At 36.4% G+C, this 144179-nt stretch overlaps 2 protein-coding genes and 2 long non-coding RNA genes across 4 annotated transcripts in view; 3 read left to right on the plus strand and 1 right to left on the minus strand.

Annotated features, from left to right (window-relative positions):
* The window catches only part of LOC147832200 (uncharacterized), a 241579-nt gene extending 218580 nt beyond the window's left edge, over positions 1–22999 (plus strand). Inside the window, exons 7-8 of the mRNA XM_087298134.1 lie at positions 15186–15244; positions 21640–22999. Of these exons, the coding sequence (XP_087154260.1) occupies positions 15186–15198 (13 nt within the window). The 3' untranslated portion in view covers positions 15199–15244; positions 21640–22999. The remainder of the gene's footprint in view (positions 1–15185; positions 15245–21639) is intronic.
* Positions 23000–33894: 10895 nt separating this feature from the next.
* On the plus strand, positions 33895–107586 carry nudt14 (nudix (nucleoside diphosphate linked moiety X)-type motif 14). The gene is given in 5 exon segments (NM_001044888.1): positions 33895–33975; positions 78845–78888; positions 88088–88152; positions 94460–94748; positions 107337–107586. Coding segments are annotated over 5 exon segments (729 nt in total).
* Positions 67570–74032, minus strand: LOC147839142 (uncharacterized). The gene is made up of 3 exons (XR_015518342.1): positions 69900–74032; positions 69770–69840; positions 67570–69698 (listed from the first exon to the last, which is right to left on the minus strand). It is a non-coding gene; the product is annotated as an uncharacterized LOC147839142 (long non-coding RNA).
* On the plus strand, positions 95129–101153 carry LOC147839143 (uncharacterized). Its single transcript, XR_015518336.1, has 3 exons — positions 95129–96217; positions 97697–99355; positions 100515–101153. It is a non-coding gene; the product is annotated as an uncharacterized LOC147839143 (long non-coding RNA).
* Positions 107587–144179: the final 36593 nt, after the last annotated feature.

Raw genomic sequence — 144179 nt, forward strand, 5'->3', positions numbered from 1 at the left:
TTTGAGCAACAATATTTCAAACGTGATGCAACAAAACATGAATCTATTACAAACTAAGACTTTGGGAGTGCTTGTGATAATGAGGAGGAATGACATGTGGTAGAAGTAAGACTCAGGTTAATGACTGCGGTCAGGACTCTTCTTCAGCCATTCATCATTTTAATGATTTTTCTGAAGCCAGTTATGCGCAGATCCATTATGAGTGGACACGTTAATAAATAACAATGAGTTTAGATTCATGTGAGAAGGAAGATAAAAAGGCTGCATATAGCAGGGTTAAAAAGAAAGTCACCTTAGAGTAGAACAACAATGGAGTTAGTTTTTTTCTTTCATTTATCGCAAATACTTTCAAGAAGCTGATCAGAAGGCTTTCATTCTGCTGTTCATAAAACACATTCTGAACCTTGAGACTATTGCACAGCCTATACATACTGTTGAGATGGAGAAGAAGAGAGCACAATCCTTGCTTTTTGATGACTTGTTTGCATTGAAGTGAATGCATAAGTGCAGTATCCAGCTACAAGTATGTCTGTTATCTCTGCTATCACAGCCATACCTCTCTTTCTTAAAGTCGCATCGCTGAGAAGGACAGTGTTTCCCCTTTCAGTTCTTTGGAAGTGTCTACACAAAAAGAGTGTGAGAGAAAGAAACAGAATCAGCAGATCAGAAAGAGGTTGAGGCTGGTGTTTCCTTTCAGTCGTGACACTTCAAATGAATGCAGATGATGGTGGTCGGGTAAAATTACTGCAAAGTGTGGGGGTCCGTTTTTTTCTTTTTCTCAGGTCTGTGACTGATATGTGGATAAGATGTGTAACAGTGAGCCTGCTGGTCCTGGCTTCTGTCTGTGCTACTAAAGAAAGTTTTTGCCAGTTAAAGACCCACCGGTCAGAGTCGTTGCACATGCTCAGGGTCAAAGTGCTCCTGTGGGGATTGCTACTTCTGGAGATGGTATCCTGAATAAATCTAACTAAACTTAAGTATAAATACAACCATTTCATTTGTTGTCAAGTGCAAATCTATTTATTATCATTATTAACAAGTGTCTGGGGAGAGGGAAGTCTGGGGTTCTCTCTTAAGACTGCTGCCCCTGCAACCCGTCCTCGGAAAAGCATTTGAAAATGAATGAATGAATGAATGAATGAACGAACAAACACCAGCCCTTTGTCGGCAATTCCCGTGTGGTCATTTGTCCATCATTGTAATAAAAAAGTTAGGTCAAATTGTAATTTAAAAAAATATTTACATACTGACCACCGGGAAATCTCCTGATCATAGAAATATGTATATGTGTGTACCTCTGGTTCTGGATGGCCTGTCCTGCACTGCGCCTCTCACATTTATTTCAAAGAGACGCTACCCTGTCCTAAAATGGCGGCTCAATTGATTCAATAGAATTAATTTCTTCCCATAGACAATAATAGTGTTGGCGACATCTAATGTAAATTTCTATGACAGAGGCTCACATGAAATGTGCTCAGATTCCTAGATAGCCTGACAGAATCACACAGAATTGGAAGGTCTGTCAATTATGTAATTCCAAAAATTCCCAATCCCTTCTCTTATTCGTTGTTCACTGTTTTAGTTTGAGTTAGAAATGCTATTTTAGAAGTAGATTATGGAATGTGAATTTATTAATAAATTTGTCTGTATATATAAATATACAATAAATGCATTAAAATGTAGTAAACTTAACCTTAACATATTAAAATAATGCAACCGAATAACTAATGCAGACTATTAATACAAACTGTAGTTAAATTGGACAAAATTTAAATAATTATTTTCTTATTACTTGATGCCACTCAAGTACATTTAGTCACTCTCCTTTGGCTAAGTCCCTGATTTACTCACAGTGGAATGAACTGCCAATTACTCTGACTCGTTTTATGTTGCAGATGCCCTCCAGCCGCACAATAGTCTACATTTATTAAATTCATTCATTTTCTTTTTAACGTAGTCCCTTTATTAAATTTACAACTTATCCAGGAGGTTTTTTTAAGCAGAAGATGCTCTTTCAGCTGCAACACAACACTGGAAAACACCCACACACACTCTTTTACACTCATACACTATGGCCAATTCAGTTTATTCAATTCACTAATAGCCCATGTCGTTGGAGTTTGGGGGATACCGGAGCACGCGGAGGAAACCCACGCGAAGACGGTGAGAATAAATACTAACTGACTCAGCCGGGGCTCCAACCAGTTACCTTCTTGCTGTGATGCGATTGTGCTACCCACTGCGCCACCGTGACGCCTTATTTATTGAATAGGAAAATAAATTACAAAATGCATTAAATTAAAAACTATTGGACTTTTGTTTTTATTTTATTTTATTTGAATATGACACCCAGTATTGAAACTGCCATTTTTGAAGTACCATAACAATATATTTGACAACATTAAATATTTAAAAAAAATATCTATATATTTTGCTTTATTAGCAAGGAGAATTCTGTTGGAATGGAAATAAAAAAGAAATGCCTATAGAAATATCCATGTGATTTGCAATTTGATGTCATATTTAAATCTAGATAAAAATGTGTCAAAAAAAAGGATAAACTTTAAAAAAAATTGTTTTATAACATTTGGAAACCATTGATTTATTAAACTTTTTTGAATATGTGAAGACCCTACATTCTGACCACACTGTAAATAATGCATTTCACACAATTTATTCAGGTTGTCCCAACACAAATTGATTAAGTTAACTTAAGTTAATTAAAGATAAACAATTAAGCTGTCCTAATAAAATCTCAAGAATTGTGTTTAAGCTTATTTTACATAACTAGTTTTTACAAGCAGCAAAATATTTTTAGTGTAATTAATAAGACTAAAGGTACAGAAAAAGACCATCTGAGCTTTTGCCGGATGTTTTTTAATGTTTATTTCTTTAAGTTTTCATTAACCTGTTTTTTTATTAATAAAAACAGATTTTGTAAACGAAGATGTTTACTTGTTAAACATTTTAAAACTCATCTTGCTGCTCTGTATATTAGGCACACTGTTAATATTTTTAATTATTAGGTCAATTATTATTATTTTTTTTTCTTTTTCTGGCAATTTGTGGCAATGAAATCAGTGGGAAAGGCAGTGGCTTAACTAGGTTAATCAGGTTAACTAGGCAGGTTAGGGTAATTAGGCAAGTTATTGTATAATAATGGTTTGTTCTGTAGACAGTCGAAAAAAATATAGCTTAAAGGGGCTAATCATTTTGATCTTAAAATGGTTAAATATTATGACCTAAAAATTTAAAACTGCTATTATTGTAGCCGAAATAAAACAAATAAGACTATCTCCAGAAGAAAGAATATTATCAGACATACTGTGAAAATTTCCTGCTCTGTTAAACATTATTTGGAAAATATTTAAAAAAGAAATAAAATTTACAAGTGGGTTTAATAATTCTGATTTCAACTGTATGTGTTTTTTTTAAATAAATATTAAATTCTATTTATAATATACATGCTTATTGATGTATTTTTTACTTTTACATAACTCAGACATTAAATCAAGTTTGTATAAAGCTGTGTATTATGCAGTTTGTTCACTGTGATGCTGCAGGTGCCTTCGGGAATAAAGTAAAGTGTGCTTGTCAATGTTCAGTGTTCAATCATCAGCACAGGTCTTTATACTGCAGCTCTCTCTCAAGGGAAGCTGGAACAGTGATGGAGAAGGGTGTGACTGAGTTCCCATGACTCCATTTATTCTGCCTGCTATATAGAAGAGCCTCAGGCAACTGCTGCATTCACCAGCTTCTGCAGACTGACTCTGGTTCTCACTGAAGTCATGAAAGAAGCGTGAGAGCCATCATCAGCTGGACATTAATGTCTCTGAATCAATCATTCATAAAACACCACTGACCTGTCATTATGTGATTGAGCTCTGTGATAAATAATATCATTATTAATAACAATGATCATTATCAACTAACTAAATCTTTATGTTCTATATATCTAAATTTGCAATGAATTGGGTAGTTTACTCAAAAAAACAAAACAAACACAAATTTTCTGCGTCCTCAGTCATTTCAGGATGTAGGAGGCTTTTTTTTCTTTTGTTGAACAATTAAGATTTTTAGCTAAAGTTATGGTTCTTGGTGATTCATAAAATGTAAGTTAACAAATACTGGCACTTTAAAGAAAAGAAAAAAATTGTCAAAACAAATTTAATACCTGTTGCTCCTGGTGAAACAAACAAAAAAATTATCTGTATGTGCAAGAAACTGAACTTTATTTACAATACTATTACAGTACCTTTGATATGTCCGTCTCCTTCACTGTGTTATAGAGTCATATATATTTGTGCTATGTGACTTTCTGATGGTGTCCTGGTTGCGCAGTAGGTAGCATGTTCACCTCACAGCAAGAAGGTCGCAGGTTTGAGCCTCGGCTCAGTTGGCATTTCTGTATGGAGTTTGCATGTTCTCCCCATGTTCGCATGCAGGGTTTCCTCCAGTTTCCTTCACAAGTGCAAAGACATGCGCTGTAGGTGAATTGGGTAAGCTAAACTGGCCGTAGTGTGCATGTCATGTGTGTGAATGGGAGTGTATGAGTGTTTCCCAGTGATGTGTTGCAGCTGGAAGGGTATCCGCTGTGTAAAACATATGCTGGATAAGTTGGTGGTTCATTCCCCATATTAATGAACCAAAAAGAAAATGAATGAAAGAATGAAAATATATAACGTAAAATCCCCAGTGGCCATTCTTTTGTAAAAACAGTGGATTAACATTAACCACCAGATGGCGCTGTTACCAAACAATCAAACAAAACAGTTCAAACCATCTTCTTTCCTTCCTTTTTCATTTGCAGCAAATGAAGTGGAGCATGATTAGTGTTTGCTTTTAGAGCTATCCTTTTTTGTATAATTACTTTGTATCTATACTGGGATTTTCATAATAAGGTTAGTGGGAAAATTAGGGGAAATCATTGATGTTGAACAAATTTGTATTTTCTGTACTGGAAATGTATTGGAAAAATGTAAACAGATATTCAATTAATAACATTTGCATGAAATTGTTTGAATAATTTGTGATCATACAGGGACAACACAAATGGTATTTTCCATGGTTATAATATTGCACTCTTTTTCTTACACAGTTTAAATGTATTAAAATAGATCATCTGCTCTAATATTTGAATCCTTATAAAGCATTCAGGTTCGTTTTGACCTGGAAGAGATAGATGATAATTTATTTAAAAAAAAAAAAACATACAAACAAAGCATAGATTTTTTAGCAAACAGCATAAACTTTATAAATAAGACTCTAAATGCATCAATTATCTTTTTTAATTTATGGTATTGACAGACTGACATGATTTTAGGTGTATAATCTTTTAGAAAATTGTAAAATGATATATGAAGGTATTTCAGTATCAAAAAAACACACCTTTTCGACTGAAATTTGTTCATACACGTGCTGACCCATGTACTCTGACACACACCACTGTCTCACTTTTCTTTAAAATGAATGTTTAAGCAAATAAACTATTTATTTATTCATTGCTTTTCTTTGTGATCATTGATTGGATATTATTTTGTTAGATGCCAATATATTTTATAATAAATTTAAAAAGAATTCATTAGATCTCATCTATAACAATTGGGTTAAAACTGGTAATTCTCAGATTATATGTTTTTTCTTTCTAAATTTCATAAAATTGTATAATCAATTTTCTTATCAGTATCGAATATAAAAACACAAATTCACAGAATTTTTAGTAAAACTATCAATATTTTCATGTAAATATTAGGCATGCTTGCAGCTGCCAAAATTCAGCATATCAAAAAGATTTCTGAAGGGTCATGTGACACTGAAGACTGCGGTAATGATGCAGAAAACACATTAAAACAGAAAACAGCTCATTTATTTGCCAATATCTATGGTCTATTTTTTGACTTGAGAATATGAAATATATTTCAAAGGCTTATTTAATTTTAAAAATATATATATTTTGAACTGGTGGTTTTCATTATACACTGTAAAATAAAATCTGTTTATTTACAATTTTCCATAGCTTGTGATTCATGGGTATTGCTGTTTTTATGCTTTTAAATTGCATCATAGGACCTTGATCTCTCCTCTGAGAATTTTTAAACTTGAAGTTAAGCACAGTGACTTTTGTGACCATTTTTAGACTGAAACAATGCATAAAATAAAAAGAATATTAGCAGAAAAAGAACAGGCAGCATATTAACCCATCAATCGGTCACTATACCATTATTACCATGACCAACGCAGACAATTTATCACTCCAAACTAATAAAAATGTCATTATATTTATTTTAATAGAGCAGAGATCAAGGTCCCATAATGCATTTAAAAAGCCTAAAAAAATATTAAAAATAACATGAAACCAGTTATGGGCCACCGTGATTTTTTTTAAAACAGCATAAACATTCTTTAAATCATGTGTTTCTCAGAAAAACACAGTGTTTTGCAGAGGTCATGGTGGTTTCTCATTTCCCCTTGCACTACTCCTTCAATAGAAAACTAATGCCATTCCCATATACAGTACAGTACCAGTCGAAAGCCCCATTTGAAGTGGAGTCGCCTTCCTCCCAGGAGAGCTTCGATTCCACTGATTCTGACACTGAAGCACCACATACCCCATAGTTCATTTCACCTATTTCTTTTTTTCTTCCCTCTTTATACTTAATTGCCTCCCCTGATGACAACAATCTCTTATATCAGCGCATTGTACTTTGGGAAGATAGTGTTACAGCACGGATCATATTTCTGCACAATTATACCGTCCTCCTACTCTCTCTCCAGGATCCGTTGGCTTTACTGGAAACGTCGTTCGGCTTCACTCTCGGCTCCTCCAAGCATGACGGTGTATGATAAGTGGGCCTTAAGCCGTCAGATGACAGGACGTGTTTAGGCTTTGCCCGAGCAGTCTGTATTGAATAATGATTATGCCTAGAATGGCGAATGGAGGAGAATGTGGCTTGCTAGTGCCATTGTTTTGGGGTTGTTTGGAGGAGGCTTGCAGCTGGTTTATCCGTGAGGAGAAGCGCAGGCGTAGGCGGCTGATGATGGGATGTGTTTCCTCATGTCAGGAGCAGGAGGAGGTGCACGGTTCGCCGTCGAGCGGAACTCTTTTTCAGTGGGGATTAGTTAAAGGGAGCAAACAGGCCTACTACTGCGGCACGTTCCGGGAACTGTTATTATTATTAGTTCGCAATGGAGATGTGGAATAATCATTAACAAACCTATGTGTCAGCCAATGCATGGAGGCGGAAAAAGGCTGTTGATGAAGGTTATTTCAGGTCTACGATGAAAATCCTGGTTATGTGGAGGGGGCTGTCAAATGTTAGGACCACTGTACAGTATATAATGAACCCCTTTTAAAGAAGTTCTTTTTCATTCTCGTATATGCATTCTAAATGTGCATTGTTTTATGAAATGTAACATATTGTTTATATTTCGTATACTCACTCTTACTCGTTATCCTTGGCTTAGTCCTTGATTAATCCAGCCTGATCTCATGAGGAAACGTAAGTATTTTATGTTTTGTCAGTTTAGTGGCTAATTCATATGAATTCTTAAGAATGAGTTCAGACGTATGATTTTAAAAAGGAGGCGTGGCTAGAACTGGGTGGTAAAATCGGTATTGATATTTATTGACTGAACACTATTGTCGATATCGATTAAAAAAGATTGGGTATGTAGTTTCAGTATGAAATGCTATAGTTTAATTAAAATGTGGCTGCTGAGAGTGCGCCTTGTAAGCAATGCCAGTAAGCTTAGGGTGTAAGTTTGTCATTTCCAATGGAGGCGCGCGACTTGAATGACGTACGTATGGGAGCAATGTGCACATGTTGTGCAAGTGACGCACACATGACGCTAGTTAAAAAACATCTGAACATTTTCGAATGCCACAAATGCACAGCGATTCATGCAAGTAGAACTAACCAATCTGCTTGACACTTTGTATGGTATGTACACATTTCAGCAATAACGGCAGACAAACACAGCACATCCAAACACTACAGTGCTTTTTACTTTTCGTTTTAAACTTGCATTGGAGCGGTAGCAATGGTTTCTCCATTTATCATCCTCTGAGTAAAACGCTTGAAGGTCGCCTATTTACGAGAGACGCCAGGGGAGTGCTAGCGCAAAATCAATTGTATATGGTGAAGGAATTCATGGGCTTGTGCTTGTGACTTCAAGTTAGAATAACAACACATGCGAAAATGAGTACGGTGGCTAGCAGAAGTAAAGAGATTGTAAATAGAAAAGGTTGTGGCCAGAGTGGCTTTTTGGTTTCTTTTCTTGTGCATCCCAGCCACTAGCACCCCATCTGAAAGATTTTTTAGCAAGTTGTAATGTTGCAAAATGCATTTGAATAATGATGGTTAGTTCTTTTACTTGAAAGCTCAGATTTGATTATCATAATTTTTCTTTTTTACAGAGTTTGAGGTTTACTGTATCATTATTATTCACACCTTACAGATGTTGATCTACCTTTAAGTTTGCTTAGATATTTCAGTAGTTACGCTTTACCATTGCACACACGTTTTTTTTTTTATTTTTATCACACGTATTTTATAGTTTAAGAGTCTCTTTAACACTTACGTTTATGAGATATTTGTTTAAATATTTTTGTTTTTGACTATTAAAACTATCTGCCTTAGTAATGTTGGTAAATTAAAATTAAGTGGTTAAATAAAAAAAAAATCTAATATTCTTTAATGTATCATAAAAAGTATTCAATAATTGTTGGTACCCAATGATCTGAAACATGATAACGTGATCATTTTTTTTTTTTTTTTGCAATATCACCCAGCCCTAGCAGTGGCACCTAATCCTGCCCCTAAACCCAACTGTCATTTGTGTGCTAAGCAAATTTTACTATATTATTATTAGCCACGAATTAGCCACTAAGTCAAAAAGTTACGAATTAGCATGAGATTTGTTGATTAATTATGGGTCGCCACAACGGAATAAACCGCCATTTTGTATACTTATTATAACCTAATATTTTAACTAAATATTTTATTACATATATTATAGCTTTATTTATTTTTTAAACTTATACCACATAGTATTCCCAATCAGCTTCTTATTAATCAGTTAAAAAAAAAAAAAAAAATACCCCAAACATTTGATCTGTGCACACACTTCACAAAGTTATCTTTATGGGAACTTCTAGTTTTTATACTATACAAATTGTATATTTAACCCCCTAACCTCAACCCAACATTTGCTTTTTCTAAATACTTCATTTACAAGCATTTTTCTGCAAGGGGGACCAAAAAAAAAATAAAAAAATGTCTTTATGAGGTGATAAAATACTGGTATTGCTGTACTTTTGGGGACATGGTTCCCACAATGTTAGTAATACAAGGGTCAAATACACTTAACAAAAAAAAAAAAAAAAAAAAAAAACCAACAACAAGGAAACAGTTAACCCAAATTCCAGTAAAAATACACCTAAAAAAGTACAGAATATATTAATGCTTAAAATTGTTAATGCAGTATGAAATTGTTGAAGGGATGCTATGCAAACTGGGGTAGTTCCAAATGCAGCTTTATTATAAGAATGGTCAATCAGGCAAGGGTCAAATACCAGTATAAACAGTGTAGTAGGCAATCCAGAAGCAAATCCAATAAAACAGGCAAAAGGTTCGGGGCAGGCAGAAAAGGGTCAAAACTAGGGATGGCTGACGTGAAACTGACGTTTCGACACAGTGTCGAGATCCCGAAGCGCAAGTGTTTCGAAACACTGCACCGAAGCATGATCCGAAACACCCAGGTCACGTGACTAAAGTGTTTCGAAACACTTGGTCACGTGACAAAAGCGATTCAAAGCCTCGATCATTTTTAGAGGCGTTTCAAGACCCGGAAAATTTGCATTTCACTGGCATGATCTTTATTGTGTCTCTGTCTTGTATGGCGTAGTGTACCGTGCGTGTGCACTGTGGTACTGTATATCAAATTTGTTTTGGGTTCGAATCTCAACTAGTACAAATACTCAAAATTCATGATTTTATGTATTTTAATCATGTTACTGTTTTATGGTGTAGCCTAGATAGGATACAGCTGCGATACACCATCAATTTAGCATCATTTTTGTAACACTGTAAAACAATAATTAATATTTTTACAGTACTGTGATAGGTTTAGGTTTTGGATAGACGTTAATAAAATACAATGGGAAATTTAATTAATAATATAAATAATTATTGTTAACTTCTGGCCACAACTGTATCTGATCTAGTAACAACCCTGTTTTATGAACAAAACAATACAAATTTATTTACAAATGTTTATTCGTATGTCAGAGCAATGTTGAAACAAAACAATAACTAAGCATTACCAACTGGTATTAAAGCCTTTCAACACAATTGTGTCAGTCTGGATTTGAACCAATTATTCCCGCATGGTAGTCACAAACTCTAACCGCTCGACTAAACCATTTGATGATTCATGGCTACAAAGTGCGGTTTGATACCTCAATTTGCTCAACTGTTCTTTGCTGAAGCGGTTTCAGTGAAATACAAATAAAATGACCACTAGGTGTCACCGTAGAGTGGTGTTTCGAAACGTTTCGAAGCTTCGACACATTTGCTTCGATAGTTTCAGTGTTTCACGAAGCCTCGCTTTGCCCACCACTAGTCAAAACACGATAAACAGTCCAAAAGTCAAAAACACAGGCAACAGGAAACAAGGAACCCGCTTACATAAGGACAGCAACAGCTTAACAATACTCACCAACAAGATGTGGAACAGAGGGGTTTAAATAGTCTGAATAATCATGGTGTGAGTGGCTTCAGCTGTGAGAGTTTAATCAGTCTGGATCTTGAACCGGTTGTGTGTGTTTGTGTGGCCTGACTGGGTGTTGTAGTCCATAACATGGCAGATATGTAGTTCAAGGAGTGTGAATGTTTACCAGCGACCTCTGGTGGTTAGCGAGCTCTGGTAATCATAACAGAAATCAAGAAAGGCTTACACTGCAAACTCTAATAAGTTGAGATTACTCAAACGATTTAAGGAAAGTGATTCCCTCAGTTCATTTGAGTAAGGGGAAATCGACAACTCAATTAATAGACTTGACCAACTGTGGTCTTTTCATTGAATTAACTTAAATATTTAAGTACAGATAACTTAAAATAGGTAATAGACTAAACTTCCAATTTTTTTTAGCTTTTATATTCTTACATGATAAGTATAGTTTATATAGAAATTTATATCGAAGTTGATATTTAGCCACACAATGTTGGTGTTTCATATCATCTGATTTTTACAAGGTGGGTTGTTAGTCCAATGCTCAACCCCCAACCTGGAGGACCAGGACATACACACATATACTACGAACACTTTAGCTTACCCAATTCACCAATAGCGTATGTCTTTGAACTAGGGGAAACCGGAGCACTCAGAGGAAATACACGCCAACACGGGGAGAACATACAAACGCCACACAGAAATGTCTCAGCCGGGACTTGAACCAGCGACCTTCTTGCTGTGAGGTAACACAGCGTCAGCATATCGCCCCTGCAAATATATCAATTAAGGAAAATGTACATAAGCATTTAAATTTCTATTTACCAATTTAAATTTTCTCTTTCGTCAGATGGGTTCAAGTAGTGCCTCTGTCCGGCTGTGCTTTAGCAAAATTCAGCATCACAAGCAAAATGACCCCCTTGTGTCATATATTATTTATCGACCAATCATTGCGGTTGTCAAGGCAGAATTTCAAGCGCAACCAATCATTTTAAAGAGATTGTGAATCGTTTAAAGAAATAAAAATATTAATTAAACATTTTTGCTGCCTAATGAGTAAGTGAAAAACACCTGTTTATGTTTTGATGTCAAAACTTGGTATTTTAATTAATGTCAAGTTATATTAACTTAATATCTTTAGTAATGACAACAGCGGGGTTTACAGTGTACAGTTTATTTCAATCTGTTCATCATGTTTAAAAATACAACAGAGATATAGAGTATGGTGTCATTTTCCTTGACCTTTTTGTAATTTTTTTTGTTGTGGATTTTTAATGAACAAAAACTCTTCTGCAGTGTTCTGCATGTAGAAAATGTTCTGCCGTAGATACAGTAGAAGGCTATCCAGCTCTGAAATAAGGGTGAGGGTGACTGGAGTTTCAACAGATCTTTTCTTTTAAGGAGATCTGTTAGCATATAAAAATGCTGGCAGGACTGTGTCAGTAGGCCATAGCAACTGGCCTAATGCCCTTGTTGATGTAAAACACCAACTTCTTATGTTTTATTATTGAAATCAAATAACCAGGGTCTGAGCTTTTACATGGGCACGCATGTGAAAAAATCCCACATGCTCCATAGAAACCAAAAACAGAAGTGTATTTTGATTTAAGCCAATCCCTTCTTTACAAAGTTTCTTTTTTTTCAGGATTACCAAAGCTGTGGCCTGATTGAGAGAAAAATGCTAACATGTATGGGCAAGCGGTCTGACCCCTCCACTGATTTCTGGGCACACACAGGTGTGGTGATATACAGGAAACCATCCAACACTTAACAAAAGATCCAAATGCAACCCCAAGGCACTACTGCATTTGCATTCAGGAACATACTGTTGTTGTGCACCATCCGGGGCTGACAAACCTGCAGCCTGGCTTTAAACAACTTCCTAAAATGCAGTTTCAGATTTTCTCAAGTACAGTTTATTAATTATATGTTTGCAATAACATATAATTTGTATTTATTATATGTTTCTGCATCAAGAAAGACTACTATTTGTATAAAAAACTAAATATAATTAGTTCCACAGAGTTCGTTTGGTTTATTTGAGATCTCTCTGCAGCATATCTTTGTGAATGTAAAGAAGGAATTCTTGGCAATGTTTTATAAGCTCTCCATAAAGAATCAAATGATAAAAATGCAATCGACTGGATATAGCCCAACACACAGCAGCCCTATTTTGGATGATTTGTTGCAAATAATACATTATTAAAGCCCCCTTTTCCTTCTATAGTTTTGGTCTTTGCGTGAATGCTGTGTAAACCAACTATGCAAAGGTTTCAAAGGTTTGAGCGATTAGATCTGGACATTTCAGAAATGTAGAAAATAATAATTTGCTTTTTAAATTAAGGAGTTCTGAAACTTTATTTTATGTTATTGTTTTTTTATTGAGCAGCCACTTAGGCTCTGTTTTCACCTGGTTTTAGGCTGTTTAGACTGTTAAAGTGGACTATTACTAAACTCAGGTGTAAACTGGGTCTGAAGCATGGTTCTATGACCAGTGGTAAATGTCCTCTTAAAGCCAGAGGGTGCTCCCACATGAAATTCTTGGAGATGAAACCCAGGTAACAGGTAACGTTACTAAATAAATAATCACAAATACAGAATGATCGTGCTGAACAATTTTATTTCAAACACTCAACTAAAGTTATTGTTTGAGTCTGGAGAAAAAAACATATTATTAACCAGTTTTATTGCCAGTGTTTAAAAAAAAATTGCCATCCACTGCCAGCGATTTTGATGGTTTTCACCTAAATTTGACAGCCCTGAGAATATGTTTTGCTAGGAATATATAACCATATTATACATCAACATAATGATCCAAGCGTCTACTTGTATTGCAATTTCATTCATCATTGAATTTTGAATGCAATTTTGGATGCTAAGATGTACTTGTATCAACTTTACTGACAGAAAGCTCATGAAAATTTACTTTAATTTACGATTAATCGAACAGCCTCATATACAGTAGTCCACATTTGAAGAGGACCTAAAAGGTTTTTCAAAATTGTTCTAAAGCAAGAATGGGTATTATTCAATAGTTTTAGAATGACTTTGATGAATGGTGATGAACCGCTTCAAATGTTGACTGTTGTAATTATTTCACATTATCAGCCCAGCAGGCACAACATCATATAACGATAATATTACATTAGATTTAGGTCATGATGTCAGTTGACCAATATTCAATATCCAGCCACAGTCTAAAGACAACGTTATTTTGGCATCCAATAACAACTTCAAATGACATTGATATTTGGTTGATTTTATCTTGTGTTTGTAAAGAGACCATAATTCAACGTCATGCCCATATCTGGGTGGCTGGGGAGGTTGGGTTCAGGTGGTTTCCAAAGAATTCCAGAGCCTCAGTCACAATAATGTGACGAGCGATAATGTTTGATTCTTTGAAGCCACATATTCATCCATACTGAGTAATGTTAAGGGTCGAAATGAGAAAGAGAGAAGGATGAGAAAGCAGGCAGCAGTGACAATGTCGCACAATATTGAACATATGTTTAAAAAGACACAGGGTAAGCCTAACGTTACTTACTTCCTAACAGATGAGAATCTGTTGCTACTATGAATTCCTAGAGTAACTGACAGTCCTGAATATCCGCTTGTTAAGTGGTGACGTGTTTGTGACGTATGTAATACTGTTTCCGGGTCCAAGCCGCCATTCATTTGAGTGGAGAAATCATTAGTTTATGATCATCACGTTTTATTCCTATCACACATTTAAGTTAATTTTATATAAAATCATAGTGTACACAACAATCTCTGGCCTTTTTTTTTTTCTTTGGGCAATTTATAAAAAAATTAATCACTTTCTGGCCATCGGATATTAGGCATGGACATGTATACTGCGATCGTGATTTTCGAAAGCATTAAATCTCTTTGTAAACGTTTGTTATTACCATTTCATGAGTTTCCCCATTCAGTTAAATAGAGCGCTTGGACCCGGAAGCCGCTTCGCGTGACCTCACACTTAACAAGCGGATTGGGCATTATTGATTTGTCACATGACCTCACATTCCCTATTTTTAGTTTTTGAAAATAACTGTCCGATGAAGGCTTTACTACCAAGCGGAGTCCTCAGACGTCAGATATCACTTCAAAGGCGCTAATCCTGTCACATCCGTGTTTTTGAGGCTGTTTACGCTCACTGTAAAAAATAATTTTGGGGCTTGTAAATAAAGAGAGCGTAATCCAATTACATTTTACAAATAAATCAGATTTTGTCTTTTTATTTCAAAATGTCACGTTTAATTCAATAAGCTACTTAATATTTCTTTTTAATTTATTGTGCTTAAAATACAACAGTAAATCCAAATGGATATATCCAAGTACTATTTACTTAGTGTTTCGTAATATGAACTAATGCAAAAAAAGACATGCGCAAGTAAAACTTACTCCACAAAGTTAGTAAATCTATACGCATGCTCTCTGATTCAAACTGACAGGTGGAGCAAATGAGAGCAACCGATGATTTCCTCACACAGACTGATGAGATATTTACAAGGTAAGTTACACTATTTGTTTATTGCTCAATTTGGTTTTGTTTACAGAAAGTTATAGGGCTCCTTTCTGCAATTTTGGTGGTTAAAGAGGTAGCATGAAGTGTTTTTAAACGAGTTTGCTGAAGATCCGATTAGCATGAGCCTATTAGCAAACGGCATCTGTGTCTAAAGCAACTGTGTTGCATTCTAAATATAATCTATGGCGAAGTATAATCCACAGTGAACTTAAAGATGATTTTTTTATGAATAAGAGTGTCCAAGGATAGCAGTAAATTGCATTAAGGACATAATTAACCAACATTAAAGCTAACCTCCCGTGCTGTCTGCGTTTTAATTATGAGTTTTCTTACATTTGACAGCCTCAGAACTCATTTGAACTAGATTGATAAGTTACCTGAGAGCTGAGAGGCCAAAACATGACATAGAAAGATTTATTTATTAATCAATCCACATTAACATGTGCAAAAACTCCTTGTTAAACTATATTATAAGAAAATATTTGAATAATAATGTCTGTTTGAATATAAATCACCTATTAATCATTCAGGCATGTGGTGCTGTGATGAACAACCCCTAATACAATCTGAATATATGTAAAAAGCACTCTAAAAGTTCAAATAATTGTTATCAATATTGTCCTTATCGATTATTACAACATATTGCAATATTGAATCTTGCCATATATCTACCTCTAGGGGAAGTCCCCATAAAAATTTACAAAAATATGTAGTGTGTGTTTAGAATGACAAAATTCGCACATAATCTAAATAAGCAATTCGACAAAACAGCCATTATTCTTGTTATTGCAAAAAGCATGCACATGGTTCCAGAAGACAAGCTAATCCATCCCAAAACCATTTATAAAATGTCAACAAAATGCTGTATTTAAACTTCTTAAATACAAAATGTGGGGAAAATGCAAAAAAAAAAAAAAAAAAAAAGGCTATGGGCCTGAATGTTGAGCCGACATCTTAAACCAACATGACGTCAAATACTGACATTTATTCATTAGGTATGGCAACCAAAATCTAACATCTGATAGATGTTATAGTGGTCACGTCCACACTAATGTCAAGCTGTAACATGTTGATATTTGGATGATTTTAGATTGGATGCGTCATTGATGTCGGCCAGACGTTGGGTTGACATCAACCTGATTTTCATTTTCAAAGAAAATGCAACGCCCCCACAATATTGGGGTACAACTTTAGGGCCTACTCACACTATGCCATCCGTACCGTGCCCAGGCCCGTTTCCTGGATTTGAGAAGTGTGAGTGCACTGAATCGGGCTCAAGCACGGTTCACTTGGCCGGTCCTGGCCCGGTTGGAAGAGGTGTGCCTGAGCGCGGTTCACTTGGGCTTTGGCGCGGTACCCTTGTGTGTGAGTGCAAAACGCGCCAAAGCCCGAAACTGAAAGCGAGACGTGACTTTTAAGGGACTGTTTCATATAGATTTATTAATCATTCTTACTGTTTAGTGAACGCAAACTGCCGTCGTTTATTAAAGATGCAAACTCCTCACTTCACGACAGCTGCACGCCTTCAGCAGACCTCCTCATTCCTGCAGCACGAGAGCTTTATGATTGTTTATGAGTGCCAAAAGTGGCGGTTCTGTACGGCGAAATATCTGACTGCGTGTCCCTGCATCCCTAAGGACTGTTTGGCGAAATATTTGACGGCTTATCAAACGACTGAAACGATATAACTAGAGAAATCTCCACTGTGCTGCTGAGTGAGAGATAACTTCTCACTGAAGAGCGCAGTAGCGATGACGTAAGCGTGCCGAAGCCCGTTTGTGGTGTGAGCACAGACCGTCGGGGGAGACGGGAGGGGGGACAAGCGTGCTTTGGCCCGGTTCGAGGCATCTGTACCTAGTGTGAGTACGGCCTTAATCTGATGCCATGTTGTACTCAACCATATTGAGTAACGCTATGGGTCGAAACGAGAAAGAGAGAAGGATGAGAAAGCAGGCAGCAGTGTCATTATCGTACAATATTGAACACATGTTCAAAAAAACTGCCAAACAGGTTAAAGCTAATGTTACTTACTTCCTAACAGATGAGAATCTGTCGCTACTGTGAGGTTCTAGACTAACTGTCTGAATCCTGTATATTGGGCATTATTGATTTGTCCCGTGACCTTCCATTCCCTTTTTTTGCCATTACATTTTTTTGAAAATAACTGTCTGATGAAAGCTTTACTACCAAGCAGAGTAGTGGGGTACAACTTCAATCTGATGCCATGTTGATGAATTATCTTTGATTGATTGCAATCTATTACCTACTGTACCTTTGTATCAAAGTTATCTCCCATCAAGATGAATTTGCTCTGATACAGTTTACCTGTTCTCATATTTTCTTACCATTTTTAAAACTATAGCAAATAAACTATGATAAACTGTGAGAAATATTAAAGCTACTTTCATCTGTTCACACAAAACACATGGATCATTCTTAAATATTATTAAAAAATGTCTTCATCAGTCTTCCCTAGTGATCTTAAATGGCAAAACAATACAACAATGAAAGAACGGCAGCTACTTTAAAGTGCCGTAAAATAATGATTATCACGATGGGAAACAATCAAACTTGTCGAGAGCTTTTAATACCCCGTTCTTTGTTGACACTTCCTGCTGGTCACCCATGTGGTCCCCATTGCTGGGACGTGTTTGCATAGAGCGCCACCCTTATCAGGGCCTATCAAGCAGAGCCCGGCGAGTGACAGCAGGAGCACGTACAGATAAAGGCGGTGCTGTTTAAATAAAGAACAGCGGCAGTAAAGTGGGCTCGGAGGAAGGCCGCTTTCTACCTCCAGTACAATGGAATCATTCTTCAGACCTGGGGACAGAATAATATTGCCCTTCTGAAGCGGGTGGCACAGGAAAAGAGGGAGCCTTCAGGGAGTTACCCAAAACTCACTGGCTTTATTTACAGCCGTCCGGTCACTGGCGTACCGCTGACACCCATGGGACGCCTGCAAAATCAAAAGCTGTACAACAAAACACCCTGGCTTCAAATAATGAGACTCGATTTTGGAAATCCTTTCTCAAGGCCTTGAGGAATTGTGGCTCAACAGGATCTGGTAATAGATTTACAGCGCATGCAAGACGTTTGTTTGCTTATAAATTGATTTAGAGTTGGGAGGTGTACAGATGGCTGATCTGAAGGTGTCCTTGTGGTTGTTTAACACAATGAATCTTCTGATTCTTTCGGCTTGAAATCGGCAGTTCAAGACTCCGGCCAACGGATGGCGTCTGTCCATTAGAAAGTGCTACACTGTTAGACATTTCTTTAATTTGCAGATATTTACTGTATTTCACTCAGCATAATACTGCAAATTCTTTTGACATGAAAATAACTGGATTTACCATTACATTATGGGAATTTATTAGTGAGGTCAAACCACTTATACAGAGATTTACAGTAATTGTGTCCTTTTTATGTCAGTAGTACTAAGATAATAATAAAATTATATGATAAAATATTTAGGTCGAAAAAACTGTTTACTGTTTTTTTTTACAGTAATTAACAGTAATTACAGAAAGATTCATTACAATATCATGCTGTAAACTGATTTACGATTGTATACTGTAAAATATTTACAGTAGTAAACTGTTTTTTTAGTTTTTTACAGTAATTAACAGTAATTTCAGATAATATAATCACGCTATCATGCTGTAAACTGATTTACGATTGTATACTGTAAACAATTTATAGTAGTAAACTGTTTATTTAATTTTTTGCAGTAATTAACAGTAATTTCAGATAGTATAATTATGGTATCATGCTGTAAACTGATTTACGGTTATATATTGTAAGAAATTTACAGTAGTAAACTGTTTACTTAGTTTTTTTTACAGTGATTAACAGTATTTTCATATAGTATAATTACAATATCATGCTGTAAACTGATTTACGGTTGTATACTGTAAACAATTTATAGTAGTAAACTGTTTATTTAATTTTTTGCAGTAATTAACAGTAATTTCAGATAGTATAATTACAGTATCATGCTGTAAACTGATTTACGGTTGTATACTGTAAATATTTATAGTAGTAAACTGTTTGCTTAGTTTTTACAGTAATTAACAGTAATTTCAGTTAATATGATTTTGGTATCATGCTGTAAACTGATTTACGGTTGTATACTGTAAAATATTTACAGTAGTAAACTGTTTACTTAGTGTTTTACAGTAATTAACAGTAATTTCAGATAATATAATCATGGTATCATGCTGTAAACTGATTTACGGTTGTATACTGTAAATCACAAATACAGTAACAGTGTTGCCAGTAAGTTACTTTAAAAACTCTTTGAAATGTCTAACAGTGTAGATTTATTGCATGGCTTCTGTAAAGGCTGAAAATAAATAGCTGGGTGATGAATTTCTTACTGTACATGAGAATCATCTTACTGTAAGGGCGTTGCAAAAGTGTGTATGTATGAGTGTGCCATACGTGATTAACAGTTTACTGAAAGACCATCAGTGACTAATCAGTTTACACTAAATGTTGATGCACAAATTTACAGGATAAGATATGCATCAAAACAATCTTTCCATATTAGTGGTTAACATTATGGGTGGAAAAGAGGTGACTTGTATTTTTACTCATTTGTCACAAATGGAATGTATTTGTGATCATTTTTACCGTATCATGACCACCTTTTATGTTCCAGGAAAGACAGTTTCAGCTCTCCCACTTTTTTTAGATTATGGAGATTTTTTCTTCTTCTTGCCACCGCAGGTGTCTTGATCTCTCTGAGCCAGAGGTGAAAATGAATGCTGGTGGTGTGAAACTGTTTCTTCACACTGATAATGAATTCTGCCCCGCAGTGATTAAAAAAGGTTTCTGAATATCCAGATGATCTCTGCCTGTGTTTTACGCTCAGTAATGTTCAATAATGAATGTGATGATCTGAAGCTGCCTTCCAAGGCTTCTTTTTTTAACTCCAGTACAGGATTCATAAGTGTTTGAGCTTTGCTGTTTTACTTTACTTTTTAGCCTCAGATAACTCTGGGCCGCAACACAGTGGCGCAGTAGGTAGTGCTGTCGCCTCACAAAAGGAAGGTCGCTGGTTCGAGCCTCAGCTGGGTCAGTTGGCGTTTCTGTGTGGAGTTTGTATGTTCTCGCCGCGTTCGTGTGGGTTTCCTCAGGGTGCTCCGGTTTACCCCCCAGTTCAAAAACATGCGGTACAGCTGAATTGGGTAGGCTTAATTGTCCCTAATGTATGAGTGTGAATGAGAGTGTATGGATGATTCCCAAAGATGGGTTGCAGCTGGAAGAGCATCCGCTGCATAAAACATATGCTGGATAAGTTGGCGGTTCATTCCGCTGTGGCAACCCCAGATTAATAAAGGGACTAAGCCGAAAATAAAATGAATGAATTAATAACTCTGGGCTCTAAATCAACCTGTTTTTGGACTACAATTAAAAGCATCAATCCAAATGCATTGATTATAACAGAAGAACGGTTCCAGAAAGCAGGTAAGACAAAAACTAAATGTAAAAAAATATTAAACTACTAAAAATTGAGGGCTTTTATTTCTGAGTTTAGGGAAGTGAGTGGGCGGGTCAATATGTGCTTTTGAAAACACTATTGGTTGGGTTTAGGGAAGGAGGAGGGTGGGTCAGTCGATCAGTCAGTCAGTCAGTCGACAACGGCCTTTGGTGGATTTACGTGAGATGAGCAGGCACAAATAGCAATAAAAAAATCTTAAAAAAAAATGCAACCTCTTTCGAATTCATGAAAACAAAAACTGCAAAAAGCGTACTTCCTGGGGCGTATTTGGTGCTCTCCAGAAATATATATTGCGGTTCGTTTTTAGAATGAGCTTGGGTTGACTTAATTCATGGGTTGTCATGACCTGTTCATTAGCTTCAGCTGATATATTATAAATAAGTTATTATTGTTTGAAAAAAAATTTAGAATTATAAACAAAACCTCCAACAAGGGCTAGATGGATTGGAATTGTAAAAAAAAAAAAAACAGTTTATGGATAGACTGACATTTTCTTAAGACTTCAAGAATCAAAGTAGAGTATTGGGAAAAATGTAAAGAGAAAAATGTATTGGGACAAATGGGCTGTCATTGTAAACAACATGTGATAATGTGTTTCAAATGTAGTGACTTTATTTTGTAACCCCTATGACAACCGCTTTGCTTTCCACTTTTTTCTTGTTCTTTTCTTCTTCATCTTCTGCTTTTTCTTAAATAAAAAGTATAAAAATTAATGAACAAAATGGTGAAAAAAATAATTTAAAATATACCTAATTTTAGTTTTATTTAATTGTTGTCTGTAGAAGTGTGTATCTGATAGAGCCAGACTATTCCTGTTTGTTACTAGGGTCTAAATTTGTTTAGTGGCTGTTAATCACCTCTTTTTTTGTCTCTGCAGGTTTCCTTGATGCAACATCACGTGCATTGGATGTTTATGGCTGCTGCAGTTCATTTTCATGCATACAGGTTAGTAGTGGCCCAGTGTGTCATTAACATACCACTGCCATCACAAAGCCACTAATTATTATTCTTAGACTACGGTTGATGAAACCAGCTGCTACTCGGGACTCTGCCATAGACAGTCAACCCTGATAACAGTCAGGGTTAGGAGGTAAAAACTCCATTCATATTCTCTAGATGGGAAACTAATTTTGAATGGTGATGTATAGACTTTTAAAGACCTCATGATCTACGATATTGTTAATGGATGATACATACTTTTCTTGAAGCCATCTTTTCATATTTTTTTTAACGTAGCTTTAAAATAGATTTTGTGAAGAAAAACTACATTATGAATGCACCAATGAAAGAGTCACGATGAGCAGCACCACATAATATAATCTCTCTTATAATATCTGCAAAATTTATTTAAAAGCAATGAGAACTTTTTTCATTTTATTTTGTTTTCTTATTAATATTTACAACATCATTCTGAAAACGTAGCTCTATACACATTTCTGGAGATTATGTAGCCATGGAACATATGGCTGCATTTCATCTTTAAAACGAACGCTAAGGGGCGGCATGATGCCATTCCTTTTCGTGCTTACCAGCTGACCGCTTACCTCCATATGGACCGCTTTTCTGCTGTTACCAGTTTGTCCAGTGGATCGTTGCGTACGTCAGAGGAATTGACATGCAGAGCAGAGTTCACCGTGACGATGGGGTTCGAGTCCAGCAAAGAACTTTTCCAGAAAGCAAGACAAAAACAAAATCCGGAAAATAAAACAAACATGTAAATAACAGGGTGAGAATGTGGTAAAATCTGAAAACATGGTAAAAATCAGGCTGCTACCAAGGCTTTTGTTTTTCTAGATTGCTTTTCAAATAACTGACGGGTGGATGGTGGTCAATCGGTGCTTTTTAAAACTCTATCGGTTGGGTTTAGGGAAGGGGGTGCCTGGGGGTGATCAGTCGGTCGATTACTCAGTCAGCCGATAGCACCCTCTGGTGGATTTATGGGAGAACAAAAGGCGCAAATTGCACTCGCGGGAGAAATTTAGATCTAAAAACGTACACAACGGCCTCTGCTGGATTCGCAAAAACATCAACTGCAAAAAAAATAAAAAAACTCCTGAGACGTATTTGGCACTTTCTAGAAATATGTATAGAGGTATGTAATCAGAATGAGCCTGGGTTGAATATTAAAGATGCTGCAGCAGGTATATTACACTACTATTGTCATTTCTTCAGTTTGACATTCTTACCTTTTTGTTACCTAATTTTACTGTTCATTGTTTGAATTCATTGTCCGCTTATAATTTTTTCATTCTTTTTGGTTCAGTTTTGTTTTCCATCTCATTTTATTCTTGCACAAAGCCAGAAAGACCAACACCAAAGTGGAGGTGTTCAGCTGTCTAGGTGGTTGATGGGTGGAATTATTTCTACAGCCTCATTGGAATGCAGTATTTGTTTGCATGAAATCTGCTCCTAATTACGTTCAATAATGTAAACAGATAGGTTTAACACAAGCACATACACTCATTTAACAACTTCTAAGCTCACACCAGGTTTATCTTTAAGACTTTTTCTGCTATTTTTATAAACCAATTTCCCTATTGGGAAAATTAATGGAGTTTTCACCTTTAGAACATGGCTTTTGCACTCTATTGAATTCCTTGCTGCATTATTAATGGTTCAAAAGCAATTGAATGAATGATTGGTGAACACATACTGCTAGTCAAAACATACCAAGGAAAAAACGAATTGCTAAATTAAGTGTTTAAACAGAAAATATTTACTGAAATGTCAATTGAAACTGTAAAATCATAAGTAATAGACTTAAAAGTTTATTTAATTGTCATTCACAATACTTGACATGGTTGTGGTTGTCACACACTTTTCTTTAGCTTATTTCGTGCTTTATCAGGGGTGAATTGAACCACCAATTACTCTGGCATATGTTCTACACAGCGGATGCCCTTTCAGCCATAAACCAACACTGAGAATACAACCCCTAGTGCTGGGAAACACCCATACACTCTCCCATTCACACACTACGGCCAAATTTATATATAACGCATGTCTTTGGACTGTGTGGGAAACCAAAGCATCCGGAGGAAACCAATGCAAACATGAGGGGAACATCCAAACACCACACAGAAAGGCCTTCTGTGCCAGCCAGGACTTATGTTCTTGCTGTGAGGCAACATTGTTAACCACATAGCCATCGCACTGACCTTGGTTGTAATTCTTTCTATCTTGTCCGATTTTCAAATCTGAAATAACACGTGATTTCAATGAGTTCACATTATGCTTTAACAAGCATGTTTTCAAAATCACATTGGAAAAACACTTCCAGAAACATCTTCACCCACCAATATGACCACCCCCAATCTTGCACCGGACACACATTAGCTGCTAGCATTAGAGATAACTGCGTTTGCACAGTTGGTTTAGTGTGTCACACTGTGTTTCTCCCTTGGTCATCTTTTACAGCCCCCGCCACCGCTGCCGCCACCACACCTCATAACCCCTCACACCGTACCTTCTCCAGTGCGTCTCAGGTTTTTCAGATCAGGTTACGTGTCATTAACAGTGTCTCTGTGGGCCAATTCAAGCAAGTAATTAGCAAGGGAGCGTGCATTCCCATGGTGATGAGAGGCACAAGCTCGCAAAAACACAGTCCTGCATCTGAGGCCGAGCTCCAGTGTGTGCAAAGCCTCACATAAAAACAATAGGATTTCAGTTGCGGAGCATTTAAAATAGTACCCCTGCAGGAGAGCGGGTGGTCAGCTGTTCTTTACTAAATTGAGAAAGAGAGAGAGAGATCAAGGTTCAGTCGGCTTGTCAGGCCCTGTAATCCCCAAAGACTGCTCCCGCTTTTGTCCACTTCTAAAAATATCCCCACAGGCACCTCTTTATCACTTTACCATCACCTTTCCCAACTCTATCACAAACCTTTGAGCTTGTAGAGATTGTTAATTTGAATCACATTCCTCAGTCTCTTACCAATTACATTTTTGCAGTATTGTTGTTGACCATCTTGCCATGACTACTTCCAGCAGGGAAACATTCCATCTTCAAAAGCTTAAATTCTGTATATTCAGTTCTGGTTACTAAGATGGCCTTCTCAGTCTCCAGATATCAACCCAATAGGGCACATTTTGGAATGTGTTGGGTGGTAAGACTTGATTAATAGTACAAAAAATCTCTAAATTTAATTACGGATTCACCTGACTGATCAACATAATCTCACTGCAATTTGTAACTTTTTGATTTAGTGGCTAATTCGTACAATTTAGTATGATTTCCTCATCACGCAATGACGGTTGGGGTTAGGGGTGTGGTTGGGTGCCACGCCTCCTTTTTAAAATCATACATTTTTGTACAACTGAACTCATACGAATTTGTATGAATTAGCCACTAAACTGTCAAAACATAAAATACTTACGTTTCCTCGTGAGATCAGGCTGGACTGATTCAATTGTTGTTTATTCAGGAATCAGACTACACTGGTGCTCTATAATAAAGCCCATGAAGAACTATTTGAAATTCCTTGCATTCACAATGTGCCTAAATTTGTGTACACAACCTACTTTTTCACCACATCAGAAGCTGGGGTGATCATTGAGAGGCATCCTATGTCACTATATGCCAGTGTCGGGGTAATTCCCCAGAACATTTTAATTAGTTCAAGGAACTCATTCAAGATCATGTGACTGAAGCCCTATTTATTGAAAATGTCCAAGATTTAGTCATTAATTGAATTTAATTATATTTTATGAAGATAAGTGCCCAACAAAATCTGACCAAAAGCTATTTATTCATTAGTAAGAGTTACTTTTCTTATTTTTTGCTATTTCACATTATAGGACTTATTTGTTCAATAAAATTGTAAAAACACACTAAAATATACTACATATCTTTATTTTTTTCTTTAAAAATGATGTTTTACAAAACTACCCAAATAAAAATGACTTGACGAACTCTTTCAGCAACAGATTGTACTGTTTCTCTAAGTTTGCGGTTATAATTCTTGCACAAAATAAAGTGCAGGACGCGGGCTTTCTGTCTGAGTTACACATCCGGGGCCACAGGAACAATAATAGCCCTGCCTGAAAATACAAGAGGCAAAATAACAGCAGTGGTTTCCATTACAAAGGCCTTGGATGGAAAAGAGGCCTGCTGCTTTGAAGAACTATTCACAAGAGGCGAGTTCCACACAGATCAGGTTGCCTTAATTTAGGCCCTACCTGGAAAGGGAGGAGGGTCGAAGTCTCGTTTGATGTGACAGGCGATGGCCATTCCTGTCCCACCCAAAGCCACGCTTCGCACATCACACCTGCCTGCATGGCATCATGTACACAATTTTACAGTGCAGCTTTTTGACTTGTGACGGTCATGTGCATTGTTCTGGAGTAAAGTGGAAGCAACACCTTGGTATATTGTCATTTAACTACTTCTGTTTTTATTGATATCCTAAAGCATTTCCATAAAATTATATTAAACATATTGGATAAACATATAGTAGGACTTATTTAGCTTTTAAATTTGATTATATGTACAGTATATACATAAATATTTGTCATTGGCCCCTATACTGCTGACCTTGATGGCCACAATCTCCTCAGGATGTCGTGTCTGGATTGACACCCTGTGAACACTAACAGAAGGGTAGCAGGCACCTCAGTTAAGTGCATTCCCAGAAGTCTGACCTCTGGCAACAACAAATCCCAGCTTGACCCTCACTGATAAACGTACTGTGCCTAGACTACAAGAGGAGACAGAGGGAAAGTTAGAAATATGAAAATGGCTGTATGAGGCTCCTTGACCCCATATTCTATGGAGCCAGCAGGAGCCTGGCTTGTGTTGCAGCGGCGAAGAGTGTAATTCAGATTGAAGGGATGGTCCAAACCAGAGCGACTCTCTGAGGTGCAGGATTAGCACTCTGTTGGGGCTCCTGAGCCAAAAGGATGGTCTGATAAGATACAGAGGGTCTTGCAGGAGGGCCTCTCACTGGCTGAAAGGAAGATCAAGCGATCCGGTATCCGTTTTCCATTCAGCTATAAGAGATAGACTGTGTAATGAGCCATGTCTCATCTTGAGTTATCTTGTCTTCTCAGACTTTCACTTCTTCGGCTACTTATTTGGATACTGTGCACGGTTCAAAACAAGGGCAGTTCACTTCACATATAAAGCTCTGTCATGGAAAACAGGGCTATATTTACGATGCGTCTTATAAATAGCTACAGAATCCAGTGCATGTTTCATCTCTTTTGGTGCATTTTGTACTATAAAAAGAGCACTAAATAACTCTTAGAATAATGTGTACACGGGGCAAATTATATCATTTTCTTTTACTTTGTTTTTGTTGTGTTGTGAATGCAAGTTATTTCAAATAGTTCTGCCCCCTGATCTCCCTGAACAAATCTGGAGACTGAGAAGGCCATCTGAGTATACAGAACTGAATATACAGAATTGAAACTTATTGACATGAAATGTTGGACGACGCGGTAGCACAATGGGTGGCACGTTCGCCTTACAGCAAGAAGGTCGCTGGTTTAAGGCCGTACTCACACTAGGTACAGTTGCCTCGAACCAGGCCAAAGCACGCTTGTCCCCCTCCCGTCTCCCCCGACGGCCCGCGCTCACACCATATCGGGCCTCGGCACGCTTACGTCATCGCTGCTGCTCTCTTCAGTGAGAAGCGCTCTATGGCAAGCCTTTTTAGCATTTAAATCTTTGTTCTGACTCCATAAATATATTTAGAGATATCTCTAATTATATTTTGACTTGACATAATTATAATTCCACTACTCAGAATGACAATTAGAGATATCTGCAATTACAATTGTACTAGTACGAAATCAGATTGGAGATATCTGCAAATATATTATGGCTAGTCATATTCGTCCATTGACTTCCATTGAAAAATATTTGCAGATATCTCTAGTCACAATTGTAATTAGAGATATCTCCAAATGAATTTTGACTAGTAACTATTGTAATTAGAGATATCTCTAACTGAGTTTTGCTAGTCATAATACATTTAGAGATATATTTAATTCATCATATTTATTTACAAATATATTTGAAGATATCTTAATTTACTAATAGTCGAATTACAGTTGTAGATATCTTGAATTTGATTTTTGACAAGTCAAAATTCATTTGGAGATATATCTAATTACAATTGTGACTAGTCAAAACTTATTTAGAGATATCTGCAAATATTTTTCAATGGAAGTCAATGGAGGAATATGACTAGTCAGTCATAATATATTTGCACATATCTCCAATCTGACTAGTCGGATTATAATTATGACAAGTCAAAATATAATTAGTGAAATCTCTAAATATATTTATGGATAGTCAGAACAAGGTTTAAATGCTAAAACGGCTTGCCATACGCTCTCACCCAGTAGCACAGTGGAGATTTCTCTAGTTATATCCGTTCAGTTGTTTGTTATGCATTGACATGCAGTCAAATATTTCGCCAAACAGTCCTTAGGGATGCGGGGACACGCAGTCAGATATTTTACTGGACAGATCCGCCACTTTTGGCGCTCATAAACAATCATAAAGCCCTCGTGCTGCAGGAATGAGGAGGTCTGCTGAAGGCGTGCAGCTGACGTGCAGTGAGGGGTTTGCGTCTTTAATAAACTACGGCAGTTTGCGTTCACTGAACAGTAAGAATGATTAATAAATCCATATGAAACAGTCCCTTAAAAGTCACGTCTCGCTTTCAGTTTCAAGCCCAAGTGATCCGCGCTCAGGCACACCTCTTCCAACCGGGCCAGGGCCGGCCAAGTGAACCGTGCTTGAGCCCGATTCAGCGCACTCACACTTCTCAAACGATCCGGGAAACGGGCCTGGGCACGGTACGGATGGCATAGTGTGAGTAGGCCCTAAGCCTCGGCTGGGTCAGTTAGCATTTCTGTTTGGAGTTTGCATGTTCACCTCGTGTTCACGTGGGTTTCCTCCGGGTGCTCGGGTCTAAGTAGCCAAGGCAAGATGATCAACAACAATACTGGTAATACTCAATTGATAACGCCCAATTCACATCAGAGTCAACAGTTGACAGAGGGCGTGTCTAAAGTTGGGGCTTACGCGATCATCATAACAGTGTCAGCTAATGATATTAGTCAGCAATCGGCTACTGTCTGAGCTACTGTATTTGCATACAGCGTTCTGATTGGCTAAAGCTTCTGTTAAAAAGTTGAGAAGGTCCCAACTTCTGCAGCGAGCAATGCCACTGAAGCGGAGCTGACCGATCCACAATACAGTTCGACAATGCCTGACGTCACCCATTCAAAGTGAATAGGAAGCGTTGATGCAGACGCCCCATGTGAATGGGGTGTAATAGACCTAAGCTGCGTCCCAAATGGCACACTATACACTATGCATACATGTACTTATGCACTTACACAACAGCACAACAGCATAGTATATGTATGTGGTGTTGTCCCAAATGGAACACTAATGTTTTTTACTAAGCGAAAATTTAACCCATTTCCCTGATGACACTTGACGGTTGCCAAATTAGTGAAATAAATGAGCAAAGTACCAAATAATACCTGCCGTGAGTATTACCACTTTCTTCTTCGGGAGGCGCTATAATCCCTCTCATTGGAGAGTTTTGCTTTCACAATCTAAAATAAATAAAGTTATCCAACATGTGCGCCCGATAGCTCCGCCCCTTCCGCTACTTCAGCAAAGCAGCGGTCATTGAGTGCATGAAGTGTCCATCATTACACACTTCATTTTACCAGTCGAATGAGTGCATAATCTGTGTAATTAAATCGCAATTATTATTTTTAGAGTTTTCAGTGTAAACGCACTACTTACACTATTTATACTACAAAATGGCGATGAATAGTGCTTAAGTATGCGATTTGGGATTTGAGAGAATGTTTGAGTTACACATATATATATATATATATATATATATATATATATATATATATATATATATATATATATATATATATATATATATATATATATATATATATATGTATTATATATATATATATATATATATATATATATATATATATATATATATATTATATATATATATATATATATATATATATATATATATATATATATATGTATTATATATATATATATATATATATATATATATATATATATATATATATATATATATGTATTATATATATATATATATATATATATATATATATATATATAGGCTTGGTATCTTTTTATATTTTATGTTTTATTTATGTTACAAAACATGAATGTACAGTGAGTACACACACATTATCTAAACACAAACTTGCTCAAGTCTGCATCGGTGCGTCCTCGATATTAAGATCACATCCAGGAAGTTTCACGCATTCTCTGTTTTTGCGGTCTTGAGTATTGGAACTGAACTTTGGCACCTGATGATGATGTTACACGAGGACGCATATTGAGTGATATTTAATAAATTCCCCATTTACCTGCACTTGAGTCCTCACTTCTTTTTACCCAATTCCCCTCACCAACCCTGACAGCCATAACTGATGAAAAAATGTCAGTATTTGACATCAATAGGATGTTGGTTTAAGATGTTGGCTCGACATTGGATTTTGGTCACTTTCTAACAACCTAAAATCAACCAAATATCAACATCATTTGATGTCATTATTGGACATCAAAATAGTGTTGTCCTTAGACCCTGGCTAGACATTGAATTTGGTCATCTGACATCACAACCTAAATTTAACCTAATATTACATGATTATGACATTGTGTGCCTGCTGGGCAATAACTAAATGCATTAGAGAATGTTAGGCTTAAACACATCCACAAATTACATGTAAATGCATCAACTTTTAACAGCATAACACTCACTACTCACTACTCATGAGTACTTTTAAAAGGGCTACTTTTTACTCCTACTTTGAGCAATATTTACAACAGATACCTTTACTCTACTCACACTACATTTTTAGGCAAGTAATGGTTCTTTTACTTAAGTATGCTTTTTCAGTACTCTTTCCACCACTGCTGATGAATAAAGGGACTAAGCCGAAAGAAAATTAATGAATTTAAAAATGCATCAACTTTATGGTAAGCTCCTTTGGCAAAATCTAAATAGCAAAAACCACCATAAATATAAATAAATGGAATCGAATAAGCAGTATACCTAATAAAGTGATAAATGAATACACATAAATTAAATGCACCTATGCTGGTTTTGCTTGTAAGGTGAAATTGTACGTTTATTTCTGTATTAAATATAATCAGTGTTTCTATACATATTCAAATTCAGTCTCTTTATAAAGGCCTCTTAAACTCTCAGTGAACCACTTCTTAGGCTTTAAACGCCATGACTGTAAACCTCCAGCACTGCTTATCATAAAGTGCAGCCTTGTTCAATCGGTTCATATCAATTTGCCGGGTGGAGAAAAAAGGGCTGCGTTTCCATTCCAGTCGCACATTGTTTTGTCTGCCAATGTTTATTTAGATGTAAATCAGCTAGCAAAAGTGTTACATCCTGAAAGTGTATAGAGGGTGGGCCTCCTGGCCCTCCATGGAGGAAGCTGGCTTGAAGAGATTGGGACCCTCGGAATGTCCGAGATGGAGTGCCATGTTGCAGTTTGGGTGACATCACTGTTTCTCTCTGAGTTTAGCATCAAAGTTAGGGCATCCTGGTTGTTACACTTTTTGAACTGCTCTCAACACCTCCAGGCTCTGGGATGTATGTTGCTGTTGCGATTGCCCTTTTTATTTTATTATTGCAGGCAACTGCAATCACTTTATCGGGTAGTATTGCGTCTAAAGATGATGGAAAGGTGCACACCCCGGGGTCCATATGAAACTTGCTGGATTTCCGTGCTGGCTTATCGGTTGACTTTCACCCAGCTTTCATCAAAAGATCTAATTTAGATCAAATTAAAACTTGTACTTTTCCAGTCAAACTCATAGAAGATTGGAAGGGAGGGAAAGAGGAACCAAGGGGCGGAAACTGTTCGTGTGGGAGACTTCTGAGAACTATGATTAGAGGTATGAGAAATATGATTGAAAGAACAGGGTGTGGAGTATACTGTGGACAGAATTGCCGTCACATTAATCACTGTTGCTGTACAGAGAAACTCATGGCCACAGGAGAAATCAAACATTTGGGCCATTGTTTTTGGTTTCTTGTTTTATAATATTTGTTTGATATTAGCAAAAAGGATATTTACGAACATATGGGAAGAAGAAAATTTCTATTTAAAACCAGATGTCAAAAATGTATGCCACATTATTATATATTTTTGATGGAAACACATATTTGGCTAAAAGTTGCAATATTTTTCATGTATTTATCCCTTTTTATTGTTATTTTAAATTATACTCTTGCATAGCATATCACAATATTAAAACAGTAATTAAAATTCAGATACAGCAGACATTTCTGAATACAAACCTATTAGGAGATCTTGACAACTTTCATTGAATTTCACCAGAAAACACACATTTAAATAAATTAAAATTATAGTCTCATATCTATATAGTTTAAAGTGTCAAACATAATCTTCATTTCAACTATATAACTATCCACAGTGTAATTTTAATGACCTAGTCTGTCAGCATGATGTTGGTGAATTGCTGAGTATTCTCAATAACAAAGAACTTTGGTGTTGAAAAAAAAACAACATACTGTATGTAAACTATGCAAAGTGAAAAATAATTGAGAAAATGCAATGGAGTTTTATGCCTTAAAGCGGGTGACCTTGACTGTAAATGTGCCTGATTGTCTTCCTTTTTGTAATTAGCACATTGATCAATTTCTGCTGTCTGTAAAATCATGTCAAGCCATCAAGAGACTTATTATGTCAATAACAACAGACTAGATGATGTCATTTCTGAGTGTGAAAGCTGTATTCGCAGAAAAAAATTGTCACCCTACATATAGAGGTGACAGTTTTGCACTTTCAGTGCTTGTAAAGAAAAGGTAACTCACAAACATCCCCAGCTCTCAAGACACTGTTGTAAACAGTTTAAACATACAGCTGAACCATTTTAAACCTACTTTAAGTGTCCTTCAGAGTTGCTACCTCATATGTCACTGTTTACTAAGGCTTAACTATTGAAGGAAAAGAATAAGTAAAGATGTCTTAAGGACGAGGGGATAAGCTTCTTCAGCTGGTTTGTATGAGACGTTAGCAAAGGCATAAGGTCAGATAAGAAACCTGCACCCATCCTGATGCTTACAGCTTACCTTTGGGATTCTTAAAACATCAGTGTCAAATATATTCCTCTGTTTTCTCTAAACTACATTGAAACCATATGTTTAGATGGTTCCTCGTAGATCACAAATGCTTTAAGGGAATCAGATAAGCATAAAGATTTACTTTGCAATCGTGGAGTGAAAGACAGAAAATGAGGATGAAACATGTAAGTTGCAAGACAGAAAGGCTGAGTTTTGAATGGAATGTACTGCAAAGTATAAAAGTAGTATGATTTTTGCATTTTGGTGCATTTTTTCTATATAGTACTGAAACAGCAAAGATTAAGTTTGTCATGCTAGGAATAGGATGTGTGTGAATTAAACCACGTGTGGATGTGAACTAATTCCGCTTTATTGTGCTTATATGAACACACAGACAGACAGTATATTCACTTTAAGGCCACACTTTATCAATGTTAGAAGAGCTAAATCGATTACTTTTCGGATCAGTTGTCATTTTATCTACAATAACACAACTAATTGAGATGATACATTTATCCTACAAGAAGATGCTGGGTAAAATTAATAATTCACTAGCCCTGAAAGTCTCTGTAAAGATTTACAGAAAGTTACTAAATGTAGGGCTTTTGGCGGTTTATTTACAAAATCGCGCGCTCCCTGAAGTTGGCGCTAAATCTGAGGTACATTCAGCACGAGTCAAGCACACCTGCATTCGCGCGTCAGGCGCGCGCGCTGTAAAGCTTGAAAGAGGACGTGCTGAGGCGACAGAGTCCGTCATTTAACCTTAAATCAAATGAGAAAGCGAATGACCTCATCCACCCGCAACTAACGCTGACTGGCGGTTTTCTGCGCCGCAGCCCACAGAGTCATCTCTGTAGAACATTACTACAACGCAAAGACGAACAGCGCTCTTATTCTGCCCTTCCCAGGCTTCCGTAGACATTTCCCTCATTCTCCAGTAGTCTGCGGCTCTGCCATCTGTGGTGAGAAGTACCCGTGGGCAGCTTTGTCAAAGCCATGGAGCAGATCAATAACATTCAGGTGGTTCCGTGCACCAGCTCGAACTATCTGAGACCGTTTAGGGTGCATTATAACCAGGTGAGTCGCTATAGTTTCATCGCACGTTATCATCTGTCAGTGATGCGGTCACACCTCATCATTTTGCTGTCAGCAGCCCAACCCCCATTCATTCTGTCATTGCTTTTATCGACCAACATTGCGTCTGATGTTTCACCATGACTATAACATCAGGATGACAAACGATGTATTGAAAAGAATATGTTGCTGATATCGTTTTTTGTGATCTTAGCTTAACTAGCAAGATGCTATTTAGCTATAGACAGGAAGGCAGTCACTTTCCCTCGAGCACATGCTTTACATTAAAACCAGCACAGCTGCCATACAAAGGCTTTATTAAAAGCCTGATGCACACAATATTGCACAACTGCTGCTGCAAAGTATTGATATACTATCCTGATATATACATGCTAGTGGACAAGCTAAGTTATCTATCTATCTATCTATCTATCTATCTATCTATCTATCTATCTATCTATCTATCTATCTAATAACCAAAAATAGTAATTCTATATGTGATTTTAGTACTTCATCCGCTTAACCCTTTATATGGCTCTTATTGAAATATTGAAAAAACACAAGCATTATTGGGGGTTATTACAAGGCTTTTTAACTTTTATATGTATAATTATTATCATGATAATTTTAAGTTCACTTCAATTTTGTTTATTTTCTATTAAATATTAGCTAAAAGTTTTGGCTTGTGGGACAGTGACAGTCAAATATAGTATTTAGCTGTATTTATGACAGTTCATTTACAAAATATGCTCATGGAACATGATCTCTACATAATCTAATGACGTCTGGCTTAAAAAAAGTCTGAAATTTTTACCCATACAGTGTATTTTTGGCCATACAGTATATGCTGTCTCTTTATTTCATAGTCTTGTTCAAATTGTTTAATGCACAGGTAGGTCCAGTGAGTCATTTTTGATCAGTGTTTAAAATTCATGCACTAGCCTCCAACATATTTTAGGAACCATAGTAAATTGGTTACAATGACAGTTGCTATGCTGCTTGTTGCTTATACATGGACACTGGAATGCTCAAAAGCCATGTCTATCATTAAACAAGCTGAATGTAAGTTTTTGACTCCTCTTAAGCATAAGTTGGCCGATATTTTAGAAACATGCTGAGGTAACACACTTGTTTATATGAAAAACAATACTAAATGTCATTTATTCTGCATTGTAAAATTGCAGAATGTGCTTTTGGCCTCTATAACTTGCCCTCTGCCAGTTTAACTTTAGCACCGATATTTGACTCATATTTGTTGATTTTCACTGAGATGCAGTTCTAACATTTATTTTAAAGCTATTTTAAAGTGATATGTTTATTTTTAATTTTAAAATTTAAGGTAAACTATATGGCTTTTTCATTATGGATATACATGTCATATAAAATGGCATTCAAACTCACACTGGTAGCATTAACATTAAATAAAGCAAATTATCAGTACCAGAGGTGATCATTGTCATGGTAGTTTTATGGTGTTTATTTTGGCTACGAAGAATAGACCCAGAAACCCTTTGTAGAATAAAAATATCAGGTCATGGGTATTATGAAAACTCCTTTTAACATTGAAAAAGATTCCTTTTATCGCATGACGTCGTGTGTAGTTACATTGTAGGCCCAATAGTCAGGCACAGTCACTCCTGACTTCAATCTGGTATCCTGCGTCTGGAGGTGGGACAGGGTAAAAAAGTGTTTTGATTTTGGACTACAATACTTGGTTTAACCATTTGGATCCATTTTACATGCTGCACGTTTAATGACATCCTAATCTTAATCTGTAGTGTTTAATATGGAGGTGGACAACCCTGCCCAGCTATAACATCTTCAATTCTTTTTGCAAGATGCTTCACATCTTTATTATACAGTATTTGTGTAAAATATTCGACTAAGGTGAATTGCTCTGGTTTGCGGCACATGCGTGACACTGATGTAATGATCACTACATGCCCTGGCAGTGACACAGCTTTGGTTTTATATTTAATTTGATTAAATTACTTATTAAATCGATAAGGTTAGATTAATAAAGTTAGTTAATGCATTATTTAATAATACCATGAACAAAAATTTACTTTATTACAGTATTTATTGATATTTGTTTTCCCAGTAATGGGTTGCAGCTGGAAGCGCATCCGCTGCATAAAACAAATGCTGAATAAGTTGACGGTTCATTCCGCTGTGGAAAGATAAAAAAAGGTGCTGAAAAGATAATGAATGAATGAATGATTAATATTTTTTAAAGTTTGGTAACTCACAGAGCACTAACAAAACTATTTTAATAATGCGTTAACAAACCTTGCAATTCATTGGTGTATTTTCTTAAAAATGATGTAATTAATTGTGAGTATATAAATTTGCGAGACATATTTCAGCTCTTGTAGTATTTAATATAGCAGAATGTTGCTAAACATTGAACATTTACCATTTCTCAAGGTTTAGTTCAGCATTGTTTGGAGTGCAGCAGCACTGACCAATCAGATGTTTGCAATCATCCCCAAACTAATTTATGTTTTTTTGAGTCATTTGGTAGACCTTAGAATTGCACATTACGTTTTAAAAGTGTTCTTAGTTTATGTCACAGGAGGTTTTGGTGTTGTTTTTGACTCCCACACTTTTTATAAGGTCTTTGCAAGTTGTAAACTGATAAAAAAAAATTACCATCACTTGTATACAAACGCAGTAAACGCATCAGCCCACACAAAAAAAAAATTATTCAAAGATGATTCCTTGGGTTTACTAAATTTTATTAGTTAAGTAATTGTAAACAATTTGTTTGGGCTGAATTTAAACAAACAAATTAAGTTGAACATTACTAAATTAAATTTATTTGTTTTAATTCATTCATTCATTCATTCATTCATTCATTCATTCATTCATTCATTCATTCATTTTCTTTTCAGCTTAATCACTTTATTAATTCGGGGTCGCCACAGCATAATGAACCACCATCTTGGTGGTTCATTATGCTGCAAATGTGGGGAGAACATGCAAACTCCATACAGAAACGCTAACTGACCCAGCCAAGGCTCGAACCAGTGACCTTCTTGTTCAACACATATAAATTGTTTGCAACAATTTTGCAGACATCGTTTTTTTTCAATGCAGCACACAATGGCATTTTGGATGTTAAAGTTTCTTTGCGTGCGAGGCAGTGGCGCAGTAGGTAGTGCTGTTGCCTCACAGCAGGAAGGTCGCTGGTTCGATCCTTGGCTCAGTTGGCGTTTCTGTGTGGAGTTTGCATGTTCTCCCTGCCTTCGCGTGGGTATACTACTGGTGCTCCGGTTTCCCTCACAGTTCAGAGACATGCGGTACAGGTGAATTGGGTAGGCTAAATTGTCCGTAGTGTATGAGTGTGGGTGTGAATGTGTGTGTGGATGTTTCCCAGAGATGGGTTGCGGCTGGAAGGGCATCCGCTGCATAAAAACTTGCTGGATAAGATTAATAAAGGGACTAAGCCGACAAGAAAATGAATGAATGAAAGTTCCTTTGCACATTAAACAACACCCAGCATGGAAACAGCAAATTAAATATGCATCATAACCTCTTGGTGTTAACTCATAGGGTTTCACTATAAGGTTGTTTTGTGCGCACAATAAATAAAAATAAATAATGTTTTAGGTACTTTGAGTGGCTTATTTTGGCCAATATAATTTGCTGCCTTGATATTTATCTTTTGTTTTGGCATTGCATACCTTTTCTTACCTCTTTACAGCTACAGAGTGGTAGCAAAAGGCCCATGCCAACATATCTTTAGACCTTCTATTCAAATAGCCTTGGGGTATGGCTTAATCTTTTAACGTGTAGGTACTGACTGATTTTTGGCATTCATTCCCATCCTTTTCTGTGGAACAGTGGTGGCAAATACGTCAACACATCCATAGTGTTTTTTTAAGTTGACGTCATTTTTCCTTCTGTTGTACAGGCATGCCTTAATTCCTTTGTTTTGTGTATTTTTTTATTTTTTTTTGCGGGCACCTGTAGGTGTTTCCTCTTTGATTGTTCTTCTCAAGCTGTGTGTTGCATTTTTTGTAGTGTAGTAATACTTCCTTCTGCTGTAGTTTGACTAGAAGACCCTCAGTCCACCTCACTTTGTTGCAAGAGGCGTCTTAGTCATCCACATCCTCTGCTCTGTGCGGGCATGGATGGAATGCATGGTGCTTTCTGGCCAGATTCTCATGCGTTTGTCACTAAGTCCCTTAATGCGAGGACAGGGGTTTTCAAGGTCTTTCATGTTTCTTTTTGGGTAGCACACCACTTAAATCTTGTAGCTTAGATTTAAAACGCAACAACTTGTTGGCCAGGCCTGCTCAGAGGCTCACTTGACTTAAAAAAAAAAAAAAAAAAGCAAAGGGTGTTTAGATCGGTTAAATCACGCTAGAGTTCGTTTTCCCTTTTGGTGCGGTTCGTTTGGGCAAGTGTGACTGCAGCAATCCCACCAAAACCTTGAAGAGGTGGTCTCGGTATGCTTTCAAACGAACCCTGGAGTGGTTTGTTTGTGGTGATAACATGAACTGAACTAAAACAGACCCAACCGCAAAAAGTACTGTGCCTTTTTGGACTAATCCAGCTGCTGTAGTCCGATGCGCTGTCCCGTCTTATGGGTTGTGGAGGAAAATATTTGTTGGTAGTGCTTTACCATTGTTTTTAAACAGAGAGCGAGAGGGAAATATATTACCTGATGGATCGTTGGTAATAATTCCGAAATATGATCATGTCGCAGAAATTAATTCACGCCTCCTAAAGTGACATGCGATGTGCCTTTGCTTTTTGCGAATTAATACATTGTTTTCCAGCTGCAGCGTGCTTCATTCTCTAAATGTAGTGTTTGTCTAAAGTGACCTATAAAAACTATATAGTATACTTTGACTAGGGATACAATCAGCCAGCACAGTCATCCCTCCATAGTAAAAAGCGACTTTTTGTGTCTACCGGTTTGTTTACTTTTGACAGTTCCATTGGCACTTTCTCGCATATTAATTCTGACCAATCGAAAGCAGTTTAGGAAATACGTTCAATAACATCCAATGAGTGATGTGGATTTTGTCACATGACTGCATTTTTATCTTTTTAACTAGTTCCAACTTAAACAATCAGTTTGTTGTGAAAAATAATACATTGTATCCAGGCCCGGATTGGCTAATCGGGAGGACCAGGAGAATTCCCGGTGGGTAGGTGCGTTTTTTGGTCGCGAGGGCCGTTGTCCCTAGCTCCAGAATCTGTTGCTCTCAGCAGTCACACTTTTTACATTAATTATTTTTTTTACTTGACCACAGTCTTCTTATTACAGGGCTCGAAATTGCGACCATTTTGGTCGCATATGCGCCCGAAAATTTATCTATGCGACCTCATAATATATTTTGGCGCATTAGTGCGACTGCAGATAATGGTTGTAGTGCGACCTGTTTTGATTTTTTGTAAAAACGTGCTGAATTGGTCTTCCCTGCCGCTATATTGGTTCATATTAGCTGTCAATCATTCAAGACTTTCCGCTGTCAGATGACAGGGAAGGAGCTTTTATGACCACGGGAAATACAAACGGCTGAAGAGTGAAAACTTAAAGCACACAGGTTTGCAAACCCCACCTAAAGTTGAGGCGCAGATGAAAGCCATCATGACACGTCACGTGGTGAATAATGATCCGCCAGCTGAGATCAATCGAGTACGCGCTTCTTGGAGAAGGTGGCAGAATCTCGATGCGTTGCATTCACTGCGTGTTCAGCGCAAATGTCCGCTAAAAGTCTAATCTAATACTGTACATTTCATCGCCAAAGAAGCTCGCCTTTACTAAGTTTACACTGAAACTGCAGCTCATAACAAAGACCGGTATTGCGCCGATCGTTAGCGCAAGAGTCCTGCTCTGCCTGCTCATAAATTGGGTCGGCTGACTCGCCAGCTTTCCACTAACTCAGAAAAATGAAAATCAGCTCAGACTGAACCTTTAAATTGACAAACTGAAACCAAAACTTTTAAAGAGTGATAGAAGTGAGACTTTACTTACTATCTTTTGTCTATTCTTTTTTTGAGTTGTATATTATTATTTTTTTTATTTACTGATGACTGCTTTGCAGCTTTCATCATTGAATTGAATTATTTATTATAATCTTTTGTTTGTTTTGTAGCAGAAATAATATTTACATGCATATTAATTGACATGCTTATAAAACAGCTGTACAAAAAAAAAACATTTCTTAATGCAATGCTTCATTTTTGTTTGATGCAAACTATACTATACAATTATTTTATATAAAGTAACAGACTTTTTACAGCAGATAACCTACATTCATGCACATTCAAGGCAGTATCATAATGAGAAATGGAAATCATTACTATTATTGTCATTTTTTATCATCATTAATATTCTATGGCCTAATTATTAGACATTCATTTTGGAATTATTGCACACAAATATCAATGTCTTCGCAGCATTAGTTAGATAGTTGTTTCTGGTTTTTGTCAGTCTTCTTAATGTTGTTTTAAAATACAATAAATCCCTTTAAAAACTATTTGCAGAGGTGCTCATTCATTTTTGGTGGGTGCTCCTAAATTTTTTCTGGTGCTCCTAAAATTTTTTTGGTGCTCCTAAATATTTGAAGTTGGGAGCACCGGTGCTACCAAGTAAAAAAGTTAATTTCGAGCCCTGTTATTAATTATTTTACCAAAGCTCTGCTCTTTTTATCTATTTTCTCGCAGCCTGGTTAATGATGATATAATTAAGACGAGCCACTTTTAACGCACAGTTTTTGTGGTCCAGTGGTTAGCGCGTTAGGCTATGACACTGCAGACCCGGGTTTGATCCTCGTCTGAGTAGGTTTTTTTTTTTTTTTTTTTCATTTTTATTGTTAAGACATATAATACTGTTAGGGTTGTTGAACATTTGAAGTTCTAAAGCAGCTGTTTTCTCAAAAAAATACGTGATAGTGTCATTAGAAACTGATTTGGAAATTACCTTATTTTAATATAGTCAGTCGTGAACTGAGGTGGGCCGGTCTGAGGCTTGAAACTCCAGGGCTGAAAAGGAGTCCCACTCCGGCCCTGATTGTATCATTTGTTGCCTTTGGTCTGGACCAAATGAACCGAACCACAGATGTGAAAGCACCCTTAAATAATTTTTGTGTGATTTCTATAATGGTTTTACCAAGGAGTACCCTGTATACTGTAAAAATATTAGTTAGATACATAATGTAATAATTGTAATTATGGTGATTAAAGACTTTAGGTTAGGGTTGCACTATTTTTGTAAATTACACAGCATTTAACTGTAATATAAAGTGTATTTTACTGTAGTACAGTTATGCAGTGTGGTGCTGTAAATGTAAATACAGTATGATTGCTGTAATTGATTTACAGTAAGTTACTTGTGAACTGCTGCCAGTAAGATACTATAGATTTAACAGGAAATTATTAACAGTGTGAGTGACCCAAAAGATTCAAATTAGTCAGTTTACTCATCCTAAGTCTCATACTGGAAGACCCGAGTTTGTTTTTCAGTCTATTTGTTATAAAATGCAACAATTCTGCTTTGAAACTGATGCTGTGGTGGGTCATAATAATGCAAGAGATTTGAATAAATTTGCCTTATGTTAGAAATACTGTGTCCATTAGAGAGAATAAAAGAGTTTAGGTGAGTCAGTTCATTGATGTAATTCACGCTAATAATTGCAAAGTGTTGTCAGGACTGCAAGCATATGAAGTCTTGTTCAGGCTAGTATAAAAGAATAATTAGGCCTTAATTGTCCAGCTTTTCCATTATGAACTGATCATAGGAGGTCTTAAATGCATTAAAAGTAAGTGCTTTAAAGTGCAGGTCAGAAAACAACAGACACTTTTTCAGGTACAACTAAAGATAAGTGCAATCCATGCACCCACACCTCCAACCTTTGCCTCTCTGAAGGAAGTTGAATTTTCAGCACCAGCCGCATCACTGAGTCACAGCGCTTTGCCACCCACACAGCCCTGCTGCCATGTAGCAAGAGACAGTTGCTGCCAATCTATTTTACCACCTATACTTTTAAATATTGCCACCACCTTGCTCACATCTCACCTTGGCACCACCCCTTTTGAAGATTCTCCAATCGAGCTTTGTATTATTCAATCTGTCAATGTGTTTTGTGGTAGGATTGGGTAAAAATAATCCTGTGGGGGATAAGCTTACAGTCTTTACAGTGTCAGACACTAAAATAAATGTTTCAACTGTACATCACATCTGCTAATGGGATTTTGGCGTACTGAAAATCTTCTGGAAAGATGTAATTGTCAGAATGTTGTTAAACATGAAAATAGGGTTGGACGATGTTGACCAATTTGGTGTTGTACGTTGTCTAATGTTGTCGCAATGGACGATGGCATCGTCGTTGTAGGAGGTGGTGAATTAATTCTTTATGAATAATTCATTAATTTATTATAGATTAATTATTTGTAGCCTACCTTTTCAACTACCTCACCCACATGTTTTTTTGTTTTACCCATAATAACCAAATATTAAATAAATAAAAATAAGTTACACACAAATTACCACCTGTCAATCACTTTTTCCGCGGGACACTGGCATGAATGGGAGAGTGGTCCGTGTCGTTATAATGGTGTCGACAAACTTGTTTGGTAAAAAAGGTGCACAACCAACAGGAACCAACCAACAGTATCTGAGTTTTTCGCTAAAGTACAAGTGTGAAAGCGAAAGATTTAAGCAGTGTACTGACGCTCTGAAATGTTACCTGATAGATTCAAAAGACTGAAGAGGTGATAGAGACAAGATTAATTAAATATCACGTTTAACAACTATAGTGAGACGCGATACAGCTGTACATCCTTGATAAACTGTCCGACGTGCACTGCTCTCTGAGGTCATTTACCGGCATATGCTGCAGCGCATGCCTATGTGTGTGCGTGGTCATGTAGTGCGTTTTGAGCATATAGAGAGAGATCTTTTCAGTAATGCTAGATGAAATGCCAGTGTGGACGTGGATCATTTTTGTTCTAGAATGCCATTTAAAACTAAGCTGTATTAGTGTAAACAGGCTCCGAGTGTGTATTTTTTGCGAGCGGGTTGCTTCTGCGAAGGGGGCGGGGTGAAGCATCGCGATGCCGGCTTAGCATCGATATGTCTATTAGGGGTGTCAAAATTAATTGTTTCTTCGGTGCACTGCGATGCAGACACAGACAGTTCATTATCAGTTCAGTAATAATCATAACCGGTTATCATGTGCTGACTTCATTTATCTCATATGCGCGAGGCGAGCACGAGTATGTACAACGATCCAACTACTTAAAAACTCAGAAACTGTGCACAGTTTTCACTGTGTGTGTGTGTGTGTTTGCTGGATAGTCTTTCACTGACACTTACAGCAGAAGCCCTCATTTCACTGCGATTGAGAGAATGAAAATAAACTCCATTTTTCTCTCTCTTTCTCTCTCGCTGTCGCCCATTTGATGTGTTGCCATGATTTTTCCTCTCCTCTCGGCTGTTACAGCGATTCTTCTGGATAGAGGTCTGCATTCTCGCGGCTGTACCACAGGAGCTGCGGGACCCAACCAGATTTCTTGCGGCGCAGGATTAAATTTCCAAATAAAGCACGGTAGCGGTCGGTAACTAGTGCAGTTTGAAAGGGGAGCTTGTTTGGCACTGTCTATGTTTGTGTGTATGTGTGTGAATGAAAGAGAACGTAATGCGGTGTGTTTATACAGACAGCTTGTTAAAGCCCCCAATTATAAAGCTATGTATGAAAAGCATCGTCAATGCACCGGGATGCATCGAGATATCGAATTGAACTAAATCGATGGCATGATAATCGTAACCGAACCGAACTGTGAAACCTGTGTAGGTTCACAACGCCAATGTCTATGTTGGCATCGTCTATCGACCCAACCCAACATGGAAATCACTGTACTGTTATTAGGGATGCAGACGTTTAATCAATTAATTGTTGATTACACTTTTACTTGAAAACAACTTGTTCAGGGGCAACACGGTGGCTTAGTGGTTAGCACTGTCGCCTCACAGCAAGAAGGTTGCTGGTTCAAGTCCCTGCTGGGTCAGGTGGGGTTTCTATGTGGAGTTTGCATGTTCTCCCGGTGTTGGTGTAGGTTTCTTCCGGGTACTTCTTTTTCCCCACTGTGCAAAGACATACATACATAGACACTCTATTTTGTAAAAAAAAAAAATCAAGGGTTAAAGAGCCGAGTCAGTAGCAAGTGAAAGTATATTGTCCCACTTGTCTTCCCTGTTTTAAGCCAGGTAATGGGCCTAGTAGAGGTTGACATAGGGGTTAATATTCAAATCTCTTCCATACCACTCCCTCATAAAATAACTCATCCTATTATAATCTCACAAATTTTTGGGTGGGAAATCCTGCCCCGTCCAGAACAATTACTCCCCATCCCAGCAATTTATTTTTTTAAATTTGATTTTTAAAACTTTGCTCTGAATCTGTAAGTTATAATAGGAAATACAGTATAGATCTCAGCATGCCCATGTCCAACCTTTGTTGCATAAATAAAATTTTTTTTATTGAACTTAAACAATGAACAGTTTGTAATGTTTTTGTCTGTGTAATGCATCAACTCAAGGACATGCCTCACAGAGCTAGTGCAACACAGAACGTCATCCTGCTGAACAGTATTGCAATGAAGACTCATTCAAGTAGTAATTAGTAGTAGTAGTTGTTGTTGTAGTAGTAGTAGTAGTAATAATAATACTAAAACTACTACAACTGGTGTCATGGTGGTGCAGTGGGTGGCATGATCACCTGACAGCAAAAAGGTCGCTGGTTCGAGCCTCAGCTTGGTCAGTTGGCATTTCAATGTGTAGTTTGCATGTTTTCATCGTGTTTGTGTGGGTTTCCTCCGGGTGCTCCGGTTTCCCCCACGGCCCAAAGACATGTGATATAGGTGAATTGGGTCTGTACTCCATAGTATATGTGTGTGAATAAGTGTGTATGTGTGTTTTCCAGTAATGGGTTGCAGCTGGAAGAGCATCTGCTGCGTAAAACATATGCTGGATATGTTGGAGGTTCATTCCATTGTGGTGACCCCAGATTAAAAAAGGGACTAAGCCAAAAAGAAAATTAATAAATGAATGAATGAATGAATGAATGAATGAATGAATGAATGACTACTACTACTGTAACTACTACTAGTAATACTACTTCTACTACGACTACCACTAATAATAATAATAATATTAAGTAGTAGTAGTCATTTTAGCATGCTCTGTTTCCTGTGTCATATACTTTAAGAGGTGATAAACCAACATGATTTTCCAATGGCGATACTGATTTTTTTAAAATAGCTAATTGGCCAATTCTGATGCTATTTTCATTTCATTTTATTTTTTACTAGGAAAACAAAAACTAAAAAGAGCATGTGGATAAAATGTTTATTTCTTGGTCACAGACTCATCTAATGACTCAGAGTCATTTTATTTTAAAGGCAAAAACGACATTTTATTCATACATCACACAAAGGAGCAACATACATTATCTTGGTTGTTGGTGATTTAAAGTAGATTGTAGTGTAATTTTAGATTAAGAAGATAAAAAAACATCTTCAGACTTCAGACAAACAGGCACTAAAAAAAAAAAAAAAAAAAAAAAAAAAGGTAGACATGAGAGTTAAAAATGCTAATTAATTCTGTTCCGGCATGTTGGTGTGCACAGTATAGGACTGCTGGAGTAAAACTGTTTCCTTGGTTATTTATTGCTTTAAGCAAAGCAGCTGCTGTAGTTGTATTTAATATGCATACAGAGCTTATTGTATTTAACATACAAAGATAATCTAAGATGACAATGCTGTCTAAGCATTTATCATGACTGTTTCACACATAAACTAAAGTATTTAACCTGTATACCTGCGAGGTTTTCAAAACAGCCTATCAATTTACTATAATCCACTATGTTTGATTACAAAAAGAGGATGAGATGTAACATTTGTGTGAAATCTTAACCATTGATGGGGGAAAAAGAGGAAAAACAAAAGAAGTTGAAGGAAAAAAATGACTATTTAACAGTTAGTAGAAAATTATGGAAATATGAAAAATAGAATTATTCGCTAATAAAAATAAAGGACAAGAGGGTTATTAAAACAAAGAAATAAATAACGCAAAACTAACTAAACACTCTAAACTATCTAACCAAAGAATAATGTAGAAATCAAACCAAAAGCATAAGCATGGCCAGTATAATCAAAGCAAAACTACAAAAGTGGCAACCACTCATTAACTATCTAACATAGCAGGCTAACTCTAATAAGAGCTATTCAGGTTCTAGTTAATAGATACATTACACAAAACTGACAAATAGCAGATGAGGACATACAAAAGCAAAAACTCTAGACTTACACTACCTGTCAATAGTTTGGTGTCAGTAGGATTTTTAAACATTTTAAAATAAGCATCTCCTGCTCACCAAGACTGCATTTATTTAATCAAAAATAGAGTAAAAATTGTACAATTGTGAAATGTTATGGCACTATAAAATAACTGTTCAAAATATTATAATTTAATTTAACCATTTATTCCAGTGATTTTTGAGTCACATAATTCTTCAGAAATAACTCTGATATTTATTATTATTATTATTATTATTATTATTATTATTATTATTATTATTATTATTATTATTATTATTATTATTATTATTATAGTAGTAGTAGTAGTAGTAGTAGTAGCAGTAGTATTAATGGTATTAGTTATAACAGCAATAATGACTGGAATAATCATTTCAATTGAAACTACATATCACGACATAACATACACATCATGAAGTGCTTTAAGCGGTTGGTCCTGGCACATCTGAGAGACTCACTGCCATCCACACAGATTGCCTACCGTGGCAACAGGAGCTCAGATGCAGTCTCCATAGCACTGCACTCTGTACTCACACACCTGGACAATAAAAACACTAATGCACGAATGCTGTTTGTTGACTTCAGCTCAGCATTCAACACTGTCACCCTCCAAGTTAATGATCACACTTAGAGACCTGGATATCGACACGTCTCTCTGACACACTTACTGTTTGTATATACACATTTGTAATTATGTTTGTCTATCTGCACAATTCTGATTATTAATAGCAACCTGTACATATATTCATTTATTGTAAATCTCTGTTCATAGCTAATACAACCTGTATGTAATGTTCATAGTACATCCATCTGTAAATATCACCATAGTTTTTCTATAAGTTCACTTTATAACTTATACCTGTATCCCGCACTTGCTGCTATTGCACTGCTGGTTAGATCTAAACTGCATTTCGTTGCATTGTACTTGTACATGTGTAAAGACAATAAAGTTGAATCTAATCTAATCTTATATAATAAGTAAGCAGTTATTTCAATTTCTAAAAATATTCAACAATGTAACAATTTGTTTTTATATTTAATAAATGTGCCTTGATAAACAGAATAATTTTTTGAATGAAAACTGACCTCAAACTTTTGACCGGTAGTGTAGGTCAGTGAACAGAGACAGGAAAAAAATACAGGAGAATGGTGTTGATTCTGGCTGTCCTCTTGAGTGACATACAGTATATCCAGGTGTCATAAAGGAGAATGGAGAATGACAGCCTCCTTAGCCAACCTCAGGGCAGGGCAGAGCACTTAACAGAGAGAGCGCGAAAGACAAGAAAAAACAAAATGTATATGGAATTAAGCATTTACACATTAAATGAAATTATATTGCATGAAGCACATGTACAGTACATTGCATGTTTACTCAAACTTTAGACTTTAACATATAAACCCAACTGTAAAAAATGGCCGTGATTTCAAGGGTAAAAAACTGTAAAAATGCTACAGTACAAATCGGTAACCTGGTTAACGGTATGTTTCCTTAATATATATGGCGAATAACCGTAAATTGACTTTCCCAGAATTCCCTGCATGGGATACTCGTGTTTAGTAGCTGTGTGAATGACACTGAGCACCTTCTATATGCTGATACTCTTTTCTGCTTGTGGGAAAAGTTTATTGTGATGACCATTGGCTCATTATGTAACTTCCTCATCACCTGCATGTGGGTGGTGTCTAACTGTGTAACAAAAGATATGTAGATGATGATCATTCAAAATACAGACATAGTACCTCGATAAATTATTAAAATAAGGTAAGTTACTGTGAAAATGAAAAATGACTTTTACGGTTTGTACCGTGTTTTTAACGGTAAAGTACTGGCAACCACAGCTGCCGTTTTTTTACCGTAAATTTTATGGATTTATTTATTATCGCCTAAATATGAGCTATAAAGAAACATATTAATATAACATAGAGCATTTAATGTTGCAAATACTAGAAAATCATGTTTGAGGCACAGGTTAACAAGTTAAAGTTTGTTCAAACTTCTGCAGAATATTTTGTTTTCCTGTGAGTGTTTGGCAATTCCTTTGGAAGTGCTGCTGTTACCTGTATGCCTGTCAGGATCAGGATGTCTCTCTTTCCGGATGCATTTGTTTTCCTCCTTTAGCTTCTCTGACCTCTGTTATCATTTCCTTTTATAGACTTTGTAGTATTAAGTTGTTGCTGTGCAATTTGTATGCAAATCCAGACATAGATCAGTCAAAATGAAAAAAAAAAAAATGTGGACACAAAAATTGTCCAGTTTCATGGATGTTAAACATTATTATTATCAAAAGGCTTTATGCACAGTTAGTGGTTTTCAGCCTAGAATAAACTTCAGGTGAAAGCTTAATGTGAGTATTTTCAATCTCACAAGGTTATTTTTACAGCATTAATGTTGTAATGTTATTAAAATACATTCAGTTACATGGATTTAAGCATTCGTTTATTGGTTCAAGTGTAAAACCAGATGAAAGACCCTTGTAATCACTAGCACTGATAGTAGCAACAGGCTAGAGCAGAAATTCCATTGAAAATACTGGGGTAAAATAAACTTTTACTAGTTTAATAGTCATATTTTAAAGACATGGTGGGGGAAATGGATATCAATGCAGTGCTTGTCTGAGCTGAGACCCATTTCATATCGTATATCTAACAGGAAGTGAAGATCGCTGATTTTTAAAGAAATTGGATCTTAAACGTGAACATTTTGTAATTATTTATCATTATTATTTTCCTTTATTTAGCCAGGAGATCATTGAGACAGTACTATCTCTTCCTCCAGTGAGACCTGGTCAAGATGGCAGGCAGCACATAAAGTTTCAAAAAAAAACAACAGTACCACACAATTACAAAATCACCATTCATGAAAAGGTCAGATCATAAAAAACATTTACTAGTATCCTTTAAGACTTTGTACAGAAGATGTTTAAAAGTACTCAGAGTCGGAAGTGTGTCAAGATTGAGCTGTTTTTGCAGGTCATTCCAAGGCCTAGGAGCATAAAAGGAAAAAGCACATTTGCCAGGTTCTGACAATACTCTTGGGACTGTTAAACGAATACAGGAGCCAGATCTAGTGTGTTGGTTGTTTATGTGAAATGTTAACAAATTAGAAAGATAGGATGGTAGTTTACCCAAGAGCCCTTAAAGTACAAATGTAACTTTCTGCTTTAATATAAGGATAGCCAGTGATAAAGCGTATTGCTGCATGATAAACAGAATCCAGTTTTCTGAGTATAGCGGCTGCATGCATATATAGATGATCACCACAATCAATTATAGACAAAAAAATTTACTCTTTACTAATTTCTTACGGGCCTTATAAGGAAATTTTTTTTGAATAGTATAAGAAACCTAATTTTGGCCTAAGTTTTTCAATAACTTGTCAATGTGTATATCAAAGGCTAATTATCAATACCTTGATATTTGTAGGAGCTAACTCTTTCTATTTGTACACCATTCAATTATGTGATTGTCTGGTCTGTTACCTTGGTGCGGCCATGGCTAAAATATATATTTAGTCTTTTTTTTTAATTTAAAACCAAATTTAAATCCTGCAACGTACACTGTAATACTTGAAAAGCGTTCTGTAAATACTGCACTGCTTGGTTTAAGGAATGTGCCGTTGTAAATATTATTGTATCATCTGCATACAGGTGTGTTTTAGCCTTTTTTTGTTCCATGATCTAAATCGTTAATAGATCGGCCATTCCAAAAATGACATTTTATGGTTTCCACTACATTCATTCTTCTATGGCAGGGCGCCACGCCGAAATTGATCCCGCCACAGCTACATTACATCTTTTCATTCAAAACATTCAGTCCTGTTTTTTTTTTTTATAGCGGGTGATAATCGCACCAAAACGTATTAAAATGTAAGTTATTTATAACAGCGCAACCTTTTTTGTAACCGTAGTAGTGCTGTGCATTGTTTGTTTAACCCTTTAAGGTTACGTGCTAACTGACTGACTAGCTGACTGACACGTGCGTGAGCCCAGCAAACACGACGTATAGCCGTTTCACTTTACTTCAGGAGGCATTAAAACCGCTCTGTAGGTCAATTGGAGACATTCATAATATTCCTAGCAAATGTAATAAATGTTGGAGACATACTTGTTACATAAACCCACTAAATCGCACTTCAGCAGCCGTTATTTGAAAACTCTGTGCTTGAGCAGCGAATATTTTAAAAGGTGTGCAAGGTTTGTGCACGAGCAGAGGAAATATGCGCACAAGCAAAGAGATTTGCATGCTGTAGGCTATTAAAGGAATGCGATCTCGACTTGTAATACTACTCTCACGACATTTGTCATTGAAATAACACCACAGGTAGTTGGTAGATCGGAGTAAAAAAGGCCTGCCGCCACAGCTGGAAAAACTTCTAGAGGAACCACTGCATTTGAATTGTAAGAGAGTACTCTTGAAAATGTTCTTTCATTCACTGAGGTTCATTGGGAAATCCAATAGTGTTCAATGCTTCTATGCCATTGCTGTGAACCAACACATGGTCTATGCCAGGGGTGTCCAAACTTTTTGGGCCGAGGGCCAGATGCAAAAAAAAAAAAAAAAAACGTTGTCCCGGGCCAAAATTTACATACATAACACAGACATATATATATATATATATATATATATATATATATATATATATATATATATATATATATATATATATATATATGATATTTCCACACATTTCTAAACATAATAGTTTTTGTAACTCATCTCTAATAACTGATTTATTTTATCTTTGCCATGATGACAGTAAATAATATTTTACTAGACATTTTTCAAGACATTTCTATACAGCTTAAAGTGACATTTAAAGGCTTAACTAGGTTAATTAGATTAACTAGTCAAATTAAGGTAATTAGGCAATTTATTTTATAACAATGGTTTGTTCTGAAGACTTAAGGGGCTAATAATTTTGACCTTAAAATGGTTCATAATAAATTTAAAACTGCTTTTATTCTAGCCAAAATAAAACAAATTAGTCTTTCTCCAGAAGAAAAAAATATTATCAGATATACGGTGAAAATGTCCTTGCTCTGTTAAACATCATTTGGGAAATATTTAAAAAAGAAGAAATAAATCAAAGAGGGGCTAATAATTCTGACTTCAACTGTGTGTAGATAGATAGATAGATAGATAGATAGATAGATAGATAGATAGATAGATAGATAGATAGATAGATAGATAGATAGATAGATAGATCATAACAAGAAGTGCTGCTTAATTGAATGCATGTGATAGCGACACCCGGTGGTTATTTATTGTATTACGTTCATTTTTGTATAGCGTGCCAGATTCTATTGAAATTTATAAAAAGCCTCGCGGGCCACCACAAAACTGATTGCGGCCCGCAGATGGCCCGCAGCCCGTAGTTTGGACACCCCTGGTCTATGCCATTGCTGTGAACCAACACAACAGTCCATTAATGGCATCCTATCATGCCCATTGTATTACATGATCAGTTGAAACATATTCATGTAACCTTTTGGATGTGCATGCTGGAATTTTTTCAGTAAAAAGTCTTTTCCTCATTGTTTTTTCCTACACAACTTTTTTTTATATGTGAATGGAAACTTAACTACAGAATGTTAAAATGCTTCCCAATCAGTGACCTGAAAATAAGACCCAGTTTCAAGTCCTACTGCACTGATGGCTCCCTGACACATGAGATTCTGTTATGGTAGGTTCTAGGTAAACTAATCATCCAATGCTTCCCGCTGGACACCTCCAGTGGATTAAGCCTTAATTAATTAGTAGAGTAGTTAGATAATGAAATTTAGCCTGAGCCGGTTCTCTGTGTTCCCTTGCAGAGCCAAGAGTCACTCAGGTCCCGAGAACCAGCAGCTGAGCCAACATGGTCAACTGCTCCAGCTGCCAGGCTACTGCTTTAGCAGCAGGGGTCTTGGCTGGGGAAGGGGGGTATCAAAGGAGAGTGTATTGCAGAGAGGAGGGGTGTTGGATTAAAGCAAGGGTTGGTGGGCAGACAACAGTGTGCACTGGGTGGGGTAGAACAGATGAGGAACAATAGGGGCAGGGACGCTGGAGTGAGCAGAAGGGTGAGGAGGCCATGGGAAACGTGTGGCGGCCATCGCCCCAGCACCAGGCCACTGGGCGCACTCAATAGACACAGGAAATGGGATTTACGTGAGGCAGATGTGCGCAAGAGAGGTAATGAATGCATTAGAGCCCAATGAGCAAGAGAAAGGTGAGAGCGACCAATGTGCGCTTCCCATGAAAGCCATTAACCCTACCCTCTATGTGGACCACCGCTCTGTAGATGGCTATACAGAGACACTCTAAAACAATGAGAGCACAAGGAGATGAAGAGAGAAAGAAAGGCTCTTGTGCCTTGAGTACTCTTTGTCGCCCCGGGCTGGCCTGTCATCTTGCATTGCGTGGTAAGTGTGTCGCAGTGTAGCTTACTACTTATCGACTGTTTCCAAACCCGTGACACAGCTGATGAAAGGACACTGTCACTTTCCCAAGGCTGCGTGGTCCTATATCACTGTTGACATCCTTTCTTATACAGATGCTGGTTTGAATGTTGGTGAGAATCTGGAAGTGACTGCACCCAAGAACATTTTCCCACTGCATGGCAAAGCTTCAAACCTTGTGGCTGGAGGTTTTCAGGGCATTGTATTTATGTCCTGTAAATCATTTCCCCGTGAGATTGTAGATTGTTTGTTGGAACAATGATGTGTGCTGCTTTGAAATGTTCATAAATCAATCCATATTGAAGAACATACTGTATGGTGCTCTGCTCTCTCTACATGCTAGAGTTGATTTTGATGCTTATTTTCCCTAGTGAAAGCTTGTAGAGTGCATGGCATGGCTCTTTTTGTTTAATTTTATACTTTCAAGATGCATTATATGGCTGTTTAGATTGACATAAAATTCCTACTAATAATTGAAGCTCTTAAAACAAAAAGTGCTTACACTTATATATGTAATCACTGAGGAATATTAACTACATCCACTTGTAGTGCTATACTGTATGGTTAGTCTTACAATGGTGGTGTATATTTAGGTCATATTTAAAATATCACAACCACCATGATAGGGGAAATAAAACATTAAAAAGGAAACGAGTGACATCAAAAAATGCCCCCATGACTTTAAGGTCAGTTAAGAGTATGTTTTTACAAGACAACACTGTACAATATATGTCTGTATTTTTAAACATTTTATCTTACAGATGTCTTAATTTAGATAAATCTGCCCTAAATGGGCTACAAACTCTTAATTCGCATGCCTCAATTGTCAAATATGCATGAATGTAGACTGAATACATAGCATACACATGAAATGGATGCTATTAGAAATGGCCTAAACCAGAGATGCCCAAACTAGGGCCAGGGGGCCAAAGTTGCCCTATGGTAACCTTTGATTTGGCCATCCAATCTGAGAAGAGAGGGAGAATGATGGGGATGGTTAAAGATAGCTTAAAATTAACTCTTGATATTAAGGGTGTCACGAGATATCACGAGATTAAATCGCGACAAGATTTCTTGTCGAGGTAAAAAGTTGTCTCGTGTGTTGAGATGCTAGCATGATGGGGCGTGAGGGTGAAATTAGCGTTGAAGATTGGAAGCAGGATTGCATGCCCTTGGTATGGATGGCCTTTGTGTGATGCACATGTCACTCGGTTGGGGTGGGCAGCTCTTTTTTTTTCTCACCGGAGTGAGATGTGAAGAAAGCCGCATTATTGAAGTGCAGTACAGATAAATAAACACCCCAATTAAACTATTATTACCATTGTGTAGGACTTCTAGCTGCATTTTGCGACAGGACAGTCCACGTAGCTGTTTGACTCTATATTCTCTGCACTTACACATATCTCTAAGCGACAACACATACTGAACTGCAGGACACTCAACACAGTCGCCTTCATCATTACCAAACACGTTTATTTTTAACATGTTTATGTTACGTTAAAGCAGATGTTTTCTTTTATTGGTTCAAGTGACCAAACAAGGACTAAAAAACACTTATATTGTCATGTGGCACAAGTATTTAAGCATGTATTTAAGCATGTTCACGAGAAAGAAAGAGCGCAACATCCACCAGGTAACCAAAATCATTTGTGCATTATGAATCACATGTACAAATCAAGCCATGGACATTACATTAAAATGCCTACTGGTTTAAAAAGGCCTAGATAAAAAAAAATGGCCAAATGAGAGTGTTTCTGTCATAAACTATTGGAAAACAACTTGTCAAAAAGAAAATAAAAAATGAAACCCTGCGAACAGAATAAATACAGGAATAAAGAAAAGAGCGCTCTTATTATCAGCTGTCAGTCAGCGCCCGCTTTTTTTTTTCCTGGTCATTGCGCCTTTTGCCGTGTGCAGTGTAAATGCAGACAATCAGATACGAGTCACCTTTAAAAGATGATAAATGTAAGCAGGTCATCAAAAAATTGGATACTGTCACAAAATCCCCATCAAGATCTCTAATGTAAATACTGTGAGATTCTATAGGGGAAAAGCCAGTCAGTAGAGTTTGCTATTTTCCATTTATATATGAACAAATGTTTTGCAGTGTCTGCATGTTCTTTGCATAGAATTCAATATAAACTAATATAAAACTACTGCATACATAAAATTATAGCAATAATTTTGGAAATTTCATACATAAAAAAATAGAAGTTCAATACAAGAAACTAAATTGTTTGGCATTTTACATTTTTTTTATAAAAATCTATTTTTTATTCATATATTAGAAAAATGTTTGATCGCATGTTTGATGTTAAATCATGATCGCTTCTGCAATTAGTACACATCTGTGTGTTTGTGTGTGTATTTTATATATATATATATATATATATATATATATATATATATATATATATATATATATATATATATATATATATATATATATTTCTGTATTTTTTTCATAAATAAAGGTTTAAATGAACATTTTATACAAACATTTTAGAGACAGGTGGGCCTTCAAAAATTGATCGGAGAAAGAAGTGGGCCCCGAAGTGAAAAAGGTTGTGCAACCCTGGTTTATGCATTTAAATTGAATGTAACCCTTTGTTTGTTTTCTTGTTAAAAGCCAACTGAAATTAAATGTTTCAATTAAATGGCGTAAATCCATTTGTTTAAATGTATACTGCGTGACCTGACAGGGCAGAGACTTTGGTGAGCAAATGAAGCAAAGGCAGATTCTGCTAGATACTGTATTCAGTATTGAACTCCACTGTGTTAAAAATGTGGTTATTATTATTTTTTTCACAGTAAGTTAACATTTTAAAAGTTACACCTTGATAGTTAATAGGATTTAAAGTAATGTTTTTGATTTATTTGAAAATATTATTAAATAAATTAGGCAATTACCCATGGAAACTTGAATATAATATAGTTTGGCATATTTACCTTCAGCCCATGGCTCTCAATGATATTTGGTTTTTGGCCCTTCATATGAAAAAGTTTAGGCACCTCTGGCCTAAACATACAAAAAGTTTGTTGGATAATCGAAGTTGGTTAATTAATTGTAATTAGTGAAATTGGTTAATAAAGCTTTAATTGCTTTCAAATAAAATGCATTGGCAATTACCATAAAACCAAACAAATCTGTAATATGCTCTATCATCTGGCGGCTTAATCAAAGACCTTTATTTGCCACCCCTACAGTTTACATGTGTAATGTAATGGCTGCAGGAACTTGTACCCTGAGGCTCAGAGCCATGAGTGCTACTTAAGCCCAGCATGGGGTTTGAAAAGGGCGGGGGTACACAGAGGGGGTAATTTGGGGAGGTAAGCTCACACCTGTGGGACGGAGGGGCAGAAGGAGAGTGGGGTCGATAAGGGGTGGAGGGCGCGTAGAAAGCAGATGGGGACGCAGAGGTTGAGCTCCCTCTGTTCTTCCATCTCTTTTATCCATACCCTTGTGCTCTGAAGCGCAAGAGCAAGAGAATAAAAAAAGAACCAAGACAAAGCCTTTTCAATTGGGGTAAAGCAGTGGATGCATCTGCCTGTGCCCCCACATCTTGAAGATTTAAGTAATAAAGATGAAGATGAGATAATCATTTAATCTGAAAGACACTACTTTTGTACAAAGGAAAGCAAAGATGGACTTGCTTCCATTAGATGTTTATCAATTGTTTTGTTACTTGTGTTTTTTTCGGTCTTAATTTATGGTCTTGCAGCTCTAAGGGCAATCAGCATGGGTCCGCGTCAGGAGGTGGGTTTTGTTGTTTACACAAAGTGTTTTGTTTGGTGGTTGGTGGGTTCGGTAATGTCGGTGGTTTCAGGTTAATGACATCTCTGTGTTTACTTTTGAAGTCTGAAATATGGCTGAGGACTCAATTAACCTTTGTCCCCTTTGCAGGGTGGCAGTGAATAATTGTTTTCTCAGAGAAACAGATCCCTCATTTCTCACCAGTATCATCATGTTCAGGTTTTCAAGTAGTAGTAAATGAATGGGTAGGTAGAGTAAGCAAGCACGTGATTTCAAAGAATTCTTGTTTGCTCATTATCCCTTGTATTTCACACCAACACACCCTACCAGACAGCATCTTTCTTACTATGAATATCAGCAGGGCTTGGCACATGATAGCCTGGTGGGAATAATGTGTGATGAGGGGTTTAAATCTTGGGAAGTTGAACAGCACATGGTGGGAATTAAAGGCCTTGATTGTAAATGGCAGCGTGACGGCAATTGAATTCTCAGCAGCTGTCAGGGTCACCGCATTATATACTGCAAGCTGATGATAATTAGACTTTAAGCATGCAAAAGAACAAGACCCGTCGCTCCGTCCCTATTCACTCATAAGCCTTTATTGCGAGTAAGACCGAGGGGCGCAATAATTTCAAGGCCCTGCATCTCCTCCACTCCCTGTAATCTGTGTTGTAATCCATGTCACTTGTGATTCTCAGTGTTCCAAAAGGCTTTTCTTGTTGACCTAGAGAGTGGCTCTGATAATGGGGGACCCCCACCATCTGTGTACAAGGCCAGGGACCTTTAACACAGAATGGTTCTTTAGGGGCCAAATCATAAAAGGAGCAAGAACCTCACCAGGGTTTCTGGAGGAAATATAACTGGCACTGCAATTAGGAGACAATTACACACAATAAACCAGAAAATCAATTAATGCATTTCCGATATTTATACGTTTTTGAAAAGGATTCACATGTAAACTACAGTAGAAAGAACTTTTAGGTTTTTAGTTACTATTTTTTTATGTACAGCCGGTTTCACTAAAAGCTCATCACACAAAATCTTGTTTGATTTGCATCTCAAAATGCTTTTTGGATTTACTAAAGACAAGAAAAAGCATGCACGTTTATTTTTGTGTTTATACTTTGAGTTTGACTTTTAGACAAAAGCTTTATTTAGAATAGAGTTGGGCTGTGCAATTAATCGAAAATCCGATTTCGATTTCGATTTTGGCTTCTAACGATTATGAAAAACCATTAATCGAAATAAACGATTATTGCGTCATTTACCGCCCCCTTTCCAGTTGTACATGTGTTGCTCTTAAAAGCGCAAAAGACCGCATGATTCTGTGTGTGAGGCGCGCACACACAGAACAGAAGCATGCAGTCAGCATTCGGTCTCATTCGCACACTGAGACGAGCAGAGCGCAGTCAGCGCACAGATCTAAAGTCATCTTAACGTGAGCGCTTTAATGGTCAAATAGGTGTCAAAACGCGGCGTTTAGTGATTATTCAAATTAACCCTCATTTGTGTAATAAACAAACGAGTTGAAAATCAAAAGACACGCGAAATAGAAACCATTAAAGAGACAGCGCGCTATAATCCTTCTGCCGCCTGTTTTTATGATTATTAATCAAACAACTAATGGAGAACATGCCTCTCTGCTCTTGACTGAAGGACTTTTGTAGCTAAAGTGTTTTTTTTACAGTGAAGATTCTTAAAGCACAGTTTGTTTGATATTTTTATTCTATTGTATTTATTTCTCTTTTCTTTGCAGGGTGGAAAATAACTGTATGCAGTTGAAGTCAGAATTATTAGCCCCCCTGAATATACGTAGCCCCTTTCCTCCCCAATTTCTGTTTAATGGAAAAAAGATTTCTGAACATAATAGTTTTAATAACTCATTTCTAATAACTGATTTATTTTATCTTTGTCATGATGACAGCACATAATATTTGACTAGATATTTTTCAAAATACATGCATTCAGATTCAATGTGCGATTTAGGGTAATTAGGCAAGTCATTGTATAACAGTAGTTTCTTCTGCAGACAATCAAAAAATATATTGCTTAAGGGGGCTAATATTATAGACTTTAAAATGGGTTTCAAAATATTTAAACCAGCTTTTATTCTAGCCAAAATAAAAAAAGCCTTTCTCCAGAAGAAAAAATGTTAGAGGAAATACTGTTAAAATTCCTTGCTCTGTTAAACATCATTTGGGAAATATTTATTTAAAAAAATTCTCTGGAGTGCTAATTTTGACTTTAACAATAATCGTATTGAATAATCGTGATTACAATTATGATCAAAATAATCGTGATTATGATTTTTCCCTAAATTGAGCAGCCCTAGAAGAGAGTATTTGAAATCACTTAATTTTAACCAAATGTAAGTGTCAAGTAGGGTTTCTTGGATTACCAGTACTACAGTAGTATCCCGATACCAGGGCTTCAAAATACTGGCTGTACCACTGTAGTTTGTAAACATTAGTATTGTCATTAATGTCTATCTACAATACTTAATGTTGCTTGTGGAAAAATGACAAAAATGCTGAAAAAATGTTGACACGTTTGTGCAATAATAGACCTTTTTATTTTAATAGTCTGTGGAGCCCTTTAGGGTTGCAAGTTTTCTGATGTTTTCTGACGTTTCTACTGCATATCTGAAATGGTTCATTTCTATTCCTCTCAATATGATTTAGAAGCTACAACAACCGTAACAATTTCTTAAAAAGTACGACTCACAAAGTGAAATTTTCTGTTATTTTGGATTGTTGGATTAAGACTGAAAAAAAAAACAATAGATAAAAAAAAAAGTAGCCACAGGACAAATTGACACTGTTTGATCACTTCATATAACTATTTTTGTTGGAAAAACGCTCTTTTTGTAACAAATTCCATTCGGTATAAGGCCGTTATCTACAAAATAAACAAAATGACGTGACGTGCAAATACTTTTTTCAATAATTAAGGAATTATGAATTTAATTTAAGACCTATTATAACATGTAAAAGATAGTATTTCTGACAATTTTCTTTATAATTTGAATTTTGAATTACAGTATGGCAATACTACTTGGTATCGTGATACTTCAGCTAGTATAGAATCGTAAGATGAATTATTGGTATCGCTACAACCGTAGTGTCCAGCTTGTTTATTAGGTTATTAGCTGTTTGTAAGTTTTTGACTGTTTAAAAGCATTAAAATACCATAATATGTTTGCAGATAAATGCAAAGTGAACATTCATTTTTATCTGAAATCAATGCAAAAGTCAGTTATTCTGCTTTAAAAATGTGTTACGTGCCAGAACGTCTGTCTTTGTTTTGGTCCCTGTAAGCTTCCCAACGCCAGTTTAACCAATTATATTTCAGCACCCTGGGTTGCTTTGATAAAGGCATACTGCATATTTGATTTATTCAGTCATGAAGGCTCTCAAACCATGTGTCCACAACCAAAAATGTGACCTCCGGTGGACAGTAGCAGACTCCGAAATGAGGCACAGATTCAGAGTTCCACATGAGGTTATTAATTAGCAAATAATGTAAATATTGCAAATGTAAGGATTAGATGAGCAGGTTACATTGTAACCCCATGTCCTAACAACCTGTTACATGACAAGATTTGCAGTGATAAGCAATTGGGCTGTTTGTACAGCCATTCAGAAGCACAGAATATATGTGCACTTAATGTACTCCAATGAAATGGTAAGGTTTACAATCTAATTAATATATATTAAACCTCTCTTTAACATTATTAAATGTACATGCTGAATTATTGATATTTGTTGGCTTGCCCTTGAGTCACAGTCCTAAAGTTCAATTGCAAATGGTTTATTTTGTTTGCAATATGTGAGGTAAACTATCTGCTGCTGCTTTCAGATGAAGAAATAGCCCCTTTCACACATACAGACCTTTTTGGAAAATTGTCGGTAATTTCATGGGATCATGTGTGAACTGGCCTTTTTTGAAAATACCGGTAAATTTGTTCCGGTAATTATCTGGAAAGAGACGTTATGACATTATTGGTAATTTGCTGGAATGCTGCTCTGTGTGAATGCTGAAGGAAAATTGCCAGAAAGAGCGCATACATGATTACAAAATGCTGACATTAGGCGTCTACTCCAGCCAATCAAAACATTCAGTTCACATCCACGCTGTTTATGAAACTAAAAAAGCCTTTGAATATTTTTCCAGACACATTTAGCTGCTAGGTGTTTAGGTCTTTATGTTCCTACTTAATGCCAACTGTGTACAAAATTATTGATTCTTATTATAAACCACTTATGATAAACCTCTGTTTGTTTACCTTCAAGCTCTGCTTTAGTTGCTTGGCGTATATAAAAGTGAAGGAGTGCTTTGATAAGCGCCGGCACACACACATATTATGTAGATCTCGACCTGCAAAGTGTTCCTCCATATGTTTTCATCGAAGTCATTCACAATACTTATCCATCCAAAGAAATTGTAATGTAGTCAAATGTGTAAACATTTAGCTGCAATTACTGTTTTTGCCTTTGGATGTCTCTTGTACAAAGCAGCTGCATGAATGCTAAAGCTTTTTAATAAAAGTGAAACCATCAACAAAAGCCTGACCCCTTTTATGTTTACAAATACAAGCGCAGCCATTTAGAGCTCATTGGTTAATAATATCAGAATTTACCAGTATTTTGGAATGGATGTGTAAATGGTCTTTTCCAGAAAAATGCTTTTTTGAGTTTACCGGTAAAGTTGTTCTGGAAATTTTACTGTGTCACTGTGTGAAAGGGGCTAATGTCTAGTAAAATGGCATTCAAACTCACATTATTTATTCATGGTAAATACTAATAAAGCATATTAAAGTAAAGGGGTTTATCTGAGGTGATTATTGTCAATTTTCTGTTGTTTAGCTGCAAGAAGTAGAAGCCGTTTCGAAAATATAAGTGTCAGGTGTTGGTTAGGACAAAATCTTTTAATATGGAAAATATTACCTCTCGCATAGTGTTGCTTTAATTTAGAACACGATTTAAATCAGCCTTAAATCAGCCTTTAGGCACGATAATCAGGCACGCTCCTTTTGGTGTCGTCAATCTGGCTACCTGCTTTTGCATGTGTTTTGAACCTGGAGTGCAATACCTAGTTCAGCCACGGGGTGTCAGACTTACACACTGCACCTTTAATTTCAGTGCTGCAAACTTGACAATTATAAATAATTAGACTGCGCAACAATAGTTTTAGCTTGCTGTATGTAGCATGAATCTGGTGCGGCTGGTGAACGTACATCCATTGAAAACAAACTGTAAAATGAAATATTTTTGTGTAAATAACATCTTTCGTCATTCTAAGAAGAATGTATACCATATAGGTTTTTATGATGTCGTGAAGGTGAGTCAATGATGACAGATTGTTCTTTAGTTAGGAGAACCATCTATTAATACCTTGTGGCTTGCCACTTGGAAGGAGATGATTGTTCAAATTCTGGCAAAAACCCAGACAGATGTTTGCTTGACATTGATGTACTTCCTCATACTACAAGACGCATTACTATGAAAATCAAGTGGTGCAGCCAAACCTGTACCACATGTCTGTTGTGAATTGTGCTTCTGTTGTGCCCTCCATTAAACCTGAATTTCTTGTACCTTTTGGTTAGTTATTCTAGCAATCATTTGACCTTAGAATAGGTTCAAGTGTGTGTCTGTACATGCATATGTTGTGTGTGTATATGCACTGTATTTTTATTAACCATCAATAACAAAGATTAATAAATGATGTAAAATGTAGAGTATTGCTCATTGGTTCATGTTGCATGCATATTGTGCCAACAAATGAAGCCTTATTGTGGAGTGTTATCGGTTTATTTGGTTTAATGGTTATTGAAGTGTGTTGTTCTCTGTTTAGTAGGCCTGTGCGATTTAGGGAAAATATCGAATTGTGATTTATTTTTTTTATTTTTTTGACAAATATTGTGATTTTTGACTTGATTTGTGATTTATTTTGGAGTCAAGCTTCAGCTCAACAATCTGTGTCATAGCTTCTTACTGCTAAAATGCAGTGAGTGTTTGTTAAAAAAGGCAACTGAAAAGATATTCATTTACTTAAACAATTTTATTCAAATTTGTTTTTAAATGTTCAGAAATTAAACACTCATTTTTCTGTAGAGCAAACCGTAAACACAAATAAAATGACTTTACCTTTCTGTAAACAAGTTGAACTCAAATTAGGGAGACAGTGTAGCTTATCATAAAAACTACTACTAATAATACTTTGTAATTATGAATAAATAATTTTTATAATTATAAAATAACAATTATTGAAATATAGAACACTCAGCAAGCTTATACGGCTGATAAGAGCCTTGTTGTAGCTTTAAATTGTCTAAAACAAAATAATTATCGCAGATGTTACACAAAATATCATGACATTAAACATTCAGCTGTGGTACTCCAAAATGGCTAAAATAGCTGCAAGATGGAATCTCCTATCCTGCATTTAGTTTTTTTTAAACCCTCTTTGGTCACTGCATAAAAGGCACCATGTCTTTAGCGAGGTAGTGCGTTATGGCATTAGTTATCTCCTGGGTAGGGTTGCACTAGTTGTTTGTAAGTTCTTTCATAAACTGGAAGGTAAAGTCCACACTATAGGGCCTTTGTAACTACTAGCTAGTTTATAGCTAAATTTGCTAACAAGTTCTTAAAGCAAACCGTAGTTAGTTGATTGAATGACGTAATATCCAATAAGAAGCATTTAAATTGTTAAACAGCTTTAAAATTATGCAAATAATGCATCTATATATAACTGCCCTAAAAAATAAAAATGACATTATATTTTTATATAACGCATTTTTATAATATGCCTCACTGCAGATGATATATATAATTTGATATATATCATTTTTTGTGGGCGAGGCAGTGGCGCAGTAGGTAGTGCTGTCGCCTCACAGCAAGAAGGTCGCTGGTTCGAGCCTCGGCTCAGTTGGCGTTTCTGTGTTGAGTTTGCATGTTCTCCCTGCCTTCGTGTGGGTTTCCTCCGGGTGCTCAGGTTTCCCCCACAGTCCAAAGACATGCGGTTCAAGTGAATTGGGTAGGCTAAATTGTCCGTAGTGTGTGAATGTGTGTGGATGTTTCCCTGAGATGGGTTGTGGCTGGAAGGGCATCCGCTGCGTAAAAACTTGCTTGATAAGTTGGCGGTTCGTTCCGCTGTGGTGACGCTGGATTAATAAAGGGACTAAGCCGACAAGAAAATGAAATGAAATGAAATTAATTTTTTTGTTTCTTTGAAGCCGAAATAATTCCATATTACCAATTTTGCTTGCTATTTATTTGTCTGATAATCCTTCTGAGGCAGCAGATGCCATCAGGCCACTTGTCCGCACTTTCCAGTTTGTTTGTTTGTTTGTTTTTTTGTTTTTGTGGGCGTTCCGCATAGTTTGGTTGTATAATTCTGATTGGGCAGAACAAAAGTGTGCGCAATTAATTGGCTAGTAAGACTGTCAGACAGACGCCATGCACGCATTTGCTTTTGGCGTGGGAAATTAAATACTACATATTTCATATCACAGCCTCTTGCAATTAGCTAATCACAATGTTTCAAATCATGATTGTGATTTGATTTTGATTAATTGCACAGCCGTAGTGTGTAGCATATGCACATTAAAAAGAGATGAATAAAACTTTATTAATATAGCATTAATAATACTTTGTTTATTGGTCATGTTTTTTTTCTTTAACGCAATAGCATTTGTAGTGTCAGTACTGTTTTTAGGATAGGGCTTTGTCTAGTTCTGTAGGATTCATACATACAGAGCAACATCTCTGATTTCACTTCCACCGTTTAGATAATATTCTTAGCAGAATCTTAGAAAGAAGCATCAAGAATCTCTGGTCACAGCTTGAAAGAATTGACTTATTTAGTTGTTTACAGTAAATGCATTTTCTCAGAAAACGTTGGCATCTGTGTTCTTGTCTCAATCTGTTGCTTATATCTCACATGGTATGTAAAGGCTTATGGTGTTTACATGACATCATTCAACTTCAGAGTTGATCAAGATAAGATTGTGCATTTGGCTAAGCACAGATTGCACATTCCAATGGCATTTTTATAAATCATTGGCTTTTGATCAGTATTTCTCTGAACAGAGGACAATATTTGCAATTGTTTGTAAATCAGTCTGTTCTTTTATGCTTTCTTTTGCAAATCTGCCTCTTCTATTGGCCAGGTTGTTTTACCATGATACATAGCTGCTAGGCTTAATGTTACTTTATGTGCTCCTACTTGTAAAGGAACGTCATCTGGAAGTGACGGTAAACTGGATGTAACAGAATGTTCTTTGCAAATAATACCTGGACTGGGTTGACCTTACCAAAGTTAATTGGTTTCATTGTTCTTCATTTTGGAGACTCAACGTTACTTTTAAATTACAAGATCAGGTTTAGTTTGCACATTTTTTGGTTTTTGTCGATTGTTTTTTTTTTTTTTTTGTCGAGAATTCTACAAAGGTAATTATACATTTGATTGTTAATTTGGTGTGATTGTTGTCTAAGATCAAGCGATCCATCTTTTTCTTTTTACTGTCGATTATAACACTTTAAAACACAGGAGTGGACATTCATAGGTGTTAAAGGAAATTAATACAATTCATGAAATTGTCTCATCATAAAATTATTGTATCAACTGTGTAAATACATAAAAGATCAAGGCAGTTTGAGTGTTCGTTTGGAGCCAGAGCCTAGTCCCAAAAATATGGCTCTGAGCTAGGAAAGTTGCACCAAAACATTGCTGGGCTAGAAGTAAGATCTGCTTGTGTCAAGGGCTGAGGGGGAGGTTACTGTGACCAATGTGATGAAGAGAAACACAATTGAGCACCAAATGGTAGCAGAACACGACTCATTCATTTATTCATTTTCTTTTGGGCCTAGTCCCTTTATTAATCAGGGGTCGCCACAGCGGAATGAACCGCCAACTTATCCAGCATTTTTTTTTACGCATCGGATGCCCTTCCAGCATCCGGAGGGATCCACATGAACATGGAGAGAACATGCAAACTCCACACAGAAATGCCAACTGACTCAGCCAGGGCTCAAACCAGCCACCTTTTATCATGCTTCTCACTGCACTACCGTAATGCCCCCTAATATCTATCTATACAAACTAATGTTATACAATGTATTGGTACTAGAATGGTATCGCAAGCCCTGGCTCTTAAAATGATAGGATTCCTTCAGTGTTCAACAATAGGGGGCAGTGCGGGGGCAGCCATTAGCATTAATAGCAACATTATTTTTGGCACCTCCATATTTGTGTTGCAGGAACTCTGGGAGTAATCAGTGCCGATGTTAGACTTTAGCTTATAGATAAGCAAAGTTGTTCTTTACTGAGTTTCTTTTATTTTTTATTTTTTTGGTGATTTTTGCCTTTTGATTTGATTGGACAGTGGTTTGACAGAATGAGAAGTTGTATAGAGAGAGAGAGGAGAGATGGGATTAGGGTTGCAATGAATAACCGTTTTTAAGATTAACCATGCTTTAATTCATCATGGTTAATTAATTATAAGGGCCTCTCAAAACAGCGTTTCTCCACAGAACAGAACTGAAGGAACTAAACTGTTATGCCAACTGTTTGCTAATTTAAAGTGCTGTGCTTGTACACAAAGACTAATACGCACGCACACTAGATTAACTATGACAGAGGGCTGTTCACATCTTGCATCTTTTGCACTCGCAAGTTTGTTATTTTCAATACGCTCGAAAGAAAGAAAGAAAGAAAGAAAGAAAGAAAGAAAGAAAGAAAGAGAAAAAGAAAGGCACGAGCCACCTGACAAAAACTGGACCGATGTGCTTCATACTTTGTATGGATTATACATATTACTCTTCCAAGCAGAGAAAAAAAAGATACAAAATAAAAAATAGCAAACATTTTTGTGATATAGTTGATCAAAAGTACCTTTTAGACAATGGTTCAGCAGCCTTTGACTACATTTGTTCTCTTTAAAAGGGAAATACTGAGCTGATATGTATTTTAGATTTACATTAGCAAATACTTTCTTTTTATTTATTCTTATTTTTATTTATTGATTCATTGTTCTGTCATTTATTTTCAGTGTAAAAATATTACTCAAATTTCAATGCCAAGTTTCAAAACTTTTTCCACTTATTTTTGAATCCTAAGAGAAATAGACTATTGTTTGTTTTTCTTATTATTTTTATATATTTTTTTGTATTATTTGGTGACTGAGCAGTAATAAATAACACTCTAAAATATAAGGATTTTTCATGTGATTTCCTAAATTAGCTGTGTTTTGAAATGAATGAATGCGCTATAGTATCAACTGTGAAATCGTGATTATTCCTCAGACTACAATCCTACAACTAAATTTTTGAATCGTTGCATCCCTAGATTAGTAAATGTCCATGAGCTGGGATTTGAACTCAGGACACCTTAAGTGTGTTAACACACTGGCCACAAAGCTATAGGCAATGACAACAAAGCCATTCTTAAAAAGCTCAACAGATGAACTAGTTCCGAAATGGCCCTAGCACTAGCTCTGAACTGGCACATGCTAGCTGAAAAAGGGTAATAATGCAAGAACCTGGTTTCATATGATTTAATGCAAGTCCCTTTTAAAAATGACTATTGGTTAGACCGTCAAGCTTATCTTTGATTGAAAGTAAGTTTTTCCACACATTTATCTCCAGAAATATTTAGCTATAACTACTGCAGCACTTGTATTAAAAAAAGCTGACATCCTTGCATATTTTTTTAACGTGCCAGGCAGTGATTAATAAAATGCAGTAGACTCTGTGTCTGTGGTTTTCAGTGTACATACTCGCTTGTTGAGCAACAAACATTAATCTGTTGCACCCTTAATTTAAAACCCTTATTCTTTGCTCTTACATCTTAGAGCTTATGCTCAATTTGAAGCACTTTCACTTATTGGGCTTGTCTTTGCGGTGCATGAACTTGCATAGCCTCTCCCTTTCTGTGTTCCCTTGAAGTTGTTTCACTAGCGCTGTTAAAATGAAAAGTGGTGTTCGAAGTGAAAACTATTAGTTTGCGTTCATGGAATGTAAATGTTCAGGCTGCTTGGTAAACTGCGGGTCGTCTCTGTTTCAGATGCTGTAGCTGGCAGCATCCCTTATGAACCTAAACAAATAATCGCTCAGATGATAGTAGCGTGAAGACTTTTTATTTGACATTATGAAACTCAACACGTTACATCCCCCTCCATAGTCCACACATCAGCATACCCACTTTCACCTCCGCAAGTATGCACTCAAGTATACACTTGCCGTAAAAAGGCTTTTTTTTATCCCCACTTGTCTAGCCCTGCAGGGAAAAATTGGAGAATTTAGCACCTACGCAAAAATGTTTGGATCACTGTGACGTGATTAGGAACCAGCCACACGCCTTTTTTTCTGGTTGAGGCATTTTAGAACAGAAGAGAAATACCGACACGCAATGAACAATGAACGTTTGAAGGTATGAGACGTGGAGCACAGATACTCTTGACAGTTCTGGAGGTAAACAATAATATAATAACACTAATACTGAAATGGTTAAGGTTTTTTAGAAAACGACAACCAAACCAAAACAACATATTTTATATGTTTTACAATGTGCTCAGACTGCTGGTTTGTCCATTCACACACATTTTTATCACATGATCTCTTATAACAAATCACATGACTTTTTTAATAGGCATACTGGAATTTGTTCGGTAAAAGTGTTTCCATCGTAGTTTATGCGCATCTTTTCTTATCAAATAAAAAGTTTAGCATTTTCAAAATTTATTGGCGTTTTCAACAGTTTTTTTTATGCGCATCTGATAAATGTTTAATTTTTAAGTTTTTAAATTAAATGTTTAAGTTTAATTTCTATTGTATGTGCACTGAGTCTTATGTGGATGACTATTTATTTATTCATTCATTCATTCATTTTCTTTTCGGCTTAGTCCCTTTATTAATTTGGGGTTGCCATAGCGGAATGAACCGCCAACTTATCCTGCATGATTTTATGCAGCAGATGCCCTTCCAGCCGCAACCTATCTCCGGGAAACATCCACACACACTCTCATTCACACTCAAACACTATGGGCAATTTAGCCTACCCAATTCACCTGTACCGCATGTCTTTGGACTGTGGGTGGAAACCGGAGCACCCGGAGGAAACCTACGCGAATGCAGGGAGAACATGCAAACTCCAAACAGAAACGCCAACTGACCCAGCCGAGGCTCAAGCCAGCGACTTTCTTGCTGTGAGGCGACAGCACTACCTACTGCGCCACTGCATCGCCGATGACTATTTAGTAATTTAATTACTAACTGAATAAGGCCCAATCCCAACTATTTTTTTACCCCCTTCCCCATGGCCATTGAAACAGAGTGTGAGGGGGAAGGGGTTCAAAATTTACCCCCAAGAAATGGGACACCACTACAGCACTTGCACACGTTATCATATGTCATTGTGATCTCTTGCTTCATATGAAATCAGATGATCGCAACTGCTGTAATTATTCCAGTTGTGTTATTTATTGATATTTATCTTCAGGAAATCACTTAAGGCATACATCATGTTATCATAACGATATATAATGTGGCAATACGATGTAACTGTACTGTGTATTTACACAGTGGCCATATTCATCTATGTAAAAACACAAAAACACAATTAGCATTATAGCAGACACCGTAAAAAAGTCATTCCTAGTCACTAGACATTACTGACAGGGTATTCCAGTGTCATTGAGTGACAGAATGTTGTGGAACTACTTGGCCCATACAGGAGTTATTATTATGAATTTTAGATTTAGTAAATTTCACGATTTGTTAAGGGTGTCACGATCCTCCAAATCCTCGATTGATTACATTTTCGATTCTAAAGGCACGATTCGATTCGATTTTCGATTATGAATAATTAATTAATGACCAATTAATTATTTGTAGCCTTCCGTTTAAACTACCTGATCTGCATGGTCTTTGTTTTACCCATAAACAAATCATACAGTAAATGAATAAAGGCAAGATACACACATAATTACCACCGGTCAATCACTTTTTTCTGCGGGACTCGTGAATAGGCAGTGATCTGTGTCGTTATAATGGCGTCGGTAAAAAAAAGACGCACAACCAACAGGAACCAGCCAACAGTATCTGAGGTGTTCGCTAAAATGACAAAGTACAAGTGAGTGAAAGATTGAAGCAGTCCTCTGACTGCCTGGACCTGCTCTCTGGAGCGCATGGCTGTGTAAGCGTCTGTGTCTGTGTGGCCACGTGATGTGCATTTTCAGAGGCAGAGAGGAAGGAGGGCTGCTCAGAAATGCTACACGCCACTGTGGATGTCAAATCGTTGTCGTTCTAAAATGCCATTTAAAAACAAAGACAGTGTAAACAGGGCCTGAGTGTGTACTTTTCGCGAGCGGAATTGCAACGGGGGCGGGCGGAGGATCGCGATGCCGGTGTTGTCTATCGGACGAACCCTAATACGTACATAGCAGAGCTTGCAAAACTGTGTTTTTTTTGGTCGACAACATGAACGTTGTCAACATAACTCACTGGAAATCCAAAATGCTTACACACCGGCGACTTAATTGAAAGAGGAGAGGGTTTAAGTTCTGTCGACGGGTCTCCTGCTTCTGCAGTTTAACAAGCACTTCAACAAGCCTGTTTTTTTCCCGCTTGGCAAGCCAAGCTGACGTGACATGGGGGCGTGGCAGCATCGACGATTCTATTTTTTGTTTCGATAATCGAAATTGAGCATAAATTTCGATCGAATTCGATTAAAAATCAAAATCGTGACACCCCTACGATTTGTATTTTTTGTATTTTTTTTTTAAACATGATGGTAAAACATGAACAAGGTTATGAATGTATTAAAACATACTTGTTTGTTGTAAAAATTCATAATAATGACAAAAAAACACAAATTTGTGGATCTCCTTACTTTCAGGTGCAGCTATGCTGTCATTGTAGCTGGTGTAGAAATTTTCTTACCCCTTGGTTTCGAGAGTGGTCCTGAAAAATCTCCGTTTGAAGGTGTATCTAGCCCTTGCCCTTAGCCCTACGCCTTCAAGCTAAAGAGAATTGGGGCACAGCAGTACCCCTTTACGTGAACGTGCAAAACGAGGGCTAGGAGTAAGGGGAAGATCTAAGGGGTAGAATTGGAATTGGGATTAGTTACTTTTCAGACAATGCACAATTATAATGATGTAATTAGAAATTAAAACAATTTTGAAGTAACCTACACAGCACAGTATACAATACATGATCAGTAAAAGAAATCAAAAATTTTTAATAAAATTATATTTGTTACAATTCTAAAATCCCCCCTGGAAAAAAAAAGAATTATGAAATGCTTGTGCAAACATAGGGTGCTTTCACACCTGTGAATCGATTCAGTTGTTCCGAAACAGAGATTACAATTGTTACATTGTTGCTCTTTGCTCTTGGAGCGGTTTGCTTTCACACTGCAAAGTTTCTAATCGAACCAAAAGAGCTAAAACGAGTCACGTGCGAGTAAACTCTCCTCACATTGGTCAGAGTGTCAGGGTTTATTTTGCAGCGTCCCGCTAAGCTGTCAGGAGAGGTGGTGGTTTGGTGGTGATTGACAGGGTGCGCGCGCGCGAAGTGTCTGAGGAGAGACGCGGTGGGGAGGGGTGAGAAGGGTGCACGACGATGCCTATTTGAGGACCGGGAGGGAGACGCAAGATTACCGGGAGATCATCACTCGTTTGCGGGCATCCGGAGACTCGCAAAACTTCTCGCCCTACTCATAATTCTCTCCTCATATAGCCATATGCCTATTACACATCCATAAAACACTGTGATATAACCGCGCTCGGATCGAATCGCTTTCTCACTGCAATCGAACCGCTCCAGGGTTCGTTTCAATCGAGCTGAGACCACCTCATTCAAGCGATCTCGGAGCGATTCCTTTGGCGCGGAACAGAGCGCGATTGCCCTGTTCACATATGCCAAACGAACCGCGCTAACTGGGCAAACGATACGTTCCGAAACAAAAGTGTAGGTGTGAAAGCACCCATATACAACTTATAATTTATGAAACAAAATATAGCTTGTTAAACAATAATGGTTAACCTTTTGAATGTTAAAAGGATTTTAATTGCCAATTGATTGATTGTGTAAAAGTCATAAAACCAAAAACAAATTAAATGCTCTTGGTGCATCATTTAATGTAGTTTTTAGTAATGAATTTTAACATGCATGTTGGTTGTAGCCTGCTACTTAATATTTCATCTTTTTTTGTTGGCAAAGAATTAATTTGGGATTGATTCTTTCAAGTGAACTAATCAAACTGCACTGAATAAAAGGCAGTGTTTCACACGCATCATTCAAATTGTCCCAACACAAATCAATTAAGTTTACAGATTTAAGTGGATGGAACATAAAAAATGTAGTTGTCCTAACAAAATTTCGATTATTTAGTTGTTTCAGCTCATTTTACATAAGTAGTTTGAACAAACAAGCGACACTTTTTTTGAGGTTTTTTAACAGTCATTAGTGAATCATTCTGTAAACATAATCAAGGATGACTGAAAATTCCTTAATCAAGAGGATGTGATGTTTTCTAAACATGTAGCAAAGCGACTTGAGCACAAAGACCTTTCAAGCATTTAACTAGCTGCTCTTGGATTAATGGGGCAATTCTGACACCATACAGAGCTTCGAGACTGAAGTTTGTTCCGCTTTCTCGAGCTCCCTCCAAAACAGCCACGTTTTGGAGCCAAAAGATACAGGTCATTAGCACGAAAAGCAGCATTGCCCTAAGCAAACATGACCCCGTCGTATCCACTGACCATGCTTGGTATGCAGGTTCACTTTCCACACTCTCGTTTTACACTGGTGCCTCAGGTAACAGATGACTGTTTCCATTAATGGAGCTTTGCTTCTTATTAACAGATCAGACCTGCAACCATGATTAGGTAGGTCACACTTAAGCTGTTCAACTGGAAAAGGTGCTGCATTTTTTAAATAGCACAGTGTCTATTCATTCAGAAGTGTAATGAAGCCTTGGATTATTTCTGGCTTTGTGCTTGAAACCGAACATCCAGTTTATTTGCTAACCAGGCATGCAGCATTTAGAATTTATAAGAGTAAGAAGCATACAATCAACCATACACACACACACTCACACAAACTATTTTGACAGTGGGTTCAAAGGGGGAGCTCGCACACAGATTAAGTCATTAAGTATAAATGTGCAAAATTATGGATATCTTTTTTTTTTTTTTAGACCATGAAAGGAGTTTTTTTTATAATGTCAAGATTGTACTTGTCCTTAGAATGGCAGTTAATTGTGACCAGGATTAAGCTATTTAAAGAAAATAGGTAAATAGTAAAATAGATAAGAATGTTTCACAGAATTGTCCCAAGTTACACAGTTGGGATGTGATTTCCAAGTTTTATGTATGTGGGTGCATACAGTGTGGTTCAGTGAAAACTAGGGGTGCAACGGTTTTCATGGTTTTAGGGTCATGGTTTTTGTATGGTATAGTATGTGCTATGTTTAAAAAAAAAGGCTTTTCTAAAATATTCAGGATAAAAGAACAGGGGTACAACATGACAATATACAGTTGAAGTCAGAATTATTAGCCCCCTTGAATTATTAACCCTCCTGGTTATTTTTTTTCCCAATTTCTGTTTAACGGATGGGAGATTTTTTCCACACATTTCTAAACATAATAGTTTTAAAAACTAATTTCTAAAAACTGATTTATTTTGACAGTAAATAATATTTGACTAGATATTTTTCAAGACTCTTTTATAAAGCCTAAAGCAACATTTAAAGGCTTAACTAGGTTAATTAGGTTAACTAGGCAGGTTAGGCTAATTAGGCAAGTTATTGTATAACGATAATTTGTCCTGTAGACTATCAAAAAATAGCTTAAAGTGGCTAATAATTTTCATTTTTATATTATCAGACATACTGTGAAAATTTCCCTGCTTTGTTAAACATCATTTGGGGAATATTTAAAAAAGAAAAAACTTCAAAGGGGTGATAATAATTCTGACTTTAACTGTACAAATGTATTGGGTAACAAACACCTGACAAAGAAGCAGGCTTCACACATATTACTGTAGATTTGCATGTTCTCACATTAAATAAATAAAAGTAGATAATTTTGAAAATTGTATGTTCAAATAAAATGCTTAAGAAAAATAAAAAGAGAAAAAGCTTAAAATTAGTTTTTTCTGTTTAACATCTTGACACAACAGTCTCAACCAATTATGCAGATAATAATTAAGTCAACACATTTTAATAATTGAGCACTTTTAGAGTATTGATTACTTCTGTTTACATTATGCTTGCATTGCCAAGGCAACAAACACATTTTTATAAACAATTATCACTTATCAGCACCATCGAAGTGGATGAAACTTAAGCAATGACAGAGCGTTTGGCTCTACTCTTTTAATTCAGTGGGAACAGTAAGTCGTGAAGAAAGCTGTTCTTGGCAGACAGTGGTAAGACCAACAATAATAATGCATATTCTGAACCACGCATCACAGGGAGCACGGAACTGTGGAAGTGCAACAAGACAATGTGATTTTTTACAGAGGACCCTTGCATCCCTAGTGAAAACCAAATTTGGTATATTGTTTCACAAAATCTTGACATTTCGCTCTCGTTGCATGACTGCATATGCATTATGACTGCACAATATATCGTTTCAGCATTCATATCGCAATGTGATCATTCGCAATAGTCCAATAGTACCAAACAGAAGAAAGAAAGAATGTGTACACTAAATATTTGCAAAAGTATGCACACACTTTTGTTGTTATTGTGAGTGTACACAATTAATGTAGACACCCAACAGATTCAATGGATGAATTGCTATTATCTATACAATCAAAACTGAAAGTGTAATTTAGGTTTTTTTCGGGGTTATCAGGAGAAAACGTCTCAACACGTGTATATGTGGTTGTCGACTCCTTAGGGTTATTTGTGTTTATATATTATTATGCATTAAAATACTCACAACAAATGCAGATATAGAACTGCACTGCAAATAGCGCAGGCCACAACGAAAATGTGTCCAAAAAATGTTAGATTGTTTATTCGATTTTCTAGAGATGCACGCCCACTGCAGAATCATCCCAGTTGATCTAACATTATGAATTCTTTCCAAGCAGAGATATTAAGTCAAATTGTATTAACATCACAATATATATATGGCAAAATAAAATTAATAATAGATTGTAATGTTATGTTCAGTTGAAGTCAGAGTTATTAGCCCCCTTTAGTTTTTTTTCTTTTTTAAATATTTCCCAAATGATGTTTAACAGAGCAAGGACATTTTCACAGTATGTCTGATAATATTTTTTCTTCTAGAGAAAGTCTTATTTGTTTTATTTTAGCTAGAAAAAAAGCAGTTTTAAATTTTTTGACACCATTTTAAGGTCAAAATTATTAGCCCCTTTAAGCTACATATTTTTTCGATAGTCTACAGAACAAACCATCATTAAACAATAACTTTCCTAATTACCATAACCTGCCTAATTAACCTAGTTAGGCCTTTAAATGTCACTATAAAGCTGTATAGAAGTGTCTTGAAAAATATCTAGTCAAATATTATTTACTGTCATCATGGCAAAGATAAAATAAATCAGTTATTAGAAATGAGTTATTAAAACTATTATGTTTAGGAATTTGTTGAAAAATCTCTCTGTTAAACAAAAAATAAATAGGGGGCTAAATTCAAGGGGGCTAATAATTCTGACTTCAACTGTATGTTATGTAATGTTAGATTCTTCCAATGTTGTGCAGCCCAAATATATATAAAACTCTACATTAGTATCGCGGTTTACAGTTCATGTATTTTTTTTGTCTTAGATGGTCATCTAGCATTTGGGGGCAGAGATATTTTTAAATAAATAAAGAAAAAATACCAAAACTTTATAAGCCATCCATCCATCCATCCATCCATCCATCCATCCATCCATCCATCCACCTCAAGTTTCATGAACACTCAGCTATGCATTAAAGCAAATGTATTAATATTACATTATTATTACTATTATTATTATGTTTTTCACCAGCCCACTTACCTTATATAAAGCATGGCTCATTTTATTTTATGATACGTGCCAATCCCCTTGCCAAAAAAAAGCTAACCTATTTGGGTAACTACTAACTACAACAACGCTTTAACTAAAAAAAGTGACATGATATTCCACATGGTGACGAAGTGGCGCAGTAGGTAGTGCTGTCGCCTCACAGCAAGAAGGTCGCTTTACAGTACAGGTAAATTAGGCTTACTAAATTGTCCGTAGTATATGTATGTGTTAATAAGTGTGTATGTGTTTCCCAGTGATGGGTTGCAGCTGGAAGGGCATCCACTGTGTAAAACATATGCTGGATAAGTTGGCGGTTCATTCCGCTAGGCGACCCCTGATTATTAAAGGGACTAAGCTGAAAAGAAAATGAATGAATGAATGATATTCCACATGAAGTATGTTAATCATAAAAAAAAATGCATAAAAACATTTATGCAAAATGTATTTATTTGTATAATAAAAGCACATTCTGTAAAAGAAATGACAAGATACTGCTTATGCTGAGCTATGCCTAATTTTAAAGTTCTGACAGATCTCCTAATTCACTCTTTTGTATTGGATGAATAGATACTGTGGGTGTAAGCATCAAGAGCGCCCATGAAAAGAAAATTACTCAATTCCAAAACCTCCTATTATAAATGTTATAAGCTTGTTCTTAACTATAATACATGGTCCTGATCTTGTGTGTGGTGAGACAACTATTGGGTGCAAATTCTTAAAGATTGAGGCTATATTGTCATCTCTGTAACTTTCTTTTGAGAAAATGTGACATATTTTGTGTTGAGAACTTTTATGTCCAGCATTCTACATGGTGCATAATCTTTTTTTAATCATAATCTTACTATTCAGCTAGTTAAAAAACGACTTTCCAAAAATGTGAGTTCCAAATAGTAGTTTTCATCCCAATCCATGTTATAAAAAAAAGACGATGCATTTTACAAGTGTAAGAAGGAAAAGCACAAGGTGATGCTCTTTCAAGTAGAGTTCAAGCACAAACACAGACGCGCACACATTGGGCCGATCCCCAATCATCTTGAGTAACTCCAGCAATCTTTTCAAGAAACATGTCTGTTCTTGTGAGATTGATGCTTCACAGAAATCCCTGTCTTCAGGCATTGTAGAGATCAAAAGTGTTAAAGGTTTATATAAAAGGGTGAGCGAGGCACTTAGTACTGTACATGCACTGTACTCAAAACCTAAGCTATGTCTGTTACTGCTAAGGTTTCTAAAGCTACACACCCTGTCCCATTGTGTTTTGACTACTCGTATGCACAGATCTACTAGCTCTCTCGAGCTTGAATCCTGAAGTTGCTGTTTAATTGTTTTATTAATTAAGATTAAATGTGAACAGTTTATTTTGTTGCATTTTTATATTACCATGTAATATTAAATTAGTTCAATAATTATAATAGTAGTTATAATAATAATAATAATAATAATAATAATAATAATTATTATTATGTGACGACAAGGTGGCCCAGTGGTTAGCACGGTCGCCTTAGCAAGAAGGTCGCTGGTTCGAGTCCGGGCTGGGTCAGTTGGCATTTCTTTGTGGAGTTTGCATGTTCTCCCTGTGTTGGTGTGGGTTTACTCCGGGTGCTCCGGTTTCCCCCAAAGTCCAAAGAGGTGGTACTACAGGTGATTTAAATAACCTAAACTTGCCATAGTTTGTGTGTGTTTGTGTGTGTTCGTGTGTTTGTGTGTGTGTGTGTGTGTGTGTGTGTGTGTGTGTGTTTGTGTGTGTGTGTGTGTGTGTGTGAGTGTGTGAGTGTGTGAGTGAGTGTGTGTGTGTGTGTGTGTGTGTGTGTGTGTGTGGGTGGGTGGGTATGGGTGTGGGTGTTTATGGGTGTTTATGGGTGGGTATGGGTGTGCATGGGTGGGTATGGGTGTGCATGGGTGGGTATGGGTGTGCATGGGTGTTCCGGTGGTGCATTGCAGCTGGAAAACATATGTAAATGTAAAACATGGATAAGTTGGTGGTTCATTTTGCTGTGGCGACCTCTGATTAATAAAGAGACTAAGCCGAAGGAAAATTAATAATAATAGTTATTATTATTTAAAATCTAAATCTCGATTAATTGAACATTTGAACTCAATTACAAAATAATAAACAATTATTTTATTTATTTATTTAATTTTATTGCCCTCAGAGTTCACTGACAGGTTTTGTACAGTAAACATGCTTACACATCACATTGAGAGATTTCTGAAGGAAGGGTTCATTACTTTACTGTAAAACCCAAGAGTCAACTTTATCAGATGAAATAAGTGTAGTTAACTGAAAATTTACTTAAAGTTAATTCTACTTATTTGAAAGAAGGTTTGAACTCCGTGTTGAAGGTAAAGAGTTAATTAAATACCTCTTTAATTAACTTAAATGGACTTAAATGGAGTAGGTTCACAGTACTCATATACTGTAGATTAGTTTTTTAACTCAAATGGTTTGTTGCAATCAGTTTCTTCGAACGGTTTGAGTTGCCTTAACTTTTTTGGTTTTACAGTACTCTGTTAGTTTGAGTTCTCTTCATTTATCGGGTTTTACTGTGCTCAAATTGCTTCGTTTACTCAAATGGATTTAGTTCACAGTATTCATTAGGATTGGTTTTTATCTCTAATGGTTTGTAGCAATCGGTTTCCTTAAATTGTTTAAGTTACCCTAACTTATTGGGTTTTACAGTGTTGATTTTAAAATAATTAATGATATAAGTATTATTTTATTTACGACAATATGATTATTTATTGAAAAGCAAAGTTGAACAACTGAAATGAAAACCCATATTATAACACAACAGTCAAAAAAAGAACCGGGAAAAGTAATTGAAAAGATTGACCTGGAAAAATGTGATCGATTATTAGTTCTGAATGTCAATTAATCACCCAGCCCTAATTATTTTTATTATTTTTTTTATTGAACAGCAAAACCTTTAAAATCATTTTACCAAAATGGTTTTTGCTTGTTGGATCTGTGAAAATTTGCTTTTTATGTAAATTTTGGATGAATGAGATGTCTGGTTGCCTGGCAACTACATTAGTAGTTACATTTGCAATATTTAAAACATCAGCCCTTGTCTAAGCTGGGAAAATACAATCTCTCTAGACAATTCATCTCCTGAAGGAGAACAAATATGCCTCAAGGACCCTGAAATGATGGTATAAAAACAACTTTAGTATTATATGAAACAAAACTAAAACATTCTATTGAGCCACTCATACAGTTGAACTGAGATTTTTTTGCATGTCACTTTTGGACGCAGATTTTACACATTGACTTTTTGCCATTTCAAAAATTACATGTCTTTTTCATTTTGCTCTTTTTTCAGAATGGAACAAAGAAGTCCTGGGACTTTATGCAAACCCATGATAGGTGAGGACATTTATTTAGGTCTTTATTTAATTTGTTTGTCTATATGACTGTGTTCTGGCTGCTTTTGGTACGTCCTACTTTAATGAGAAATTTGCATGTGGATTTCCTGTTTAAAATGTCAGTCATTTAACATACTGTAATATTTGAAGGCAAGAAAAAACCTTGGAGGATTAGAGGCTTTTGGTAATTAGAATTTCTCTTGATGGCGCAACAATAGGACGTTCTCCGCTACCCCGAAAGTCATTGTGTAGGCATCTTGATCTCTCTTCAATTCCGTTTTTTATAGGCTCACATCTTTATTGAACTTTGTCATGAAAAAATCTCTCCTTTTTTTTCTCATGCAAAACTCTATTTAGCACATTCAGGTAGGCGTTTGAAGACCTCCACCTGTCTTCATTGCAGTCACTGATCCCTGACTAGGCTTCAAGTGTCCCAAAGAGGCAGAAGCAGTTAAACTTCTGTTATGTTTCCCACACAACCTCTTCCCACCGACCCAGAGCATTCCTTGGGTCATTACACACCTAAGAGCGCCTCTTTGTACCTCTCCAATTGTCAACTGCTGCCCTGAGATCACGGTTGACCTTTCATACAGGGTTCATTAAAGCTATCGGTGAGGATTGAGTCCCTCTGTGGGCTGTGTGTCAATATCATCAGAGATTTTTATTTTCTCATGAAGCAGTCTGGAGATTCAATCATACTCTGTAAGAAGACCTGGTGCAACAAAGTGGCTACAAAGTCTCTGGCCGATGATATAAAAGTTACAGCATGTTCAGATATTAGGTTTCTTAAGAAGACCTTTGTTCTTCATTGAGGAACGTCTGGACCATGCCTGTGAGAAAATAGTCTATGAACCAAAGCAGAACACGGTGTTACAAGCCGACAGAAACGAAACATTCACAACAAGAGAAGTCTGTAAATTTAAGAGGTGGGAAAATGCTGCCAATCAGAGCATAGAAGCTTTGGAATTGGATTTTGGACCAATTATGTTTCATCTTAATATGATAATTATCAGGACTATTCAGATAATCACTTCCATTCAGAAGCGAATTTATCCTGTTTGGAACACACCACAAAAATTCACGTTTTCGACCCAATTTTTTGTCAATCTAACCAGTCAACACTAAATAGATGGTTTTTAAAATGTTTTGGTTATGTCGAAATTGCATTTACTCAATCGTTTTCATGGTTTAAATTCTCATGATGTTTAATGAATTAAAGTTGCACCAAAACCCCACTTCCTCTCTGCCTGCTGACCTAATTCATAAACCTTATGGGATGTGTTGTTGAAGCACACTAGATGAGCATTTAAACTTTTCAGTGTTTAAAGATACATTTGTTTTGAAGATGAAAACACATAATCACAATCACAAAGTCGGGATTGTAACACAAAACTAGATTCTCTAAAGAAACTAAATTGCCTTTTTTTTTGCATTGTCTTTTTTTTTTTACATGCTTTTGTAGTGCATATGTTATGTACACACATACACTTGACAGACTATCACTTTCAAAAAAAAAAAAACTGGTTGGAAATGAACAAGAGAGAGTTGGGTATCAATAAAAATGTGTTTTTCCCATCTATTTGTGATGTGATTATCCTGAATCCGTCTTAATAACAGGTGTAAATAGTGCCATTATGTCAATCCAGTTTTGGACAAGGTGCAAGAACAAACCTAAGCAGAGCTGAAGAAAGGCTCTTGTTCAGGGGTTTCAGTGAGGTTTGTTGTCAAGGGTTTTTTGAGGGTTCATTGTATTTTCATTAATTATGATTAACTACAACATTGTAAACAGTTAATCATTGTTTAGATATTCTAATGCAGAGGTGTCAAAACTTTTTCGTATAAAGGGCCAAACACCAAATATTATGAGGTGTAGGCTGAAGGTAAATATAACTAGATTACATTAAAGTTGTCATGGGTAATTTTCCTACTTTATTTCCTAATATTTCTAAATAAATAAAAAACACTACTAATTGTAATAACTAATGCAGTATAACTTTTAAAATGATAACTTGTTCCAATAAATCATTACAGTGGAATTCAATGCTGAATCTGCTTTGATTTGCTCACCAAAGTCTCTGCATTTTTCTCTATGCATCGGATACATATAAATGACATCAGATTAATTTATAACATTTATTTGAAACATTTAATTTCAATTAGCATTGACGCGGTGGCCCTGTGGGTAGCACTCCCGCCTCACAGCAAGAAGGTCGCTGGTTCGAGCCTCGGCTGGGTCAGCTGGCATTTCTGTGTGGAGTTTGCATGTTCTCCCCACATTCACGTTGGTTTCCTTCAGGTGCTCCGGTTTCCCCGCTCCCAGTCCAAAGACATGTGATACAGGTTAATTGGGTAAGCTAAATGGTCCATAGTTTATGTGTGTGATTGAGTGTGCATGGGTGTTTCCCAATGATGGGTCGCTGCTGGAAGGGCATCCGCTGCGTAAAACATATGCTGGAGTCATGAGACCATGGGATTCAAAAGAACCTCCTGACGCACCTAACACTGTTACCCTGATGAAGACCATTGTTTACCAAAAAGCATAGGCACAGTTTTAAGGAATAGCCATGTTAATAAAGGCTTTTTAATATTTTCCCACATTTTCGAGTGCCTTGGACTGATGTTTGCTGTTTATAGTGAACAGTTAATCAGATCTTGGAGTCTAAACAAAATGCTCATTAATTTATTCATTTTGCTTCGACTTAGTCCCTTTATTCTTCAGGAGTTATAGATTGCAGATAGATTGTGAAATCTAGCGGTTTTTATTTTAGCGTTTTTTTTTTTTAAAGCATGATGGTAAAACATCAATGCGGTTATGAATATATTAAATTGTGTTTGTTTGTTGTAAAAATTCGTAATAATGACAAAAAATACTATTTTGTGGATCTCCTTACTTCCGGGTGCAGCTGTGGCTGGTGTATTCTGGTAAATTTTTCAAATGTGGTCCTGAAAAATCTTTGTTTGAAGGGGTGTATACCCTTGCCCTTAGCCCTACCCCTTCAAGCTAAAGAGAATTGGGACACCACTACCCCTTCACGGGCACGTGCAAAACGAGGGGTAGGGGTAAGGGGAAGAGCTAAGGGGTAGAATTGGGATTGGGCCTAAGTGCTGGTCTTTTGAAATTTAAATGTAGATGTAGCATTGTTTGCAAAGATATTGCACAGCACAGCTGTTTTCAGCATTAATACTAATGCAGGAGAATCAAAAAATAATTAAATATGCATTTAGAACCTAATCAGGTGTCACACAGAAGGCTGGTTTAATAACTACTGACTTCGGTTGCCACAGCGGGCTGAACCGCCAACTTATCCAGCACATGTTTTACGCAGCGCATGCCCTTCCAGCTGCAACCCATCCCAGGGAAACATCTATACACACTCACTCACTCACTCACACATATACTACGGTCAATTTTACCATGCCCAGTTCATCTATACCACGTGTCTTTGGACTTGTGGAGAAAACCCACACGAACACGTAGAGTCCACACACAAATGCCAACTGACCCTGCCGAGACTTGAACCAGCGACCTTCTTGCTGTGAGGTGAACGTGCTACCCACTGCGCCGCCCTACTGAAAATTACAAGCATAAATCACATTAAAATACAGAGTGCCTAGGGATCATTTCACTATAGTGATCATTTCTCACTGTCAACTAATGTCTAAGATATTAGCTGTTTTATTAGTAATCCATAAAGTATCTACATACTCTTCATGATATTCTACATCCATAATTCTACTCAATACCTAAAACCAACTACTACCGTAATAACGATTAATAAGCATCAAATTAAAAGTTTATCAAGCTAAAGTCAATGGTTTGTTAACAGCAAGATTTGTACCTTACAATAAAGTGTGACCAAAAAAAATTTCAAAAACTATATATAAAACAAATCTTAAAGTCTCCAAACTTAGTGGACTTGTTAAAATATTTGACCTCACCATTTGACTGAGCCATTGTTTTGCTGTACTGTTTGGTGGATTGATGAATGAGGTGATCTACAGCTGAAAGGTAAAGCCATTAAATGGAGCGTCTGTTCAGGTCATTAGTGCCACTGTTGTGAGCTCTGCTGGTCTTTGGTGTAGGTAAGGAGTTGGAAGCCATAATCCTGTGACAGTGATGAACGTGTGTATTTGTTTGTGATATTTGTTTTCATCTACAGTTTTTAATTTGGAAGTGATGTGTGAGTGATTGTTTTAAAGCAGCACTAGGCCTCTGCTTCTCCCATTGCATTGCATCCCAAAATGAGATCTAAGCAGTCCTAATGGACGGCAGGTTAAACGATGTGTGACACGTCCTGCGTGACTTAGATAGTACTTTTCAGGCTGGAGATGTGAAGCAGAGATGAGCATGTTATTCAGACTTGCCTGGACATGCTGGAGCACTGACCCATCAGACGCAGTTTTCAAAGGATGACCCAGACTGCACTCTTCATTCGGCATAGTCTGTTCTCCACAACTCATTAAGGGTGAAGAAAAAAGGTGGAGCTTATTTGATGGACATCAAATGTAAGGTCTGAATGATGCTTCCTCCTAATGGAAACGGATGGATTAAGGAGGCCCTCTTATATTGGAGCTCTTAATCTGGCTTCAGACCACCAAAGTTTTGGTAAAAGTTTGAGAATCATCATGTTCATTTTGGAATGCCTACTGCTAAAATATTCATATTCTGCTTCTACCAATAGGTTGCTTTCAGTCACGTGGTTCTGGTAACTGAAATTCAGAATGAGGGCAGGAAGTGATAAACTGAATGGCAGACATAGAGGGAAGTCTGTATGTTTGAGATTTATTCCATATTTTAAAGGAGATATAAATAGAAAGCAATCACATACAGTATGTTGGACATGATCTTTATATCATGAAGACGGGCGAGTTTTCCACTAAACTAAAATATATGTGCCTGTCATTGTGGCGGTAGACACTATAAGCTATTACGTTACATAAAAAAATACTATAGTGTTTGGAAGCATACTATAGATAATTACTTCAATAAAACGGTTTTAGTAATTATATTGTTGCTGTGGTACAACTGTAGTAATAAACAAATTATTCAATAGGCTTCAGTTTTTTTACGCTATAAGTATACACCATCACAATGCACCACAGTTTATACTAACTTTATAGTATTTATTACATTTTTTAGTTTACTATACTACAGTATTATGTAGCATTCATTAACAAAGAGTTGTTCCTGTTATACACTTTACTATGTGGTTCAAAAACAGGTTTAATATAACTAGACGTCACGAAATAACAAGCATACAAACGCGTGGACGCATAGTCTACATTATTATTTATTTATATTTGTAAGGGGGAATGGACTTAATAAACAATCAACAGACATTCACCGCTGCTGCACATCACGATGTTCACTTCACAGTTGTTTATTCTGACAAAACGCCAGTAAAGACATGGATTATTGCAAAACAAGACTGAGATATGATTTCAGTGATTACATGGCAGGGTGCATAAGTGTGGTGGTGATTGTATCTGATTTTTATACAACACATTAACATGTTTATACACATAGCTAGGCCTGTATATAATCTTTATTGGTTCTGTCAAACAAATTATCACGCTCAAAAAAAGATTGTACACATGGATGTATTGAAAAAATTTTGATTACATGCCACCTTTTCTTGTGTTTTTCAGCCAGTTTCTTGAACTTTCTCCCCTTTATGAGCAGAAACATTTGGAAGTTATTAAAAAAAGCTGTTCAGCATTTCGTATTTTGGCCGATTAAAACAATTATAAACATAAAACAGAAGCATTTTGGTGTTCTGAAAGCGATTCCTATGTAGAAGAATCACTTCCTGCCCTCCATCTGAATTTCATGCGACATCAATGACATCATGTGAAAACAACCTATAATCGTATGCAATTACTTTCACGTGACGTCCAGCAATTGATAAATAGTTAATAGTGAGATATAGAGTATAAATAAAACTATAATTTTATATGTGGAAGACATTGTAATATACAGCATGAACAATATAGATTAATTTTAGTTTAATTATTCAGATACCACCAAAATAAATTCATCAAACATTTATTTGATTAAATTTGATTAATTCTGTTGTTTGGTGTTCACATGTGATCAATCAAATGTACCAGCTTTGTTAATTGTCTTTTAGATATTTAAGCTTTACATATTTTTTGTCACTAGATTTGCATTCCTAATGACAAAGCATATGTTGTTAAAGACCGCATGCAATGATTTGTCCCAGGAATGTTTCCTGCCCACAACAAGGAGTTGTAAAAACATATAGTGACTATGGGATCCAGGATAACACTCTTTATTTAATGCATTATGATTACATGTTGTGGGTTAGATTCAGATGTGTGGATGTGTGTGTTGGTTAGCATTCAGGCTGTGTGGTAATCTCTGGCATGCATTCACCATGGGAAAGACAGGGCTGGGCTTCCTGCTTCTACAGACATATCCGTTTTCCCAACTCAAAGAGCCGTCTCTCTCCATTGCCATTGAAACAACCTGCTAATATAATGTATTATTGAATGTAATAATCTGAAGCTAGAGGCAAACAGTGCTTTGAAAAAAGCCCTTGAGCAGTGGATTGGGGAATAAACTTCTGGTTTTCGAATCAAATGTTTAGCCACTTTTAACTGAAACTCAAGGTGTAAGAACAGAACAAAAATGTTTGTGTAGTGCTTGTTCGCAATGAAAAAGAACAAGGAAGCACAATGGATTTGACAGAGTGGTTTTGAGTGAATGGCCTCTAAATGTGCAGATGTAATAGTTTTGAATCCAATCATTTCATTTTCAAATGAACTGACTTTTTGTGTAATGTCAAATTGGCAATAGTTTAAGTTGACCAATAGAAAGTGTGTTTATTTGAAAGTGGCTTCTGTTTTAGCAGTGCTTTGCTGTTTTTCATTTTGGATTTCATTTGGATTTTTGTTTTTTTACCACACAACATTATTTAACATAGCGACTACAACCATAGCAAATTAAAATGCAGTCAAATTACACATTGTATATATACAGTTGAAGTCAGAATTATTAGCCTCTGTTTATTTTTTCCCCAATTTCTGTTTAACGGAGAGCAGATTTTTTCAACACATTTCTAATCATAATAGTTTTAATAACTCATTTCTAATAACGGATTTATTTTATCTTTTGCCATGTTGACAATAAATAATATTGACTAGATATTTTTCAAGACACTTCTACAGCTTAAAGTGATATTTAAAGGTTTAACTAGTTTAATTAGGTTAACGAGGCAGGTTAGGGTAATTAGGCAAGTTATTGTATAATGATGGTTTCTTCTGTAGACTATTGAAAGAAAATATAGCTTAAAGGGGCTAATAATTTTGACCTTAATGTTTTTTTAAATGACCTTAATAGCTTTTATTGTAGCCATGATAAAACAATAAAATACTTTCTACAGAAGAAAAAATATTATCAAACAAGCTGTGAAAATTTCCTTGCTCTGTTAAACATCAAGAAAATATTTTAAAACTAAATAAAAATCAAAGGGTGGTTAACAATTATGACTTCATCTGAAAGACAGGACAACATTATTAGACACTGTGAAATTGGAATTATTTTTCAAATGATTTCTAAGTTTTAAGAGATTTTTTTATTCAACACATTTTTAAACCCAATAGTTAAAACAATTCATTTCTATTAACCTAATTTATTTGGTCTTTGCCATGATGACAGTACATAATTGAAATGTGAGGGACGGTGACAACAGAGTTAAGGATCCAAATGCAGGATTTATTATGAGAATGATAAGGCAGGCAACAGTCAACATGCAGGCAAATCCAGAAGACTGGTCAAATAACAGGCGAAGGGTCAGTACAGGCAGCAAGCAAGGTAAACAAACAGAACAAAGCAAGGGTCAAACACGGCAAGGCAAAGGTTAAACAAGATTAAACAAGGCTCTGCAAAGATGTGTGTGTGCTAAATTTAAAATCCATGTAATCAGTCCATAACGATCCTCCGGCTGTGTGTGCGCGCGTGTAATCAAAGTGAATCAGAAACTGGTGTGTATGAAGTGCATGACGGAATTTGTAGTTCATTTAATGGCGGATTTGTAGTTCTTTAGCGAATTGCTTGTTTACCAGAGATCTGCAAGGATTATATCGCTGCTGTGACATTAGTAAGATACCAATATTCGGCTTAAGTTGCAATTAAAGGCTTAGCTAAGTTAACTGGACAAGTTAGGTTAATTAGTCAAAATTAGGGTTATTTCATATCTAATTAAAGACAGAACATTTTTAAGGGGGATGATATTGACCTTAAAATTTGTTTTAATTACAGCCAAGATAATAAATAAATAAATAAATATAAAAAATAAAAAAAAATTCTTAAAAGGAAATTGTCTTCTTTTTTAAGAACAAATTCTGTGAAGATGTTTTTGCTCCATTAAATATTAGTTGGTAAATATTTAAAAAATAATAATCACAAGAGGGCTAATAATTTCACCTTAACTGTATATAATTTGTGCTTTTTGAACATGATTAAAATATAGTTCTCACAATTTCTAATTGGATCCCTCTTAGTTTTGATTATGCATAGGATGCATAGAAGTCTGTGTCTTGAACATTAACAGCCTTCTGTAAACAACGCACAGAATGTACTGCATTACGTATTTGGTGCTGAAATCTCTTAATAGGTCTTGATACCAGTAGCCTGGATGACTGGAGGCAGATGTTATGTCAGTATATGTTTTGTAATGGTTGAAGATTGGAGGAAGTATATTTTCTGTATGAATGTGAAAGTGCTGCACTGGGACACTCTGTCCTCTGACCTCCTGCCACGCTGAGCTATTAGCTTGCTTTCAGTCCAGTGAGCCTGGCTATCCTAGTATGCTTCAGTGAGTAAATCCTATTATACAGAGATTCTTAAGACACAGGGATTTATTCTCTTCTTCTTACGGCATTATGTTCAGTCTCAAACCGAGCTAAAGTGAAAAGCCAAGACCACATCCAAGGTGTTAATCCTGGGTGATTTGTTGGGGCTTGATAGAGCAAGGGTGTCCATGTGCCTCACTGTCTCGCACACACACATACACGCGCTCCTTTTCACTTACTCTCTACATCTACCCAGGGTGTTGGATCAGATTTGTTTGTTGTTGCTATTGCAGGAAAGAAAGATTCTTGAGTATTCATCTGCTTCTCTAAATGCCTACTCAAGCTTTAAATTCATTGCTTTTCATTTTCTTTCCTCTCTCCAGTGTCTCTGTGCTGATTTTCAACACCACATCACACTGTTTCATCTTGGTCAAGCAGTTTCGCCCAGGTAATGCCCTACAAAGTCCTTCTTAATGTGTTTTTTGTTGTTTTCACTTGATTATAGTTGTGGTCCTGTTTTTCTAATTGAAGAGGTTTACTTCAAAATTATTTGAGTTGTTCAATCTAGAAACTCTACCTAGTTGAGGCAAACTCTAAATAGCAGTTAGTTTTAAAATTAATATTTCAAATTTGTTTATTTGTTGCATCCTAAAATTGGTTGGGCTGACAACAGACTGGGTCATTGGACCAATTACTGCAGTTGAGCATTGTGCAAAGGATGGGTTTGGAAAATTGAATCTCTGAACAAATTATATAAGATTCATTGGGATAATTAGGTAAAAAAAAGCATATTATAAGAAAATGAATGTGTGTTATGATCCTTCATCAGCTTGTTGACAGGGACTCCCAAAACCAAAATATAAACCTTTTAGAATCCATAATAGGGCACCTTATCATGTTGATTGTTACTACAAATGATCCTATACAATTACTTTCATGAGATGTCCAGCAATTGATAAATGGACAATAGTGAAAGTTATGGGTATGAACTTACTCTGGTCTAATGTTTTGGTTTGGTTAAGATCAGAGTTGGGTGTAACTCGTTCCACAGTAACGCGTTATAATATATAATTACATTTTTGAGAAACGCAGTAATGTAACGAATTGCATTTTACATTTGTGTAATTTGAATACAGTTACTACAGTCAATGTAATTGAGTTACTTGCATTACAAATGTAATGTTTGGAAGAAAAAAATATGCTTCTTTAAAATCACGTTTTCCGCTGCAACGTCAGTTGCATGTGCTTTGAAATTGCTGGAGAATGCAGGCTGAAATAGCTGCTGTAAAGAGCGGCTGCTTCTTCAAGTGGAAATACAGACATTACTTTGATTTCAATGAGCGTAAAAAGTCCAGTCTCTAAAGAACTTTCGCCTGCTTTTAACTCAACCAGCTACTTGTTCAAGCATTTGAATAGAAAGCATTCTAAGATAATATTCGTCACCAAGGAGGCCCAATTCATAATAAATTTGATTTTTGTGCAGGATCGGGAGTGAAGGTATCTTCTGAATATGAAGAGAAGCCTAGCTATTTATTGGGGCCGTTTACATATCCCATCTGTCGCGCTTGCATTTCCCAGGCGCATTAGTTAAAACTGCGTGTCATGTGACAAGGACTGTCCGATCAGTTTCATACTTTAGGAATATACACATTTTGGTAGACTAATTACCACAGAGAAACACGGAACACCCAAACACTGCAGTGCTTTTTATATACTATAGATGTCAGTGGTTACAGGTTTCTTCATGTCCTACTTTTGTGTTCAAAAATAAAAAACAAAAAATTTTAAATGTCAAGCTGCTGTGATCAACCCATTGTAATGTTTTTCAGTGAATATTCAATAACCGAAAGTATATTTTGTATTTTTATAGGTATATTTTATGTTTTAAAAGTAACTTCAAAGTAAAGTAATTAGTAATCTGATTACTTTTTTGCATTATGTAGTTATTAATGTAATCAGATTACAATTTTCTAGCAGTATTCTGTAATGTGTAATCGAGTACTTTTTAAAAGCAACTTACCCAACACTGGTTAAGATTATTTTGTCATCATTTCATATAATTTTCAATATGCTCTAATGATTTGCATCCACAATTTTTTATTTTACTTGACAAGAATAATATTTGATCTTTTAATTGAAACAGTCTGATCTGTTACCAAACCTTCAATATTCCCTGCTCACAGAATACACACTTCTTAAATGAATCAAACAAAACACAAGTACCGGCACAACAAATACACAAAAGTAAATAATAATATTGCATTTTTTAACACTAAAGAGGGAGTTCATAAACACCTAAGATTGACGATTGTGTTCACAAGCACACACTCAACAGAAATGGCTTTGATTGTCTCTGTGATCAGCGCTGTTCTCAGAGCAGTGACACAGACCAGCTGATTCAACTGCATTATAATATACAGCATGAAGAATTCATGAAGTCATCTTGGGATTGGCGAAAGATTACAGTTACAGTTTTTAAAAAAATATTTAGTGAACTGCCAAAATTAATTATTTTAACCGCCCCAATAAAATTCAATTTGGTTAATTGAGTAATTGTACTTTCTTTGATATGCAACATTTCCTCTGCAGGTGAATGTTTAAGGCTGATTTATACTTTTGCGTCAAGCGCACGCTTATGTTACGGCGCAGCCTACGCGTGGACGCATAGCCCTCGCCGTGGCCGTCAACGACGTTGATTCACACCTCTCAAAAAATACAACTACACGTCACAATGATGCGAAGCTCTGTGATTAGTCGGCTTGGTAGCGTTGACGAGTGTGGGCGGAGGTGAGAGACGCGCAAGCCCGATGCAGTGAGTGTTTACAAGTGTGGACTACCGCGAAGGAGCTCTGGATGGAGACTGTTGTTTTGTGTGTACCTCATGGATAAATTTGTTGCACATTCGCCGAGTTTGAGCCACTTGTACATTGAGGAAGCATTCAGTTAAAAACAAAACACCAGCAAAGATCTCAACACAGAGTAACAGAAACACCTACTGCCAGCTAGCGTTTCTGAAGTGTTATTACAGAGCGACAGAACCGGCGCGCAGAAGTATAAATGCATGCACCGTGGGTATAAACCAGTATAAACCAGGCTTAAATCATAAAACTCTTCATTTCAATCCATTTAAATGTTACTTCGTAAAATTAGAGTTGCAATAATGCATCCCATTTCAAATTCATTTCAATGTAAATAAAGTTTTTTTTTGTAAGGTTTGTCCCTAAATGTATAGTTTTTTTTTGGTTTCTCCTTTAAATAAGATGTCCTTGTAACATAAGCTCTCCGCCGTCCTAGTGCCTCTGTGGACCAGATTCATGCTAAACTTCCCTAAAGCCCATATGTAATATTTTACTCTTTGATTTCGTTGCACCATTTGACAACTAAACAACATCTTGACACAGTATGTCTTACAAGGATACGCAAAAAACTCTTTCTTCACATTCTTCTTCATTTGAACGTATATTGTTACAAAGTGTTAAATAACACCCAGATCCCTCCGTTATCTCAGTTTGAAAGAGATGGAGAAATGTCTTTTGTTCTGCTGCAGATTTTTACAGTGAACCTTCTAAAAACATCTGATACACAACAGATATCAGATAACATTTCATAACTGCTGTTCACGTTTAGATAGATGATGGATTTGAACAAACAAATTTTGCGGTTTCTCTACTCTTTTTTTGGAGAGATAACCTAGTGGCCTTCTAAATGGAAACGTTATGTTTAGATTACATGTCGAAAGACACAAAAGAACAAGCCATATATTGACCTATTGCTCTGCAGAAAGACTTAAAAAGACTTTCCACAGCTTCTAAAACAATAACGTTTTCATAATGGAACATTTTTCATGTCGATGGTCGTCGTGCAAACAGAGCATTTTTCAGCGCTCTCTGTAAAGCTTTGGCCCCGCGCTGCACTGTTACACTATTGTTCTATACATGCTCGCCAGGGACGGCGCCCTGCCTCTCAGAATGGAAGGAAAGCCTTGCATTGAAAGAGAGACGTCTTTCTACAGTTTTTTTTTTCTTTTTCTGTAGTCTTCAAACAATGCTTCAAATGAAAAGGCAGGCCTTGTGCAGGGAAACATAAGAACAAGTCTTCTCAAGGATGGCCGTTCTTGAATTGAGCTCTTAGTCAGTCCCACAAGTACAGTACATTCATCCGAAGGGCGTAGTAGTTCAAGATCTGGGGATTGATATCTGTAAGGTTGTGGGTTCAGATCCATGTGTGGTGAAAAGGGAGTTGGCCGCTGGGTTATTATCATTAGCTAAATCTAAAACCATTAAAAAAACTTTCAGAAAAATAAAAGGAAACATTGGTATGTTTTATTTCAGGTAGATGCTAAGGCATCTTATTTACATGATTCTTTTTGCAATACCTGTCTATACAATGTTTTAGAGATTATTCTGTGAATTACTGCCCAGCAAGAATTTTTTGTTTAATAAAAGATGTCTAATAGACGTCTAATCGTTGTCGTCTTGGCTGAGCAAGGCTAAAGTTGTTCTGTTGGTGAAAATCTAATAGACGTCTAAGAATAGGCCAAAGCTAGACTAGTCATCAAATAAACAGAAATGAATGACTACACGTATAAAGTCTGCCTAATCTGTCTATTTGACGACTTGTCTAGTTTTGGCCTATTCTTAGATGTCTATTAGATTTTCACTGACAGCCCAAGTTTAGCCTTATTTTAGCCAAGCTGTCTAAGTTTTGATGTCTATTAGATGTCTGTTAAACACAAAATTGTTTGCTGTGTGATGACGTTTCTTACTAATTTACAATAAAATTTTACCTTAGAGTTTGTTTTATCATTTATTTATTCATTCATTTTCTTTTTGGCTTAGTCCCTTTATTAATCTGGGGTTGCTACAGCAGAAAGAACCACCAACTTATCCAGCATATGTTTTACGCAGCAAATGCCCGTCCATATGCAACCCATCACTGGAAAACACCCATACACACTCATTCACACACATACACCACAAACAATTTAGCTTGTGAACTTGTGAACTCCATGTGAACTTGGGGAGAACATGCAAACTCCACACAGAAATGCCAACTGACCCAGCCGACGCTTAAACCAGCGACCTTCTTGCTGTGAGGCGATGTGTTACTCACTGCGCCACCGGGAAGCCCAAGTTTGATTTATTTTTATTCATTTTAAATACATCAATAAGTCCCATGTTTTCTTAGAGTTTATTCTTATATTCAGAACAGAATTTTCATATAAAAATCAAGATAAAAGTTTGCTATTGGGATGGATTTTAATTTTGGGGATAAAAAATTTACAGTTATAAATAAAAATGGGCTCTATGTTAATGATTTAGGCACAAAGTCTAAAGCGCATGACGCAAAAGCATTAAGGGCATGTCCAAATTCACTTTTGCTATTTTAAGACAGAGAAATACTCTGCGCCTGACGCATGGTCTAACAGGGTTGTGCCTATTCTGTTAAAGAGTTATGGGTGTGTTTTGAGCATAACTTGCATTAAAGCTATCAGAGTCTCATCTCCCATTCCCTTTAAGAGTGAATTGCGTCAGAACACTTCACTAGCGAGAAAACAGTTAAACAGACCATCAGTAGCGCAAAGATAAAGTATGAGCCACCTCTATTTGGCCTCTTTACTTTCTCTTTACTTTGCTTTTACTCTACTTCACTCCTTCACTTTTTTGGATAAGGAAACAATGTTGTACACACTCCACTGAGGACATTCATTAGCCTACATATTTAATTTAATTTAATTTGTTAAGCTCAAAGTTCTAATTTCCAGCAAACACACGTCCTACTCTTATGCCCCATATGGTGATGCATACGTCTCCAAAACCTGACAGATGGACACATCTAAACTTGTTTTTATTCAAACAAATATAAATATGCATATAATAAATAATAATAATATTAGCATTATACAAATGCAAGTTATCATAAATAAACTGAAAAAAAGCTACCGAGATGAAGGCATGGAGGTAGTGGTTTTTATATTTACGTAAAAAATAATAATTTTTGTTATGTCTTAATCCTTTATTTTTATATGTAAATATATTTTTGTATTGTTGTACATCCTGTGTGTATTAAACAATCTGTATGCGTTTTGGACCCACATAAGCGCAAAACTAACACGGTCTGCACTGGATTTTAGACCAGGTTTGATTTGGCAATGATGCAGTCTATTTTCAGTTCTTTTTAAAATAGCAACTTACCGACAGTGCGCCTTAACACACCTCCTTTTTAAACCGGAACACCCATGAGTCCACAAAGTGGCACAAATGGATTTGATATTTAACAACGTGGTGCAAAACATGGAAATTAGGGTTGGGCTGGTCTGAAAATAGCAACAAATCGCGCCAAACACGTCTCGCATCTTATAAGTTTAATATCTGACTATAAAATGTAAAAAGATTACATAAAAAAGATATATAGAAGATTTTGGAAAATATTGGTTTTAGAATATTATTTGTAGGTAATAAATAAAGCACAGTATTTTTTCAGGATGTAATACATTTATTTTCAAGCTTTTCAAAAACATTACTAAAATAAATGCAAGATGCAACAATCTTTTTTTAATTTCATCTTGGTCACCCTTACTGACCCCACTTCAGCTTGTTCTCAAACATATGCTTGTGTCTACATGATCTAAAAGCGTATGTTTAAGAGCTCATTAATCACAGAGTTTGTGTACTCAGATGTTTTTCCTCACCTATCCTTGCGTCCTCTTGAAAGCTCTCTTACACGATGAGTGACACGTCTTTATATCTCCACAGCTGTATACATGAGCGAATGGGAGCGAAGCAAACCCAAGCCCCTGCAGCCTGCGGAAGAAGAGTCAGAATCAACAGAACCCAAAGTCCCGGAAGAGGACAAAGCAGGGGAAACGAGCGAAGAGACGTCCAGCCACCAACCTCCAGCTTCGGCAGGCGTGACCTTTGAGCTGTGTGCAGGCCTGGTGGACAAACCCAACCTCTCTCTGGAGGAGATCGCCAGGCAGGAGGTGCTGGAGGAGTGCGGCTATGATGTACCAGTCACCAAACTGAGAAAGATCACGTCATACAGGTGAGAACAGATCCATTTTACTCAGTTCATAGGAACAATTCATGTCACGTTACTTAGCAAGCACTTCGGAGTACTGTGAGTACTTTATGATGGATTCTGATTTTCAGTTTTTACTGATTCTGTTTTTTTTTATTACAAGATTGTATACTAAAACTTCAAAATAAAAATATAAACAACAATTTGACTTGATGATTTAAATCTTGCTACATAAAACGTAACAGTGCATAACAAAAACAGTATTGCTGGATGATTTGGCAAACATGCAATCTTGCTAATTATTTTCTTTAGTGAACAATAACGAGATTTATTAAAATTTATCGGAAATTTATCAGCCAAAAATGTTATGCCATTATTGTGGCTTCAGTGATTGTGTAGGGGTTCCAGGGCCGGCCAAGTTAACCGTGCCTGAGGCTGATTCAGAGCACTCACACCTCTCAAAAGATCCAGAAAACGGGCCTTTGCACGTTTCTGATAGCATAGTGTGAGTACGCCCTTAGTTATAGGAAAAGGTACTGTATTGTCAGCTATACCCAAGAGAGCACAGTATGCCAATTAAAACCAGATCAATGGAATCATTTATATAGCGCTTTTCTAGACACTCAAATCACTCTACACATTGGGGGGAATCTCCTCATCCACCACCAGTGTGCAGCCTCCACCTGGATGCTGCGACGGTAGCCATATTGTGCCAGACCGCACAGCACACACCTTCTAATTAGCGGAGAGGAGACAGAGTGATGAAGCCAATTATGATATGGGGATGTTTAAGAGGCTGTGATGGACAGAGGCCAGTGGACAAATTTGGCCAGGATGTCGGAGTTAAACCCCTACTCTTTTCGAAGGACATCCGTGGATTTTTAACGACCACAGAGAGTCAGGACCTTGTTTTAACGTCTCATCTGAAAGACAGCACTCACTGAGCAGTCTATATTCCCCTTCACTATACTGGGGCATTAGGACCCACACAGACCGCAGGTTAAGCGCCCCCTGCTGGCCTCACTAACACCACTTCCAGCAGCAACCTAGCTTGTGCATTTGGTCTCCCATCCAGGTACTGACTGGGTGTAGCCCTGCTTAGATTTAGTGGGCGCCCATGTGAGAGTTGCAGAGAGCTAGCTACTGTCATTTAACACATCCAAGTGCACACACAGCTGTGAACACATCCCCGTAGCAGTGGGCAGGCATTGTTGCGCCATTCGATGGGCAGTTCGGGGTTTGGTGCCTTTCAGAAGGGAATAACCACAGTCGTGGTATTAAGGATGGTGAGAGTGTTGGTTATTCACTCCCAACATAGACAATCCCTGCAAGTGCTGAGACTTGAACCTGCAACCTTTGGATCACAAGTCCAACTGTTTAACCATTAGGCCTCAGCAGAAAGTGAAGTGAAAGTGATGTCAAATGACGCATCTCGCTGAAGTCAAGTCTCAAGTTCACGGGTCAGATTTCCAGTGTCTAGTGGCATTCTAGATGTTCAATTCAATTCAGCTTTATTTGTATAGCGCTTTTACAATGTAGATTGTGTCAAAGCAGCTTCACATAAATGGTCATAGTAACTGGAACAGTGTGGTTCAGGTTTTAGTGTTTAAGTTCAGTTTAGTTCAGTTTAGCTCAGTTCAGTGTGATTTAATCATTACTGAGAGTTCAAACACTGAAGAGCAAATTCATCGATGCGTAGCTCTACCAATCCTGAACCATGCGAGGCAGTGGCGACAGCGGAGAGGGAAAAAAAACTTCACCTGATGGGAGTGAAGAAAAAAAACCTTGAGGGAACCAGACTCAGTTGGGCACGACCATTTTAATTTCTCCGCTGGCCAAAAGTCTTGTGCAGAGCTTCATTCGCCGTGGTTTAGGCTGGAAGATGGCCTCAGCGAAGACTCGTCTGTCCCTGGAGCGTCGCTGGAATCAGACTCATGTTCTCCACTCCCCACGACCATCAGCGCAGCAGCAGCTCAGGATATGGCCTGGTCCCGGATATGGAATCCTTGGGATCATCACGTCGCCGGTCTTGGATCCAATCAGTGACTCCGCATAATCTGAGGACCTCGGGATGAGTATCCCCAGGTGAAAATAGAGAATAAAGAGAATAATTAGCGTAGCTGCTGTTCATAGTGTATATAAGCAAGATGCAGAAGCCTGTGTGGAACCTGCTACGTGATGCATTGAGTGTATGCTTTACTAAACAGATAGGTCTTTAATCTAGTTTTGAACTGGGAGAGTGTGTCTGAGCCTCGGACATTATCAGGAAGGCTATTCCAGAGTGTAGGAGCCATGAAAGAGAAGGCTCGACCTCCTTTACTTGATTTTGCTATTCTAGGTACTACCAGAAGCCCTGAATTTTGAGATCTTAAAGAGCGAGTTGGTTTGTAGCGAGACAGAAGGTTGGTTAGATAAACAGGAGCTAGATTATTTAGAGCTTTATAGGTGAGAAGTAATATTTTAAATTCAATACGAAACTTAACAGGCAGCCAGTGTAAGGAGGATAAAATTGGGGTTATATGATCATATTTTCTAGACCTGGTCAGAACTCTGGCTGCTGCATTTTGTACTAATTGAAGTTTGTTAATAGAGGATGCTGGGCAGCCAGCAAATAGAGCATTACAGTAATCCAGTCTCGAAGTCATAAAAGCATGGACTAGCTTTTCGGCATCTGAGATGGATAGCATATTTCTTAATTTAGAGATATTTCTCAGATGAAAGAAGGCAGTTTTTGTGACATGGGATATATGGTTTTTAAAAGTTAGATTGCTGTCTAATATGACACCCAGATCTTTTATAGTAGAGCTAAAGCTAACTTTGTATCCTTCTAATTGTAAATTGAGTTGCAAGATCTTCTGTGTGCAAGATTTAGGCCCAATAAGTAATAATTCTGTTTTGTCTGAGTTTAAGAGAAGAAAATTGTTGGTCATCCAGTCTTTGATGTCTTTGATACACTCAGTTAGTTTAGAAAGATGTTGTTTCCAAGTAGGAAGCAGGAATTCCGAGTTGTTTGAAAGGCTGCATATGTTAACAAAACCAAACAACATCAGTTACGTCTTCAAGTCTCAGGTACCTTTTGACAGTGTCTTTTTTATATATATATATATATATATATATATATATATATATATATATATATATGTGATCCGCACCAATTTATGTTTCTGCCCCAGATGTAAAATACAACCAAATAATCTGCAAGCTTCTGTGTGTGACTGAGCTGAATGACGTGTTTTTTTTTTTTGTTATTGAAAGATGTACAGTTTAACTCCCAGTTATTTCCTAAACATGAACTATAATGAACTGCTCAAATATTAAAAGCATTTTCTTTACATAATTTTTATTCAATGTTGAATACATGACAGAATCAATTAAGCACTGTATTAAATTAGCAAAAATCATTTGAAGGTCAAAATGATTGCTGAATATATCAAGTTTAGAATTCAAACCAAAAACTTCTAAATAGGTGTTTGCTAGATTTATGGTAGATGGTTATTTCTTGCAAATGGTGTTAGATGCAATGTATATTGGTGATGCCAATGACTGAAATACCAAAAGCTGCTGTGTGTACTAATAATGAATGTGGGAAAAGTAATCTGGAAATTTAGCAGCTTTCGAGTGTGAAAGTGGCTAATAATACCACAAGAAGTCTCAACTGTGATGCACCGATAATGAAACAGGTCCTGAGGTTTAGAGTATATAGGCGTAATCATTTTAATTGTTAGACATCTTTAAATGCTTGAATCTGATTGGTCAGATTATTACTATTAGCACATGTTATCACTAATATAGAATTAGAATAGAATGAAATTAAACGGCACAGCTTTGAGTTATTATTATTATTAATTTTTTTGTTTTTTACTTTGATGATTTTAAGAAAATGCTATCAGCATATTGGAAAATGTTCAGTTTGCATGCACACCAATACACTGATAAGTCACAAAAATGACCTTATTAAAATGATACTGCTGTCCTGGTTTACATGAAAACCAGCAACCTGGCAATACAAGTAGATCACATCTACACGAGTTAATTAATACATCCGATAACATTGTGATGTCAAAATGTCATTATTTGCATATTTAGCTTGCTTCCTCTGTTAAGTTAATCATGAAAAACTGAAAAAGATTATTACAGTATGTCAGCTGGAAACTTAAAGGCCATTTTGGTTAGGGCACTTCTCCACAGAAGCAGTTTTTTGAGAGCTGGTCAATTCATTTCAACTTTTGTTGTCAATGGAAGTGCCTTGTTTTTTTTAAAGGCAGCAGCATAACGAGGCACTGGGCATGCATTTAACTTAAGGTGTTTAGCACTCAGTGTTTTTTTAATGCTCCAACTGTTGGAAAAGCTCTCACAGCTGAGCATTTTTAATAGAGTGTTTACTGGAGCCATGCTAGGGTAGCAAAGTTCCATCAAAACCTCCATTATTACACCAGAATGAGAGTATAGTCCCTAGTCATAATGGGTCAAAAAAAATATTTGATTTCTACTATTGGTATCGAGAGCTAAATGTGTCTGGAAAAATATTCAAAGGCTTTTATTTATCATGAATAGAGCAGATGTGATTGCGTCTAAATGTTCTGATTTGCAGGAGAAGACGTCTCGCATCTCTTTGCGGCAATTTTCCTTCTGTGTTCACTAGGGATGTAACGGTATCAGAATTTCACGGTACGGTAATACCTCGGTATGAATGTCACGGTACGGTATTTATTGAATCATTTACAGGAAAAAAAAACTTTTGAAAATACTCCAAAAAAGTGCCAAAAGTGTCAATGACATACAAATTAGCCATCTATCTGTTAGCTTTGAAACAGGAACTTCAATTTTAATAACAAAAAATTATTAAACCATGTAAAAAAATAAAGTTTCAATTTTGTATTGTTGAAAACTCATCACATTTAACATTTAATCACTCACTTAGATAGAGATGGGTTTAAAGGAAAATTATCATATAACTATAATCTGGTAAAAGCTGGGATCTCTGGGTATTTACAATGTCCCCTGCAACAGAAAAAACCCCTCTCATTTGGGACTGAGGTTTCTGGGACAAGAGAGATATGACTTGGTCCATGTTGACAGCAGTGGGTAACGTTGTGCATTGTCTTTCCCCCACTTGAGAAGACAAACCATGAGTGAGATAGAGGTCTCTTTGCGGTACAAGTCAATGTCTGCATCAATCTGAACAGTGTGCTGTGTTTCTGCAGTCCCCATGACTGTTATTAGTCGTATTCCCCAATTTGCAGGCACGTGCACACATAGGGCTCAACCTGTGCAGTGCACATGCCCTTTTTAGTCTTGGATAGAAAATGCCCTTCCAAAACGATCAAAAGTGCCCCCGCGACGCGACACAACCTCCGTCCAGTCCAGCCCTTCAGTAGGCGCGCGATAACACCTCTCTTGAGTATGCGCGCTCAACCCCCCCTCGGCGCTTTACAATACGCGCGCCACAACACAGCTGATCAGAACGCGCGCGACAGCACCGCTATTCAGCACGCGCGCGGCGACAACACCCGCTTTAGGTTCGATCATTTCCATCTTTTTTTCATCTCCGCTACTAGCAGCACACTCCATTTCCGCATTACTGGATCTGTAGCGACAACAGACCGCAAAGGATTATGGCCACGCCGGGGCTGATGGGAAATGAAGTTTCAGCTAGCTCCCGTTCGCTTCATTCGCCTGAGCAAATTTTCTCAGAAGACCTATAGTTTTACCGAGTCATGCGACTTCGGTAATATCGAAAAAATTTAATATTGCGGTATGACGGTATTTACAAAACCGTTACATCCCTAGTGTTCACACAAAGCAGCATTCTGGCAAATTACCGGTAATGTTACAACTTCTCTTTCTGGTAAATTCCTGGAACGAATTTACCGGTATTTTCAAAAAGGGCCTGTTCACGCATTATCCCTAACTGGCTTAAAAGCTTTAAATATGAAAATTATCAAAATTATTTTTAGAAATGTTTGAGCAAGATGCTGATGATATAATCTGATTCAATCATTTATGCAAAGTATTTAAATTAAGTATTACTTTAAGAACATACATTTAAACACTCAGTAGAGTAATGATGTTGAAAATTTAATTCAATTTTCATTTCAAATTTCAGCCTTTTCATCTCAGGAAAAAATAAAATAGTAATTTGTTTAAATGTAGAAAACTATCATTTTAAATTTTAATATTTCTTAAAATTACTGTAAATGAAAACAGTTAAACCCCTTTTGAACACTATATGGAGAATGTTTTTGAGTATGCAATGTTTAAATGTTTGGTTAGATGCACTCTGTCATGACTGACATACATTTTGTCACTAGTTTCCCAATTTAATATTTAACTTTCATATCCTCTATTACCAGCCAAACAGGTAATGATCCTCAGATAAAGTATTCAGGGGTTAAATAGAAAGAAAGACAGAAAGACAGAAAGACAGAAAGAAAGAAAGAAAGAAAGAAAGAAAGAAAGAAAGAAAGAAAGAAAGAAAGAAAGAAAGTGCTGCATTGTGCTCTTATCAGTCTTAATTGTAGAGGGTGTCATAAAGTCATACCATGTCACACCTGCTAGATTCACACACGTTGGTGTGTATGCATGTTTGTGTGCGTGAGCCTACAACATCTGCCTGTTGCTGTGGATAGTGACCTGTGCCACAGACATCTCTGGTTGTGAGATGTGAGATGCACCTGCCGTCTGCGCCATCATAAACACCTGTGGACCTTACACTGCACCTGCTGCCTTATTTGCAGAGGACATGAAGGAATGCAGAGCGAGGGTAACTTACTTCAGTTTGATTGTCAGACTGAGAATTTTTGGCCCTGTTTACACTGGAATTAAGATGCCTTTTGGTAGATCAGATCACAATGAGATGAGAAACACATTTACACCTGGTGTTTTAATCCGTCTTCGCAAGACTAGACTTAACACTGTGGGTTTATGTTAATATCAGGAATGGTAAGAAAGCATTGTGATGCTTTTTATTTTAAGTTGTTTAAATTCTATTACTGTTGTATTCATGTTTTTACATTCAGTTGGAATGCTTACATTATGACTAAGGTTTGTGTTATATATATATACTCTAATGTTGTGTGTCCAGGCTCTTTTTGAAAATACCGGTAAATTCGTTCTGTCAATTTTCCAGAAAAATGTGAACACAGAAGGAAAATTGCCAGCAAGAGCGTGTTCACGATTGTAACATGCTTACTTGAGACGTCTACTCCAGCCAATCATTCAGAGACATCCACATCTGCGCTGTTTATGAAAATAAAAGCCTTTGAATATTTTTCCAGACACATTTAGCTGCTTGATGTTAGTCAGCTAATGTTTCTATGTTCCTTCTTTATGCCTACTGTGTGTACAATTATAGATAAAATTATTATACTAAACTACTGTTTGTTTACCTTCAAGCTCTGCTTCAGTTGCTTGACGTATGTGCATATGGAGTGCTCCGGTGAGCGCCAGCACACACACACATCTTATGTACATCTTGACATGCAAAAGTGTTCCTCCATATCTTTTCTTTAAAATTGTTCACAATACTTATCCATCCACAGAATTTGTAATGTCAGCAATCGTGTCAAACATTTAGCTGCGGTTCGGGCATCTGTCTTTGGATATCTCTGGGACAAAGCAGCTGCATGAATGCTAAAGCTTTAAATAAAAGTGAAACCATCAATAAAAGCCTGACCCCTTCTATGTTTACAAATACAAACGCAGCCGTTTAGAGGTCATTTCTGGTTAATGATGTCAGAATTTACTGTTATTTTAGAATGGATGTGTGAATTGTCTTTTCTGGAAAAATTCCAGAACATCCTTGCTTGTGTGAACAGCATTTTAAAAAAATTTACCGGTAAAGCCTTTCTGAAAAATTTTCCGGATACTTACCGATATCGATGTGTGAACGGGGCTAGTGTGGCATTTTATGTTTTTGCTATATCGTCATAAATATTCGTTCATTCGTTCATTTTCCTTCAGCTTAGTCCCTTGTTTATCAGGGGTCGCCACAGCGGAATGAACCACCAACTATTACAGCATATGTTTTTACGCAGCAGATGCCTTTCCAACTGCAACCCAGTACTGGCAAACACCCATACATTTTCATACACATTTATACACAACCAATTTAGTTTATTCAACTCACTTATAGTGCATGTCTTTGGACTGTGGGGGAAAACTTGTGCCCCTGTAAGAAACCCACGTTAACACGATGAGAACATGCATACTCCACACAGAAAGACCTTGCTGTGAGGCAACAGTGCCAACATCATACATATTTTTATCACAAATATTCTTGAAATGAGTTGTAAGGCTGTACATCACCCACCTCTGTCCCATAAATTTGCTCCAACAGAGAGGATTATTGATACATTGTGAAAGTGAAATTGTTAAAGGCTTAATACAAAACATAGCCTCAAGGGAGGGCTTCAGAATTGTTAATCTGTCATATCTTGTCTCCGTTCCTCAGAAGTGGGCGTCAGTGCAGACCCCATTCTTCATTTGTGACAGACACAGTGGAGTCCTTAAACATTTGTCCTCTCAGATGTACAGTCATATTTTGAAACACTCGATGTGGTTAGTTTCAGCTCATTTGAGAAGCTGATTGCTGGGCTTGTTCCATTTTTGCCTCCTCAGGCCACCATCCATCACTTGGATGGTGTGTAGGCATAACAGCCTTGTAATTTTCTTGCATATTTCATAAGCCCATTTAAAAAAAAATCTCCAAAATACTTGGAAACAAAGAAAGCTTTCCATCTCTGTAGTGCTGTGAGGCTGTCAGGGAGATTTCCATAGTGATGTCTCCATGACAGAGTCTCAGGTGAGGGAACGCTTTAGTCACTCCGGCGCCTTTCACATGCTGCTGTGTTCTTGTCCTGTAAGGGATGAGATGTGGATGCACAGTATTTGAAAAAAAAACTGCTATTTCTAGATTCTGTTTTTTCTGCAATATATATTTACAAGAAGCATTGAATGGTACACTGTACTAAAAAAGTCTTGTTTCTAGTCTAAATTTCTACACATTTTGTTGTTATAATCTAAAAATATGGTCTTGTTTTTAGAAAAAATTTTTTCGATATGGATGCCTCTAATGATCCTTTGACTCTATGAACACATTTGATGTATTTCCATAATATGTGTGACCTTAATAACAACATAACTTTGTGGTTTGATTTTTGTATTTTGTTTGTATGTTTATTTATTTCTTTATTATTATTTTTTATTTATTCAATTATTGATTTTTGTATCTCTCTGGTGGGCTGCTGCTTTTTTTGTCTACTGATACCCTTGCCTTTGTCCTTTTTTGCTTATGTTTGTATGTTCAATTAAACCAATAAACAAAATATATAAAAAAGAAATAATCTGTCAGTTTTTTTCTTAAAACAAAGAAAATTAATCTGCCATTGGGGTGAACTAATTAATCTCATTTTACTTTTTTCACACCATTGGCAGATTATTTAGCTTGTTTTAAGGAAAAACTCATTTAATTATGACACATTATTTCTAAGAACAAAACCATATTTTTTACTTGTCAAGAAAAAGCTTCTTGGTGTAAGAAGTTTTTTGATATTTGAAATAGAAACAAGACAAAAGCAAAGGAGAAAATCTTTTATTTGCAGTGTACTATTTGGTAAGTATTTATAATATTAGAATAATTGAGATGATTTTGTAGGGTTGTGTTTCTGCATAAAACATAGCAAACTAATTACAAGCATAGATGAATACAATTGTGCAAATGAAATGCATGTTGCTTCATGTTTCGGCTTCATGTAAGATAAAAATTGATTTTAGGATTTCTTTTTACTAAGCAAAAAGTGGCCTTTTAATCCTAAAGGGGACTAAAAAATTTCGCAATTTTACCTCTTAGCCCTTACCCTTACCCCTACCCCTCGTTTTGTGTGTTCACCTGAAGGGTTAAGGGTATCCGAATTCTCTTTAGCTTGAAGGTTTAGGTCTAAGGGGAAGGTCTAGATACCCCTTCAAACTCATTTTTTAGGATCACACCTGAAACCAAGGGGTGTGAAAATTTCCCAGAATACACCAGCTACAACGGCAAAATGGCTGCACACGTAAGTCAGGAGATGCACAAAGTAGTATTTTTACTCATTATTATGAATTTTTACAAACAAGCACGTCTTTTAATACATTCATAACTGCGTTTGTGTTTTACCATTAGTTTTAAAAAAAACACTAAAATAAAAAACGCAAAATTTTTCTATCCACTATCCCTAATAATAACTCCTATATAATAGTTCCAGAACATTCTGACAATCGATGACACTTGAATGCCCTGTCAGAAAAGTCTTATGACTGGGAATGGCCATCTTACAGTGTCTGGTATAACGTTAATGTTGTTTTCATGTGTTTAAATAGATTAATATTGCCATGGCAGGGCTCAAAATTAACTTTTTTACTTGGTAGCACCGGTGCTCCCAACTTCAAATATTTAGGAGCACCAGAAAAAATGTAGGAGCACCTATCAAAAATCAATTAGCACCACTGCAAATTGTATGTTAGGGGTTTATTGTATTTGAAAACAACATAAATTAGGACTAACAAAAACCAGAAACAACTATCTAATGATGTGCTGACTTATTAATATTTGTGCAATAATTTCAAAATAATGTCTAGTAATTATAAAATATTAATGATGATGATGAAAATGACTATAATACTAACAATTAATTACAACTCTCAGGATCATACTGCCTTGAATGTGCTTAAATGTGAGTTATGTGCTATAAAAATTCCGACTGTTACATCATGAAAAATAAATTTAGGGTTTGCATCAAACACAAATGAAGCATTGCAGTAAGAAATATTTATTTTGCATTATTGTTTATATATGCATGTTAATTTAATAAATACTATTTTTGCTACAAAACAAACAAAAGATTATAATAAATCATTCAATTCAACGCTGAGAGCTGCAAAGCAGTCATCAGTAATAAATAGAAAAATAATAAACATCTCAAGAAAGAATGGACAAAAGAAAGGAAGAAAAGTCTCACTTCTACCACGCTTTAAATGTTTATTTATGCTCAGTCTCGTTATGCGCTGATTTCTATTTTTGTATGTTGGTGTAAAGCAGGCGAGTTAGCCGACCGAATATATAAGGGGGGTAAAGCAGGATTCTCCCGATGACCACTGGTGCAATACTGTTCTTTGTTATAAGCCGCATCAGTTTAACTTAGTAAAAGTGAGATTCTTTCGCGATACAGTGTTACATTTTACATCTAGCGAACATTTGCGCTGAACACGCAGTAAATGCAGCACATCGAGATTCAGTGTACTTTTCACTCTTCAGTCTCTGCATTCCCTGCGGTCACAAAAGCTCCCTGTTGACTGACAGTGGAAAGTCTTGAGTGATTGACAGCTAATATGAACCAATATAGCGGCAGGGAAGAGCGATTCAGCACGTTTTTAGAAATCATCAAAACAGGTCGCACTTCAACCATTATATGCAGTCGCACAAAAGCTCCCAAATATATTATGAAGTCGCATAGCTTAAATTTCGGGCGCATATGCGATCAAAATGGTTGCAGTTTCTAGTCCTGCATGGTGTAAATGCACAGTACAGTTACAAGCTTATTACCACATAATAGCGTTATGATAACATAATATATGCCTTAAGGGATTTCCGGAAGATAAATACCTAAAAAAATATTGCAACGCGATTGTTGATCCCATATGAAGCAAGTGATTGCGATGACATACATTAGGGTGACGTGTGCAGGTATTGTAGTTGTAATTGATTTCTTAGGGGTACATTTTGAAGCCCTGGCTTCCCCTTCACACTCTGTTTCAAGGGCCAAGGGGAAGGGGTAGTTTTTTTTCTTTTGCTTTTTGCAAAATAAAAATCTCTGATGACCCTAAAGTGCATATGTGAAGTTTCAGCTCAATAAACCACACAATTATTGTTCTATAAATCTTTGAAACTGCCTCTTTAAAGGCTTAGAGCCAAATTGCGTAATTTTGGTGACTGTCGCTTTAAATTCAAATGATTGTGTTCCCAGCTCTCTTTTCGAAAAAGGTTGGCGCTAAAAAAGCCTATGTGGCACCATAGCAGCTGATTCAAAACTCTAACGGCGAATGGCTGCTTCTCACTTAGGTCTGTCTATGCTAATGATGTACAAAGGGAGAATGTCAATCAAAGTGTTTTGTTAGAGGCTGACTATATTCACAGTATTTACACACTACTATGTTTAAATTCTTATAAAAGGGATTTTTTCACAATAGGTGCTGATATGTACCTCAGTTTGTTATAACTTATTACAAAGTATTGTTTTAAAACCATTTCAAATGTTAACATGTTTTTAAATAAAAACAACTATTTAGTAAACAACAATTTTAGCATAAATCATGTAAAAACTGTATTAGCATTATTATTTGTTCAACCAAAAAGTGTAATCTCTGGCTAAAAGTATATAATAAACATAGGATTGTATCAGTTTCACCAGCAATGAGCTATGAATAAACCAATGGATTCCTTTCGATACACTTTTAGCCAAAGATAAGTGAATTAAAAGAAATCCATTGGTTTATTCATAGTTCATTGCTGGTGAAACTGATGCAATCCTATGTTTATTATGGAGTGTTCTGAGTCTTTTGTTCTTCTCTCCTCCACAGGTCAGGAGTGGGAGTCACTGGATCCAAGCAGACCATGTTTTACGCCGAGGTGTCCGAAGAGAACCGCGTCGGAGAGGGAGGAGGTAAACCTCAAGAGGGTGAACTGATCGAGGTGGTTAAAGTTCCCCTTCACGAAGCCATGACCTTCGCCTTTGACGAGAGCATCCCGAAAACAATGGGAGTCATTTTCAGCTTCATCTGGTTCCACAGCAACATGTCGCCGAAGTACAAGATCTCCACCAACGTGTAACGTAACAGTTCCAAGCCATCCACAAGTCATTACATACATTTTTATATATATATAGTAATCAAAATGGTCACTAACTGTTAATTTTTTTTTGTTATTTCTTACACTCTTATCTGTTTATTGTGGTTTTAGCTATTGTCTTATTTCAAAATGAAGCAGCACTTGTGTGCGATCCCCGTCAGCTAACCGTAGAGCTGAAGAGGTTCATTGTGCGTTTGTTTTGTGTAACTGATTGCTTTGTTTTTGACATGTCAGGAATTTCAGCCAGCCATTTAAAATCACACCACGGCCCTTAAAGACTTTGTAATGGTGATCTATTCCATGCTAACAGTGTTGATACCATCAGAAAGACAGTGAGCACGTTTACATGCACACCAATACTATGGAAAGTCCAAAATCAGCTTATTGAAATAACACGTTTTCCTGGTTTTAATTTTAAACAGTAACCTAGCAAAACAGATACATCACATTTACAGGACTGTATTATTATATTAGGTCATTTACTCAAACGATTACATCAGAAATATTAAGATGTGTAGGTCTGATTCTTAAGTATTCTACTTTGACATTAAACAAAGCATAAAGCTTAAAAAATCTAATGTTTATGAACCCAGCCTACTTAAATATAATCATTTATTTTCACATTGACAAGCATTTTACCCTCCAATTTTTGGATTTTTTGGATCAAGAGTCACCCAATATACTTTACAGCAGCTCATTTTTCAATATTGCTTGATGTAATTTCAAACCAAACAGGCAAAAACCTACTTCATTTTCAGATTGTTACTGGCGTTTGAAAAAGATTATGTAAAAAGTTTGCTTCAGCCTGTAAACACATTGAAGCTATCATTGGTCTTTGTCAATAATGTTATTGGTAAGTTGTAAGTCAGTTGTTATTTTTTAATACTCTAAAGCTGCTTTCATTGTAGCAAACGAATAAACTAAATTGCTGCTGCTTTCTTAACTGCTGTTTTCTCACAGTTGTCATCTTTCATGGTTGTGTGTTTATTTGTATTTTTGGAAGGAAAGCACACAGCACATGTTTTCATATTTGTCTAAATGCTGCTCTCAGCAGTGTGAGAGCCGTCAGAACAGAAAATCACTGCTCATATTTTTCGAACACAACTCTGAACGAAAGCAAGGCCTTTAAAATCAAAATTAAAACTTTTATTTTGCTAGTGAACATTGTTATTCTTTACAAATTGTCCATGCAAGTTGATCCACTGAAAAAAAGTTTGTTTTGGTAACCTCCACCTAATGTCTGACCATTTAATTTTACGTTGGAGTGTCGATCCTTATCTGTTGACGTCAGTTTAAAGGTTTCATCTACAGTTATCTTAACCTTGCCCCTCTTACCTTTCATTTTCTGTAAATTAATGATGTGCACCTATTAGGCATGGGCCGGTATACGATTGTGACAATATGATAACCTTGGATAAAAATATCACGGTTTCACAGTATTGTGATTACTGCTCTAAAATATATTCTTTTTAAATGTCTGGGTAAAAAAACAACAACTTTTTTTTCCACTTTGAACACAACATATGTTATTTTGAGAAACATTTGTAATATTTTGGACCAGTAAACATGTCAGGCTAAATCCTTCAAATGAATCATTGACTTCTGCTGTTTTCATTAGTTTCAGAAACACAGATTTATTTACAATTTTAAACAACATCTTTAGATATCTTTTCTGCTGAAGATACTGTTGTCCTAAAAAAAAATAAAGACAAAACATTGTACATATATCATAGAAACGGTATAACAGGAATCCTTGTCTTTTCCAAACCGCGGTATACCTTGAAAACGATTATCATCCCATGCCTAACCCCTATTCAATATTCTGTTTCAATTGGCCGTACATCAACATTCTGAAATAAATGTCTCAAAAACTTCTGGTTCAAGCTGACTTTTAACAAAAAAAATTTTTTGGCCATTAAGCCAAATTTTTATTATGAAAATACAGTCATTTCAAAACAAACTTGCTTTGAAATGCTGTTTTTACATAAAGGCCTGCTTGGTTTGAAAGTCTGTGAAGCAGTGTATCGCACTATATATCAGTTTGCTATGGAAAACGAACGTCTTTTCTCATAAACTTTTTCATAATATTACTTTAAAGTCGCTTTTATGTCTCATAGCCAGACATGCACACTGACAGAACTCTTTATAGGGTGATTATAACTCTTACACCTCATCATAGGTTTAAGTTATTTGTGACCTTACTGCAATATTTGACACTTCACTAATCCGCTTGTTAATTCCTGATGTATCAGTGACATATGAAACAGTCTGCTACTCATTTGAATTGAGAAAATATTCGTTTATGACCACTTTTTTTGTCATATCATCACACATATAATGCTTTTATTATATAAAATCATAATGTACACACTCTGGACTTTTTGCATCACAGACATCAATATTTTAACAATTATTGAAAAAGTAATCACTTTCTGGCCATCGGATATTAGGCATGGATATATACATATTGCGATCGTGATTTTCGACAGTATTACATCGCTTTGTAAATGTTTACTATTATCCTTTGTTGAGTCTCCCCATACAGTTTGACAAGGCGATTGCACCCGGAAGCGGCTTCGCGTGACGTCACACTTAACAAGCGGATAGATGCCAACAAAAAAGGGACAATCACCAGATTACCGTACATCACTTTTGACATGCTTCCAACCAAGAAGGGTTGATTCAGCATGTTTAGTCGGCAAAATCAACTTCCAATCAACACCAGCAGTGTAAATACACTGATCCAGCAAAACATGACTGTGTTTTGGCATCTTTCAGTGTGATTTCAATTAGCCCAGAAACAAAAACAGCATTGTCATGCCTCGTCACAGTATTTAGGTAAAGAATGTGCATGTAAACGCACTCACTCATTGTTGAGATTGAAGCTGTACGCTGTTTGAGAAAGTCTGACTTCTAGCCATATTCCACCCATTTTACAGTCAGGCCATTTTCGAGGAACAGCATCTATTTTTGAAATAAGCAAGTAAATAATATTAACGTCAACAATCCACTGGCAGCTACCCGAACGATAGCCACTTCTTGAAAACAATCACTGACAAAGAACAACAGATACGCTCTCGCATATATCTCAGGTCCAAAGCTGACTTTGGGACATTCAGGGTTAGTGATGATGCTGAAATATACTGAGGTGTTTTGTATTGTCGCTTAATATTATGTTTATTCTGAGTGTGTTTTGCACAATTTATAAAATATCTGCTACACAGAACCTAAAGTATGAGTACAGTGCTAGTACTGCAGGTTTAAAGCTGCTTTGCCATAATCGTCATAACTATAACAACATTCTGAATTCTTGCAGAATGTTTGGAAAATGTTAGGGGTGCATGAGCTTGCCTGCTGAAGTAGAACGAATATATTTATAATATACCATAGTATCAGAAGACCTCCTGAAGTCACAGGAACCAAAATAGTGACGTTCTAAAATCTCTTAAATAGAATACTTGAATTACTGTTGCGGTTTACTGTAGGAATATACAGTGGAGATCAAAATTAGAGAACTTTTTTAGAGAAAGATGTGTTGGGTTTTTTTAAGCACAAATAATACAATCTTCATTGTTCAAAATTTGAAGGTATTTTGGTTTTGGTAATACTATGCTAGTTAAACATTTTTTTTTTTTTACAAAATAATTAAGCCACTTAAACGAGACACATTTATTTTGTGGAAAAAAGTGATCAGTATTTGAGATCAGCTATGATTTTAGCACAAAGAAAGATTACAACTAATATCTCTGAAGGTTATAGCAGTCAACTAGAAAATGTACTATTTAGAGTCCAACTGATGATCGATTTTAGCTGCAGTGTTAAACCATCTTACCACTAAGGTTCTCTGGATAATCCTGTCCTCTATTGCAAGTCCCACCTATGCTAATGGCAGCTAAAATTTGTCTAATAATTTCAACACAGGCTCATTGGAAAAACATGCTTAAGCCTATACTTTTGTGAATGAATATGAATATAAACATACTTTTGACTGCAGTTTTGTATTAAAAAAAAAAAAGTTATGTTATTACCAGGGCTTAATTTGTGCCGGAACATGCCGGATCTGGAACCTCATTTTACCGATCCTCCATCTCAACCGCCCTCTTCCCCAGTCCGCTGTTTACTTTTACGTTCATCCGCGACTCCCCCAACACTCTTCACTTTCATGTCCGCCTTCCCCCTCCCGCATTTCACTTTCATCCGCAACCCCCCCGGTCTCCACTTTCGTGCGCAAGACCTATACATCCTAGAGTAAAATGCAGTAGCCGTTAGCCGGATCTGTTCCTGGGACCTTGCTGTTCACAAATTAAGCACTGGGTATGACGACAGCAACTTTTGTTTCTTTTTACGCTTATGATATTTACAGGGACATATTATCAATAAAAAATGACTATTTGTGTGCAGTTCTTTGCACAATACCAAATATACAGTATTTTATAAAACAACTTAATGAGTTCTATGATTTGTAAACAATTAAGTTGTTTCACCTTTCTATCTCAATATAGATAACTTTTCTTGCATGGTCAGTTTGCTCGGTAGCAAACAATGCGCATTGTTGTACTTGTGATGTAGAGTGCTTGAGTCCACTGATGCATAGTTTCACAAAAGAGATAAAAACAATGTAAAATAAGGGTAAACCTATGTGGTCACAGTGCACTTTTTACTAATGTTTGCTTCTGAAAACACTATTGGTTGGGTTTAGGTCAGCGGTTCACCAGGTGATTTATTTGACTAGCCTTGTCTTCTTATGAAGGTGTACAAGGACATGTATATGAAATGTATAACAAAACGTACCATAAGTAATAGCGCTGTATGATTAATCAAATATGATTTTCATGTGCATTTTGTCAGTAAAACCGACTGACTGTAATCAGCAGCAAATCTCCAGCACCTGCTTTCAGATGGAGCAGTATTTACTACACTGTAGTTTACTGACAAGCTGTTTGGCACGATTCTCAAATTAAAGAGAATCATTCTGTGATCTGAGAGCTGCTCGTGTTGTTTCTCTGCAATCTATGGCTCTGTGTTAACAAAAAAAACACGTATTAAATAAAAAATTTGTTGCACCAAATTTATTGCAAACTTATCAAATGTTTGAAATGAAACGTTTCGAGAGATGATTTTGTTGCAGTTTATATACTAGTCACATTAAATTAATGAAAGCAGTCAAATACTTTGCTTTTTTGTGGCATATTTGCAGTACTGTATATGAGAGCGTACTCTGGCCTTCGGAGATTTTCTACTGAACACAGAGCTGTGTTTCCCTGACAAGATGTGCATGACCATTGCAGCTTTTGCTAAATTACAACCTAAATTTCATTCCAATTAATAGTGACGCTATTAAAGATGCTGTAGGTGATTGTCTTCAGAAACATTTTTTGTTGTGCTGGTTAAAAGTCTTCACATTCCAATAATAATGATTAAAGTAAATGATCTAAATGTGTTTAAATGTATTTTTATATTTTGGGAAAAGCATAAAACTAAAAAATGTTCATTCAATTAAATAGAGTCGGACCGACATCTCCCATAATTCTGATAAGTAGCCCAAACTGTCTGTCAGCAAATGCAGATTTGAACAACTTTTATATGCAACTCGGCCGAGAGAGAGAGAGAGAGAGAGAGCGAGATCGAGAAGCCGCATGCGATCGGTAAAATTATGCTGAATCAAAACGTTTTTAAAACCTGAATCAATATTGGAGTTACCTTTGCACGCTGGAGAAAGGATGATATCATGGCTGAAGGATTTCTCTGTTCTGTTTTAAAATTGTTTTAGCTTCACGCAAAGCCGATGTAACGTTAGATGTTATTGATACAAATGGGTTATTTCTGCACAGAAGTGTTGTTCAGCCACTAAAATGTTCCAGTGAAAGATTGATAAGACTACTTTCATTTTCATAAGGACCTTTTACAGCATTGATAATGTAGATTTTAATTAGTTTAACAACAAAACACAAGTAAATAGCGCTCCTCCGCCTAGTCTCCCCCTATATTGTTAACCACGCTACTCTGATTATTCGCTCTGAAATAGCATGTCAGTTTGGCTTAGTAATGAGTTTAGTTTCTGCACGCCGCCGGACAAGCACTAGACGCTTTTAACACGAGAGAGTTCTTTTGCTGTCATCTGTGAGGTGCGCGTGCTCCTGTTTCTGGACGGCAGGGGAGGGACTGTGATTCATAGATTTATTCTAAGCTGTTCGCATTGTGGAAGATCACCTACTGCACCTTTAAGTAATGTATTTCAGATTGGTAAAAATGTAGAAGGTGCCCTCTACTGGATTTGTCATCTAAAGCGAACAACAAAACGTATTTTACATTTCACAATGATGTAGTTCAAGGCACATATTTCCAATGAGCCTGCCTGGGTTGGATACTTGAGGAAATTGCCATCAGTTCCAGATTAACGGCAATAACTAATATCTAAAGGTTTCTCTGATCAGTGTTTTTTTTTTCGAATATTGTATTTTAACCTGTATATACACTGTGTTTAAGAATATATTTACCTCATAAAAGGCTCTTTTACTCCTGTTTGTATAACTTCAGTTAGGACTAAGCCATCATCTTAAAGTTTGGGAAATTGTAAGTTCATTTTGATCTCAACTGTATAGATGAATGACTTTAAATGCTTGAAAATAATCAATATACTCTCAGTATTCTTCACCATACCTCCACGATTTGCGAGGCTGCTTGTGAACACTGAATTGAGCTTAAGTTTCTAAATCAAGATTCTCGCTCTGCTGTAGATTCTAGTTTACTCGCAATCAATCACTGATTTTTTTTTCTTTCTTTATTGTTGCTCTAGTTATTTTGTGGAGGATAATGAAGTGCACAAACATTTTTAACACTATCCTTGTTCGTGTCATAAAAGAAAGCACCGCCACCTTTTAATAAAACGTCAGCCGTTTGGATCTGACTGTAAGGCGTTTCCTCTGTTCTATCACTGTACTCTGTGGTCTATATTCTCTTGTGATTTGAGTGTTTTAACTTTATCAGTAAAGGTGGTCAATGTGCTAATTCACAAATTACCATGTTCATATAATCAATCGAAACGAGTTTTGTGGAAAAACGACAACAAGTTTGGTTTGGTCCACTGTGAGTGTTTTTTTTTTTTTTTTTTACTTTAAAACACTCTGTTAAAGTATGCAAATAAGACCTTTTACGAATTATGCATTTGTTTCGGAAGCATTATTTCATATCATTATGTCCCCAATATCATTTCCTCATTTTCCTAATCTCTTATGATATGAACTTTGAGTGTTTTGTACGTTTATCTCAGGATAGGGCTTTGTTTCTTTTTAAAATGAATAAATGGATTTTTGTTTGTTATGTGCCACTGTTACTAATGCTTGATTTTCACTCAGTATTTAAAGAGGTGTTTATGAATCTCTCTTTTTTTATTTCTCACAAAGTTTATTTACTGATTGTTTTATTTTATGGCACCTGCAGCAAATATATATATATATATATATATATATATATATATATATATATATATATATATATATATATATATATATATATTGCAATTATGTATCTTTTGACATTTGAAAAGATATATATTTCAAAAATGAAATATTGCATGTGTACTCTGTATTACATTGATCTGCATTCAGTTTAAATGAATAAAAAGGTCCTGCCTTACATCATGGAGTCTGTGCTTGTCAGATTCAAAACTAGTATACAGTGCATATGCAATGTTTGAATGGTTAAAAGTGGGAATGGTTGTTGAAGAACGTTTATCTAAAAACTTTTTTTAATTTTGGAATCAGAAGCACACAACAAACATTTAAAACATTACCTCACAAACATTGACAAGCTAAAAATGGAATTATTAATAACTTGATAATAAAAACGCAATATTACACTCAAAATTATTAGTTATTACCACACCGTATTAAACTATTCATACATTCATTTTATACTTCAAACTAAAAGAAGTCATTTGAATTTGAACAATTGCTACAAAAATAATACATAAAAAATGTAAATAATCAAAGCACAGCATTATTTTTTTTATTTTATTTTATTTTATCCAGTTGTATTTTTGATGCTCAAGGGCACCTATGATGAAAATCATCTTTTGGAAGCTGTTTAGAGAGAACTGTGTATATGTATAGTGTGTCCACAGTCATATTGCGGTGATGTAATCACAATAAGTCTATTTTTAAAATTTCCTGATGTTAAAACAGAATCCCTCTCGCTTTGAGGCAGACCGCAACGTGACATAGGAGAGTGATTTCCCGGCCACCGAATTGATTGACAGCCCCATATTAACATGTCTCCGTAGTAACGCGTATAAACATATTCACAATACAGGACGTGCACAAAGCAACTGGGATTAAAGGATCTGTTCAGCGCTCTGTGATCATCAGTCATCATCAAATGTGATCAAGAATGAGGTTTACAGGTTTAAAATTTTTTTTTTTTAAATGGAGCATGGTTGTAATGAATTACAGCGAATTTACTGTCTTTACTTTATCACCACAGCCGCATATCAGTACAATCATAAAAGAAGACGCTTCAATTTCAGTTTGTTGACATTAAATCAGGTTTATTTTGTACATTAACATAACATATATCCATACAGCAGTGGACATTAACATGTATCCTGTCACATTTGCCATGCAAAAACAGTGCAAAGTTTAACATGCGCGCTGTGTGTGTCAGCTGTGTGCGCATGCGTGAACTTTGTACCGACATTGTGTGTGACTCATCATTGCAACCCTACAGCAAAAACTAAAATAATCATTGGGTAAGTTCTTACTGTAGTATTTCTCACAAACGTTACGTGAGATCTGATTGCTTCATGTCTGTCACTGTACTGTTTATCTGATGCAGCCGAGGTGGAGATTGAGGCAAACTCTGAGAGGCATGTGGAAACGATTGGTGGGGAGAATTAGCTTTAAAGGCACAGGCCACAAAATCAACTACATTGTGTTTAGAAAAGAAACTCCCAATATTCTGAAAGGTATAAATAATCTGAAGGATGTTTTGAGCTGAAACTTTACAGATACATTCTGGAGACATAGAAGACTCTTCTTAAATCTTGAAAAAGGGGTAAAATATGTGTAAAATGAAACAAATCGTAAAAAACAATAAATTATTAAAATAGTAAAAGCACATAAAAACAATTTTTTTTTGTTTGTTTTAAAGATATGTTTGCATTTTATAATGTATGGAGGAGGGGGGATCAGACAATTTGATCAAAATCCATTGTTGTAATGTGTTCAAAAAAAGACTGACAACACCCTCTCCACTTTCTCTCTCATCTCTTTTTCTTCTCGAATCACAAACGCACCATTTGTGTGATGTTTTCATTCAAGCCGAGGGACAATTTGTCAAATCCTTCTCCAGCATTTCTCTCTAGGGAACTGAAAGCTCTCTCTCTCTTTCTCTCACCCTCTTTCTCTCTCTCTCTCTCTCTCTCCCTCCCTCTCCACTCTTCCAGAGGAGTCGAGTTGTCAAGGTAATGTTTGTTTTGCTCTCTGCTCTTTTTAGGCTCACCGGTAATCATTAGACGTCCAGCAAGAGGGATTGTGAAGGAGGGACAGGTGCTCGGCTAAGAGGGTCACGAATAATAGCATTAAGTAACTGAGTGCAACAACCACGACTTTACTATAGAAACAGCACGCCTCACAACAGCACACACACAATGAGGTAGATGTGTGTTTCTGGACTACTTCTTTTACCATTGCTTTTGTTCAGAAGATCCAGAGAGAGCTTACGCAGGGTATGACGACTGAATATGATGTTGACATAAAACAATGAGTGTTTTATATAAACGACTTCGGTAAAACATTCAATACCTATAAATAATTACAACATATAGCTAATTAATATTAATTACACAACGTTAAATCTGTTCAGAGTGCATAGTAAAAATAGCTGTGAGACCTTTAGTTTCAGAGAAGATTGTTGCCTCACATCAAGAAGGTCACTTGTTCGAGCCCTGGCTTGACCAGTTGGCTTTCTGTGTGGAGTTTCCTTGTTCTCCTCATGTTCGTGTGGGTTTCCTCCAGGTGCTCCGGTATCCCTCTCAGTTCAAAGATGTGCACTATAGGTGATTTGAATAAGCTAAATTGGCTGTAGTGTATGTGTGAATGCAAGAGTGTATGTTTGTTTCCCAGTGTTGGGTTGTGGCTGGAAGGACATCCGCTGCATTCAATATATTCTGGATAAGTAGTCGGTTCATTCTGCTGTGGCGACCCCTGATCAATAAAGGGACTAAGCTGAAGGAAAATGAATGAATGATTTGCAATGAACTTTTCTCTCGTGTGTTTAGCTGCTGTAAGGCTTATTTAGGCTTTTCTTATTATGCATTTTATGTAATAAACCACAGGATTTGACTGATACAATTACAGACCTGAAAACATCACAGTCATCAGGCCATTTTATATACTTAAAATTAATTCTGAATTTATTGACAACCTAAATATTTTCATTTCTGAATTTTACTGTATTGCGCAGTATGGTCATGACAAAAATGCCTAAACTCACAACCAAATAAGACCTTAAAAAGCAACTAAACAAGAAATGCAGTCCTAATTTACAAAGTCCGAACGGTGCCATTACTTCTTACTCATAATTGTACGTAAAATGCGGAAAAGAATTTTAAAGCATGTAACCACAAAGGACTTGAAGTCAGCCCTCCCAAAAAAGGTGCAAACCACAGGGTTCAATATCAAAGAGCTTTTTTTCTTTGTATTCTAATGTAAAGTGTTAATGTGAAAAAAAAAAAATTTGCAACCCGGCCCCAGAGGCAATTTGTTCCGGCCGTCCAAATAGTGTGACCAAGAAATCAAAACTAAATTTAGTTTAGTCGAAAAGCGGTCACTATAGTTCTAAAGTCATGTGCGTTTGTTCAATACAGCACGAGCTGCAGTTAAAAGCGTGAGTCACCTTACATTAAGCGATCCAACCCTGTTTGTAGAAAAGGCATTTTGTGCAATGCACTGATATCGTTAATAGGCATGCAATGTTTAGCCGATTTCACTACTAACCACGATTTAATTCATTGCGGTTAATTAATCGTAAAGCCTTCTCAACGCAGCGTTTCTGTTGCACACCACCACCAGTGTGCAGCATCCACTTGAATGATGCAACAGCAGCCACAAGACAACGGGGCCAGCACACTTACCACAATTGAGGGAGTTTGGCCAGGACACCAGGCTTACACCCCTACTCTTTAGGAGATGTGCCATGGCATTTTTAATGAACACAGGGAGTCAGGACCTCGGTTAAACATCTCATCCGAAACATGGATGAGACACTTTTTGATTTATTTTTAGAGATTAATTGATTGATTTGTCAGATAATTTTCCAGTTCTTGGAATTCAGTTTATGTCACTTCTCATCGGCAAAAACTGACTTGTCATTTCCGCTCTAACAAAAAGTCAATGACATCATTGCTGTAATGTGATTATGGTTATTTTGGCAGACATGGGGCCTTATCATACACCCAGCGCAATGTGGCGCAAGGCGCGACGCAATTGTTGTTTGCTACTTTCAGCTTGGCGCAAGAGTTGTTTTGAGGCGTTGCGCTACGCTGTTCAAATAGCAAAGGGATTTGCGCTCATATGTGCGCCCATAGGCGCTAGTAATCTAAAAAAGAAGGCGTGTTTTGGCGCATTGCTATTTTGAGAAACTATAATAGTCTGTTATTTAAACCAGAACAAAGCCGGTCTATTGTCCAGCGCAGAGCGTGTTAGTTGTGCACCTCGCTTACACACTGCTTAATACACACAAGATGTAGAGAAATACGCAAATATCTTTACATATGAAAAATAATTCAAATATTAACGATATATATAGGATATAATAAGAATAGATATAGGATATAAATATAAAGGATTAAAATATTACAAAACATATTATTTTCTAGCCTACATAAATATAAAAACCACTGCCTTCATGCCTTCTTCATCTCAGGAGGCTTTTTCAGTTCATTCATAACAATTTGCTTTTGTGTAATGTTATTATTATTATTAGCAGTATTATTTATTATATCCATATTTATATTTGTTTTATTAAAAACAAGCTTAGATTTGCCCACCTGTCAGGTTTTAGACCATATAGGGCACAGCATGTGTTTTAGATTGTTGTTCATTTATTCATTTACTGGAAATTAGAACTGAATTTAGGAATAGTTTTGAAACAAATATTTGCGCTTAACAAACTAAATTGATTATTTATAGGTTAATTGATGTCTGTGCGTACAAGGTTTACCTATCCACGAGAGCGAAAGTGAAAGTTAATAATTTATCTCTCATTCTTGCGCTGCATATGCTCTGTTTAACTGTTTTCTTGCTAGTGAAATGCTCAGATTTTCCACTTACACTTACTTTATGTCATGTAAATAGCAAATGCACCATGGCGCAACGCAACTGACTATAAAAGGGAATGGGAGATGAGACTCTGATTGGTTTATTCTCAAAACATAACTTATTAAGAAAATAAACTCAACCCTTTTAGCTCATGCGCCATGGCGCAAAGCGGTTTTTTCCATCCTTGTATTAGCAAAAGTGGATTCTGACACGCCCTGAAAGCGTTTTTACCCTGCGCTTTGCGCATGGACCATCAAAATAGAGCCCATGATCTCCAATAGTGGCCATTGACTGTTCTTAAAGCTATCTGTTTTTAATTTGGTGAGTTTTTCATTTTTAAAGTCCTACTTTATGATCGACTGAGCCTGAAAAGGGCACTGAATGTGTCAGTCCCATATAAGAACATTTTGTAATTATGATTCTCACAATCTGCACTGATTTTCAGCTCTCTGGCATTGTGAGGATCTTTCATAGTTCATGAATAGGGCCAGACGGAATCTGCATTTTTTTCTATTTCTGTGCAGAATTGTGTTAAAAATCTTTTTTTATGCGGAATGATTTTGGGAGTATCATAACTAAAACTTTAATATACAAAATAAAAACTAATACCTTTTTAACTTTTATTTAATGTTTACAATGCAAATCAATTTAGATCCACTTTATTTGGTAAACAGAGCAAGTGTCCCATATAATATATGAACTAAAAGACAAGATATTACTTAACAAACTATTGCAAATAAATCATATGAATATTTTCATATTAGTCAATAATAATACTGTAATTAATTTAAAGACGGAATAAATATACATTTACTAATCAATGATGGGCTAAAAATCTGCTAAATTCTGCGAGCGCAGATTCCGTGTTGGTCTATTCATGAGTCATAGTTCCCCCCTCAAAAAACAAAAAATAAATAAAAGTTCAGCCCCCTCATGCATTCCAAAGACTGTATTTCAATTAGCTTATGAAGATTCTTCAGAATATTTTCTTTTATGCTTCACAGAAGCCAGAATGTCATGCAGGATTAACAACATGAGGGTGAGGAAATGATTTACCTTTTTTTTTTTTAACTCTAGTCTACACTATGTATGTGAACACTCCAGATGTTGCTCTTTGCTAAGCCTGACACCGGCTTGATTTGCAGAGTGTTTACATTGAACAAGACATGTGGGACAAACAGAAACGCTGTTTTGTGTTTTTCACCAACCTTGTTATTTTCTCATTTCTCATTTAATTTAATTGTGTTGTTTTGTCATCACAAAACCACATGGATTCAACATATGTTTTTATATGCTACAGTGAGGAAGAAACAGGCCTGTTGTTTGTTTACATCTTACATTACAACATTACATCTCACAAATGTATTTATATCATGACTGCCTCTAGAAATTGTTACAATTTGACCATGAAGTTATTTTAGTTATTAACAATATTTTCAAGAGCAACTTTTTTCCATAATTATTTTGACTATATATCTCATCATTTTGACTTTTCCATATAGTTGCAACTACCTCACAAATGCAGCATTTTAAATCATTTGTATTTCATATATCATATCTGTGATTTTACGTCTCATTATTCTGGTTCTGTATTTCAGTTGTGAATTTCATAATTATGACTTTGTTAATTTAATAGTTATGTTGTTTACAGTTAGGACTATTGTGAGTCATTATATCTCACAATTGGGATCCCTCAAATGCAGCATTTTCTTGTAATTGCTAAATCACTTACTAAACTACAAATGTATCTCTCACAGATATGAATAAATATCTTGAGTTTTTAACTCGCAACATTTTTATTTATTTTTTTAAATATTTCCAAAATGATGTTTAACGGAGCAAGGAAATTTTCACAGTATGTCTGATAATCTATTTTTCTTCTGGAGAAAGTCTTATTTGTTTTATTTCAGCTAGGATACAAGTAGTTTGTAATTAAAAAAAAAACATTTTAAGGTCAAAATTATTAGCCCCTTTAAGCTTATTTATTTATTTATTTTTTTTGATAGTCTACAGAACAAACCATCATTATACAATAACTTGTCTAATTACCCTAACCTGCCCAGTTAACCTAATTAACCTAGTTAAGCCTTTAAATGTCACTTTAAGCTGTATAGAAGTGTCTTGAAAAATATCTAGTCAAATATTATTTACTGTCATCCTGGCAAAGATAAAATAAGAAATGAGTTAGAATTAAAACTGTTTAGAAATGTGTTGAAACAAATCTTCTCTCTGTTAAACAGAAATTGGGGGGAGGGGGGATAAACAAGAATAAACAAATTTATTTTATATATTTTTTTATTTTATATTTTTTTATAATTTCCATAAATATATTTTCCATCTCACAAATACAATTTTTTTTCATATATTCTAAAACTATGAATAATTTCTTTCATTATTTAGCTCTTTCGTGGACACTCAAAGTGCTTTACACATTTTCTGGGGCAATCTCTTCATCCATCAAATTTGGCCAGGACAAAGCCCTACCTTTTTTTAAAAGACATCCTTAACAACCACAAAGAGTCATGACTTTGGTTTAATGTCTCATCCTAAAGACGACGTTCACTAAGCAGTATAGAGTCCCCTTCACTATACTGGGGAATTAGGACCCATTCACCCCTGCTGGTCTCACTGGCTTTTTATCAATTCCAAGAGCGCAGAGAACGGACTTGCGTTCTTGTAGAGACTGGTCTTATTAGGTGTCCTCGGAAGAACGAACTCAGGAGACCGTGAAAACAGAGAACACATCTTGTGAGATCTTCCTGATGGTTCTTCACACGTTTTAATTGGAAAATTATTTAAACATTACAGCATTCATACAGCGATTTATTGTTTTTCCCCTTGTCAAAATATATACTATGCATAAAAACATTACAAATATACACTACACAATATAAATAAAGCAGATTTTAATATGAATTCCAGCAAACAAACACCCTTGATGTGTTTATTTCTTTATTAAGATGTCCATTGTAATGTTTATATTCACCGTTTCATTTAGGAAAACTCCTGAGGTAAATAAGTGATATCTCTGAACTTAAATCTAAATAAAATGCTGCGCTTCTTACCTCCAGTCGCAATGACTTCTAGGAAATCTAGTGTGAGTTTATTGCTCAAGTCTGCATCGGTGAGTCCTCGATATCAAGAACATATGCGGGGAGTTTCACGCTTCCTCTGTTCTTGTGGTCTTGAGTTTTGGAACTGAACTTTGGCAGCTGATGGTGACGTTACACAAGGATGCAAGACCGCTGAAGAATGCATATTGAGAAACAGGCTTTAACACCACTTCTGACAGCAACCTAGCTTTCCTATGTAGTCTCCCATCCAGGTACTGACTAGGCGCAGCCCTGCGTAGCTTCAATGGGCAACATTGTGAGAGTTGCAGAATATATAATACTTTTTAACCCAACAACTGGATTTGTCTTTATGTGATACAAAATTTTGTCCTCACTTTATAATTTGCTGACATTTCAATCATAGACAATAGAAATCTGGAAAAAAGCTTAGATGTGTGTGCTGTTTATATGCGTCCAGGGTTTTATTTTCCATTAAAACAACTACCTGTAGTAAATTCCCTGCACAACAACAAAAAAAAAACTTTATTATTCTTTCACTTCTTCAATCCTGTCTTGCAAGGAGTTGTTCTCTCTTATTGTTTTTCTTCACTGTCAGTGTGTTCATAAATCATCTACGTGGAGGAAAAAGTAGCAACACAATGTTCTTGATGAGGACGTGAGGTCAACGTTTCAGCTCATGTTGAGCGGCGGCTCCTAAATTTCATGCAGGCTCCATCTTTCCCTCGCCTGAAGAAAAGGGCACTTCCATTTCCCTGAAGTCCTGATCTGTCATCACTCCCCCATCCTGCTTCACACACCAACCGCAGCTGATAAGATTCCCTTTAGATAATGTGAGCTTAATGCATTAATGGCACAGCTCAATGTTTATACGAACCTGCCCCATCTTGATGTCAAGCACCGGTTCCCTCTAATGTGTTGATCTCACTTCCAGCAGAACCACAGGACGGATTTGCTGTGAGTTTCAGTAGGGAATAACGCAGAGATCCTTTGGGGGCTCTGTCACGCTTGAAGGTGAATAATTAAGGCCTGTTGTTTTCTTGTTGGTTTTTAAAGGTAGAGCCCATAATGCTCCATAATAATGCTACATAATAGATGTGTCATCTTATTTGCAGAGGATATGTGATTTAGTGTATCGTCTTTGAAATCCACCATGGAACACTGACCGTGAGAAAGTGCATGGACTGAAACATACTTGGTGTGAATCTTGCTATCAAATTTTGTTTTGATACATTTTTGTCATTTTCTTTCCAGTAGAAGATGGCATGTCCCAACTATTGCTCTCTTCAAAAATAAAATCGGATGTCAAGTGCCAGGGTTTTGGTGTCCAAACACTCCGTAGCCCACAGAAAACAACAAAGGGTGCTAGTATAAATAAACAGTGTGCTGTAATGCTACCGTAAAGTCATGATCCTGATTCATCTATTGGCAATCGCTAAGATTTTTTAAATATTACACTGTAGAAAATATTTGTAAATAAGCTGTTTTCTTTATTTGGTAATTCATGTTCTTTCCACTTATTTATGCTTTTAAATTGCATTATGGGATCTTAATCTTTATCTTTCCTCCAAAAGCTTTTGATGTTGAATAGTTTAAAAAGTGACTGTTGTTGCCATTTTTAAGTTTAAAATGATGTTGTAAATTACGGTACAAGAACCTACTGTAGGGTCCGTTCGTCATACCTCGCTTAGATGATCTAAGATGATTTGATATATCTTGGATCTTTTCATCTTAATAACTGATCTCTGGCTAATTTGGTCCTGGAGATTTTCTAGGGAAATCTTTCATCCATCAAATTTGACCAGGTTAAAGCCCTACCTTTTTTCAAAGGACATCCTTAACAGCCACAAAGAGTCACAACCTCGGTTTAATGTCTCATCCGAAACCCAACTTTTGCTCTCTTCGAAAATAAAATCGGATGTCAAGCGCCAGGTTTTTGGTGTCCAAACACTCAGTGGCCCAAAGAAAACAACAAAGAGTGCTAGTAAAAATAAACAGTGTGCTGTAATGCTACCGTAAAGTCATGATCCTGATTCATCTATTAGCAATCGCTAAGATTTTTCAAACATTACACTGTAGAAAATGTTTATAAACAAACTGTTTTCTTTATTTGGTAATTCATGTTTTTTTCCCTCTTATTTATTATGGGATCTTAATCTTTCCTCCAAAACCTTTTGATGTTGAATAGTTTGAAAAGTGGCTCTTGTTGGCATTTTTAATAGTTTAAAATGATATGTTGTCTCTGTGTTGTAAATGAAAAATGATCTAAGGGTGCTTTCACACCTGTGAATTGTTTCATTTGTTCTGAAACGGTGATTAAAATTGTTACATTGTTGCTCTTTGGTCTCAGCAGTCATGCGTCCTTATTCAAGTTGATGACGATAAGCATAAGACATTATAAGCGAAAAGCAGTGCTTTTATTTTGAATGGTGACACCCACAGACGTTGTCACTAAATATAGAGCAGAGGTAAGACTTTCTCATACATAGCAGTTGGCTTATGCATCATAGGCTTTACATTATAGAGAAAAATAACAGATAAACTAAGAATGCTGTTCTGTCAGTTTTCCTATAACGGAGAAACAGCTCTCGCTAATATTTCAGCATGCTTTCACATTTGTATTTAACATGAAAGCACATTTACCGTAGGAATGACCTCATGCCCTACTCATAATTCTCTCTTCATATAGCCGTGTATATGCCTATTGCATATCCATAATACACTGTGAAATTGTCGGGCTCGGATCGTATTGCTTTCTCACTACAATCGATCCGCTCCAGAGTTCGTTTCAATCGAGCCGAGACCATCTCATTCAGGCGATCTCGGACTGATTGTTGTTGCGCGATTTGAACGAGATTGCTGGTTTCACATATGCCAAACGAACCGCGCTAACTAGGCAAACAAGACAGGTTCCGAAACATAAAGTCTAGGTGTGAAAGCACCCTAAGATGAACCTAGGTTCGTTGTACTGCTTCCAAACTGCAAATACTTTGGCCATAGTTTTCTGAAACGTTCCAATATCTGAAGTTGTTGTTTCAGAGATCAATTCCTGACATAATGCAGTTCAAAACCTGGAAATCAAAACATGGATCACAACTGTTAATTAACAGTGTAAGTGTTATAAGCTAGCCCCGCCCACACTAAAATCTCATTGGACAGAAGTAGCATCAATCATGGATTGAGACATTCAGATTTGCTAATTAGATTTTGTAACACAAGTTTAAAAACAATTGCAAAGGAGACAGTGCTGTTTTGCTAAACAGGAAAGGGTTATGAAATTACAAAGTAGGCATATTTATTTTAAAATAAATATTGTTTGGCAGCAGAGCATTGTGAAGGCAGAATCTGATGGGGTGTAATTCTCTTGTTTGCTGTTTGCTGTGGAGCAGACAAACAACTTGGTAACTGCTGAAAACTCAATGCGCTGGTCCTGATAAAGACACTGCTTTATAATTGTTATAATGACATATATTTTCGACAATGTGAATTTTAAGCCAGCAGTTTACCAGTGCTTTTCCTGCATAACGATTTCTTAAAATGTTTAATATGCTAATTGTGTAGCTGTGGAAAAGTAGAGGTGTGAATGACACTGTAAAGCCAGGCTGAGCTGCTAGAAACAAATACTTGTAATCAGTGCACAGTGAGATTGTAGGTGTCAAGGGATTGTCTTGCCTTCTTGTTATTTCCTCCTAGGTAGAACTGCTCAAACATAGCCTGTGGCATGAACTATGCAGGTAGTCTTTTTATAGTTAAACCTGTATCACGTCTCACCATCTGTCAGTGTGTAAAGAATAATTATCGAACCATATAATCATGGCATTTTTACGCCTGTGTCAAAACCTATTATATACAGTTGAAGTCAGAACTATTAGCCACCCTGTTTATTTGTTTCCCCAATTTCTGTTTAAGGGAGCGAAGATTTTTTTCAACACATTTCTAAACATATCAGTTTTAATAACTCATCTCTAATAACTGATTTATTTTATCTTTGCCATGATGACAGTAAATAATATTTGACTAGATGTTTTTCAAGACACTTCTATACAGCTTAAAGTGACATTAAAAGGCTTAACTAGGTTAATTTGCTTAAGCAGGTTAGGGTAAATAGGCAAGTTATTGTATAATGATGGTTTGTTCTGTAGACAGTCGGAAAAAAAAATCGCTTAAAAGGACTAGTAATTTTGACCTTATAATGGTTCATAAAAAATGTAAAACTGTTTTTATTTTAGCCAAAATAAAACAAATAAAAGAAGAAAAAACATTATCAGACATACTGTAAAAATGCTCTGTTAAAACATAATTTGGGAAATATTTAAAAAAGGGGGAGCTAATAATTCTGACTTCAACTGTATGTGACGTACTCAAGGGATAGTTCACTCAAAATCAAATATTTGCTGTTAATTTACTCATTCACTACTGTTATTTTACTCACAGACCATCCAAGATGTAGGTGACATTTTGGTTAGGAGAACATTAAGGTGAAGTTTTATAAACTAATTTTGAGAGGAGCATGATACCATCTCCCACCCGTAATCAGCAATAAACCAATCAGAATGATCCAAGCCTACCGTAAACAAGTTGTTTTTACCCTACTTGCCTTATCTTTGTTTTAGAAGAATCCCCCCTTTCTCGAGACCTACCTGATCTCGGACCATCTTTATGCTAAATGACCAGGCAGGAGCTCAATTATATTAGACAGGGACAACATGCCAAACCTGCTAATAGCGTCAAGCAATATCGAAGTATGAACTCTTGAAAGAAAATTGTAAGCTGAAAATATTAATTGTGGGACTTTTAGACCCTGCTTTCAAGTACAAGGAAATGAATTAAATTTCTTAATTAAATAAATGAAATTAAAAAATAAAACATTGCAGGTATTCAGTAACAGGTATTTTCGTTTTTAATTTTCATTTCGTTTTTCTTTCTTTTTGTTTGTTTGTTTTTCCTTTTTTAACCACAAACTAACTTAAGACAGAAACAAATCAACATAAGAAAAAATATACGAGAACAAGACATTTAAATAAATATTTAAACTGAGCAAATCAAATAAAAAATAAAACATTGCGGGTATTCAGTAACAGGTATTTTTGTTTTATATATTTATTTTGTTTTTCTTTCTTATTTTTTTGTCTGTTTTTTTTTTTTTTATCCACAAACTAACTTAAGACAGAAACAAATGAACATAAGAAAAAAATATACAAGGAAAAAATTGAATTAAACATTTGAATTAAATAAATCAAATAAAAAAAAACATTGCAGATATCGAGTAACAGGTATTGTTGGTTTTTTTTTGTAGTTTTTTTTCCTTTCTTTTTTTGTTTGTTTGTTTTTCGTTTTTTTAATCACAAACTAACCTAAAACAGAAACAAATAAACATAAAAATATATATGAGGAAAAGAAATTAATCAAATATTTAAATTGAATAGATCAAAATAAAACATTGCTGGTATTCAGTAACAAAGTTATTTTAGTTTTTTTTTTCTTTGTTTTTTTCTTTTGTTTGTTTGTTTGTTTGTTTCTCCTTTTTTAAACCACAAACTAACTTAAGACAGAAACAAAAGAGCAAGAAAAAATATACGAGGAAAAAGAAATGAATTAAATATTTTAATTAAATAAATCAAATAAAAATATATATTTTAAAAACTTAAGAGGAGATGTTGGAGTATTCATGGTTGGTGGAGTACATTATTCTCAATATGGATTATTAAAGGGTCCCATCTTTTTTAAATATTCAGTTTGATCATCTTACATATCTAAGATATGAGAAAATCTTACATATTTTTCTGTTATCAAAAAATAACATTACATCACTGAGCCAAAGTGACAGTTAAGGTGGCATTGGTGATTTCCACTCTAATTCTTCTTCTAGCTATTAAGGTATTTTCTATATATTTGGTTATTTGCATGTCCTCATTTGGGACTCCAAACAAAGTCATTACTGGATTAGGTTAAATTCCTAAATTAAATGCTGAGCTTTAAGTGCAGGAAATTAGCATTTGATGAATTAGATGCAAATGTCACATCTTGTATGGCCTGATAATAAGCAAATTGACAGCAATGATTCATAATTGGGTAAACTGTGTTTGCAGCCTTTGGATTTACAATCATATTTCATTTTCAGTTTTCAAGGCCTCATCATCTGCTTTTCTGCTATAAAGTCATTTTTCAAAGCTGCTTTCACTTTCGCTCTGCTTCTAAAGCCTCAAGGCAGGGCACTCGGAATCTGACTTGCAAGTGATCATTTGTTTCCTCTTTGGAGCTTCTGAGCGTCTCATGATCAGCATGTGGGCTTGGGTTACAGATGAGGGCTTCTTTTTTCATTGCCTTGGGCTATGGTATCCCCCACACTGGAGTGCTTTGTGTAAGTTGTGCTGTATGGCAGTGGATGCTGTGTGTTCCTGCTGTAGATGCAGATGTTATCACTGCAGACCTGAACGCTGACTTTCTTGAAAGGGCTGGATTTCATGTATCGTGACATGACTTCTGTTCCACCTACAGCATTCCTCTAAAATTCTGTAGTACAACCAGCACCACTTGAAGAACTTGTTGCCAAGGAACGAGATGGTAGCAGGTCACGGCGAACACCCTCAGGGTTTTGTTGAATGAGATGCAGGTCTTCTTGTCTGAGCATCTGCTAACCTTCAGCTTATCATCCTAAGAGCAGCTTCTGCTGTGCTATTCTTCATCTGCTGAACATCACTTGCTGCTCTCTCCAATCGCATTGACTTATTTTGCTCATCATGGACAGGGCTCATGCTTTGTTAACATCTGTTAGTCTATTTGCGCAAGGATGAGCATGTTTTTAATCTCTGAATTAAAATCTATTTTAAATGTTGAAGGGGTGGTTCGGTGGCTCAGGGGTTAGCACTGTCGCCTAACAGCAAGAAGGCCGCTGGTTTGAGTCCTGGCTGGGCCAGTTGGCTTTTCTGTTTGGAGTTTGTGGGTTTCCTCCTTATGTTCCAGTTTCCCCCACAATCCAAAGACATGCAATATAGGTGAATTGGGTGAACTAAAAATTGGCTGTATGAATGTGTGCGTGAATGCGAGAGTGTATGGGTGTTTCTCAGTACTGGGTTGTGGCTGGAAGGGAATCCGCTGTGTAAAACAGTTGCTGGAATAGTTGGCGGTTCATTCCGCTGTGGCAACCTCTGATAAATCAGAGACTAACCGAAGGAAATTTAATGAAAGAAATGTAGAAGGTAGTAGTTGAAGTGGTTTAGTATGGTGCTTTATTGTTTCTCAGAAAGAAATCGACACATTTTGGTATAATATTTTAGAAAAGTACTTTTTGTCACATTAATAATGCAAATTTGATGTTATTATTATTATGAATATGTAAAGCAAACAATGTATAAAGCTATTAATCACATTACTTTAAAAAGTGAGTAAATCTATTGTCTGAAAAGCGACAAGTTGACTATTTAAAAAAGTATAAGTAAACCTGTTATCTTGGAACTGTTAATTTGACACCTTTATTTTTTCATAATTATACACATAGTTCTTAATAATTATGGCATATAATAATTAAATAATAATGTAATTGAATAATAATTCAATTAAGGCATTGGGTTTTGTCACTTTTTTACACAGCTAATCGCTTTTATCGCATAAAGTTTACACACTGTTTTAAAGTATGGTCAACTGATAATTTTTCGCAGTGTATATTATATAAATCTATAAGAATAATTTATAGCCATAGAATAAATAAAATACCGTTTTAATATAGTTATGCATATTGAGTTTCATTAAATTATTAATAGTGTTGAGCTTTATATTTACAATAATGATCAAAGTAAATAAATGAATCGTCTGCATTTTATATATGGATCTTATATGCGTATAAAAATATTGTTTTTGTTGTATTTTATTATATCATTTTGTACAAATAGATAAAGTAGTCAAATTACTACACAAAAATAAATATAATATAGGGGTGTGGACCTACATCGGGCGAAGCAGTGGCGCAGTAGGTAGTGCTGTCGCCTCACAGCAAGAAGGTCGCTGGGTCGCTGGTTCAAGCCTCAGCTCAGTTGGCGTTTCTGTGTGGAGTTTGCATGTACTCTCTGCGTTCGCGTGGGTTTCCTCCGGGTGTTCCGGTTTCCACCTCATTCCAAAGACATGCGGTACTCGTGAATTGGGTAGGCTAAATTGTCCGAGTGTATGAGTGTTTGTGTGTGGGGATGTGTGTGTGGATGTTTCCCAGAAATGGGTTGCGGCTGGAAGGGCATCCGCTGCGTAAAAACTTGCTGACAAGAAAATGAATGAATGGATGAACCTACGCTGGTCTCCCGGTTCAGTTTATTTATGATTATCATGTCATCGATTCAGTTCAATACGATATCTCGCCACGTCACGCTGCATTGATGATGCTCTCCATTCACAATTATATTTTTTCTTCACAACACAAGAATTCTTGAATATTTTTTAATAAATGAAATATATATATATTTATGTATTGAGTATATTATTTGTAATTAAATGTTGTATTAAAAATAATAAAAGCAGTTGGATGTGTAAACTGAAAATGAATTCTGTTCTAAAAGATGTACTCGTGTTTGCTAACTGTTTATTCGGTTAAACATAAATTTTGAACTGTAGACCTACATAAGCTCTAAACAACGATTTTTTTTATATCACCTTAATCCGACTAAAGTCATAACTGAACTAAACAGAAATGGAATTAAGACGTGGAGTATGCATGTATTAGTGACATTACTGAAGTAAACACCGCAGTCAAGCTATTATCATCATGTAGGATGCCATATTTTCCGACAAGATCCACATACACGGCAGTCAGTAAAGTACTGCACACACACGCACATCGCAAAATTCAGAATTTTTTTTTTCTTTCTATTCGGCGTGCTTTATTAAATTCCATAACACTTTCACCAGTCCTTACTCTTTATTTGCATCTAATACTTCAGTTTGTCATGGGGGCATGAATGAAATGGCAGTGAATGTGAAACTGCAAAACTGCAGTTAAATTCACCCAAAATTGAAGGAAACTCTCACATCAAAGCACTCCACGTAAACACCTTAATTATATTATTGTCTATGAAGGCAAATAACTAGAGTACAGATGTCCATGTAAGTCAGTAGTGTCTTCAAAGTAAGTGAATGATCCAGAAGAGCACTTTTTTGTCAGACGCTCAACGGTTTGACTTTCATTCACCGTCATTCATTTTAAAAAGCACCCAGTACATTTTATTTGTATATGTTTTACTCGAACGCATAAACTACAGGTGTCTGATAGTTGGATGTGGAGCTAACATTAATAAGGTTGCATCGCATCGCATTCATCGCATTCACTCATTAGCACGTCATGTTTGATGTGGTAATTTCACAGAAGGATGACTCACAGGTTCGAAGACTCGTTCTCGCCATGTACAGTGCCATTCGGCCAGGTATACATCCGCGCTAAAATATCAAGGTGAAAGTCATCATAGCTTGCGCAAAATAGACCCAGCTCCCAACCCAACTTTGAGAATAGATTAACGGCAATATTTTTTTATCGTCTGATAATAGTCTCGCGTTAACACAGCACGTTAACGCCGATAATGGCCCACCACTAATATATAGCTATATACATTATAGCTAACCACTGAGCCACCGTACCACCTATTGTATATATTATATAAATAAATATGTCTTTGTCAAATAAAACGTACTGTACATTTATTATAATGGTTACACTACAAAATACATAACACTTTATGATATTTGTAGGCACAAATGTTTTTTTTTTATACCATATTTGCTATTTTCTTATGAACGCTCTTATTTGACATTTTCCCAAATCCCTTAGAAGAGTGTGTCAGTGTAATGCAATGTTGGCATGTAATGAGAAACCCAAGCATTCGCCACACAAACCCATCGCAACATGTTTCCACTGTGTTAGCAGTGATGATGAAATAGTAATGAGCTCCTCTTCCGCGTCATAGCTCACAAATTCGTCCCGAGTTTTTGCGAGCACTTTCATACGTAACTCGACCCGCGTGAAGGGCCATCTGTGTGTGCCCACTGCCTTTCTCAGAGACGCCCAGGTGTGACGAGCCCTTTGAAGAGCGCTGCTCATTGTGCCCACCGCTGGAGTTATGAGTGGCCCACAAAGAGCAGGACGACACTCAATATGATTCCAGCACACTGTCCATCTGTATGCTAATGAGGAGAGAAACAGATACGGCTGGCCACTCACGCCTGTCCTCAGAGGCTGCTGGGATGGATATGGTGAGTAAATGATGACAGAACTGAAATCTTTGGGTCAGGTATTACTTTAATGTTTTTCTGCAACATAAATTTCCCCCAAGAATATATCCCCAAGGACAATTAAAGCTGCACAAAAATAATAATAAGAGAGGATTATCATAATTAAGTAATTTCTGCAGGATCTCGTGAAGACTTCAGAAATTATACCATTACAGAAAAAGTTGATCTGACTTTATATTATTTATATTTTTCATTTTAGAAATGTTTCCAAATTTCCATATCCAGATTGTTTATATTATAATAATGTTTAACCATGCAGTTTTGGTGAAGAGAGGAGACCTTCAAAAGCATCACAATTCTATCATGATAAACTTTGAATGAATTCTAGTGGTTTTTGTCAGATTTTTGGTTTTATTTTTGATTTCATTATATTTTTGATCAAATAAATGTGATTTTATAGAATTAATCTTTTCAAAATAAGTCTTTTGTTTATTTTATTTTTTGTTTTTATTAGTGCTTACTGTATTTTGATGAAATACAAGCAGCCTTAGTGAACATGAGACTTCGAAAGAATTAAGAGAAAATAGTAAGCTTACTTAAATGTTGGTAAACGCTAAAACGTTCATTACTCTGAAATGATAACAGACATTGGTGTACCAATTGGACTGTTGTTCACAAAAGTTTGCAACTGTGTACCACTGGAGATCACATATTTTTTTTAAAGCAGGAAGTGAATTATTTATCAAAATCTGACAACCATCTTAGAATTATTTAAAAACAGTACTATTTGATTTGGTTACATGTTTTTTTTTTTTTCATTGTTTAATACTGTATCCCAACCCCCACCCGTTTATTTTTTATTTTTATATTTATGAATTTGCCTTACATACTATGTGTGTAGGTTTTATTTTATGTTGGTCAATGCTGATGTATTCCAAGGAAATACAATTCTGAAAATCTTCTGAAAACAGATTACAGTTTTTCCTCAGTCGCTTTAGTGCATATCTCACAAGAATATTTACATTTCCCCATCAGTTAATGCATGTCTTAAAACAATTTGTACAAACTGTAAAACCTAGTTGATAACCTGCAAAAGCGAGTCACTTTCTCAAAATGGATAGCTCAATCCTCAAAAGCAAGTATTCATGTCAATGAAAGTGTCAGTGTCATCCAGATGAAGAGTCCTGACACCATTGTTTATGAACAAGATAGTCAAATGGCTTTGTCGTGTTTTCTTTATGACAGTTTACTCTGTACATTTTTTTCTAATCCAAAAAAGTCAGAATTGAGAAGAAAGGTGATTTAAGTGACTTTGAACGTGGCATGGTTGTTGATGTCAGACTGGCTTGTCTGAGTATTTTAGAAACTGGTGATCTACTAGTACTGGTTGGTGTTACGATCCTTAACTAAATACGACTCGTGACCCAAAGACAACGTAACATAAATAAACAACAGCCAAAGTGCTCCAGCTAAATTATTTATTAACATAACATAACCAGCAAAACAATCCAAATTTACAAGAAATGGGGAGCCCAACAAAATAATAAATAACAACCAAATAAACCTAAAGCAGGTTGGAGCTCCCCACTCCAAACAAACATCAAAAGGAAAGCATAAAGGAGAACACGACAATAAAGCCGTCAAAAACTGTGGGGGCGTGGAGGCATGAGGGGTCGCGAGAAGTCCGCTTCCTTCTGTTTTAAAGGCCTGACGCCACCAAATCAACCAATAGAAAACTGATAAGGGAAAATGACAAACAAGATCAATTGAAAGTAATCATTAAGGGCAGGAGTGAATGCCACACGCAACAGCTGTTTTGAAAAAGAGAAACTATCCAGTGAGCGGCAGTTTTGTTGGTGTATTGATGTGGGGGATATTTTCTTGGCACTCTTTGGCCCCATTAGTACCAATTGAGCATTGTGCAAATAGCACACTTGAAATGAACTCTGGACCTTTTATCTGATCATTGTAATTGGAATAATGAGGGAATAACACACACCTGGCTATGAAACAGCTTAGAAGCCAATTGTCCAATTACTTTTGGTCCCTTAACAAGTGGGAGGCACATATGCAAACTGTTGTAATTCCTACAAGGTTCACCTAATTTCAATGTAAACACCCTCAAATTAAAGCTAACAGTCTGCAGTTAAAGCACATCTTGTTTCATTTCAAATCCATTTTGTTGGTGAATACAGCCATACATATGTATACAGTTGAAGTCATTCTCAGCCCCCCTGTTTATTTTTTCCCCCAATTTCTGTTTTATGAAGAGCAGATTTTTTCAACACATTTCTACTCATAATGGTTTGTTCTGTATAGACAATCGAAAAAAATATATAGCATAAAAGGGCTAATAATTTTAACCTTAAAGTGAGTTTTAAAAAATGTAAAACTGCTTTTATTCTAGCTGAAATAAAACAAATAAGACTTTCTCCAGAAGATAAAATATGATCAGACATACTGTTTTTTTATCATAACAAATATCGATTAAAAAAAGCTGAAAATATTACAAATATTTTGTTGTGTATATATATTAATTCTATATATTAGTACAGCAAAAAACAATCAAAAAAAAAAAAAAAAAAAACTCCCCTGCTTTCCAGCTCTGCGTGTCCTGTAGTGAGAGCTTCAGTGCATTTTGGGTGTCAGGAATGATGTCAGTTTTGATTTGCGGTGAGAACAGCAGCTCCTCCGCTTATCTCTACACATTGTAGATATTTCTGAAGCTTCACTCCTCTGCTTCTCGCTCTCCTACACAGTCTGCTTCTCTCTCTGTCATTCTCTTTGAAGAAAAGAGTTTTGATTCTTCACAGTGTGCTCTTAGACTCGCTGAACCCTCTCTGAACCAGTGGACGGATGTGGGGTCTGCAGTGGAGCTGAGTAAAAACAAGCAAACAGGGGAGTCTCCGCTGCGACTCTGTTGTAGGATATCCTGGATGAGTGTGAGTGTGTGTGTGTCGCTGCTGTTTTTGGGCAGTCGAGTTTGATACGTTCAGCTCTCATGAGATTTAGAAGCTACTCTAGGCCATGTGTATGATGTCATCAACAGGACGGACATCCTGGTCTTTTCTAGTCCAAATATAACCTTTTCACAGATGGACAAAATCGCGAGTTTGTTTTAGCGATGAAGACCGAAATGATTCAGTCACACATTACAATAAGCTTTCATTAATGTTAGGTAATGTGGTTAGCACTGTCGCCTCACAGCAAGAAGGTTGCTGGTTCGAGTCCAGTTCTGGGTCAGTTGGTATTACTGTATGAAGTTTGCATGTACTTCCTGTATTCGCGTGGGTTTCTTCCCACAGTCCAAAGACATGTGCTATAGGTGAATTGAATGGAATAGTGTATGTGTGAGCATGTGAGAGTGTATGGGTGTTTCCCAGTACTGGGTTGCAGCTGGAAGGGTGTGTGTATAACATATGCTGGAAAAGTTGGCGGTTCATTCTGCTGTGTTGACCCCTGATAACCAAAAAGACTAAGCCAAAGGAAAATGAATGAATGAATAATGTTAGGTAATGTGTTTACTTGCATAAACTAAGTATGAACTAGGGATGCACCAATACCGATACTTAGATCGGATATCGGTTCGATACTGCATATTTCTGCTGGATCGGGTATTGGCCAGCTGGTACCGATCTATCATGTGCGCCATATTCTGTGTAATTTATAAGCCAACAAAAGCCATGAATTATAAGGCACTAGAAAGTTGTCATGTAGGCGTATATGCCAAATGTTCTGAAGCGATTCTATAGCCTAATGTGAAGCACAGATGAATATTCACATGGTTAAATTCATGTTCAATTTAGCGCTTTCCACCGTCACGCCTGTCAATCATTCTTCATTCATTCACAATTCAAACTGCGTGATGTATTCATGACAACACTAGAAACTTTCTCCAAGACTATTTGTTCCTGTTGATATAAAGTGAACAAATGCATTTAGTTTTGCGTTAGATGGGTTCATTTCGACCTGCAAAAAGGAGTTTATTGCTGTTCCTAAATCATGTTGCATGCTGTGTCTGTTAAGATTAGCAGATCGCATTCGCACCACTGGAGTAGAAAGGGTTAATACCTGCTCTTTACACACAAAATAGGCTTACCTGAAATTTAAAATTAGAAAAGGCTCAATAATACATTGGACAGATCCTCAACGCACTCACTTATTCCCTTTGTGCAGCTAAGTCAGAAAGTGTCTGCAGATATCGGAGGGCTGCGCGCTGTCTCAGTGATGCATCAATTGTTTCATTCACGCACCGGCTGCGCAGATGTAATGTGTGCTGCTCTGTAAAATAATTCTGTAATATTGAAAGTTTCTGTTCTCTCATCATTCATACTGAATTTATTCTTCTGAGAGGAATACTTTCAATGCTGCGAATAGTTTGGGAAGCCTGGCTCATTGTGATCAATGTAGTTGATTAAACTAATAAAAGTGAAACTGACGGGCGCAATATGGATTGTCATCAACAGAAAATTATTTAGTCTGGCTACTCTGAAACTGTGAATATTTCACTGTGATTTTAGTCATATTAATATTTTATTTAATACACCAGTTTGTGTTTTGATTAGGGTCAGTAGTGGTAGCCTATTACAGATTTCAAATAATTTTTTTATATTAAATAAGGAAACATAAGCTGGACCACAAAAGATCAATGTCATAATGAATGCTCAAATAATGTAGCCTAGTTTACTCCAAGCATCACGCACTTGCACAAATAGGGCTCAACCACATGCCCTTTTGTAGTCTTGGATAGAAAGTGCCCTTCCAAAATGATCTGAAGTGCCCCCGCTTCAGCCATCACCTAACCCCCCCTAAACTTCACGTTTCATCTTTTTCATCATGCACATGCCCCTTGGAAAGTCTCTGCACAGGCCTGGCAAGCATCATGTTTGTAGTTAGAATGTATGTCTGTCATACACAGTAGGGCTACAGGTCTGTTATTTTTACTAAAGAATATGTATTATTTGAGTTTATCACCAGAACTAAAAAAAACTGTATTATGCTTTAAAGAATAAATAAATAAAAAACGCACAGTATCGGGATCGAATGTGTATCGGTCGATACTCAAACTTTTAGTATCGAGGTCGGATTGGTTCAAAATAAATGGTATAGGTGCATCTCTAGTATAAACAATACATGTATTAATCAGTAGTAGTTAGCCATTTGATAATTCATTATTAAAATCTATATTGATGCTTGCTAACATCATTAACGTACTGTGCGTTGATATAAACTAACTATTTTATTGTCATTAGCTAATGTCAACAAAGATAAATACTGTAGTAAATGTATCTTAAATACATTAACTAACACAAACTTATAGTAAAGTGTTATCAATGATTCTGAAATCACAATTTTAGGATGTGATTGTATTAGCATATGAATATAGAAGTATATTGTTCATTTATTCATTTTATTTTTGAGATAATTTTGGCTTTGTTAATGAAAACGATTATAAAGTGTCTGCATGAGAAATGTATATTTATTTGATTGGTAATACTTCATCCTAACCTACTTAATAAATCTATTTTACATTAGGTACGTAAAAATAGTAAAACTCATGATCTTCAGGACAAAAAAAATCTCTTCATTTATTTTCCTTTGGCTTAGTCCCTTTATTAATCAGGAGTCGCCACAGTGGAATGAACCGCCAACTTATCCAGCATATGTTTTACACAGAGGATGTCCTTCCAGCTGCAACCCAGTACTGGAAAACATCCATTCACACACACATACATTATGGCTAACTTAGTTAATTCAATTCACCTATAGTGCTTGTCTTTGGTTTGTGGGGGAAACCGGAGCAGAGGAAACCCATGTGAACACGGGGAGAACTCCTCACAGAAATGCCAACTAACCCAGTCAGGACTCGAACCAGCGACCTTCTTTCTCAGTGAGGTGACAGTGCTAAACACTGAGCCACCGTGACGCCCAAAAATCTCTTCATTGAAACCCTTTAAAACTGCCATATTTAATCCAAGTACTGCTCACTCATTTTTCTTTCTCTTATTCCCTTCTTTATCAGGCATCGACAATTGCTGTTTTGCTTTTTTTTTAAAGATTTATTTTAGATTTTATTTATTTGAGTAGGATAGTAGAAAGATGCCCTAACTTCCTGTACAAACCAGCCATGAGAGTACATCTCATGCAACCCCTAGTGCTGTGAAACACACTCTCCAATGGCCAGTTTACTTTGTATCATGTACCATGTTTTTGATGCAGACCTGGTGCAGATGCAATCTTAGCTGCATGCAATGCTTTTTAATGGGCTCACCTAACCCTACCTGTCACAGTGACATTACTAGCTCCATTGAGTGCATTGTGTCGATGAGAGATGCAATCCCAGCTTGCATTACAAAGGCTGCATCCTGAAACTATTGGAGGAAAAAAAGGGAGAACATCTAAACTCTGCAGAGAATCAGGCATCCTGACTCAAACCAGAGACTTTTTTGCAGTGACACATTGAGCCACCATTTATTGCCACTATTTACAAATTGTCCTCGCTGCAGTCTGTATGATGACGTACTGGACCAGGTCCAATACGTAGTGGACATTATATCACCCACTAAGGTAACACCTGTGACTGTTGAGTTTAGGGTAGGGAGAGGGTTTAGGCGATGGTTCTATACGTAGTGGACCTGGTCCAGTACGTCATCAAGCTGCAGGCTGCAGCAAGGACTGTCTCCCAAAGGGGAATATGCACAGCTAGTGTTTCCTAGCCAATGATGAACTTCAGGTGAAAACTTTATGTGAGTATTTTCTATTTTATAAGGTTCCTTTCACAGCATCGATGTTGTAATGTCATTCAATTATATACCGTTAAATAGACCTAACTGTTTATTTGGTTGTTAAAGCGTAAAAAGAGATGTAACACTATTTAAAAGCAGGCACCATCATTACCAGCAGGCTCGTGCAGAAATTCCATTAAAATACTGGGGTAAAATTAATTTTTATATTTTTTAAAAAATTTAATTGAATGCAGTGTTTCTTGTTTGCTCTGATACTCACTTTATTTCATATCTCAGCCAGGCAGTGAAGATAATTTTTTAAAATAAATTAGATTCATTTAAACTTCATAAAAGTGACATCATCGACTTTCGCTTTAAGATTTAAAGGGCTAGCTTGCACCAGACCCCCTTAAGTGGTTTAGTTTGAAAGTCGTAGGTTTCATAGAATCTATATTTTATGCTCATATGCATCACTTTGGTTTTTACTGTACAAAAGATATTTACACTTAAATACACAGTATTTTGGATACTAGGTAATTTACATTGGTTCATTTTCATATTTTTCATATGACACATGTACAAGTTACAGCTCAAATGAAAGCACTTGCCTGTGCTCATTCGGTTCTAGCATTCTTTTTACTGAAATATATTCACATATCAAATAGTTGTGGAATGAATCACGATGTTTCATGGCGCAGAAGTGAGAACAATACATTTATGATCACTAAGCAGCCCCAGATAGCACAGACAGGTGTCATCTTTTTCCTTATGCTGTGTGCTACAGGGCCATTTCTCCTCTGTTTTTGACGTGATGTGCATAAGTAATCCTTTTTTATGTCTAATGTGGTGCAAACACAGTGAATTATGTTTGATCAAACAAAAGAAATATGAAAACAATCATCGGTCCCTGTGGCTTGTATAGCACCTCTCATCAGTTGGAATACAATAACTTTTGCATAGATGATGGTAGAGACATTTTTCTTTTTTCCTATGATTACAGACATGTGCAGAACACCCAAATTCATTACAGCAAGCTAGACCACACAGAACCTAAAAGGTACACTTTCAAATTTGAGTTTATAAAAAATATACATAAAGAGCCTCTTTTTTGGGTGTTTATTATAACACAGACAACATTATTGCAAGTGTTATTTTAAACACTTGCAATAGTGTTGTATGAAAATTCAAAGGATTTGCTTTAAAATGATACCAAATTTTTGTATTTACACCTCTGCATGTGGATTTGGGAAGCTTTTTAAATTTGGGTAGGCAAAATCCAGGCGAAAATCCCAAAATAACAGCAGGGTTTAACTGGTTAAATGCGGCAATTTTTGTATGGGATTACAATTCACCGGAAGCCCTGAGGCTGGCTGACTGAAAATAAAAGTCTGTGTGCATGTTATACCTCATTTAAGCAACAAAAAATCAACCTCAATAAAAGTATTAAAAAATAGAGCAGTGTAATAAAATGAAATATTCTTTTATGCATAGGAGGGTTATAGTTGATGCAAATAAAAAGTAGTAAACACTTTATTATTTGGATTTTTTTAATATTAGGATATACTAAACAGACAGGTTTGAATGAATGTGCCAGCAAAAGACCATCCACACAGATGGATTATGTCTTTAATGGCACAGATAGCACAGGCATGTCCTGCGCTCGGCCCTCTTCACAGACCCACATGAGACGAGGGTGAAGAGTCTCTTCATCACACACAACTCATCTGCATTCTCAAGTGGCTTGGAATTATATATTGTTCACCTAATTTATCAGCGATTTCTGCTGCTCCTTATTGAGTGTGCTGGATGAATGCCAATTTGTTGTGAAACAAATGTACAGCTACATTCTGCAGAATATTACAGACAAAATACAGAGTATTATGAATCAGTACTACGCTCAATCGTTAGCAGACTTAGCACGATTGCCTCACATTAAGAAGGTTGCTGGTTCAAATCCCTGCTGGACCAGAAGGTCTGTCTTTCTGTCTGTCTTTCTTTCTTTCTTTCTTTCTTTCTTTCTTTCTTTCTTTCTTTCTTTCTATCTGTTAAGAACTGGTTAGTCATATCCATCTATCCGTTCGTCTATCCGTTCGTCTATCCATCTATCCATCCATCTATCCATCCATCCATCCATGCATCTATCCATCCATCTGTTAACTGTTAAGTCATATCCATCTATCCGTTCATCCATCCATCCGTCCATCCTTCCATCCATCCATCCATCCATCCATCCATCCATCCATCCATCCATCCATCCATCCATCCATCCATCCATCCATCCATCCATCCATCCATCCATCTATCTATCTATCTATCTATCTATCTATCTATCTATCTATCTATCTATCTATCTATATATCTATTTGTTAAGAACTGGTTAGTCAAATCCATCCATCCATCCATCCATCCATCCATCCATCCATCCATCCATCCATCCATCCATCTATCCATGCATCTGTCCATCCATCTTTTAACTGGTTAGTCATATCCATCTATCCGTTTGTCCATCCATCCATCCATCCATCCATCCATCCATCCATCCATCCATCCATCCATCTATCCATTCATCCATCTATCCATCTACACTCAAAAAAAATCTGCTTTGTGTTCAAACTACTTATTTAAAATGCGCTGCAACAACAAATTCTTAAAGGCTTTGGATACAACTTAATTGTTTTACGTTCAATCAAACAATTATTTTTTTGTGGCTCAACACAAATCAATTGTGTGGAAGCCATTATTTTTTTACAGTCCAACCATTCATCCATTCATTCAAACAACCAAACAACCAACCAACCCACCCACCTGCAAACAAGTCTGTGATGGTCTGTTATGGGCCCACTCAGGGCTAGCTAAGCTGCTCCACCAAGCCATCGTGGGATTAATGTGGGCAGTTTGCCAGTGTGGGCTACTCACACAGAGCCCACAGTGAGCCCATATCTGTGGGTCATACCTAAACTAGCCTACAATGTGCCCGTTTACATTTATTGTGGGTTGGCCATGGCTCATTGTGCCCACAAATAAAGCCAGCGTGGATTCTGCAGAAGCATTTGCCTATCATTATCTATCCATAGTCTATCTGTCTATCCGTTTTTCTATCTATCCATCTGTCTGTCTTTCTATCTATCCATCTGTCGTTTACGTTAAGATCCGGTGAGTCATTTGTCTGTAATGCAGTTTCTCAAACTGCAATCTGAATGCAGGAGTTCTCTCTCTCTCTCTCTCTCTCTCTCTCTCTCTCTCTCTCTCTCTCTCTCTCTCTCTCTCTCTGACAGATTGTCAAGGTTGATTGGGCCCATTGTATTAGGTCTAATTGTAAAGATTATTGAGCAGAGCAATCTGCACCTGCTCCAAAAGAGCGAATCAGTCGGGGGTGTGTCAGGTCATTCTCAAGGGCAGACGCAAGAAGATTACACACTGCAACTTGCCATGCTTATTCTCTTAACACTGAAGACAACCCGTTGATCTGCATAACCTTGCTCCATCATCATAATACATTTCCGAAGCATTGTTTGTGTATTTCATAACGTAATTCCAGTGTCAGTACTAAACGGTGCGTCAAATTCCAAATATGTCATTATATATTTAGTTATGCTGTTTCAGGCGGACCAAACCAACCTCATCTCAATGCAATTTGTAATGTTTTGATTTAGTCATTTAGACATTTGTACAATGTCATTTGTACATTTTAGTATGATTTTCTCATCCCCCAATGAGAGATATGGGTTAGGGGTAGGGGTTTGAGGGACACGCCACCTCTTAAAAATAGTGAATGCACACAAATTAGCCACATTTTCTTATAATACTTAAAAAAGTGAGATCTGATTCAATCACACATTGACTGAAGATGAGCTCCGTCTGTCTTAAGATGCATCCCTTGCTCTTGTTTAGGTTACAGAGCAGGAGAAAGTAATGTTTCCTTTGAGATAAGAAGAATAAGGAGGGATCAGTGGTTAGGGTGCGAGTCAGGTGTCGGATGCCCTCATGTTCTGCACCACTGCAAATATGCACACCACTTTTACCTTTCAAGAGGTCACAGAATGCTTGACATGGCTGTGACCCTGAAAAAAGATCACACACACACACTGTAATTCCCATTAGTTCATTTCACAGCACGAAAAATGAGAAGAAATACTTCTCAAATAGTTTTTTTCTACATAGCATGGAGTCGTTTTCATTATGTAATGTGACACACTTTACTACCGGAGTTGCCTATCGCGTCTTCATGAATGAGGCTTTGATGGCCAACGACTTAC

Source organism: Danio rerio, chromosome 20 (assembly GCF_052040795.2).
Source record: "Danio rerio strain M-AB ecotype USA chromosome 20, GRCz13ab, whole genome shotgun sequence".
NCBI lineage: Eukaryota > Metazoa > Chordata > Actinopteri > Cypriniformes > Danionidae > Danio > Danio rerio.